The 137,906-nt window shown below is 53.1% G+C and overlaps 5 protein-coding genes and 1 pseudogene across 15 annotated transcripts in view; 3 read left to right on the top strand and 3 right to left on the bottom strand.

Moving 5' to 3' along the window:
- Positions 1-14,639, top strand: part of TTLL12 (tubulin tyrosine ligase like 12) — a 22,719-nt gene extending 8,080 nt beyond the window's left edge. For 2 of the 3 annotated variants that reach the window (XM_001171890.6, XM_016939325.4), the window contains exons 6-14: positions 2,639-2,715; positions 4,415-4,531; positions 4,627-4,821; positions 5,204-5,315; positions 6,475-6,626; positions 7,129-7,210; positions 9,442-9,510; positions 10,097-10,235; positions 10,854-12,389. In XM_001171890.6, the coding sequence (XP_001171890.1) occupies positions 2,639-2,715; positions 4,415-4,531; positions 4,627-4,821; positions 5,204-5,315; positions 6,475-6,626; positions 7,129-7,210; positions 9,442-9,510; positions 10,097-10,235; positions 10,854-11,005 (1,095 nt within the window). In that variant the 3' untranslated portion in view covers positions 11,006-12,389. Of the gene's footprint in view, positions 1-2,638; positions 2,716-4,414; positions 4,532-4,626; positions 4,822-5,203; positions 5,316-6,474; positions 6,627-7,128; positions 7,211-9,441; positions 9,511-10,096; positions 10,236-10,853; positions 12,390-14,042 lie in introns of those variants that run through there. The other variant, XM_024352871.3, reaches the window with a different exon arrangement.
- Positions 14,640-15,741: 1,102 nt separating this feature from the next.
- Positions 15,742-27,172, bottom strand: TSPO (translocator protein). 2 transcript variants are annotated; one of them, XM_001171840.6, is made up of 4 exons: positions 27,065-27,172; positions 19,592-19,802; positions 17,816-17,954; positions 15,742-16,181 (listed from the first exon to the last, which is right to left on the bottom strand). In XM_001171840.6, the coding sequence occupies exons 2-4, from the start codon at positions 19,771-19,773 to the stop codon at positions 15,993-15,995; spliced, it is 510 nt and encodes a 169-aa protein (XP_001171840.1). In that variant the 5' UTR covers positions 19,774-19,802; positions 27,065-27,172; the 3' UTR covers positions 15,742-15,992. The 2 variants fall into 2 exon arrangements, with proteins under 2 accessions (XP_001171840.1, XP_063663938.1); XM_063807868.1 differs by lacking the exon at positions 27,065-27,172 and adding an exon at positions 26,444-27,058.
- An 8,126-nt stretch (positions 27,173-35,298) lies between these two features.
- MCAT (malonyl-CoA-acyl carrier protein transacylase) lies at positions 35,299-45,802 on the top strand. 2 transcript variants are annotated; one of them, XM_525618.9, is made up of 4 exons: positions 35,301-35,779; positions 37,459-37,546; positions 41,372-41,589; positions 45,199-45,802. In XM_525618.9, the coding sequence occupies exons 1-4, from the start codon at positions 35,357-35,359 to the stop codon at positions 45,640-45,642; spliced, it is 1,173 nt and encodes a 390-aa protein (XP_525618.2). In that variant the 5' UTR covers positions 35,301-35,356; the 3' UTR covers positions 45,643-45,802. The 2 variants fall into 2 exon arrangements, with proteins under 2 accessions (XP_001171690.1, XP_525618.2); XM_001171690.7 differs by lacking the exon at positions 41,372-41,589 and having other exon boundaries at positions 35,299-35,779.
- Positions 45,803-48,943: 3,141 nt separating this feature from the next.
- Positions 48,944-67,635, bottom strand: BIK (BCL2 interacting killer). Of its 2 annotated transcripts, XM_525617.7 has the most exons (5): positions 67,559-67,635; positions 54,468-54,635; positions 50,850-50,948; positions 50,031-50,160; positions 48,944-49,443 (listed from the first exon to the last, which is right to left on the bottom strand). In XM_525617.7, the coding sequence occupies exons 2-5, from the start codon at positions 54,626-54,628 to the stop codon at positions 49,351-49,353; spliced, it is 483 nt and encodes a 160-aa protein (XP_525617.3). In that variant the 5' UTR covers positions 54,629-54,635; positions 67,559-67,635; the 3' UTR covers positions 48,944-49,350. The 2 variants fall into 2 exon arrangements, with proteins under 2 accessions (XP_525617.3, XP_009436814.1); XM_009438539.4 differs by lacking the exon at positions 48,944-49,443 and having other exon boundaries at positions 49,776-50,160.
- A 17,943-nt stretch (positions 67,636-85,578) lies between these two features.
- On the bottom strand, positions 85,579-89,196 carry LOC129138466 (small ribosomal subunit protein eS25-like; annotated as a pseudogene).
- On the top strand, positions 88,946-137,645 carry TTLL1 (TTL family tubulin polyglutamylase complex subunit L1). Of its 6 annotated transcripts, none has more exons than XM_024352535.3 (12): positions 88,971-89,121; positions 89,459-89,521; positions 97,405-97,489; positions 101,664-101,780; positions 107,395-107,603; positions 108,646-108,826; positions 112,918-113,052; positions 113,321-113,429; positions 117,743-117,886; positions 125,370-125,456; positions 130,711-130,874; positions 137,384-137,645. In XM_024352535.3, the coding sequence occupies exons 4-12, from the start codon at positions 101,668-101,670 to the stop codon at positions 137,511-137,513; spliced, it is 1,272 nt and encodes a 423-aa protein (XP_024208303.1). In that variant the 5' UTR covers positions 88,971-89,121; positions 89,459-89,521; positions 97,405-97,489; positions 101,664-101,667; the 3' UTR covers positions 137,514-137,645. The 6 variants fall into 6 exon arrangements, with proteins under 6 accessions (XP_024208302.1, XP_024208303.1, XP_063664072.1 ...); XM_063808002.1 differs by lacking the exon at positions 89,459-89,521 and adding an exon at positions 105,173-105,319 and having other exon boundaries at positions 88,995-89,121; XM_063808001.1 differs by lacking the exon at positions 88,971-89,121 and adding an exon at positions 89,203-89,352.
- The last annotated feature ends 261 nt before the right edge of the window (positions 137,646-137,906 follow it).

Below are 137,906 nucleotides of genomic sequence, written 5' to 3'. Positions count from 1 at the left end.
CAGTGCCGGGGGAGGAAGAGGAGCCTGTGGGAGCGTAGCCACCTCCAGAACCAGTCAGGGCTGGGTGGGAGGTTCCTACCCTGACCCATCTCTCCTCCTTCCTCTCCTCTCCCATCTGCTGCTGCTTCCGTAGGCTGGAACCAGCCTACAAGGGAGCCTGTGCTTAGTACTTTGTGGGCATGTGCCACTCAGTTCCTTACAATTTTACAGTTCTGTTTTTATCTTCATTTTACTGAGGATGAGGACATTGAGACACAGAGAGGTTAAGTCATTTGCCAAGGGTCACACAGCAGGTGGAAGAGCTGGAGTCCAGCTGAGGCTGCAGGCTTGCCCCCACAGCGACTGAAGTCGTCCTTTTTGCACACCAGGCGCTCACTGAGTGCCTCGGAGGGTTTCGGGAAGGGTTAGACGAGTTGACTTATGTGAGAGTGGGCACGTGGAGGCTGGGCGTGGTGGCTCACACCTGTAATCCCAGCACTTTGGGAGGCTGAGACAGGCGGATCACGAGGTCAGGAGATCGAGACCATCCTGGCCAACACGGTGAAACCCCGTCTCTACTAAAAATATAAAAAATTAGCTGGGCGTGGTGGCGGGCACCTGTAGTCCCAGCTACTCGGGAGACTGAGGCAGGAGAATGGTGTGAACCTGGGAGGCCACTGCACTCCAGCCTGAGAAACAGAGCGAGACTCCGTCTCAAAAAAAAAAAAAAAAAAAAAGAGTGGGCGCGTGTGGAGTGGTGGCGTGTTTGTGTGGGCGCTGCTGATTGCAGGGCTGGGCTGTGGGTGGGGGCCTCCTTTCACTTTCGGTCTAAGTCAGTGGTGATTGAACCAACCATGCCAAAAACAAGGGGCTCAGTCTTGTTGGTTCAAAGAGTGCTTACAAGCCTCCCAGAGCCCCTGCACCAGGAAGGTGCTTAGTACACGTTTGTCTGAAAAAGTGAATGCCTTCGTGGATGCAACTGGAGGGACAAACACTTCCTGGTCTCGGGGTTGTTTGTTAATGGAACATGAACTAAAGTTTGTGCTTTTCCTTGGGAAGCTCTGGGCTGACCAGGAAGAGGAGGAGATACAAGGCCAGGCATCCTTGTTTTTTCCCATTTGACCCTTTACAATCAGGTCTGTGCTCTGGGCCCAGGGTTGCCTATGTTGATTAGCTATGGCTGGGTAACAAGTAACTCCAAAACTTAGCACCTTAAAACAGTAAACATTTATTATCTCACACGATTTCTGTGGGACAGGAGTTCAGGAGTGGCTCAACGGGATGCCTCTGGCCTCAAGTCTCCCTTGAGGTACACAGGCCGCCCGTCGGGCTGTGGACCCGCTTCTGCATGGCATATGTGCATGCCTGCTGTGTTGGTGCTGGCTATTGGCAGCAGGCCTGGGCTCCCTGCCTTGTGGGCCTCTCCATAAGAGTGCTCAGGTGTCCTCAGGATGTGGCACCTGATTTCTCCCAGAGCAAGTGATCCGAGGAAGAGAGTAAAGAGGAAGCCTCAGGCTTCATGGCCTTGTTGCAGAAGCAACCCTGTCCCTTCCACCTTTTTCCTGCTCATTAGAAGCAACTCATTAGGCCCATTCCACCCTCAGAGATGGATACGGCTCTGCCTTTGGAAGAGAGTGTCAAAGAGTTTGTAGGCATGTTTTAATCTTTTTTTTTTTTTTAATTTTTCAAAAAAGATAGGGTCTTGCTTTTGTACAGGCTAGAGTACAGTGGCATGATCCTAGCTAACTGCCACCTCCAATTCCTGGGCTCAGGCAATCCTCCTGCCTCAGCCTCCCAAGTAGCTGGGATTCCAGGCAACTGCTACCAAGCCCCGCTAATTATTCAACTTTTCTGTAGAGACGGGGTCTCACTATGTTGCCCAGGCTGGTCCTACGCACCTGGGCTCGGGTACTCCTCCACCTCAGCTTCCCAAAGTGCAGGGATTACTGGCTTGAGCCACCATGTGCAGCCACGTGGGCATGTTTTAAATCATCACACTGCGGAAGCTCCCGACAGCCCTCGTGGCTCCTAGGACAAAGCGGCTCCTCTCAGGAGAGGTTTGGCACCTTCTCACCCCCTGCGATTTTGAGGTAGCACCGAGAAGATGTGCAACAATGTTTACCTTGTTCTTTTGACACCAAACTAGGACTGTTCAGCATCCGAGGGGCCTGGAGGCCCAGAATCCTGGGGTGAGGGGGGTGGTTAGAGGCTTTGGGGTGTTGGGAGGGAGGAGCAGCCATGCGCCCCTTGAGGCCATAGAACCTGATGCCAGGTGGTGAGGCTTGTGTCCCCTCCCTCTTTTCCTTTTTTTTTTTTTTTTTTTTTTGAGGTGTAGTCTCACACTCTCTCCCAGGCTGGAGTGCAGTGGCGCAATCTCAGCTCACTGCAACCTCCGCCTCCCGGGTTCAAGCGATTCTCCTGCCTCAGCCTCCCGAGTAGCTGGAATTACAGGCACGCGCCACCATGCCCGGCTAATTTTTATATTCTTAGTAGAGTGGGGATTTTGCCATGTTGGCCAGGCTGGTCTCGAGCTCCTGACATCATGTGATCCACCTGCCTCACCCTCTCAAAGTGCTGGGATTATGGACATGAGCCACCACGGCCCGCCTTTCCCTCCCTTCCTTGACCTCATCTCTACCTCCGGTGTGTTTCCTTTTAGGCCATTCTGGAGGAAAACAAGGAGAAGCTGCCACTTGACATCAACCCCGTGGTGCACCCCCACGACCACATCTTCAAGTGCGTAGCCCCCCCCCCACTGCTTGGGCTGGGACTTGTCCGCAGTCCCCGCCTCCCAAGCTTCATGGTTCCCACAGCCCCAGAACAGTGCTTGGCACATGGCGTGCAGCAAGTCAGCCGCATCCTGTCTGGGCACAGCAGTGACAAGTGCAGGGAGTGGAGTTCTTGGGACCCCAGAGAAAATGCCGCAGAAAGTGAGAGAGCGAGCAGGGCTTTCTGGAGATTTTTTTTTTTTTTGAGACAGAGTCTGTCTCTGTCACCCAGGCTGGAGTGCAGTGGCATGATCTCAGCTCACTGCAACCTCCACCTCCCAGGTTTCACACCTCACCTATGAGGCTAGGCATAGTGGTTCATGCCTGTAATCCCAGCACTTTGGGAGGCCAAACCAGGCAGATCACCTGAGATCAGGAGTTCAACACCAGCCTGGCCAGCATGGTGAAAGCCCGTCTCTACTAAAAATACAAAAAAAAAAAAAAAAAAAATTAGTAGGGCATGGTGGCTGGCGCCTGTAATCACAGCTACTCGGGAGGCCAAGGAGGAGGAATCACTTGAAACCTGGGAGGCAGAGGCTGCAGTGAACTGAGATCGGGCCACTGCACTCCAGCCTGGGCTACAGAGTAAGACTCCTTAAAAAAAAATAAAATAAATTCATCTTTGAAAGTTAAAAATAGGAATAGGCCATGGAAATGCTGGCAGTGAGTGGGTAAAGGGCCCCCTGGGCAGAAGCGTTGGCCACCACTGGTCCCCATCCCACCCCTGTCCTCTGGGCACCAAGGGGTCCTGTTACCAACCTTGCATGTCATGGGGCTGCTCCGCTTACCTGGATACGATGCTCATCCAGTCCTGGAAACTGACACTAGCCAGGCCTGTGCATGCCAGCCCTCCCCACAGCAGGGAGCCTTTGCTGGCCAGGAACATGCTGGGCACCCACAACAGGCACCCGGGCTGCCAGTAGGGGCCCCTCCCAGGAGGCTGCAGGTGTGGCTATTGAGTTAAGGAAAGCCAGGCTGGCAGGTCCAGGCGGGACACCTTGCAGAAGCAGGCACGGGTGAGGACCCAGAGATGCAGAGCAGATTCCACCTCAGCCTTCACAGGAGCCCCTCCCTGAGGCTCCCAGACACTCCCATTGGCTGCCTAAACCTGGTCTAGCCAATAACAGGCAGCCTGCTCCACTCTGCCCCCTCCACCGGGCCTGAGGGCTTTCCTCCCTGCTGGCCTCTGCCCCAGCTGGGCAGCCCAGGGGCTCTTGCTGAGACGTGAGTCTGGTGGTGACCTGGCCAGGGCCTAAGGTCCCTCCACCTCCTCTGGGGCAGAGGCCTCACGGAGGCCCTTGGTGTGCCTGTCTGAGATTGGTGGCCCCAGCCTCATCCTCTTGTTTTGCATGTTAGAGGAAAGAACTAGCACATAATAAACACCCAAATTATGCCATTTAATTTTAATGACAAATGTGAGGTGGACGGTGTGGTCCAGTCCTGCAGATGGGGAACCAGGGGTCACAAGGGTACAGGTTGCACCCCTCCCTCAGCAGATCGGAGGGAGCGGGGTCTGAACCCGGGCTGTCCAGCATCATGACTCAAACCCCGGACTTGCCTCTGCCTCATTAGCTTCAAAACAGGGGAGTCCCTGAGCCAGGGCTAGTGCTGGAGTCCCGCTTGGACACTTGGGAGCCGGGATCACCCAGCTCGGGCTCTCCCCACAGGGTCTACACGGACGTGCAGCAGGTGGCCAGCAGCCTCACCCACCCGCGCTTCACCCTCACCCAGAGTGAGGCGGACGCCGACATCCTCTTCAACTTCTCACACTTCAAGGACTACAGGTGAGGGCACCTCTGGCCGCAGGGGCTCTCCCAGTCAGGGCCTCTAGGCACTGCCGGCCTCCCCTTGAGCTGGCGCACCTGCCTCCGCCCTGCAGGAAACTCAGCCAGGAGAGGCCAGGCGTGCTGCTGAACCAGTTCCCCTGCGAGAACCTGCTGACTGTCAAGGACTGCCTGGCCTCCATCGCGCGCCGGGCAGGTGGCCCCGAGGGCCCACCCTGGCTGCCCCGAACCTTCAACCTGCGCACTGAGCTGCCCCAGTTTGTCAGCTACTTCCAGCAGCGGGAAAGGTGGTAAGTCCCAGACACGGCATCGGTGTGCTCCATGGCCCTTTTCCCCGGCCCAGCCTCTGTGTCCGCCTGCTCCTCCATGAGCACCCACTGTGGAAACCGTGGTGCAGGAGCCGAGCTGTGGGCCCCGAACGTCACAGCCGTCTTCATGGACCGCAGGACCTCTCCAGGTTTTTGCTGGGGCTGTCCTCTCCACCGCAGCACAGCTGCCTGGCCTATGGCAAACCCCTCCTTGTTTCCCATGCCCCTGCCTCTGACAGCTCTCTGGTGCCCCCTCAGCTCCCAAGGAGAAGTGGGCTGCCCTCTTCTGCCTCTGGGTCCTGGGGTGGCACCATCTGGGAACACAGGCCCCAGGCACCCCCCAGACAGCCCTTCTGCTCCCCAGGGGCGAGGACAACCACTGGATCTGCAAGCCCTGGAACCTGGCGCGCAGCCTGGACACCCACGTCACCAAGAGCCTGCACAGCATCATCCGGCACCGAGAGAGCACCCCCAAGGTGGGCCCCACAGACCAGGAGCCCCAGGGCTCAGGGCCCTGGCTGGACAGTGAGAGGTGGGGCTAAGGGGACCGAGCGTCATGGTCCTTATGGACAGGTCCAGGCTGGGCAGGGTGGCTTACACCTGTAATCTCAGCACTCTGGGAAGTGGAGGAGGATCACTTGAGCCCAGAAGTTTGGAACCAACCTGAGCAACATAGGGAGACCTCGTTTCTACAAGGGAATAAACTTTAAAAATTATCTGGGCATGTTGGCACACACCTGTAGTCCCAGCTTCTCAGGAGGCTAAGGCAGGAGGATCACTTGAGCCCGGGAGGTTGAGGCTGCAGTGAGCTGTGATCGCGTCACTGCACTCCGCCCTGGGCGACAGAGCAAGACCCAGTCTTTAAAAAAAGAACTGTCCTAGGTGCGTCTAATCGCAAAGTCCCTACCATATAGGTGCCAGGTATGGCTGCCCAGCAGGGTGAGGTGGCTGAGCCTGGACAAGGAGCCTCTCAGAGCCGTGGTAAAGATTCATAGTGAGGGGACATCCAGAAGCAGTATTGGGATTGCAGGACACAGGATCTGCCTGGACTGTGTACATAGTCAGAGGCTGGCGGGAAATGCATCATGAGGACGATTGTCGTGGAGACTTCAGGCCATGGGATGGGGGTGGATGGAATTATGGGTGAGAATTTATATTCCATTTCAATTAAAAATGGATATAAAGACTTTGCTTCAGGGTGCGGTGGCTCACACCTGTAATCCCAGCACTTTGGGAGGCCAAGGTGGGTGGATCACCTGAGGTCAAGAGTTCGAAACCAGCCTGGCCAACATGGAGAAACCCCTTCTCTACTAAAAATACAGAAATTAGCTGAGGGTGATGGCGGGCACCTGTAATCCCAGCTACTCAGGAGGCTGAGGCAGGAGAATCGCTTGAACCCGGGAGGCAGAGGTTGCAGTGAGCCAAGATTGTGCCACCGCACTCCAGCTTGGGCAACAGAACAAAACTCTGTCTCAAAAAAAAAAAAAAGACTTTGCAGCAACTTAGGCAGGTTTGAAAAGGCAGAAGGAGGAGTAAAGTGCAGCCATGTCTGTGCCCCCTGCGTGGCTTTGTGTGCTCGGGAGCCCCAGGGGGCTCTGTCCTGGCCACCAGCGAGCTTGCACCTGTGTCCTCCAGGTTGTGTCCAAGTACATCGAAAGTCCCGTGTTGTTCCTTCGAGAAGACGTGGGAAAGGTCAAGTTTGACATCCGCTACATCGTGCTGCTGCGGTCAGTGAGGCCCCTACGGTTGTTCGTGTATGATGTGTTCTGGCTGCGGTTCTCCAACCGGTAAGTGGAGGGCCGGCTGGGTCCAGGGTCGGGGAGCTGGGTGACTGGGTGGAGGTAGCGGGTGGGTGATGGGCCCTTTTTGGAATCAGAAAATGTTGTTGGAAGGCACCCTCCATCACTCACCCAGCTAGCGGCCCTTGGAGCCCATCTCCCTTGGTGTTAATTGGCGGTGACTTGCCCTGCCCACCTCAGAGTTCTGGTGTTGCCCACAGTAATGGATGTGAACATTCTTTGTAAAATGGGCACCAACATGAGAACCAGGTGCCATTTTTATGGACCTGCAGAGGCTTCACAGCTAGCACCTCACTCACCTCCACCCCAGCTCAGTGGGGCTGTGGGGCTCCCCCACCCACACAGACAAGGGAACAGGCTCCCGCCTGAGCAGCAGGTGGTCCTGCCCTGAGCCCTGAACCCCTAGTTGGGAAGGCTGAGTGGGTGGCACCTCCCTCGCAGGGACAAGGCCGCTCAAGAACCCATATGTGTCTGCACACTTGTCTTCCAGGGCCTTTGCACTCAACGACCTGGATGACTACGAGAAGCACTTCACAGTCATGAACTATGACCCGGATGTGGTGCTGAAGCAGGTAGGGCCTGAGGGAGGTGCAGAGCAGGTTCACACAGAGGCCAGGGCACACCCGACCCCACCCCGCCCACACTGCCTCCTAGGAGGACTGGCACACAGGCCAGTCCCAGGAGCCGCCTCCTGAGTTCCTGCTATGGAAGGCGATTGTTAGCACTGCCATCATGAGCCAGGCTGGGTTCTGTGTTGTCTCAGGTAGGCCTCCCCACGGCACAGAGGGCCACTGGCTGTGTTTGAGATAATGTGGACACAGAGGGGGATGGGTCCAGCAGCAGGTTGAGACAGTGTGTTCCCAGCCGGGGCTTACTCCTCACCACCACTTCAACCGGAAAAGCAGACCACCCTGTGAGTGCCAGGGCAGGCAGGGGCGAGGAGGCCCCACCTGGTCCGGCTGGCTGCTGGCCCGTGACCCTGCCCGGGTCTAGGACCTCCTGTCCTCCCTGGTGCACAGTGTTGAGCGGTGCCCCGTGCAGTGGGCACTCAGTGAATGGCAGCTGCACCATCTGAGCACCTGGAGCTCAGGGGCATCTGGACAAAGGCCCTTCCAAGGTGGGGGCGAGAAACCAGAGCTGGCCAGCCAGTGTACGTGGACAGGTAGGCACAGCCTGCACAGAAGCAGGAGGCCAGCTCTGGGTACAGGAAGGAAGAAAGGAAGTCCTGGAAGGCCTCTGTGGCCTGGCTGGTTAATGAGTGTTTCAGATGCACAGAACACCTACCCCACCCTGCCTGTCGCCAGCCTTGCAGGTGCCGCGGACTCCCCATGCAGCCAGCCCCAACGCTCCCCGACCCCTGAATGTGTGGCTGTCATTCCCAGGCATGTCTTTGGTTCTTTTCAGCAGGAGTATGTTCCTGACCATTCAAGCTGCTGTTTTGCTTACTTAGGTTTTTTGTTTTGTTTTGTTTTTTTGAGAGACAATGTCTCACGCTGTCACCCAGGCTGGAGTGCGGAGGCATGATCTGGGCTCACTGCAACCTCAATCTCCTGGGCCCAAGCCATCCTTCTGCCTCAGCCCCCTAAAGTAGCTGGGACTACGGGCACGTGCCTCCACGCCCGGCTAATTTTTTTGTATTTTTAGTAGAGACGGGGTTTCGCCATGTTGCCCAGGCTTGTCTGAAACTCCTGGACTCAAGCGCTCTGCCTGCCTCAGCCTCCTAAAGTGCTGGGATTACAGGCGTGAGCCACCATGCCCGGCCTCCTACTTAGGTTTTTATGTAAATATCATCTTATTCAACGGATCCTTCTGCAGCTTGCTTTGTTGGCTGAGTGGCGTGTTTTCAGGTTTTGAGGTTCGGGGTTGTTGCTAAGTGTGGCGGCAATTGGTCATCTGAGGTCTTCACTAATGATAAATCATGGCGCGTGAACACGCGTGGAGGCACCTGGCCATGCCCATGTCCGAGGAGTCCTCTAGGAGGATTTGGAGAAAGGGCCCTGCCATGCACCGGTGACTATACCAGCACACACTCCCCACAGGGGCCGAGTGGCCCTGTGGCTTCTGTCTGTCTTATCCTTGCCTGTGTTGAAGCCTACTCCCTAGGACCCAGACCCCCCCAGCAGGGCCCCAGGACATTGTTGGAAGTCGCCCTTCTGTACTGTGGGGGTCATCCCGAGAGTCCTCTTCTGGAGCTCTGTGCCTGGGGAGGTACGTCCAGCATGGCATGGATGGCGGGCTTCCATAGGGGCCTTTCCTGGCTTGTTCTTTTCTGGGAGAAACCTGAGCCGACTGCCACCTTCCTCAGGTGTGTTTTGGGTAAAGTCTTGAGGCCAGAAAGATCTTGCATCCCTCAAGCACTCTTGAGCTGGTGCTGAACCAGGGCACAGGCAGGTCCCGCGGCGGAGTCTTGAGCTCTGCCTCCGTCGCACTGTACTGAGCTGAGTGTGAGGATGGTGCCAGCCCAGGCCCTGCAGTTTCTGGAGCCCTCGATGTTCATTGTCTCGCGTGAGCCTCACAGCTGCGTGGCAAAGTCAGTTTACTGGGCAGAGCACATTTTCCCATTTCACAGAGGAGGAAACAGGCTCAGAGAAGTTAATCCGTTGGTCCAGAGTCACACAGTAAGACCTGGAGCCCAGACTCCATCTCCTGCCTCCTGTTTGGACCCTGAGGGTTCGGGGTTGGCTGCCTGCTCCTGGAACCTCCACCCAGTGTCAGAAGCTCCTGGTCCAGGCAGTAGCAGGCTGCCCGCTCCCGGCCCAGCGGAGGCCTGTACAGAGCGTGATGGGCCCTGTGTCTGTTGCAGGTGCACTGTGAAGAGTTCATCCCCGAGTTTGAGAAGCAATACCCAGAATTTCCCTGGACGGACGTCCAGGTAATTCCTGTCCTGCACACCATCGCAGGCCGGTGGGGCAGGTCCCGGGCTGGGGGCCTGCAGGAGCTGCTCCCTTCCCTCTCGTCTGGCATGGGCTGGGAGGGACCTTTGTCCCCTGCAGTTGGTCATTCTCCCCAGAGGCTGGCAAGACAGCGTGGGCTCCCCTCCCTTCCACCCTGGGCGTTTGTGGGTGCTCCTGAGAGGGAGGGAGCTGGAGGGGCATGTGGGGCACCCCTGGGACAGCCAGAGGGTGGCGGCACTGCCTGACCCTAGATTCCCAGTCATATGGAGACGTTGGCTGGGCCTCCATGTCCAGCAGCGGCATTCTGGGTGCTGCGTTGAGCTCCTTGGGACAGTGGGAGCAACGGGGTCTGCGGCAGGAGATGGGCAGATTTGCAGAAGGTGGGCGTCAGGAGTAAGAGGGCAGGTGCTGGGCGGAGGTGGCCATGGTGAGGTCTAGAGACGTGAAGATGTGGGAGGGGGTGACTTGGGCCACGTGGGGCCCGGGACTTGGGCAGGGGCAGCAAACCCCCTCTTGAGAGGCTGTTCTGAGCAGGCCTCGTAACTCAGGCTCCCCGGTCCCCAGGCTGAGATCTTCCGGGCCTTCACGGAGCTGTTCCAGGTGGCCTGTGCCAAGCCACCACCCCTGGGCCTCTGCGACTACCCCTCATCCCGGGCCATGTATGCCGTCGACCTCATGCTGAAGTGGGACAACGGCCCAGATGGTAAGAGGGGCTCCCCATCTCCTGATCCAAACCAGCAGGCGCCCCCTCCGCCAGCCAGCCACAGCCTGGAGAAGGAGGCAGCTGCCCCAGGCTATCCTCTGGCTTGAATCAGCCAGGAATCTGGGTTGGGGAAAGCCCTGGCTTGGCCCACAGGAAGTGCCTGCGGTGCAGAGTCTGGAGGGGAAAGGCTGCGGGTTGGGCCTCTGAGTCGGGGGGGGGGGCTCACAGGACAGGAGACCCGTGTGAAAGGCACCCTGACCCCAACCCACACCACCCTGGCCGGCCTTCCCTGTGCCAGACCCCCACACAGTACACTGCTGCTGCATATCTACTTTTTTTTTTTTTTTTTACTAAACTGAACATCCAAGCTTAAAGGGCCAGGCTGTCATCCCTAGGGCTGGAGGCAGCCCTGGCCTCTCCTAGAGAAGCAGATGTCAGGCCAGGCCTCCCCAGCAAAGTCAAGAGACCCAAGTTCTAGGCCCGGCCTTGTCCTGCTCATCCCCTGGGAATCAGGGCCCAGGTTCATGGCCTCCCAGCCTTTGCTGGATCCCCAGGCCACTGTCCCTGCAGAGTGGAGGCCAACGAGCCTTCACACTCTGCTGCGCTCTTTGCCGTCAGGAAGGCGGGTGATGCAGCCGCAGATCCTGGAGGTGAACTTCAACCCCGACTGTGAGCGAGCCTGCAGGTACCACCCCACCTTCTTCAACGACGTCTTCAGCACCTTGTTTCTGGACCAGCCCAGTGGCTGCCACGTTACCTGCCTTGTCTAGGCACTCGCTGTCCCCCAAACCTGTGCTTGGGGCAGGATTCCAACCTCAGTTCTTTGAGCTGCTTCTGCAAAGGCCCCCATGTCCCTCCCCACACCGGCCCTGGGCATAGCCTCAGCCCCAGGCCTCTGTCCTGCCGAGCCATCCTCCCGGCGCCACACTCCGGGAGCACAGCATCCTCCTCTCACCTGTGGGTCACAGCAGGACAGTGATGGTGTCCCCAGGGCTGAGCACCGCCCCAGGCCCTGCCCTCACCCCTCACCACCATCTGTGCACTGATGAGTCTCCAGTTTAGCCAAGGGCTTCGTTGCTGGCATGGAGAATTTGTTCCTGGCTGCCGTGTTTCCAGGGGGTGCTGGGGGAAGGGTTCCGTGGAGCGAGACAAGGTGTCCTTGGGAGCAGGGTTCCACCGGGAAGCGTTTGGGAGCCCTGTATCACACGGGGCAGGCGGGTTTCTCTTCCGGGGTCTCTGCTCTTATGCATCAGGACGACCCTGGGACGGCTGTGGGGCCCCACACTGCACCCACAGGGCTCTATGCGACAGGGGCCCAGGAACAGCCTGAGGCCACCACCCAGCAAGCCCGCCTTATCACCCATTCCAGCTCACCCAGAACCTTCACCAGCAAACCTGCTGAGGTCCTGGCAGGAGGCCACCGTCTTGTTACCGTTTCCTTTTCCGTTTGCTGAGGGTCACAGACCCCAACAGGGAAATCAGTATCTGTCTTCCCAGTGGTTGCCCTGCTCGCCGGGCACTCCACGGGGTCCTGCCCTTGTGTGAGATGGGCCAGGATCCTTCGGCAGGGGGCGCCTGGGGCTGGGGCTGATTGTGGGCAGTGGAGCGCCAGACAGAAAAGGATTCCAATGAGAACTTCAGGTTAAAGTCAGATGCCACCTACCAGGGTCTACAGTCAAAATGTTGGCTTTTTCTTATTTTTTAATGTATGGGAGAAAAATGTAAAATTCCAGTTCTTTTCTAATTGTGTTTCTGAAATTAGGAGTCAGCTGCCAGCGTTTTTGTGTGGCTGCAGTGTGCCTGGGCCCAGCTCACGGGCAGTGGGTGGACCTAACTGCCCAGGGAGGCGAGAGCTACTTCCAGAGCCTTCCAGTGCATGGGAGGGCAGGGCTAGGTGTAGCGGTGTCTCCTCTTTGAAATTAAGAACTATCTTTCTTGTAGCAAAGCTGCACCTGATGATGCTGCCTCTCCTCTCTGTGTTGTCTGGGCCCCTGTTTACAAGCACGCGTTACCCTTCCTGAGGGGAGCCATGCTCTAGCCCCTGGAGGGCCTGTTGCAGGGGCAGGGCGGGCCCATCGCCTTTGGCAGCTCCTGGAGAGCTGTTGACATGCAGTCCCCCTCGGTTCGTGCTGCAGTAAAGGCCATCTTCTCTTATTTCTGCCCTCCTTTCTCTTTGGACCCTGGAGCCACAGGCTCAGCCTGGCCTGTCGCCCCGGCTGTCACTGAAAAGCCCCAGATACCAAGAAGTCACCCACAAAAAGTGGGAGAAGAAATAAGATGGCCTTTATATCGCAGGCCTCCACCCCACAGTCTGATTTCCATGTGCTGGATCTGTTTCCAAGCCAGCCGGGAGCCTCGGTCCTCGAGTGGCCCCACAGCCCTAGTGGCCCTGGAGATAGCGGCCTCCCCACACTTGCCTCCTTGTCCTGGGGTGGGGACGGTGAGAAACCCTGGCTGCTGGGGCGTCTGCAGGGCTCCTCGGGCCACTGCTGAGCAGGTGCATGGACACCGTCAGTGGGTGGAAGCAGCGCCACATGGTGACCAAGGAGGTTAAGACTCAGAAGGCAGGCCAGGCATAGTGGCTCACGCCTATAATCCCAGCATTTTGGGAGGCCGAGGCAGGACAGAGAACAGGTCACACAAAGTCAAGAGATCGAGACAGTCGGACAGCATGATAAAACCCTGTCTCTACTAAAAATACAAAAAAAAAAAACCAAAAAAATATTAGCCAGGTGTGGTGGTGCGCGCCTGTAGTCCCAGCTACTCAGGAGGCTGAGACAGGAGAAACGCTTGAACCCAGGAGGCGGAGGTTGCAGTGAGCCAAGATCATGCCACTGCACTCCAGCCTGACGACAGAGTGAGACTCCGTCTCAAAAAAAAAACGGAAGGCAGAGCGGCCCTGAGGCAGGCTGCCTGTGGACTGTGCTGCTTCTCTCCTTAGCCTCCCTTCCAGGGGAGGTCTCAGGACTGATGCCCACACGGACTCTGTCCAGAAGCTTAACAGCAGGTGCTCTCACTGGTTCCCAGCTCACTTAAAACCTGGTGCCCAGGAGATAGTCCTGCCCAGGGAGCAGATGGGACAGCCCCCAGAATCAAGACCACATGGTCCAGGCTTTCCATGATTGTAGATGGCTAGTCTCTGTCCCCACATGTCCTTGCACCTCTGCTCACTGCAAATGGACACCCCCAAGGAAGGCCAAGAGCCAGGGACTTCATGAGCTGGAAGACCAGCCGGCTCCAGGTGCTGAGGCAGTTGCCGGGAGATGTTTATCCCACTAAATACTTCTTCCTGGTACTCATTTGCACCCTCATCACTGTGTTAAGAAGCCATCCAAAGCCGGAATTGACCAGGCACAGTGGCTCACGCCTGTAATCCCAGCACTGTGGGAGGCCGAGGCGAGCGGATCACTTGAGGTCAGGAGTTGGAGACCAGGCTGCCCAATGTATTGAAATCCCATCCTACTAAAAATACAAAAATTAGCCAGGCATGGTGGTACACACCTGTAATCCCAGCTACTCTGGAAGCTGAGGCAGGAGAATCACTTGAACCTGGGAGGCAGAGGTTGCAGTGAGCCAAAATGGCGTCAGTGCACTCCAGCCTGGGCGATAGAGCAAGACTGTCTGAAAAAAATAATAATAAACCCACTCAGAAAGCATCAAAACCTTAAGTTCCCAGTGGATGACAGCAGCTTAGAAAAGGAGAGAATGCTGTCTGTTACGAGCATTTCCTGGGGAAACGTCGCCAGGCTGTTAAAAAGGAAGCCGGCAGACGAAATGCTAAATGCGTTCTCTCGCCCATTTTTCCAGGGCGTTTTGTGGCAGTGCGTGTTTTGTGGCCAGCAGGAGCTATGTGGGACGTTTGTTACAGATGAACAACCCCACGAGTTGCGGAGGTGGCAGAAGTCTGGGTTGCACTTTCTCCAATCCCTAAGTGTCTGGCACGGACTCAGGTGTCCCTTGACACTTCAAAGGATACCGCTGTGCCCTGCAGGGATGGTGCATGCTCACCGGCATGCTGGAGCAGGAGACAGCCTGGCCTGTAAGTTTCTTGCTAGCAAGGACCTCTCTGCCATCCGCTGCTTGGACTAATGTCTGCACAGAGCTCTGGAGGAATTCAACTCTGGGCGTCTTGGAGAACTTCAGAAATAAGATAATAAAAAGGATACACAGAGGCTCCCCAGCTGGCTCCTCTGCACCGGTGAGCATTGGGAAAGCCATGTAGGCTGAGGGCTCAGCTGAGTGCCCGTGGCCGCAGAGTTTTTGGATCCTGCAGAGCGTGATCTGTTGGGCATCAAACTCTGCCAGAGTCAAGGGAGCGGGAGGCTGAGGGTCAGGGTGGAGTGGCTCAGCCCCTGGGCGGGAGCCATCCCTTCTGTCAGAAGAATGCAGTCGACTGTCTACCCATTTCCCTGAGCTGTTCGTTCTTTCGTGTGTGTGTGTGTGTGTGTGTGGTGTGCGTGCACCAGAGTGGATTATAGACAAGAGTCTCCCTATGTTGCCCAGGCTGGTCTCAAACACCTGGCCTCAAGCAATCCTCCCGCCTCAGCCTCCCAAAGTGCTGGGATTACAGGTGTGAGCCACTGTGTCCAAGCTTTTGTGAACGTCAGGTTGTGTCTGAGCGTACAGGTCGGGAGAGGACACAGGAGCCAGGGGAGAAAAGAGGAAGCAGCAGCCGCGGGCTGTTGAGTGATGACGAGCTGTCTATGAACATTTTGCCAATTTGAATGAACTTAGCTGCCAAAACCAAAAAACAAAAAGCCCGGCAGGTCAGGCCTGGCCGAGGGGAGGGAGCCGCAGGCTGTGTTGCTGAGTGCTGCATGGGTGTGGTGACCGAGAGCAAGACGGAGGAGTGCTGCGTGTGGGACTCGGCTCATTTACTCCAAACAGCTGCCTGGAGAGGCCATGGGTCGCCCAGTTTGAAGCCGGGTGAGGGAGTGAGTGGCTGTGACACCTCCAATCCTGGCCGCTCTGGGCCAGCAAGGAGGCCCTGTCTGCTGGAGTCGGGACCTAACCTTTCCTGCCTCTGACTCCCCCTCGAGCCAACTGGGTGTTTGCGGGGCTATCCCTGGTGCAGTGAGGCTGCCATAAGCCTGGGCCCCCGGGGGACAGGGCAGTCAGCACCCCCAACTCTGTCCTGGGTAAAAGCAGCTGAGGGCCACGCACTGGGCAGGACCAGGCGTCAAACAGTGGTTGTGGGCCCGGCCATTAAAGGGCCCAGGCTGAGCATCCCGGAAGCCATGAGAAGCAGACAGGACCCCCTCCCTCTGCTGAAGCCCACGGCCCCAGCTGGGTCTGCGCCAGTGTGGGCCCCAGGGTGGCACCCAGGGCTGCTCTGTTCATCTCCTGCAGGGCTTCGGGAGCGTCCCAGGAAGCGTGGGGCAGCCCCAGCTGGATCCAGCCCTGTCTGGAGAAGGCAGCCCAGGCAGATCCTGCAGAGACGAGCTCCAGTGCAGCCCCAGCTCCCCCCACTGTGGCCAGGGGTCCCACCCAAGCAAAAAGGCCATGGTAAAGGAAGTCAAAAACTTTATTCAGCTTATAAAATTCCATGTTCCGAGAACATGCTCTAAGCATGCAGAAAGCACAGGACACAGCTCCCGGGTGGGGGCTCAGGTGGGGCCACCTCTGAAGCTCTGCTGACCCCTGGGCCGAGGCCCTGACAGACTAGCAGGCCCAGTGGTCATGAAAGCGTGACGGCCACCACATCACAAGCGTGATGGCACCTGCTGGTGCAGCTGCAGTCCCTGGTGGGCCGGGCACTCAATCTGGCAGCCGCCGTCCCCCACGCCAGCCATGGTTGTCCCGCCATACGCAGTAGTTGAGTGTGGTCGCGAAGGCCAGCCAGGCCAGGTAGGGGTAGAGCAGGCGGGCGGCCAGCGGGCTCACCTGGTACCAGGCCACGGTAGTGGCTGCCGCCGCCCCACTGACCAGCAGGAGATCCACCAAGGCCTGCAGAGATTGGGGGACGGAGGATGGGGAGGCCTGAGGCACCGCGTTCACCCAAGTGCCTGTCCCACTGCCCAACTCCCACTGGATTTGGGAGTCAGGAGCCTCACTCACCCCCACTCCACCCTTGAGTGACCTGGCCAAGCCCCTCCCCCATTGCAGCCTCAGTTTCCTCATCTGTAAAATGGGAACAGTCATGCCGCCTGACCCATGCCTTGTGTGGGGTGCACATGACATGCCTGAAGTGAACTCGGTTTGTTCAAGGGTGCGGTGGTGGCTTAGGAGGTCTTGCACGTCCCTTCCCCTCTCTGAGCTTAGAGCCTCCACTGAGAGCAATGCTGACCTCCCAGCATTACTACAAGGCCCAAACAAAAACTTGCTATTTGTCAGGTGCAGTGGCTCACGCCTGTAATCCCAGCACTTTGGGAGGCTGAGACGGGTGGATCGCCTGAGGTCAGGAGTTCAAGACCAACCTGACCAAAATGGTAAAACCCCGTCTCTACTAAAAATAAAAAAATTAGCCAGGCGTGGTGGCATGTGCCTGTAGTCCCAGCTACTCAGGAGGCTGAGGCAGGAGAATTGCTTGAACCTGGGAGACGGAGGTTGCAGTGAGCTGAGATCACGCCACTGCACTCCAGCCTGGGGAACAGAGCGAGACTCCGTCTCAAAAACAAAAAAAAAAATACAGAAAATTAGCTGGACGTGGTGCTGCATGCCTGTAATCCCAGCTACTCGGGAGGCTGAGACAGGAGAATCACTTGAACCTGGGAGGTGGAGTCTGCAGTGAGCTGAGATCATGCCACTGCACTCCAGCCTGGGCAACAGAGTAAGACTCTGTCTCAAAAAAAAAAAAAAAAAAAAAAAAAGGCTGCCAGGCACAGCGACATGACCTGGAGTCCCAGCTACTCAAGAGGTAAAGGCGGGAGAATCAATCGTTTGAGCCCAGGAGGTCGAGTCTGCCCTGGGCAACATAGCGAGTCTTCATCTCTTAAAAAAGTTTAAAACTTTAAAAAAGAAGCAGTCAGCCGGGCGCGGTGGCTTACACCTGTAATCCCAGCACTTTGAGAGGCCAAGGCGGGTAGATCACCTGAGGTCAGGAGTTCAAGACCAGCCTGGCCAACATAGTGAAACCCCATCTCTACTAAAAAAATACAAATACAAATACAAAAATTAGCCAGGAGTGGTGGTGCACACCTGTAGTCCCAGCTACTCGGGAGGCTGAGGCAAGAGAATCACTTGAACCCGGGAGGTGGAGGTTGCAGTGGGCCGAGATCTCACCACTGCACTCCAGCCTGGGTGAGAGAGTGAGACTCTGTCTCAAAAAAAAAAAAGAAGAAGAAGCTGTTATGTAGAGGGGCCAGTGACCCTGCCCACACAGTACCAGGCTTCGTGTGGGTTTTCCTACACAGTGGCCCCCAAACCCACCCCTGCAACCCCTTCTGCCTTAATAGCTTCCCTCACCGGAGGAGTCAGTAGAGGGGAGGCTCCAGGGTGTGGGCTGCTTACAGCTAGAGAGACATGGCCTTTTGTCTCCCCTGGCCCCGCCTATAGACACTGACCCAGTGTCATATGTGATGCCCCACGTCCTCCAAGGGTCGGATCCAGGGATCAGGGACACATGCTGTGGCCACACTTACCCAGCCCATTTGTCGGGCACCAAAGAAGATGGGGGGCCATGCCCAGTTCAGGGCCAGCTGCCCAGTGTAGAGGCCCAGGGGAACCACGGCCTCCTCTGTGAAGCCTCCCAGCTCTTTCCAGACCAGGTAGGAGCCGTACCTGAAACAGAGGCCGCGGTTCAGAGCACCATTAGGAACAAGGCCAGGAGCGTTGCCCACCTCCGAGGGGCACAGTGATGGCTCATACGTGACCTGACACTGACTGCTGTGTGATCTCAGGGAAGTTGCTTGACCTCTCTGGGCCTTCATTTTTCATAGGGTTGCTGTAAAGATTCTAGTTAGCACATTGGCAGTGCTTCATGCGATACCCAGCATTTAGGACACTCAGTAAATACCTGCCATTATTATCACTGTCACTGCTATGAAAGGGAAGCACATGGTGTGAATAGGTAGAGAGGAGGCTCTTAACCTAGCCAGGGCACTGCATAGAGGATGGGACATTTGGGCTGGGCCTTAAATGATGAATAGGAGTTTTCCAGGGGAGGAAACAGGACATGCAAAGGCTTTGAGGCAGATGTGAGACCCTGAGTCAGTCTGTGACTGCAGGGTGAGATCCAGGGGGAGGCCTGATCATGGGAGCTGTTAACACAGGGCAACGATAACACCACCAGTAACAGCAGCCGATGCCCTCCAGCACTCACAGGAGCCAGGCCCTACCACTTCCCAAGCATTCACTCATTTCAGTCTCATGATGATGCCATAAGGCAGGCAGTATCAGCACCCCCTTTACAGTGAGGAGACTGAGGCACAGGCGGTGAAGTGACTGAGATCTCTTGGCAGGCCATCAGTGGATAAAGTCTGGTCAGCCAGGGCCAGAGCCCCAGCTGTCACCTACTAATGAGGGGTTTGCCTTATCCAGAGCCACAGGGAGCCCCAAAATTTCCCCCGAAGAGAGGCTGGGACTGGGTGGTGTAGGAAGGCCAAGCAGGGTGGGGACACTGGAGCCAGGGAAGTGCAGGACCCTGGCTGGGCAGGGCCTGGGCCAGGAGGGGTGAGGCCCACGTGACACCCAAGTTCCAGGGCCTTATTCCCATCAGAGCCGGGCACCTGGCCTGGCCTCTGCTATCCGCCCCCTAGAGTGCCTGGCACCTGCGTCCCCACCCTGCACTGCGCTGGCACAGAACCAGGATGCAGGGAACATTTCAGAAGGCAGTCAATTCCCTGCCTCCTGGGTGCGGTCCCCGCTACAGCCACCAAGAGGCGCCCTGCCCCTCCCAGCACGTCCTTTCCGGGTGGAATTCCCCTGGTCTATTCCCAGGGGACTCAGGCCAGCCTGAGCCTGAAGGGGCTGTGGGGGGTCCACACTTGCAAGCCCTGTGTCCTTGGGAGGCCTCTTATTATGGGGGTCGTTGAGTATGAATGAGATGAGCCTGGCGCTGGGCAGGAGTTCATCAAAGGAGCTGCTCTTGGGGCTGTTGCTGCCGTTGTTAATCTTAGCGTCCATGCCTCTGCCCAAGGCCAACCTTCACACACTAAGCCGGCCTTTGCCTGGAGCTGTGAACATGGCGGGGATGCCAGGGTGGGGTGAGCATCTGACCCATCCCCCCAGGGGCCCAGGAGGAGAAAGTTCAGTTGTGCAATAGACAGGCCCACAGCTTCCCCACCCTGGCTTGCCAAATGGGGCTGGGGAAACCATGCCATGGTCCATGGCCTGCCTGGAGAAGACCCTCTGTCCTGGGCAAGGCCTCCCCTTGCAAAGGGCCAGGCTCATCCCCAGGCCAGTGCACGCCCACCTACCCCATGGCCGAGTAGAGCGTGCCCCAGACAGGGCCCAGCACCCAGTGGGGCGGGTGCCACGAGGGCTTCTGCAGGCCGGCGTACCAGCGGAGACCCTCGCCGTGGACAAAGCGGGAGCCCACGAAGCACCCCAGGCTGGGCGCCAGCATGAAGCCCATGGCGGGCACCCAGGGCGGGGCCATGGCTGCTGCAGCTGCTGTTCAGGGGAGCTCTGAAAGAGAAGACAGGGCTGGGTGAGGGCATTCCTGAGGCCATGGGGTCAGGCCCGTGTCTCCTCCAGCATCCCCGAAAGGCCTGTCACCCACAGATCAACCAGTCAGCTGATCAGGAGGCGCAGAGATGTGCGGGGTGGGAGTGGCTGAGTGAACGCATTTCCAGCCTTGCTCCTGCCCCAGCTGCCCGGCCTCACCTTTGCCCACCCTCACCTCGACCTTGGGTCTCTGGCACTGACCCCTCCTCTCTTCCAAGGCCAGTTTGGGTCCCCTCCACCAAGAAGCCTTCCCAGCCTGCCTCCCTGGGCCAAGTCCCCGTCCTGGGAGCTCTGCCAGGCCAGTGCTTTACATTCCAGCACTTCACATTCACCTTTCACTCACTCACTCACTCATTCATTTGGTGACTGGTATCAGACAGAATTTGGGTCAAATCCCCTTCCTCACTGCCTCACTGTGACCTCAGGCAAATCACATCAACTCAGGGCCTCAGTTTCCCCCTCGGTAGAGTGGGATATCAATGCTCACCTACCTTGAGCACAGCTCAGTGCACAGCAGCAAGGAAGGTCTCTACACAGCTGTTTCAGCACCCCACACGGGCCCCAGTAAAACCACCGCCCCTTCCCCATGCACCAGAGACAGAGAGCAGCCTGCCTGGGGCCACACTGCACTCTGGCCCAGGCTCTGCCCTGGTGGCAATATGGCTCCCACCCTGACCTCATCCAAAAACAAAGGGCTAAGCTCCCACTCACTCTGATTCTAGGTGGAGAATCAGGAGTCGTCTGCTCTTGTCTGAGACAAGAAGCCACACAACCCGATTCAGTTCTGCCAACTTGCAGCAAGGCCTGCTGGGGCGAGGGCTAGGACCCAGGGGGGCACAGGGCTGGGGAGGCCCTGAGTGGGCACAGACTGGTGCTGAGGGAGCCTGGACCTCAGAAAGGGACCCTCTGACCAGGGACCAGGGAGGAGATGCCACAGGAAGAATACTGAGCACTTTCGTCCCAGGGGAACGCGAGAGACAAGCAGTCCAGGGGACATGGAGGCAGCCAAGCGGGGGGGTAGAGGGGTGTCAGCAGAGACTGTGCTGAACTTGGGCTTTGGCAGGGGCAAAGGGCAAAGGGCAAATCTGGCCCCAGGGAGAAGGGGCGGCTGCTGGCCTGGGATCCATGGAGCTGGGTGAGCACAGAAGCAACCTCAGTGCCCAGCAGCCAGGGACTATTAAAGACTGGCCCCCCACAAACCAAGCTTCTGAAGGCTTTCTAGTAATGAGAAAGTTGTTCTCAACATAACACGAAGAAAGCAGAATATAACATTGACTACAGAATGACCCCAATTTTGGCAAAAAATGGATAACATAGATATGCGCTTTTTTTGAGACAGAGTCTCGCTCTGTTGCCCAGGCTGGAATACAATGGCGCGATCTCAGCTCACTGTAACCTCTGCCTCCCAGGTTCAGGGGATTCTCCTGTCTCAGCCTCCTGCCTCCCAAGTAGCTGGGATTACCAGCATGTGCCACCATGCCGGGCTAATTTTTGTATTGTTAGTAGAGACAGGGTTTCACCATGTTGGCCGGGCTGGTCTCAAACTCCTGACCTGAGTTGATCTGCCTGCCTCAGCCTCCCAAAGTGCTAGGATTACAGGCGTGAGACACCGCGCCCGGCATGTTTGAAAGGAACAGAGTGTCAGGCATCCAGCAGATTCCGGTGCTGCCACTTACTATGATTCCCTCCCCTCCCTGGACCTCAGTTTTCTCGCCTGTTGAATGGGGACAGTTACCCCATCCCCCAAGGTCGCTGCACAAATGAGCAAGCAGTAAGGATGGACATTCTGGGGGGATGGGCATGTGACCTAGGTCCCGGCAAGAAACGTTCCTGTGTTCTCCCTCCCGCCCCGCCCCTCCCTCCTGCCCCGCCCTCCAGCTTCCAGGGTACACGTGCTCATGGGGTGGGGATGGGGGTCTGATGTCACTACACATATGAAAGGCCACCCTCCCTGGGGCAGGAGGTACTGCTGAGCACTGGCCCTGCACCACCGCCAAGTGGATATGGAGCTCTGGACCACAGCCCTGGGACCACCTCCCAGCTCAGCCTCCCACTACATCCTCTCAGGTAAGCCCAGGCCAGCTCAGCCTACTGCTCATCTGGGCAACCAAGACATAACCGCTGCTCTGCTGGAGCCTGCGTGAGTCCACAGCTGAGTGACATTGTGGGGGAACCATAAGGAGCCTCGTTCAGCCTCCACTGGAAACGAGCCGGACCAGGGTGCCTGTATGTGCCTTTTCCCAGGACACCCCCAGTTGAGGCCCACCTGCCCCACACTAATGGCCTGCTCTCACTCACAGGTGTCCCTGTCCAGGCGAGCAAGGTTAATACCACCAGCATAAGACACGTGGACATCCCGAACCCCTTGATACGACATGGAAGCTGGTGCACTTTCAGTGATGTTCATGCCACAAATGGAAACCCCCAGTGCAGGCGTGAGCCACCGTGCCCAGCCTAAAATTAACCGTTTTAAAGTGTACCATTCAGCAGCATTTGTATATTCCCAATGTTGTGCAACCACTCTCTGTATCAAGTTCCAAAGCATTTTCAACCCCTAAAAGAAACCCCGTATCCATCAGCAGTGGTTCCCCTCCCCCTCCCTCCCACCCCTGGCCGCCAGCAATCTGACTTCTCTCTGGGGACTTGCCCATCCTGGACATTTGGTATCAATGGAATCACGCAGTGTGTGGCCCTCGTGTCTGGCTTCCTTCACTGAGCGCCATGTTCTATAGGTCCTCACCTTGTAGCACGTGGCAGAACTCCCCACGATTCTGTCACCTGGCTCCAGCACCCAGCCAGGGCCAGGCACACACTCGGCCCCCAGGAAATCACAATGGGACTCACCCAGTGTTCCCGCTGACAGGGCCTTAGAGACCACCATCCAGGTCCCCCGTTGTATGGAACGAATAAAAGTCACAGAGGCATTTCCCAAGGCCACAGCAAGAGAGCAGGGTCTGAAGCCGGTTCTGAGTCCCGTGCTCACACTCCCACCCCAGGCTGCCCCCTTCTCAGGCCTGGCTGTGGTTATGACCCACAGGGCCAAGGGGCTCAGAGGGTCTGCCCCACCAGAAAACAGGCGGTCAGATGCCCCACAAGGAGAAAGCCTGGTGGGGGGCGGGGAGTTTCCTAGGGCCTCTGGGGAACTGCCCAGCTCCTGAATTGCCCAAATGGGGAACAGGTGGGCAGGGGCGGTACCCACCATGATGAGTCATGCTGAGCCAGGCTAGGCAGGATCCAGATATCTGCTCTGGGATGAGTCCAGGGAAAGCTGGGGTGGGCCAGGCCAGGGGGCACACATGGCAGGGACGGGACTCAGGCTCAGGCAGAGGGGTGAAGCCACCTATACACCCTTTATTTGTCTCCTTCAGAAAGTGAATCGGGATCCAGACCTCGGCTCTGCCTCCATCCAAGGCTCGTCTCTGGGCCTGGCTTCCTCCAATGTCAGGTGGGTAAACCTGCTGTGTCTGCTTCTTGGGGGGCTGGGGCAGCTCAAGGGAGGAAGGGGTGGGACAACACCGTTTCCCTGGAAACTCCAGAGAAGAGAGGGGTTGTGGGTATCAGTGTGGGGCCACTAGCCCCGTTTCCTCCAGGGGAAGACAGCGCCTCAAGGCTTGGACCTGTGACGAGACCCTATCAGCCACGAGAGCCCCTGGACACTCCACAGGTGAAAATACCCTGCACGGAGCAGCACCCCCAAAACAGGGGCAAGATCGGGGCAGGGTAGAGGGCGCAGGACGTGGAGGCAGGAGAAGGTTCCAAGCCTTGCTCAGCTCTGGTTGTGCACAGGCCTCTGGTAGGCAGGGGCCTGCGTGGTGGAGTCCGTGCTCATCCCGATGGTCACCGCCTTGTTCAGTCCCCACAGCAGCCACAGGGGACCAGCTGCTTCTCCCTGAGCCACACGGCCCACTCGGCCTCCATGGTGGACTCGTGACTGGTCCCATTTTCCAGATGAGGAAACTGAGACATGAGAAGTCACAGAACTTTCTAGGTCTGAGTGACTCCAAAACCCACCCCACCCCTCCCTTTGAGCTGGGTGTCTGCCGGGCTGCTCTGGGCCGCGTGGCCACTTGCCAGGAGTTGTGTCACCGCCCGTCTCAGCCTCCTTCCTCATCTGAAACAGGGCTCATAGAGCCTGCAGCGCCAGGATTGGACCCGCAGGCCACTCCACCCCACCTCTGAACGGTGCCAGAAGGTTCTCTCAGGGCCAGTAGCATCACTCTCTCCACCTGCCGCAGCAACATCCCAGCCCCCACAGAGCATCGGGCCCTGCAGAATCTGAGCCCTTCCCCACTGAGGGTGGGACCCAGGGTCTCCAGGTCTTGTGAGGCTTCACTCCTGGCCCGAAGACCCCAGACCCATCGCTGCCCCAAGGTATCTCATCTCCTGAGCCTCTGTGTCCCCATCTGTGAGGTGGTGGTCGAGCCAGTGGGTTTCAGGGTGTCTTTCTGTTCTCGGAGACCTCCCTATAGGTGACCCAGAAGGCCAGGAACGGTGGCTCACACCTGTAATCTCAGCACTTTGGGAGGCTGAGGCAGGCAGATCACCTCAGGTCAGGAGTTCGAGACCAGCCTGGCCAACATGGTGAGACCCCGTCTCTACTAAAAATAAAAAAACTAGCCTGGTGTGGTGGCGCACGTCTGTAATCCCAGCTACTCAGAAGGCTGAGGCAAGAGAATCGCTTGAACCCGAGAGGAGGAGGTTGCAGTGAGCCAAGATTACGCCACTGCACTCCAGCCTGGGCAACAGAGCAAGACTCTGTCTCAAAATAAATAAATAAATAAATAAATAAAGCAAACAAAAAAAAAGAAGGCGACCCAGAAACACAATAAGGAACGTGTCCCTTCTCTGATCCCCACCCCGACCCCCAGCTGCACCCACTCCCCTGAGCCTTGTCTCTCCAACGAAGCCAGCACTGTCCCAGGGACTTGTTTTCAGGCTTTTTAAAAATGATTCATGGCTAATCGTCCTCATCGTAACCTTTGTGTGCATTTTTCATTACGAAAGTAACCAGTGAAACAGCCCACAGGTCTGGAAAAATCCACAGCCAACCTGGCCATCGAGTGGCCTGGGAGAGGGTAGGGTGAGGGTGGGGTGTCCAGGGGGAATTGGTTCTGTTAAGAAAGACTACTTCCCTTTCCTTCGAGGTTCGGGGGTTAAACTTTTTTTTTAGTAAAAAATAAAGAAACAGCCTGGCCGACATGGTGAAACCCGTCTCTACTAAAAATATAAAAATTAGCCAGGCTGAGGCAGGAGAATCACTTCAACTCTGGAGGCGGAGGTTGCAGTGAGCCCAGCTGGAGCCACTGCACTCCAGCCTGGGCAATGGAGCGAGACACCGTCTCAAAAAATATATATATAAATAAAAATAAGAAATTAAGAATGACTTCCCTAGTGGTCTAGTGGTTAAAAAAAAAAGTTAAAAAGACTACCGTTTTAAACAGAGAGCACATCCAAGCATTGTTTGCACAATCAAAAGTAAAGAAAACACAAATAAGCCAGGAACAGTGGCTCATGCCTGTAATCCCAGCACTTTGGGAGGCTGAGGTGGGAGGATCACTTGAGCCCAGGAGTTCTGCAGGAGACTGCAGTGAGCTATGATTGCATCACTGCACTCCAGCCTGCATACCAGAGTGAGACCCTGTCTCAAACAAACAAAAACAAGAAAGGAAGGAAGGAAGGGGAAGAAAGAAAAAAACAGAAAGAGAAAGGAAAGATGGAAGGAAGGAAAGAAAGAAAGAGAAAGAAGAAAGAGAAGGGGAGGGAAGGGGAGGGGAGGGAGGGAAGGGGAGGGGAGGGAGGGAGGAAGGAAGGACAGAAGAAAGGAAGAAAGCAAGCTGAAGTGAAAAGTAGGCTCCCTCCCTGTGAGCCCAAGCCCCTCACCCCAGCTGGAGAACCCGCTGTGAATACTTTCTGGTAGATCCAGCCAGCCATCCTGCCTCACGCCAGGCACAAATGTGTACAGACGACAGGACACAGCACATGTGCACACACACACTCCCAGGAAAGAAAGTGGTCCTCGGGGCACAGTGGAGAAGGCAGGCTGGGATCAGCCTGCACGGGTTCTGGCCCTGGCTCCACCACACCAGCTGCGTGACTCTGGACAAAGGCTTCTTTGGCAAGCCTCAGTTTCGCCGAACCTCCCTGTGGGGCTGCCAGCAGCCAGGTGGAGACTCAGGGGCCGCCTTCCCCTGCTGGGCTGAGGCTGGCTCTCCTGTCCTTGCTACACGGCCCCTTTCACCGCCAGTGGAAACCTGCCTCAGGCTGCCCTGTCCCGGGCCCCACCGACTCCACAGAGACGCCGGGCCTCGCCCACGTTCTGGCAGTAGGCCTTCATGGGCAGGGCTTGCTGTGTGCCAGGCAAGCTGGGCGGCTGCTTCCTGTACACCACCTCCCCTGATATCCTCGCCCTGCCTGAGCCCATTCTGGGACAGCCTCAAGTCCTGTCTCTCCTGCCATCCAGCCCAGGGCACGCTGCTGGTATCCCGTAGCCCTGGCCCCTGGCAGGCTGGCCAGAGGGGCTCCAGGCCCACGCCAGGCCATGGCCTCTGGAAGCTGCCCTGGCCAGCAGCGCGTTCACAGCAGGAAGCCCCCGCTTCTCCTACCTGGGCTCCGGCTTCTTTGCAAGGGGTAGGGGAAGCAGACAGGTCCCAGAGGCTGCTCGGCTCACAGTAAGCCCCGTCTAGGCTGCAACGCACCTGAGCCCCGCACTGGGAATCGAGGGCCAGGGGGCCTCTAACCGGCTTTGGGCAAAATAAACTTCCCCGATCTGGGCTGTTCTCCACTACGAAACGGGGTGTCTCGGAGATCAAGAGCCCGAGGTCTCCCAGATATTCTGAGACCCTCAAGGGAGTTCCACCTGGGATTGCCCATCCGCGGAATGGGCAGGAGAGGGAGCGTCGGCCACTCCTGGGACCGCGCTTCCTGCAGGAGAAGCCACGCGGCCAAGGGCTGGGCGTGGCAGGGTTGTCCAAGTTTTCCCTCCCGAACCCCCAGCCGGAGGCGGCCCGCGCTGGAACCCCGGCCGCGGAGGCCCAGACTCTGCTGCCCGCCGCCCCCGCCCCTGACCCGGTAGCCGAGCCCCAAGTGCTGCCCCGGGTCGCCCCCTCGGGTGTCCAGTCTGCGGCTCCGGCCTCAGTTTCCCTCTGTCCCGCGGCGCTGCCAAGAGTCGCAGCCATGCGGGCCCCCACTTCCCGCTGCCCCCTCCGCGTCCCGTCCTCACTCACCAGCGGCGAGGGCACGCTCCGGGAAGGGCACTGCCTGGCAGGAGTTAGCCAGGCCGCTGTCCCCGCATCCGCCCCGCCCCTCCCAGCCGCCAGGCCCCGCCCCCTCTCAGTCGCCCGGCCCCGCCCCGCCCCGCCTGGCAGCCCGGGCACTGGGCCCACTCGCGTCCCCGCGGGACCGGGAGCTCACTCCTCAAAGCCACCTCTCCCGCGGGACGCGCTTCTGCCTCCCCCCGGCCGCGAGCAAGTCTCTCGGCTCCTCCTCCTCCCCATGGTGACCGGTGACGGCCGCCCGGCCAGACCCAACATCTAAAACGTTGCCGTGTGTCCAACGGCGTGTCGTTTGTCGTCTCTTCTAGCCTCACTTTTCCCATCTATAAAATGCACCAACAAGACCGATCTCCGAGTGGGGAATTACCTCTCCTGAGGCCAAGGCCCTGAGCGTCCTGCTGCCCAGCAGCCTTGGCCCCATTTCCGGAGCACCCCAGTTCCTTGAGCTGTTGACGCAGGGCACGGAGGCAGCGCGCTGCACTCTTAGTCCTGGCCCAGCCACTTTCTGACTGGCTCTCTGGGCCTCCATCTCCTCATCTGTAAAATGGGCACAAAGTCGTGGGACTGATGAGGCCGCAACGCGGTGATGCAGGCAGGACACCCCTCAGATGCTCGGCGCTCAGTGAGGGGAGGCTGCCATCATCACAGCCCAGAGGTGGCCTCCAGCTACCCAGGTCCACTCCCATGCAGGGTGTGTCCAGCCCCAGGCCCTTGGCACTATGGCTGTCTTGCTGCAGTTCAAGGCTGTCCCAGCTCCCTCCAGACAACTCAGCCTGGCAACGCCCCATCAGCCTGAACCAGCCACGTTGGCCCAAACTGATCCTGCAGGGGCCAAGGAGAACTGTGGCTACTTCTACCCAGACACAGAAGCCAGGAGCCTCCTTGGGGACCAGCCAGGCTGCAGTATGGCTTTCCTAGGACCTGGCATTTTTGCCTTTGTGAGCCTCTTCCTCTATTAAAAAACAAACATACATAAATCTATTTTTTACTGTGTTGGCCTGAAGACAAGGATAACCCAGGCTTGGTTCCATTCTTCATTCATCTTTTTCTTCTGGGTTTCTTTTTTTTTTTTTGAGACGGAGTTTCGCTCTTGTCTTCTAGGCTAGAGTACAATGGCACAATCTCGGCTCACTGCAACCTCTGCCTCCTGGGTTCAAGCGATTCTCTCCTCCCTCAGCCTCCCGGTAGCTGGGATTACAGGCGCCTGCCACCATGCCCGGCTAATTTTTGTATTTTTAGTAGAGATGGGGTTTCACCATGTTGGCCAGGCTAGTCTCAAACTCCTGACCTGAAGTGATCCACTGCCTCGGCCTCCTAAAGTGCTAGGATTACAGGCGTGGGCCACCGCACCTGGCAGCTTTGTTTTTTTTTTTTCTTTTTTAAAATTCCTTCTGGCCAGGCACGGTGGCTCACGCCTGTAATCCCAGCACTTTGGGAGGCCGAGGTGGGTGGATCACTAGGTCAGGAGTTCAAGACCAGCCTGGCCAACATGGTGAAACCCCATCTCTACTAAAAATACAAAAATTAGCTGGGCATGGTGGTGCGTGCCTGTAATCCCAGCTACTTGGAAGGCTAAGGCAGGAGAATCTCTTGAACCCAGGAGGCAGAGGTTGCAGTGAGCTGAGACAGTGCCACTGCACTCCAGCTTGGTGACAGAGCGAGACTCCGTCTCAAAAAAAAAAAAAAAAAATCCCTTCTTAGCCGGGCGTGGTGGCTCACACCTGTAAACCCAGCACTTTGGGAGGCCGAGGCCGGTGGATCACCTGAGGTCAGGAGTTCGCGACCAGCCTAACCAACATGGTGAAACCCAGTCTCTACTAAAAATACAAAAATTAGCTGGGCATGGTGGCAGGCGCCTGTAATCCCAGCTACTCAGGAGGCTGACACAGGAGAATCGCTTGAACGGGGAGGTGGAGGTTGCAGTGAGCCAAGATCACGCCATTGCACTCCAGCTTGGGTGACACAGTGAGACTCTTTCTCAAAAAAAAAAACAAAAAATAAAATAAAATAAAAATAAGACATACATGTGGCTGGTTGCAGTGGCTCACGCCTATAATCCTAGCACTTTGGGAGGCCGAGGCAGGCAGATCACTTCAGGTCAGGAGCTGGAGACCAACCTGGCCAACATGGTGAAACCCCATCTCTACTAAAAATACAAAAATTAGCTCGGCGTTGTGGCGGGTACCTTTAATCCCAGCTACTCGGGAGGCTGAGGCATGAGAATCACTTTAACCCGGGAGGTGGAGGTTGCAGTGAGTCGTGATCACATCTCTGCACTCCAGCCTGGGTGATAAAGCAAAACTCAATTAAAAAAAAAAAAAACCCCACACATGTGTACACATTACAACAATAATACCAGGTGTGCCCATTCCCCAGTTATGACCAGAACATTACGAGAGTCCTAGGAGCGCCCTGGTGACCTCCCCAGCGATTCCTCCCCACCCCAGAGATCACCTTTATTTTGACTTGGGTTGAACACGCTCTTGCTTTCCTTTAGGGTTTTATGAATCCCACCCGGGTGTGTTTCCCTGAGTACTATGTGTGCAGAGAGGCAGCACACCCCCGGCTGGGGCAGAACAGGCACCATGGCCAGGCCAGAAGACTCCCGGGAAGATAAACTCAGCTGAGCGCCTGGGGTACAGGCTGGGCCCGGCCTCTGTGGGCACTGACAAGAGGCCCCTCTGGGGCAGGCAGAGGGCATGGTTGTGGGTGGGGCTCCCCTGTGAGGACGTTGAGCACAGCTGTGGCATGGGCATTCAGCAGGAAATGGTCAGGGGCATGAGCTGTTCTGTCTCTTGCTTCTGAGCTCACAGTGCCCTGAGGAGTAGGGTGCTCAGACCTCAGGAGCAAGGTGAGGCCTGTCAGGTGAGCCATGTGTCCTCAGCAGACCCAGGCAGCAGGGCGAGAACAGGGCTTCCTCAGCCTGTGATCGGGACCAGTCAGGTGCAGGCAAGAATCTGGGCCAGCGTCAGGTGCAATGGCTCAAGCCTGTAATCTCAGCACTTTGGGAGGCCGAGGTGGGCGGATCACGAGGTCAGGAGATCAAGACAATCCTGGCTAACACGGTGAAACCCCGTCTCTACTAAAAATACAAAAAAATAGCAGGGTGTGGTGGCGGGCACCTGTAATCCCAGCTACTCGGGAGGCTGAGGCAGGAGAATGCTTGAACCCAGGAGGTGGAGGTTGCAGTGAGCCGAGATCATGCCACTGCACTCCAGCCTGGGCAACAGAGTGAGACTCTGCCTCAAAAAAAAAAAAAAAAAAAAAAAGAATCTGGGCCAGGCTTGTGGGGCATTCTGTACCTAAATGAGCAGCATGGCAGCAGGGATGTTGGTAATGCCAGCTCTCAACACATCTCAAGTCACGCTGCTCCCCACTGGACAGGCTGCACAGGTCCAGTACACACACCATGCCTGGGTCTTTCTTCACCACCTCCGCCCCCTCCTGCATGGGTCCTTATTTCCTGGATTTCACATCTTCCTCCTTCTTGGTCCCCCCTTGCTTGTGTTGAGCCTGTCCTCCAGGAGTTCTTGAGAAAGACTGCCCGGAAGGTAACATTGCTGAATTCTTGCATCCTACCCTATAGATGGCTGACGCTTGGCTGAGCTGGAGATCGTTGTCCTTCAGAATCATGAAGAGATGCTGTCGGCCAGCTGCCACACTGCGGTTGAGCAGGCTAAAGCCATTCTGTTTCGGAAGTCTTTGGTTGTTTTTCGTTTTGTTTTTATTTTTTGTAGACACAGGGTCGCGCTACGTTGCTCAGATAAGTTTCCAACTCCTGGGCTCAAGCAATCCTGCTCCGGCCACGCTGTGGATCCTTTATATGTAACCGATTTTGTTCTTCCGGGAAAGTTTTTAAGATTTTGGGCCCCAGAGTTCTGCAATTTCACACTGATATTCCCCTATGTGGGACTAATTTTTTTTTTTTTTTTTTTTTTTTTTTTTTGAGATCATGTCACTCTGTAATCCAGGCTGGAGTGCAGTGGTACGATCTCGGCTCACTGCAACCTCTGCCTCCCGGGCTCAAGCAATTCTCCCTCAGCCTCCCGAGTAGCTGGGACTACAGGCGAGCTCCAACACACCCAGCTTCATTTCCTCCACTGTGGCCTCATTTCCTCCACTGTGCCCGCACTCAACAGGCACTTTCCCGCTGGAAGCTCATTCTTTACTTTTCAGAAGTTGGATTATTTCTTTGATTTCCTTCCCTCTATTTTCTCACTTCTCTTTCTTTTCAAATTTATGTTGTGCAGCAATCACTTCTCTTTCTGGAACTCCTATTACTCAGAATGTAGGGCCTCTAGGGCTGTTTTTCTAACTTCCTTTTTCTCTCTCTTTTTTTTTTTTTTTTGAGACAGAGTCTCACTCTATTGCCCAGGCTGGAGTGCAGTGGCATAATCTCGGCTTACTGCAACCTCTGCCTCCCGAGTTCAAGCGATTCTCCTGCCTCTGCCTCCCAAGTAGCTGGGATTACAGGCATGTGCCATGACGCCTGGCTAATTTTTGTATTTTTAGTAGAGACAGGGTTTCCCCATGTTGGCCAGGCTGGTCTCGAACTCCTGAGCTCAGGTGATCCACCCGCCTTGGCCTCCCAAAGTGCTGGGATTACAGGTGTGAGCCACTGTGCCCGGTCGTCTTTTTTTTTTTTTTTAATATCACCTGTTATTTTAGATTCGGGGGTATATGTGCAGGTTTGTTACATGGGTATACAGTGTGACACTGAGGTTTGGGGTACAATTGATTCTGTCACCCAGATAGTGACCATAACAGTAGTAGGCAGTTTTTCAACCCTTGCCTCACCCCTTCCCACCTCTAGGAGTTCCCAGTGTCCATTGTTCTCATCTTTATGTACAGGTGTATCAATGTTTAGCTCCCACTTGTAAGTGAGGACATGCGGTATTTGATTTTCTGTTTCTGCCCGAATTTGCTTAGGATAATGGCCTCTAGCTGCATCCACGTAACTTCCTTTTCTTGCTGACTTTTCTTTTCTTTTTTTTTTTTTTGAGATAGAGTCTCGCTCTGTCACCCCGGATGGAGTGCAGTGGCGCAATCTCGGCTCACTGCAACAACCTCGCCTCCGCGGTTCAAGTGATTCTCCTGCCTCAGCCTCCTGAGTAGCTGGAACTACAGGCGCGTGCCACCGTGCCCGGCTCATTTTTTGTATTTTTTAGTAGAGACAGGGTTTCACCACGTTGGCCAGGATGGTCTTGAACTCCAGACCTCATGATTCGCCCGCCTTAGCCTCCCAAAGTGCTGGGATAACAGGTGTGAGCCACCGCACCCGGCCCTTTTTTTTATTTTTGGAGATGGAGTCTCGCTCTGTCACCCAGGCTGGAGTGCAGCGGCACGATCTCTGCTCACTGCAACCTCCACTTCCCGGGTTCAAGCAATTCTCCTGCCTCAGCCTCCCAAGTAGCTGGGATTACAGGCATGTGCCACCACACCTGGCTAATTTTTGTATTTTTAGTAGAGATGGCGTTTTGCCATGTTTGGCCCCACTGGTCTTGAACTCCTGAACTCAGGTGATTCGCCCGCCTCGGCCTCCCAAAGTGCTTGGATTACAGGTGTGAGGCACTGCGCTGGCTTTTTTTTTTTTCTTTTCTTTTCTTTTTCTTCAGATAGGGTCTCCCTCTGTCACCCAGGCTGGAGTGCAATAGTTCAGTCCTGGCTCACTGCAGCCTCATACTCCTGGGCTCAAGCAGTTCTCCCGACTCAGCCTCCTATGTAGCTGGAACTACAGGCACGAGCCACAGTACCTAGCTTTTTTTTTTTTTCCTTTTGTAGAAACAGGGTCTTTCAAGTATCTGCTTTTGATGAATAAAAAAGGAAACAGTCTGACTATGTTGCCCAGGCTGCTCTCGAACTCCTGGCCTCAAGTGATCCTCCTGCCTCGGCCTCCCAAATCACTGGGATTACAGGCCTGAGCCACTGTGTCTGGCCAATAATTTTCTTTTTTTCTTTTTCTTTTTTTTATTTGAGACAGAGTTTCACACTTGTTGCCCAGGCTGGAGTGCAATGGCGTGATCTCCGCTCACTGCAACCTCCGCCTCCCGGGTTCAAGCGATTCTCCTGCCTCAGCCTCCTGAGTAGCTGGGATTACAAGCATGAGCCACCGCGCCCGGCCCAGAGACCCCTTTGTTTGTCCCTTTCCGGTGAAACCCCAGATGGGTCCCAAAGTGGGGGAGGGGCATCACCCAGTGGCTAGGGAGGTGGAGGGGACCTAAAGATCTGTTTCTCAAAGCCACCTCCAAACAATCCTCTTTGTTTTAGCCTTCTTTCACTCTTAGATCTAGAAGCAGCAGCAGCTGCTACCTGTTCTTAGGTTTTTGAGGATTCTGTTGTATGCATAAGGATTGGCTCACAGCCTTCCCCACTCCTGGGAGGGATTTAGCTGTCTGAGATCAGCTCAGTCAGGTAATACCAGCCTACCTGCTTTCCAGCTTCCAGAGATTCTGCTGCTGGGGGTCCCCTTTCCTGTTCTTCCTGTCCTTGTGGATTTATATCTTTAAATATCTCTTTGTTGTGGATTTATGGGCTTCCAGAGGCAGTGCTCTCTCTATGCGTCTTAACCTGAAAGTGTCCTGTGTGTGTGTGTGTGTGTGTGTGTGTGTGTGTGTGTGTATATATATATATATATATATTTTTTTTTTTTTTTTTCTGGAGATGGAGTTTCATTCTTGTTGCCCAGGCTGGAGTGCAATGGCGCAGTCTCGGCTCACTGCAACCTCTGCCTCCTGGGTTCAAGCAATTCTCCTGCCTCCGACTCCCAAGTAGCTATGATTACAGGCATGTGCTGCCACGCCCAGCTAATTTTTGTATTTTTTGTAGTGATGGGGTTTCACCATGTTGGCCAGGCTAGTCTTGAACTCCTGACCCCAGGTGATCTGCCCGCCTCAGCCTCCCAAAGTGCTGCGATTACAGGCATGAGCCACCGCACCCAGCCTTTTTTTTTTTTGAAACGGAGTCTTGCTCTGTCACCCAGGCTGGAGTGCAGTGGTGGGATCTCGGCTCACTGCAACCTCTGCTGCCCGGGATTAGGCGATTCTCCTACCTCAGCCTCCCGAGTAGCTGGAACTATAAGTGCCCGCCACCACGCCCAGCTAATTTTTGTATTTTTAGTAGAGACGGTGTTTCTCCATGTTGGCCAGGCTGGTCTTGAACTCCTGACCTCAAGTGATCCATCTGCCTCAGCCTCCCAAAGTACTGGGATTACAGGCATGAGCCACTGCGCCTGGCCGAGCCTGTGTCTCTTGACTTGCTTTTAGGTTAACATTAGATAACCCCAATTTCCAACCTCCATTCTGTCACTAACCACCTGTCACTCAATCTCTGAGCAGCTATCCATCACAGCGTTGCTGTGAGGAATTAAATAAGCTAATATCTGAAACACATTCAAGGCTTTGTTCAATAGCATAAAGATCTATTGGATGCTTATTATGTGCCAGGCACTGTGTGGTTTGTAAGAAAACATTATAAAAGAGAGCTGTTATCTTGTATCGTTGGGAACTGGCAACGGATGGTCGGCCATGCCAACTCCTGTGGTTGGGAGGATCATATGCAAGAAATGTGGTTGCTGGCCGGGCACGGTGGCTCACGCCTGTAATCCCAGCACTTTGGGAGGCCGAGGCGGGTGGATCACCTGAGGTCAGGAGTTCGACACCAGCGTGGCCAACATGGTGAACCCGTCCCTACTAAAAATACAAAAATTAGTCGGGCATGGTGGCGGGCGCCTGTTAATCCCAGCTACTCGGGAAGCTGAAGCAGGAGAATCGCTTGAACCTGGGAGGCGGCTGTTGCAGTGAGCAAAGAACACGCCACTGCACTCCAGCCTGGGCGACAGAGCAAGACTCCGTCTCAAAAAACAACAACAAACAACAACAACGACAACAAAAACCATCAATGTGGAAGAGTTTCAAGTGCTCTTCATGTGCCAGGTAGAAAGCGTAAATATTACATTGCGTTGCGTTATTTATTCCATAAATGTCTGTTGAGGACCCACTGTGGTGTGGCATCGTGTTCCGTTCAACGGCTATGGATGTTTAAGTAAACGCATGGGTCCCTCCAGGACCCCAGAACGCAGCCCGAAGGGCCTCAGAGCCGGGGCGGAACCAGCGTCTGCGGAACCTTTCTTCCCGCTCCCGGTGCCCCGGAAGCCCCGGCAGGAAATGCGTCAGGGACCACGCTGCGCCGCGCCGCCGCAGTCGGGCCTCGGTCGCCACGGTAACGCGCGCGGGCAGGTGTCCGACCATGAGCGTCCGGGTCGCGCGGGTAGCGTGGGTCAGGGGCTTGGGCGCCAGCTACCGCCGCGGCGCCTCGAGCTTCCCAGTGCCTCCGCCGGGCGCCCAGGGTGTAGCGGAGCTGCTGCGAGATGCGACCGGGGCGGAGGAGGAGGCGCCCTGGGCGGCGACGGAGCGGCGAATGCCGGGCCAGTGCTCCGTGCTGCTCTTCCCGGGCCAGGGCAGCCAGGTGGTGGGCATGGGCCGCGGTCTGCTCAACTACCCGCGCGTCCGCGAACTCTACGCCGCCGCCCACCGCGTGCTGGGCTACGACCTGCTGGAACTGAGCCTGCACGGGCCGCAGGAGACCCTGGACCGCACCGTGCACTGTCAGCCCGCGATCTTCGTGGCATCGCTGGCCGCTGTCGAGAAACTACATCACCTGCAGCCCTCGGTGAGGCCCGAGGCCCCGTGACAGGAGGGGGAAGGTGAGCTCTGCCTGAGCTCTTGGCCCTGCCAGAGGCTTCCGCCTGCCATTCCGGGGGCTCCCACGTCTTACTCATTCGATCGAGTTTTTGTTTTTGTTTTTGTTTTTGTTTTTTTGAGACGGAGTCTCGCTCTGTCGCCCAGGCTAGAGTGCAGTGGCGCGATCTCGGCTCCGCCTCCCGAGTTCACGCCATTCTCCTGCCTCAGCCTCCCAAGTAGCTGGGACTACAGGCGCCCGCCACCATGCCCGGCTAATTTTTTGTATTTTTAGTAGAGACGGGGTTTCATCGTGTTAGTCAGGATGGTCTTGATTTCCTGACCTCGTGATCTGCCCGCCTCGGCCTCCCAAAGTGCTGGGATTACAGGCATGAGCCACCGTGCCCGGCCTGTTTTGTTTTGTTTTTTGAGACAGAGTCTTGCTCTGTCACCCAGGCTGGAGTGCAATGGCGCAATCTTGGCTCACTGCAACCTCTGCCTCCCAGGTTCAAGCAGTTCTCCTGCCTCAGCCTCCCCAGTAGCTGGGATCACAGGTGCACACCACCACGCCCGGCTAATTTTTTTATTCTTTACTTAAATCCTCCCAGGTTCACCCACCTCGGCCTCCCAAAGTGCTAGGATTACAGGTATGAGCCACTGCACCGGCCTAAATGAAGGAACATTGAGATGAGTTGAGAATGTCACTTCACTTGAAGGTGGTGGATTGATTGCTATTAGTATTTAATAAGACGGTAAATGTTAAGCTAGCACTTGAGATCCTTTACCCTATTTCACCTTCACACCACCTTGTGAGGTTAATACTGTTATTTGATGGTTGAGGAATGCAGACTCAGGGATATTAAAAGAATTAGTTAAGTGGTCCTGTTGAATCGTCATCATAATATTCATTCACTGCTTACCCTAGTCTGGGTCTGTGCTAAGCACTGTATAGACATTATATTCACATAATTCTCTCAGCCGCCCTTTGGGGTAGGCCCTGTTCTTCCCTCATTTCACAGATGAGATAAAAATGCTCTTGGCCGGGCGAGGTGGCTCACGCCTATAATGCCTATAATCCAGCACTTCAGGAGGCTGAGGTGGGTGCATCACGAGGTCAGGAGTTCAAAACCAGCCTGGCCAACATGGTGAGACCCCGTCTCTACTAAAAATACAAAAATTAGCCGAGTGTGGTGGTGGACACCTGTAATCCCAGCAACTCGGGAGGCTGAGGCAGGAGAATTGCTTGAACCCGGGAGGCGGAGGTTGCAGTGAGCCGAGATCACGCCATTGCACTCCAGCCTGGGCAACAAGAGCAAAACTCCGCCTCAAAAAAAAAAAAAAAAAGTCATGCTCTTAACTTGTGCACAACGATATGGCCTGAGAGCCTGCTGCAGGGCCATGGCAAGGGAATCCAGAGCCCTGGGTTGGCGTCAGTGTGACCATGGACGGAGTTGATGGACTGTAACTAACCAGGAAAGCTCCTCCTAAATAAAGGGGCAGGACTCAATGATTGTCAAGGTCACTTTTGTGTGTCCTCTTCCAGCTGGTGCACCAAGTTCGTAGAACCTGGCTCACTGAGATGCTGAACACCCCGCCAGCTCTCAGGTACAGAGCCCTGGAACTGGGATCCCCAGGAGAGTGAGGGCTCACGTTCTGCGTCTGTCCCCACAGGTGATTGAGAACTGTGTTGCTGCTGCTGGATTCAGTGTGGGAGAGTTTGCAGCCCTAGTGTTTGCCGGAGCCATGGAATTTGCTGAAGGTACAGGAAGGAGTTTGGTTTTATGCAAGGCTGTGGTCTTGGGCTCATTAGGGGTAAGGGACACTGCCAAAAATGATACTGGACCCACTCAGGTGATGGGAAGGGAGCACATGGACAGGGGTGACATTGGCTCATGAGGACAGGGCTTTGCTGTGATTCCTTTTCAAGACTGAAGGATTCATTAGGGATTTCCCTTATTTTTGTAATCTCATGAAATCTGCTTGCTGAACTGTCTAACCCGCTATCCTGTGCACTCATACCTGCAGCACCTGCCACACGAGAGTACGTGTTCAGTAGATATTCGTTGAATTAAAGAGTAAATAAATATTGGATCTGGAGCCATATCAGTTTTACTTCTTAAGATTTTTGCTGGCCAGGAACCATGGCTTATGTCTGTAATCCCAGTGCTTTGGGAGGCCAAGGCAGGAGGACCACTTGAGGCCAGGAGTTCCAGACCATCTTGGGCCACATAGTGAGACCTTCATCTCTGCCCCCAACAAAAAACAAAAATTACGTTGGGTGCAGTGATTCACACCTGTAATGCCAGCACTTTGGGAGGCAGAGGCAGATAGATGTTTGAGCCCAGGAGTTTTAGACCACCCTGGGCAACATGGTGAAAACCCCATCTCTACCGAAAATACAACAATTAGCCAGGCATGTTGGTGTGCGCCTGTAGTCCCAGCTCGAGTACTTGGGAGGATGAAGTGGGAGGATTACCTGAACCCAGGAGGTCAAAGCTGCAGTGAGCTGTGATCGTGCCACTGCATTCCAGCCTGGGTGACAGAGTGACACCCTGTCACACACACACACATACACAAAATTAGCTGCACTTAGTGGCATGCATCTGTAATTCCAGCTACTCAGGAGGCTGAGGGAAGATCACTTGAGCCCCTGAGTCTGAGGCTGCAGTGAGCCACGACTGTGCCACTGCACTGCGGCATGGGTGACAAGAGCAAGACGCTGTCCAAAACAAACAAAAAAGAATCTAATATAGAAACACGAGAGGTTATTGGGACTGGAGAGGGAGAAATGGAGAGTGCCTACATAGTGGACATGGAGTGTTTGAAACTAGAGAGAGTTGGTGGTTGTACAACATTATGAATACCCCAAATACCACTGAATTATACACATTAAAGTGGTTAATTATATTTTATGTGAATTTCACTTCAGTGCTTTTTTTTTAAGCGTTATAACATTATTAAGGAAAGTTTCATAATTTCACATTTTATGAAACAATTTTATTACATGTATCATTTGATGTGTACATAATGTGCAGAATTAGGCTTGGTGTGGTGGCTCACGCCTGTAATCCCAGCCCAGCACTTTGGGAGGCCAAGGTGGGTGGATCACCTAAGGCAGGAGTTTGAGACCAGCGTGACCAACGTGGTAAAACCCCATCTCTACTAAAAATTCAAAAATTATCTGGGTGTGGTGGCGTGCACCTGTAATCTTAGCTACTTGGGAGGCTGAGGCACAAGAATCACTTGAACCAGGAGGCAGAGGTTGCAGTGAGCCGAGATTGTGCCACTGCACTCCAGCTTGGGTTAGAGAATGAGACTCTGTGTCAAAAAAAAAAAAAAAAAGTGCAGAATTATAGCATAGTTACACTTTTGTGTTTTCTTTTTCTTTTTCTTTTTTGAGGCAGTATCTTGCTCTGTCACCCCAGCTGCAGTGCAGTGGTGCAGTCGTAGCTCACTGCAGCCTCAGCCTCTTGGCCTCGAGTGATCCTCCCGCTTCAGTCTCCAGACTAACTGGGACTACAGGCTCACACCATCATGCCCAGCTAATTTTAGAAGTTTTTGTAGAGATGGGGTCTCGCTGTGTTGCCAGGGCTGGTATGGAACTCCTGACTCAAGTGATCCTCCAGCTTCAGCCTCCTGCCGTGCTGGGATTACTTACAGGCGTGAGCCACTGTGCCTGGCCTACTTTTTTCCCTTGACATTTTACATAGTTTTGAATGTCTCTGTGGGAGGACGTCTGGGTGCTCTCCTCCCTTTTCTTGTGTTTTCTGCTACTTCTTGTCACAGGCTCTTGTTCATTTGTTTTTTAAGAGACAGAGTTTTCCTCTGTCTTCCAGCCTTGAGTGCAGTGATGCAACCATAGCTCACTGCAGCCTCTAACTCCTGATCTCAAGCAGTCCTCCTGCCTTAGCCTCCTAAGTACCTGATGTCACAGGCTCTTTATGTATTTGTCCTCCTGTTCTTGTGTAAGGGAGTTAAAAGTCCAGTACATAGAAGTGCTAAGTGAATGAAGATATGTCAGGATTTGCTCCTTAGACCTCTCTGTTGACCTGTGAAACACTGTGCAGGTCCCTTAATCTCTTCTTAGTCTGGTCATCTCTTCTCTCTGCCCAGGAAGCAGGACCAGGGTGTCGGGGGTCTGGTAGTTTCAGGCCATTCTTATGTGTGGCTTTGTAGGGATTTTTGAGACAGGGTCTCGCTCTGTCACCCAGGCTGGAATACAGTGGCATGAACACAGCTCACTGTAGCCTCAACTTCCTGGGCTCCAGCAATCCTCCCACCTCAGCCTCCCAAGTAGCTGGGACCACAGGCACACACTGCCACGCCCGGCTAATTTTTGTATTTTTGGTAGTGACAGGGTTTTACCATGTTGTCTAGTCTGGTCTCGAACTCCTGAGCTCAAGTGATCTGCCTGCCTTGGCCTCCCAAAGTGCCGGAACTACAGGTGCGAGCCACAGCGACCAGCCCTCAGGCCACTCTTATTATCATTGGCACTGCCTGCCCTCTCTCCATGCTCTTGAGCCACACTGAATCAGGAGTCATAAGTTTTCGTTCATCTGCATTGGCTGTGTCAGGTTCTCCAGCTCTAAGTGGGGACAGTAACACTTGACTTATGACAATTATGTTACTGAAATTCATGTAGTACAGCAGCCCATGTCTCTGATGGTTCTTTTTTGTTGTTCTTGTTTTGAGACAGGGTCTTGCTCTGTCACCAGGCTGGTGTGCAGTGGAGCAATCATAGCTTACTACGCTGCAGCCTCAACCTGCTGGTCACAAGTGATCCTTCCGTGTCAGCCTCCCAAGCATCTGGGACTACAGGCACGCACCACCATGCCTGGCTAATTTTTATTTTATTTTTTGCAGGGACAGGGTCTCCCTATGTTGCTAAGGCTGGTGTCGAACTCCTTGGGCTCAAGCAGTCCTCCTGCCTCAGCCTCCCAAAGTGCTGGGATTACAGGCATAAGCCACCATGCCCGGCCTGATCTCTCTTAATAAACTAACTAATAAACTAATTATCCTCATTTTACTAACTAAAAATTTGAACCTCAAGGAGGTTGTGACTTGGCTAAGGCAATGTGGCTTCCACCCTGTTCCTCTTTACCTTTTACCAGGGTTTCTCAATAGTGGCACTATTTAAAAAAAAAAAATAGTGGCGCTATTGGGCCAGGTCGTTTGTTTTGTTGGGGGCAAGGGGGGCTGACCTGTGCAGTGCAGCATGTTGAGCAGCATCCCTGGACTCTACCCACTAGATGTCAGTGGCACTCTCCCCTAGTCAGAACAACCAGAAAATGTCTCCGGACACTGCCCCCGGCCTGTTGAGCACCACTGTCCTACTCCAAACCAGCTTTATAGCAGGAAGCTCCTTGGGTTAGTTTGTATAGTGCCAAACACAGCAGCATACTTTTGGTGGTGAGCGCTTGTGCAGTCGATGGAGGTGTGTGGAACTGTGGCCCTGCGGGCCGGTGGCAGACACCAGTGCCCCTGTCTCTAGTGCAGAGTGGAGCTTGGGCTTTGTTTCTCAGGCCTGGCCTTTTCTCCTTCATTCTGTGCCCTCATTTTTCCAAATGCGCTTCTCTCTGGCCAGGTTTGTATGCAGTGAAAATCCGAGCTGAGGCCATGCAGGAAGCTTCAGAAGCTGTCCCCAGTGGGATGCTGTCTGTCCTCGGCCAGCCTCAGTCCAAGTTCAACTTCGCCTGTTTGGAAGCCCGGGAACACTGCAAGTCTTTAGGCATAGAGAACCCCGTATGTGAAGTGTCCAACTACCTCTTTCCAGATTGCAGGGTGATTTCAGGACACCAAGAGGTGGGTGTTGATAGGAACTGCCTTCATAGGCCAGTCCAGTACGGAGGGTTGGAACTGCTCCACACCCGTGAGGCCTAGCAGTCTGGCGGGTGCTGTGTCCAGCCCGGTCTTTAGGAAGTATTTTGGGGCCAGGGCAGTGAGGTAGACCGAGTGCTGCAAAGCAGGCAGGAGCAAGAATGCTGCCCTGCTCCACCACGTGTAGAATGGGGTCTGGAACCAACCAGCCAGCCCATGTCTAAAGTAAAGGGGCAGGGCCAGCTGATCTCCAGGGCCCTTCCCGTAGTACATTCTGGGCTTCTGAGGAGCCTGTGATCTGGTTGCTTCCTTAGAGAAAAGAGATTTGTTTTCTGCTAGATTGCTCTGCCTGCCCTGCTTTTTTTAGGTGTCTGTTTTTGCACTGGAGTTCATTTCCTTTCCACCGTATTTCCTTCCATTTGCTACTTCCCCAAACATTTATCAAGGGCTGGGGACGCACAGACTGATTAGCCAGGGTTCCTGCCGTCAAAGGAAGAGCCCCGTGAATGGATGACTCCAGGCCGAGGGGTGCAGTGAGGGGTGCAGTGGCTGGCTACTCATGGGCCTAAGAGCAACCCAGGAGGCAGCAGCTGGAGGACGGGCATGTGTTTGCCAGCAGGGGGCACCCTGAGCAGAGTGGCAGGAGCCCCCTACAGAAAGAGCAGTGGGTGCTGAGTGCCTGGCTCAGGGAATGCTGAGTGAGCGCAGATTGCAGCCCGTGTGAGGGGCTGCTGCCCGGGCCAGGCATTTCTGTCTTACTTCATGTCCCTCACAGCCCATCCTGTGCTATATGGAAGGAAGGGATTCTTTTTTTGTTTGTTTGAGACAGGGTCTCACTGTGTTGCCTAGGCTGGAGTATGGTGGCACCATCACGGCTCACTGCAGCCTGGACCTCCTGGGCTCAAGTGTTCCTCCCACCTTAGCCTCCTGAGTGGCTTGGATTACAGACACGGGCAACCATACCTGGCTAACTTTTGTATTTTTTTGTAGAGATGGGGTTTCACCATGTTGCCCAAGCTGGTCTTGAACTACTGGGCTCAAGGGATCCCCCCACCTCAGCCTGCCAAGTAGCTGGGACTACAGACACAGGCCACCACACCCAGCTAAAGGAAGGGATTCTTAATCACATTTTCCACACAAGGATGCTGAGGCAGAGAGAGGCAAGTGCTTAGGGATGGTAGAGGCAGAATGGGAACCTGAGTCTGTCTCACTCTGGAGTCTGTTTCCGCCACTTGACCGTGCTTGGCTCCCCTTCCCCTTTGAGGGCTCACCGTGTGCCAGGCGTCCTCAACTGCCTCCTCTGAAGTAGTGAGAGCTGGCAGGAGCCTCTTGTGACTGTTCTGAGATGGTGGGCAGGTCAGGTATGGTGGCCCCAGGTCAGTCTTGGAGCTAGTTAGGCGTTCCCTTTACCAGCCTTGGAAGGAAGCCCAGAAGTGGCTCAGGAAGGACTTCCCAGTCAGGGCAGGAGTCTCCCCAGTAGGCTCCCAGACAGGTGCACCCAGTCTAGGTGACAACTCCTAGGTTCATCCTTTTGATTTTTTTTTTTTTTTTTTTTTTTTTTTTTTTTTGAGACAATGTCTTACTCTGTCATCCAGGCTGGAGTGCAGTGGCACGATCTTGGCTCACTGCAACCTCCACCGCCTGGGTTCAAGTGATTCTCCTGCCTCAGCCTCCCAAGTAGCTGGGACTACAGGTGCATGCCACCACACCCAGCTAATTTTTTGTATTTTTATTAGAGACGGGGTTTAACATGTTGGTCAGGCTGGTCTTGAACCCCTGACCTCAGGTGATCTGCCCACCTCGGCCTCCCAAAGTGGTGGGATTATAGGTGTGAGCCACTGTGCCCAGCTTCCCTTTGGTATTCTTGGTAGTGTCACAGAAAAGAGCTCAGGTGAGGGCAGGGGTACCCCCTCAGGGGGGAAGCCCCTTTCCAACAACTGATGTGAAAAGGCTCCTGGGCCCTGCTCGCCCAATGCCTGGGCCAAGGACTGGCCATTGGAGAGGAGACTGCTGGCCCCTGTGATGGTGACCTTGAGCCCTGTGGCCCTAGCCTGGGACTTGAGAGGGCTCAGCTGTTGAGCCAGAGTCCAGAGACCTTACACGGAAAGCACTTTGAGACCACAGATGCTCCAGGAAGTGCTACTGAGTAGCCATCCCCATACCTGCCAGTCACTCAGACAATCTAGGTGTGGAGGGAGGGGCTTGGGCTCCAGAGTCTGGAAGGCCCAGACCAAAGAGGCTCCTGGTTCCTGCGGTCCAGCCTCGGTGGGATGGAGCCACCTGGAGGGTGATGGTGGAGGGGAAGCACGGGTGAGTCAGTACAGGCCAGGTTTTGTTGCAGTGACAAGTAGCCCACACCTCAGTGGTCACAGCACACAAGCACCGGTCCCACTCCTGGTCTGTGCTCGCCAGGCTGGGTTCTGCTTTTCAGCCCAGGACTCAGGCTACAGGAACAGTCTCTAGGGAACACTGACTGACTAAAGCAGGTGGATGACTTGAGGCCAGGAGTTCAAGACCAGCCTGACCAACATGGTGAAACCCCATCTCTACTAAAACTTAGCCAGGCGTGGTGGTACATGCTTATAGTCCCAGCTACTCGGGAGGCTGAGGCAGGAGCATTGCTTGAACCTGCGAGGTGGAGGTTGCAGTGAGCCAAGATCGCACGTTTGCACCTTTGCACTCCAGCCTGGGTGACAGAACAAGACTTCATCTCAAAAAATAATAAAGACCTTTGCAAGTTCTGTTGCTTGCTCACTGTTGCAAGGGTTTTGGAGCTATTGGCTCGCCCGAGGCCCCTTCTGAGCTCAAATGCCTTCAGGGGAGGTTTTTGGCATCAAGAGGAGAGCTCTTTCCTTCTCCAGAGAAACCTCAGATGAAAGTGACAATATCCTAGACCCTGCATTGTGAAATGGGGCTTGAATTTTAGTTCTGAATTTTTATTTTGAAGATTATGGAATAAAAAGCAAACAGACTGGTCAAAAATTATGAAAGGAGTGATAGAATTCTCATTGAGATCCGGGTGCGGCGGCTCATGCCTGTAATCCCAGCACTTTGGGAGGCCAAAGAGGGTGGATCACGAGGTCTGGAGATCAGCTATTATACAAAAAATTAGCCGGGCGTGGTGGCGGGCGCCTGTAGTCCCAGCTACTTGGGAGGCTGAGGCAGGAGAATGGTGTGAACCTGGGAGGCGGAGCTTGCAGTGAGCCAAGATTGTGCCACTGCACTCCAGCCTGGGCCACAGAGCGAGACACCGTCTCAAAAAAAAAAAAAAAAAAAGGAATTCTCATTGAGAACACTTCTTAGATAGTGCGTTTTCCTCTACCAGACACTGTTGCATGCCTTGTAGGGTTTGCTCTTCCTGGCAGCGTTGTGAAGTAGATGGAACTGTGCTTATTTGAGGGCTGGGACAGAAGAGATTCCAGGATGTTAAGTGAGTTGCCTGGGGATGGTGCTGGGACAGACAGGTCACATGTCCACATCTAGCAGCTGTGGGTCTCTTTGTGGTCACCCTCCCAGTTTGGCCCTGTGAATGGTCAGATCTGTAAAGGCGGATTTCTGGGACACTGCTCAGCTGAAACCTCCTTCCTTCTCCAGGCTCTACGGTTTCTCCAGAAGAATTCCTCTAAGTTTCATTTCAGACGCACCAGGATGTTGCCGGTTAGTGGCGCATTCCACACCCGCCTCATGGAGCCAGCCGTGGAGCCCCTGACGCAAGCTTTAAAGGCAGTCGACATTAAGAAGCCTCTGGTTTCTGTCTACTCCAACGTCCACGGGCATAGATACAGGCATCCTGGGCACATCCACAAGCTGCTGGCCCAGCAGCTGGTCTCCCCAGTGAAGTGGGAGCAGACGATGCATGCCATATATGAAAGGAAAAAGGGCAGGGGGTTCCCCCAAACTTTCGAAGTAGGCCCTGGCAGGCAGCTGGGAGCCATCCTGAAGAGCTGTAACATGCAGGCCTGGAAGTCCTACAGCGCCGTGGATGTGCTGCAGACCCTCGAACATGTGGACCTGGACCCTCAGGAGCCCCCGAGATGACTGCAGGGGGCTCAAATGCGATGACCCCCTCTGTCCTCCTGAGGAGAGGCTGTAGGCTGTGCCTGTCGCACCCTACCTTCCTAATGGCTCCTCCTCTGAGGAGTGAAAGGGATTTGTTTGCAACGTGCTTTGAAGGCCACATAAAAAGCCCTAAAAACGAGTATTTCTTTACATGACCCAGTCCATTTCTCCCCCTTGGAAAAACGTTTGGATGTTGGGAAGAATGATGCCACAGGGCTGGTGTGTGGGGAAGCTAGAATCCTGGCCCCGCCTCTGCCAGCCCTGCACCATAGGCAGGTGTGCCATCTCAGCGGGAAGGGGAGGACTGGCTGCTGCAGCCTGCCCTGCTCTGTGAGTGCTGAGAACATGCTGGTGTGGCCTCAATTTCAGCCAGTGCCAGGGGAGCCCCTCCACCACCCCCAGCCTGCCCCCCAGGGCTCCTTTGTCACAAATCTGAAAGGTTTTAGAACCCAGTTGGCCTTGGCAGTTTTGTTCACCCCCTCACTTGACAGCTGGGAGACAGAGGCCCACATTTATGGACATACCCAAGAGATATGTATTGCCTGCTGTGTGCTAGAGAGTGAGTGCGCTCTGTTCTGGTAGAAGGGTCCTTGAGTGAGGTGCGGGGTGTGGGGAGTGCCAGGTAGGGAGGGCGACTGAGGCCCTGGTCCTAGGGGTGGAACCATGGAGGAACACCCTGGTCACCCACTGGGACTGCGGGTCTGCGGGGCGCCAGAGGGAGCACAGCGCATACCTGCCTCGGAGCTGACCCCTGGTTCCATGCCCCGTCCTCAGAGCAGCTCCTGCGTCAATATTAAGTATGAGACATTTCAAGCTGCTTGGGTGGTTGTTCATTATACAGAGATAGTGGGAAAATATTATTGGGAATGAACTCTCTGATTGTCTTAAAATGTTACCATTGTGTAGACACGTCAAGTCCTGGATAGGGTTCCTCATTTTCACATTTTTAGTTCTCTGGTGTTTCTCAGCAGGGCCCAGCTGGCCTTTGGGCAGAACCCTCCTTCCTTATATGGGAATGTCCCACTCTTGGGCAGCTGCCCTGGTGCCGGGCCATTACACACCAGCAGCACTTCCAGGCATTGTGACCCCAGACACCCTGCATGTCTCGAAGCCCTGGCTGAAAACACAAAAGCCGATGCGATGTGATTCCCACTGCAGCCTGCATGCGCGTCCCTGGGAGTGCGACAGTTCTTTGGAAAGAACTATGTCTTAAATCTGTATTGCACAGAGAACTTGATTATTTTAAGTACTGAGCATGTTTGAAGCTCCTTCCCTGAAAGCTTCAAGCAATGGCAGCCTCAGGAGACCCAGGCTCTCCACGTCCAGGTTCTCTTGCAGCGCTGCAGGAAGGATGGCCATGTTCAGCTCTGAGGAACAAAATCCCAAATAAGGGAGGGGTCTGCCTCTCCAGGAGGACAGCAGTAAGGGACAGCAGGCCTTACCACTTGCTCTCTCTGCACTGCCCTTGTCCTCATGGCCTGGGGCAAGATCCAAGCCCATGAAGGGGTGAGAGAAATCAGCTGGGCATGGCAGTGCGCACCTGTAATCCCAGCTACTTGAGAGGCTGAGGCAGGAGAATCGCTTGAACCTGGGAGGCGGAGGTTGCAGTGAGCTGAGATCACACCACTGCACTCCAGCCTGGGTGACAGAGCGAGACTCCATTGTGAAAAAAAAGTGTTCTCCATGGAACAACATTCTGTCCAGATCAGGGCTCAGCCTGTCTTTGCTGAGCACATCCTGGCCTGGCCTGCTGCCTTTACATTTCACTCACAAGCCCGCCCACCTCTGGCCAACAAGAGTGGTCTCCAGCCAAGCACGGTGGCTCACACATGCAATTGCAGCACTTTGGGAGGCTGAGGCGGGTGGATTACCTGAAGTCAGGAGTTCAAGACCAGCCTGGCCAACATGGTGAAACTCCATCTCTACTAAAAATACAAAAATTGGCCAGGCATGGTGGCTCAGGCCTGCAGCCCCAGCACTTTGGGAGGCCGAGGTGGGCGGATCACCTGAGGCCAGGAGTCAAGACCAGCCTGGCCAACATGGCGAAACCCACCTCTACTAAACACAAAATTAGCCAGGCTTGGTGGCACATGCCTGTAATCCCAGCTACTCAGGAGGCTGAGGCAGGAGAATCACTTGAACCAGGAGGTGGAGGTTGCAGTGATCCAAGATCAAGCCACTGGACTCCAACCTGGGCAACCATCACAAAATTCCCATCTCAAAATAAAAATACAAACATTAGCTGGGCGTGATGGTGCATGCCTGTAGTCTCAGCTACTCGGAAGGCTGTCAGGAGAATCGCTTGAACCCACGAGGCAGAGGTTGCAGTGAGCCAAGATCGCGCCAGTGCACTCCAGCCCGGCCGACTCCATCTCAAAAACAACAAAAAAAAACGGTGTGTGAAGTCAGGCCTCAAAGCTGCAAAGGGCTGTGTGCAGTGGTGTGTGTGCCTGCAGACCCAGCTATTTGGGAGGCTGAGGTGGGAGGACTGCTTGAGCCCAGGAGTTGGTGGCCGACCTGGGCAACACAGGAAAGCCAAGTCTCTTAATTAAAAAAAAAAAAAAAAAAAAAAAAGGCTGCAAAGGGCCAGACCTTGGGGAGAGAAGACATAAGGAGGAAGGAAAGCCTATTGGGGGTCCCCTTTGGTTTGGAGGCCAGGATGGAGGGAGGAGTGAGCAGGATGCAGGGTCTGCCCAGCCAGCCTGGGAGGTATGAACAGCTGCATCTCCCAGCTCTGGGGATGAGGGGGGTTGGGGGCTGGAGAATGGTGGCCGGCCCAGCCCAGCTTTGACATTTGGGGTGGAGGGCAGACACAGAGCCGATGTCTTGGGAGGGAGGCCTGGTGGGGTCTACAAATGGCACGAGGCCAAGGCCCAGGGCAGGTACCAAGCCTACAAAGGTACAAAGCAGGGTCCTGGCCCTCCTGCCCCTGGTGCCCCTTGTCCTGCTCCCCAATCCCCACCACACCTCTCCCTGTGAGTGAAGCCATGGCTGCATCCCTGTGGTGGGGAGTCTGTGCAGGGAGAGGCAGGCATCCCCTAAAGAGGAACTGAAAGCCCAAAGGAAATAACCCCCAACAGTGGATTTTAGGCCACAGACCGGGACAAGGGAGAAGGCAAACCGTCGGGCCAAACCAAGGCAGCATTTGCGGTCCCCTTTTGCAGGGAAGGATCTGATTAGGAGCACACAGGCCCTGCCCTCCCCACCAACACAGTGTGCCTCCCTGGGGTGAGAGGAAGCCCGTGCTGGTGCTGCCAACCCCCCAGAGAGGACCAGAGACTGCTGGAAACCAACATTTTATTGAGCACTCCTGCTCCTCGGAATCTATTCCAGTAGATTCTTTGCCGAGGGCATCACATATCACACAGGGGTGTGACCAGCACTCCCCCTGCTACCTGCCGTGTGGGCAGGGGCAGGAGTGAATGGCTCTTCCTGGGCACAGGCCACAGTTAACCGGTGACAATTTCAGAGCCATAGGAATTCATCTTTTAGAAAAAACGAAAACTGGAATAAAAAAAAGACAAAAAACCTGAGTATAAAACCTCAGCAGTGTTCCAGCACTATCTCGGGGTTTAAATATAAAAAGGCATCATGAGAAAACAGTTAAAAAGATAACAGCAGCAGGCCGCCACCTCCAGGGCAGTGGTCATGGGGGTGGGGCCAGCCCCGCCCTGAGCCGCCGGGGCCTCACTTGAGCAGCAGGTGCAGGCCCCCGCTGAGCAGCGGCAGCAGCAGCGCCAGCAGCAGCAGCAGCGCCAGCAGCACCTGTTCGCGGGACACCTGCGGGAGCAAAGCAGAGGAGTCAGGCTCGGGGCAGGCCCCAGCAATGGGGCCAGACGGGTGACAGCGGAGTGCCAAGGGGAAGCCCAGGAGGGTGGGGACTGGGAAGGAGCTCGAGGGGACCAGAGAAGGAAGGAGTTCAGGAGAGGGGGAAAGTGGCCCTGAGGACGTGGCCAGAGAGGCCAGCGTGGCCTGGGCCTGCCAGTCTGCGGGACACAGGCAAAGACACCCGGTGGACACAGGTGAGGGCAGTCAGCTGCCCTTGTGGTGGGCGGTGCCAAGTGGACACCATGGGACCAGGCTACCAGGAAGGCTGCTCAGGGAGGCCCCTGCCCTGGCCAGGAGACGGGAGTCCTGCCTGCCAGGTGAAGGCTCTCGGACCAGAGGGAGACCCAGGACCATGCACTGGTTTGTGCACTCACAACCAGGCATCTCAAACCCAAAAGCCCATGGGATCAGGCAGATGTGGACACAGGTGACACAGAAGATGATACGGAGTGGTGGGGACTGTGGCGCCCCAAGGAGCGGCTCTGACAGCCCCCACTGGCCGCAGCGCAAGTCAGGGTCAGGGATCTCAAGGCTCTTACCCAGGACCCGGGGTTCGGGGATCTCCAGAACCTCATTATGTTCTCCTTAAGTGTGGTGAAACCGTCCATGAAACTTCTAAGAACATCCCTGATGTCCTCAGTCTGGTCGTAGATGAAAGCCAGACCCAGGCTATAGACAAAGAGGATGGGGGGCCAAAGCCATTACTGCAGGAACAGGTAGGGGCAGCCTGTACTTAGATGATACCATCACAGCTGTGGGGAGCAGGGGCCTGTGCCCTCCCACCCCACAGCCACCCGGGGCCCTTTCCGTGGGCGCCTCCACCTGCAGGGGCCGCGTGGTATGGACTGTTTGTGGTCAAATTTCAAATTCATTCCAACTTCCTGCTTCCTCCACCAGCCAGCCGCCCGCCAGCCCACCGGGTGTTTGGCCCTGTCTTCCAGAGCTGGCCACGTGGAAAATAAACCCCCATTCTACAGGGCCCTCACAAGCCACTGCCCACTCTGTTCCCCCACCGGAGACTAGCTGAGAGGCCCAGCCCCCAGGATCTAGGATCCGAGCTCACGTAGCACCCCCTCTTAAGACCACGGTGGAAATGTACCATCTGGGCTCAATGAGGACGGCGAGAGAGAAAAGGGCCCAGGACTGCCAGGGACAGGTGGCAGGGGGCGAGTGCCAGGAGCTGGGGGCTCCCAGGAGAGGTGCGGGAAGCAGCCAAGGGTTTCAGTACAGCCCCAGAGTGTCAAGGCACATCCCCCACAGAGCTTCCTCAGGGCCCAGCTCTGTGCTGTGTTCAGGGCCTCCACCCACCGCCCAGGGCCCCTCCCCAGGTGTAGAGGCATAGGGCATAGGCCGGCTACCTGTGCATGGCCACGTCGGAGAGCTGGGCCAGGCGTGGGGCCCTGAGGCTCACGTCCATCTCGTCCCCGATGCAGGCCAGCCGCAGGGCCAACGCGTCACTGCAGGGAGCACACACAGGAGTCAGGGGTGTGGCTGTGCCGTGGAGGCCACATGCACCTGGACCCACCCAGCCAACGGATTGTGTGCAGCTGGGAGTGGCCCAGAGGAGAAGAGATGGTGTCAGATTCGGGGTAGGCAGTGAGTGGGCCTCCCTGTATCCCTCCTCCGGCTCCCACTTGGATTCAGAGATACCCATGAGGTCCCATCCGTGGGTGGCCCCAGAGGTGCAAGCTATTTCAAAAAGAATCCTGGGGCAGGCCCACCTGTGGGCTTTGGTGGAAACGGTGGATAAGGGGAACGGGCAGGTCTGGGGGTGGTGAGCCCCCGGATGGCTGAGGCTGACCAAGGGGAATGGACAGGTCTGGGGGTGCTGAGTCCCCCGGATGGCTGAGCCCCCTTGAGCCCCCTTCCCACAGGGGTTGCAGCTTACCTTCCTTTGTGGGAGGTGAGGGGGCTCTAAGACCTGTGTCCTGGTCCCAATCCTGAAACCAGCCCTGCTGGCACCACCCCTCTCAGAATGGGGGGACTAAGAAGCCCCTAGTGGGCCCCCCACTAAACCACATCCTTGATCCTACACCCCACCCGCATTCACTCCCACACAAAGACTAAGACACTCCCCACCCTCCCAGCTTGCTGGTCTGGGCCTCTACCAGGGACCTGTGTGCATTCCATCCCAGTGACTACACCGGGGGAACTCCCAGGGAAGTGGGACTCCTAGGGGCCCTGAGCTGAGGCCGGCCCTGGGCCCTGGCCCCACCCACCTGACCTGCCAATGCCCTGGGCCTACACTCCCTACTTGGAGGGGATGCGGGTGGGAGGGGTACAGGTGTGGGCTGGCAATCAGGGTTGGGGGCTGTGGTCCTACCTTCTGTTACCCAGGGAAACCTCAGGAAAATACTGCCCCAGGCTTCATGTCCTCCAACCTTGTCCATTAATGGACAGGTGCCCCCAGTTCTAAAATCCTTAATGACTAAAAATCCTGAGGCTGAAAAAAAAAATCCTGAGCAGAAAAGAATCCTGTGGAACATGGAGCTGGTCCCTGGCCTGTGGGAGGTGCCACATCAGAGCCAGGATTCCCCAGCAGAAAGCAACAGCCCAGGTCAGGCCTGACCATTCTCTTCCAGGCTCAGGGTAGAAACTACTGAGGTCAGCTGCTCCTGGGCCTTCACGTTCCTCATCTGTACCAAGGGAAGAATGAAAGTGCCAGTCCTGGCCGGGCGTGGTGGCTCACGCCTGTAATCCCAGCACTTTTTGGGAGGCCGAGGCAGGCAGATCACGAGGTCAGGAGATCAAGACCATCCTGGCTAACATGATGAAACCCTGTCTCTACTGAAAATACAAAAAATTAGCCAGGTGTGGTGGCAGGCGCCTGTAGTCCCAGCTACTCAGGAGGCTGAGGCAGGAGAATGGCGTAAACCAGGGAGGTGGAGCTTGTGGTGAGCAGAGATCATGCCACTGTACTCCAGCCTGGGCGACACAGTGAGACTCCGTCTCAAAAAAAAAAAAAAAAAAAAAGCCGGGCATGCTGGTGCACGCCTGCACTCCCAGCTACTCAGGAGGCTGAGGCAGGAAAATCACTTGAACCCGGGAGGTGGAGGTTGCAGTGAGCCAAGATCATGCCACTGCACTCCAGCCTGGGTGACAGAGACTCTGTCTCAAAAAAAAAAAAAAGTGCAGGTCCTTCCTGCCGCTGGGATGGCCGGGTGTGCCTGGACATCTGGGTATGCTGCCGTGTGCTGGACATAGCTGGGAGCAGCTGGCAGAGTGCAAGGGTCAGGTCCAACTGGACCTTGGCCCCTGAAACCCCAGGCAAATCCTGCTGCCTCCAGGGTCCTTGTCAGTCCAAGGAAGATCCCTTCTTCATGCCTCAGTGATTCTTTGAAGCCGGGACCAGGAACTGCATGGCCTCCTCAGGCTCTTCCATAGGTTCTGGTTTTCTTTCTTTTTTTTTCTTTCTTTTCTCTTTCTCTTTTTTTGTGAAACGGAGTCTTACTCTGTTACCCAGGCTGGAGTGCAGTGGTGCGATCTCAGGGCTCACTGCAACCTCCACCTCCCGGGTTCAAGTGATTTTCCTGCCTCAGCCTCCTGAGTAGCTGGGACTACCAGCGCCCATCCCCCTGCCCCCGGCCCCATACCTGGGTAATATTTGTATTTTTAGTAGAGATTGGGTTTCACCATGTTGGCCAGGCTAGTCTCGAACTCCCAACCTCAGGTGATCCGCCCACCTCAGCCTCCCAAAGTGCTGGGATTACAGGCGTGAGCCACGGCGCCCGGCCCGGTTCTGGTTTTCTAAAATGAGAGCCGTCAGAGGCAGTTGAACCAGAGCGACTCCATCTTGATTAGGGGCTGGGTAACAAAAGGCTGAGACCTACTGGGTTGCATTCCCAGGAGGCTAGGAATTCTAAGTCACAGGATGAGATAGGACATCAGCATAAGATACAGGTTACAAAGACCCTGCTGATAAAACAGGATTCGGCAAAGACACCAGCCAAAGCCCACCAAAGCCAAGATGGGCACAAAAGTGACCTCCAGTCATCCTCACTATTCATTGTGCACCAACTATATTAGCATGTTGGAGTCACTCCCACCAGTGCCACGACAGTTTACAAATGCCACGGAAACGTCAGGAAGTTGCCCTATATTGTCTAAAAGGAGGAGGAATTCTCAGTTCCGGGAACTGCCCACCCCTTACCCGGACACTCATGAATAATCCACCCCTTGTTTAGCATGTAATCAGGAAATAACTATAAGTATATTCAGTTGAGCAGCCCATGCCGCTGCTCTGCCTATAGAGTAGGTTTTCTTTTTTTGAGATGGAGTCTCGCTCTGTTGCCCAGGCTGGAGTGCATTTTTGCAACCTTGGCTCACTGCAACCTCTGCCTCCTGCGTTCAAGAGATTCTCCTGCCTCAGCCTCCCGACTAGCTGGGACTACGGACATGTGCCACCAGGCCCAGCTGCTTTTTGTATTTTTAGTAGAGACAGGGTTTTGCCATGTTGGCCAGGCTGGTCTCGAGCTCCTGACCTCAAGTGATCCGCCTGCCTCAGCCTCCCTAAGTGCTGGGATTACAGGCGCGAGCCACTGCGTGTGGCCCAAATTCTTTCTTGCTTGAGATCTAAGAACCCTCTCTTGGGATCTGGATTGGGTCCCCTTTCTGGCAACAGAGCCACCTCCTTCAAGAGGCCCTGATGTCCTCAGCAGGTCGCTAAGGGCCTATCTAGCTCCCTGAGGCCCAGACACTGTGCCATTTTGACAGCCAGTGGCCCCAGGTCCATCTTGAGACTGTGAACATGCTGGCTGTCCAGGGGTCTGTGAGCTGGTATCAGGGGAGGGTGGGGCAGCAAAGTGAAGCCGCTCCCAGGGCAGAAGCCTCCATGCCCACATCCGAGAAATCTTCCTCTCAGAGGCCCTGCCTGGGAGGCATCTGCAGGCGCTCCCCCACTCACGGAAGGTCTGCTCATCCAGCCCACCCCTGAAGTCACTATCAGGCAGGGGGTAGGGCAGGCCATGGGGACCTACCTGCCCTCCATGCACTCCAAAGAATCGAAGTCCTCCATAGGGTCCAGGTCCTCTTCAGAGTCAGTCACGCCAAGAACCTCCATGGTCGGGGGTTCCAGGAGCTGCTCATACAGGAGGGTCTCCATCAAGATGTCTCTGGAGAGGGGTCTTACTTCAGACATTTCTCCTCTGGGGCAAAAAGACAGCATATGACTGGACCCCTAAGAACTGAGCAGTCTGGGGGCTCTCTCACAGGATGACCCCCAGATTGTATAGCCCTACTCACCAGCTCTTTTGATCCGCTAAAGCCGTCAATATCCCCCAACCCCAGCTCCCACAGGCATGAATCCTGCTACATGCTGGCTGTGTGCCTCTGGGCAAGTCGCCTAGCATCTCTGTTCTTGGAAGGGAGGCACTTGAAGATGATTCATAAGGGCCCTTTCTTTCTTTCTTTGTTTTTGGATACTGAGTCTTGCTTTGTCACCCAGGCTGGAGGGCAATGGCACAATCTTGGCTCACTGCAACCTCTGCCTCCTGGGTTCAAGCAATTCTCCTGCCTCAGCCTCCCGAGTAGCTGGGACTACAGGCATGAGCTATGCCTGGCTAATTATTTTGTATTTTTAGTAAAGACGGGGGTTTCATCATGTTGGCCAGGCTGGTCTTGAACTCCTGATCTCAAAGTGATCCACCCCACCTCGGCCTCCCAAAGTGCTGGGATGACAGACATGAGCCACCACGCCCAGCCTTTTTCTTCTTTGTGAAACAAAATCGGAGTATAAATAAATATTAGAAGTTCTCCTCGGACACCAGCCCTCAAGAACCTGTCAAAGCAGAAAACCCAGGCACCTGCTGTCAGCACAGGGGACAGAGGCCAGGCTGCAGGGCGATTCCTCTGTACCACTTAACAGAAGGCTACACCTGTTCTTTGGTGTCTGCTGTTTCTCTTGAGAAGAAAGGCAGAGAGGCAGCATGAGAAAAACGTATCACAATCCCCATTCCCAGAGAGACCATCGCTAATTCTTCTAGTGTTTTTCCTAAACACGTGTGCGCATCACACATCCTTCTTCACAAATGGGATCACCCTATACAGTGTCTTACAGCCTTCTTTACTGGCAGATGCTATTTACCTCTCCGATATCCATTCCACCTGGCTCCTTGCTGATAGAACCCCAATTTTCTTCGGGGTGGCCCTGCATCCTCATTCATCTAAGCCAACCATGGCCCTCCTCTCCCTCAGCTTCCCAGCATCCCTTGCAGCTGGTGACAACCGTGTAACCCAGTTCTGGTCAATGAGGGCTCAGAGGCTGGAGGCAGGGGTTGGATGCCAGGGAGTAGACACAGCCAGGGCAGCTCCTTCAAAGATGGAGCTGCAGTGGCTGACCAAGAAGAGCAGAGCGGGGAGGCAGAGAGCGGCCAGGCCTGAGGGTGTCACTGAGCTGTCTCCTCCAACTGTGTGTAAGAAAAATGAACCCAAATGTGTCCTCATCACCATTCACTGAGTTTCCTCTTCTTTGCCACCAAAGGCCTTCCTAACTATGATCATTGCGAATCCCATGCCAATAAATGTTTCATCATGATGGCAGAGAAGGGTTCTGCGACCTGATTCACCATCATGTACCCCACATTTACCCCACAGGGTACCAAACAGCCTTAGATGCAGATGACGATAATGACGATGACTGTGGCACGGAAATCTAATGGCCTAGTTCAAAGCCCGGCTCTGGTAGTTAGCAGCAGTGTGTCAATTTCTTCATCTGTGAAATGGGTTTCATGGTCTGAGAGCCCCGCCCTGGGCTATTGGGAAGACGAAATAAGGAACTCCTTCATGTACTTTGAACAGGGCCTGGCACGCTGGGAGGAAGTTGGCACTAACCATTACCTTTGTGCTTCAACTCATTATTTTCTTACCATAATGCCCTGGGTGTTCTTAATTTTTAATTCCCCATGCCTGCTGACAGGACACTCCGCCCTCCCACCATCTCACTGAACTGTTTGTTCACACAGGACACTGAGGCTTAGAGAAGTTCATGACTAAGCCAAGAAGGGACAGAGCTCCAAGTCTCCCTGACCCCCAGGAGAGAGAAAACTGACGGCAGGCAGGACTCACAGGGCCGCCCTCCCACAGGCCTAGGCACAAGTGTGTGCTCACGACTTGCTTTCAGCATTCAAGGGAGATGGATGGGCCGGGGGCGGTGGCTCACGCCTGTAATCCCAGCGCTTTGGGAGGCTGAGACGGGCGGATCACCTGAGGTCAGGAGTTTGAGACCAGCCTGGCCAACATGGTAAAACCCCGCCTCTAATAAAAATACAAAATGAGCCAGGCGTGGTGACATACGCCTGTAATCCCAGCTTGAACCTGGGAGGCAGAGCTAGATTCTGACTCAAAAAGAAAAAATAAGATTTCCCAGATGAGATGTTTTACATTGTATAGACGGCCAGCAGTGTGTGTGTTAAGCTGGCATTAGAAGAACTGTGTCCAGAACTTACAGCTGCCTTGGGTGTCTATGCAAATGGCATTTCCCTAGGAAAGCAGCTCCAGCCCTTGTTTGCTTTTCCCCCCTTTCCCTTCCCCTCGAAAAGGCAGTCTCCTGCTTTGTGCTCCTGGAGACCCCAGTACCTCCACGCCCCGCAAAGCCAGAGCAACAGTGGATCCTCAGCTCACTGTGAGCTGAGCTGTGAGCTGCACCGAGCCTCGCCTTGACCCACTGTCCCCACAGCCCCCTTACCCAGCAGGCATTCCGAGAATCCTTAGGCGCCAGATAGGAAGAAGGCCCCAGCCACCAGAGTGGGCTACGCTGTCCAGGGTCTGCAGCAGAGTGCAGGTCAGGCCCACCTGAGGAGTCAGTCACCCACGCTCTGCCTGCAAGACCCTTTCAAGCTCCCCACCCTGCCAACCTCCCCATCTGAGTAGACCCAGGACCACGTCTCACCTCAGGTTGACACCCTAGCCCAACCCTTCCTGCGCCAGCCTCAGTTTCCCCATCTATTGTGTTTTTGTTGGTGGTAGTGTTTGTTCGTTTGTTTGTTTGTTTTTGAGACAGTCTCACTCTATTGCCCAGGCTGGAGTGCAGTGGTGTGATCTCAGCTCAGGTGCAACCTCCGCCTCCCAGGTTCAAGTGATTCTCCTGCCTCAGACTCCCAGGTAGCTGGGATTACAGGCACATGCCACCACACCCGGCTAATTTTTGTATTTTTAGTAGAGTCGGGGTTTTACCATGTTGGCCAGGCTGGTCTCAACTCCTGATCTCAAGTGATCCGCCCGCCTCAGCCTCCCAAAGTACTGGGATTGCAGCACTTCGGATTAATTTATTAAATACCCATTACCCTCTACCACAAAGAAGGGACCTAATCTGAACCTTTAACCATCTGGCCTCTGGGCCCAGGCCCTCAGATTGACTTGATATGAATGGCAAAGATCCCATCACCAACTGGGCCTAGGCTGGCCTTAGGGCCCAGATCTGCATGGGAAAAGTGTGGAGCCAGGGAGTGGAAGGTGGGGAGCCTGCCCAGGAGGGTCCTTGCAGCAGCGACCTCCTGCTCTGGTCTCTCCTGGCCACCCCACCAGCCCAAGGGAGGCCCAGTCCTGTCAGATCCTACCTGGCACCAGCTCTGAATGCCTTACTGGTCTCCAGCCTTCAGTGGAGCTCTCTCCAACCTAATCTCAAGGTAGCAGCCTCAACCCTGACCCTGTCACTGCTCTGTTTGGCTCCCTAGACCTGGCCTGGTGCAGTGCGACTCATGCCTGTAATCCCAGCACTTTGAGAGGTGGAGGCAGGTGGATCACCTGAGCTTAGGAGTTTGAGAGTAGCCTGGCTAACATGGTGAAACGCCATCTCCACTAAAAATACAAAAATTAACCAGGTGTGGTGGCGCTCGCCTGTAATCCCAGCTACTTGGGAGGCTGAGGCAGGAGAATCACTTGAATCCAGGAGGCAGAATATGCAGTGAGCCGAGACCGCGCCATTGCACTCCAACCTGGGTGACAGAGCAAGACTTGTCTCAAAAAAAAAGTGGGGGGTTGTGCCACATCCACTAACAGGCCCTCCCCCTGTGGCGCTGCCACCCCAATCTTGGTTCCCGCTCTAACCACACTCAAGTATGCTTTCCATGGATGGTGCCTGGTCCTGCCATGCCTCCAAAGTCTTCAAATGTGCAGAGCTCACCAGCCAACCTCAGACCGGCCCATGCCTATGCCTATTGGTCCTTTTTTAAAAATTAAATTTTATTATTATTTTTTTCACAGACAGGGTCTCACCCTTTTGCCCAGGCTGGAGTGCAGTGGCCTGATCATGGCTCACTACAGCCTCAAACTCCTGGGCTCAGGTAATCATCCCACCTCAGCCTCCAGGGTAACTCGACAGGCATGTACCACTGCACCTGGCTCATTTTTATAGAATTGCTGTAGAGATAGGGTCTTGCTTTGTTGCCCAGGCTTGTCTCGGAACTCCTGGCTTCAACTCCCGCCTGGGCCTCCCAAAGTACTGAGAGGATGGGTATGAGGCTGGCCTATTCAGGCATCACCTTCTTGGACCCTCAGAGTCTGCTTGGGGGCCTCCTGGGGGTCCTGCAGCCCCTGTCTCTGCTCCCCTCTGGCTCCAGCTGACCATTGCACTCCAGGCTGGGCTACGGGGCAGACTCCATATCAGAAAAAAAAAAATTAGAATGGAGATACTAGTAACACCTATTGCACAGGACTGTTGTGGGGATGAAATGATCCGGCACAGAGTAAACCGCTAAGAGAGGAGCTGCTGCTCTTATCAGTTTCTGGTTGTCAGCCCAAGGCCTGGCATAGAGCAGACATATGTTTGTTGACTGAAGACATGAAGGCAACCTATTCCCAGAGGACCCACTGTGAGGTCACTGCAGCTGCAGATCCAGGAAACTGGACTGGTTTTTATTATCTTTTTTTTTCCAGCAAACTTGCAAATGAGTAGTTGAAACCCTTCTTTGGTGAAGGAAGACACACCTAGCCATGTGTCCCCACCCAGGCTACAGCCCGCACTTAGCCTCCTACACACTCACCAGTGGAAACCCCAGGCGCCAGTCAGAAGCCCTATTTTACCCTAAGAGGTTAGGATGCAAATCTAGTATGTGCAGAAAAGAGTGCCACACCCACGGCCTTGAGGGCACCTGCAGGGCTCCGAGTGGGAGGGAGGGCAGGTTCTGGACACAGCAGCCTACATTTGGTGAACAGCTCTGCACTCGACAGCTCGCCTATGGCTCATCTGGAAGATGGGGAAACGCCATCTACCTCCCAAGCCCCTCCCAGGTTGCCCAGAAGCACAAGCAAATAGAGATGTGTTCTGCTCAGCCTTCAGCAGGTGTTCAAGGGCCGAGGCTGCAGGAGTGTCAGAGCGGGGTTGGGGGCAGAGGTGGATGGGGCTGGACCTGAGGATGAGGTCGAACTCCTGGTAGGGACCCTCAGACTCTCATGACCTCACCCAGTCCTGTCAAAGCCAAGCAGGTGGGATCTGACACTTCCTGTTTCACAGGCAGGCAAACCGAGAGGGTCAGGGGCCACGCTGGGGTCACAGGGAGGGCCAGCTGAGTGGGCCCAGCTAGAAAACCCTGGTCCAGTCTTCCACGTGCCACCCTCCCAGTCACAGCCTGGCCCTGGACCATGAGGGTGGGGTGACGCAAAGCCCTTGGAGCACACACAACTCCAGTGCAACCCAGCAGGAAACACCCTGAGCCTGCAGCCAGGCTGGACCTCAGTTCCACCCCCTGCTCGGCCCCTGCTGTGTGAGGCAGAACAACCAGCTCATCTCTGAGCCTTGCAGAAACAGCTGGGCCTCCAGGGCTGCTGAGAGGATGAAAACATACACTACTGCCCATTTTCCACCGCCTAGCAGGGGCTCCATAAAAGCTGGCTAACACAATCAACAGCCTTAGAAGAGAGGAGACCAGAGGCCACTCACAGCTCAGGATGCCACAGTGGACTGAACATGTTGCTGCCTTTCTGGAGGGTAGTGTGACAGTCAGCATCCACCAGTCACACAGGCACATGACCTTTGATTTCTAGGGATGCATCCCACACACACCCCTGCATGGACCTGGTAGCCCTGAAAAATTGAAGCCATAGATCACAGGCACTGCTGTGCTGTCATCACAGCCCTTCGGGAGGCCGAGGTGGGCACGTCGCACGAGCCCAGTTCAAGACCAGCCTGGGCAATACGACGAGACCCCCTCTCTAAAAATAAATTAACAATAAAATTTTTAAAAAATATATGAAATGGGCCAGCCGCGGTGGCTTACACCTGTAATCCCAGCACTTTGGGAGGCCAAGGTGGGCAGATCACGAGGTCAGGAGTTCAAGACCAGCCTGACTAACATGGTAAAACTCCGTCTCTACCCCGTTTCAAAAAAAATTAGCCAGGTGTGGTGGTGCGCGCCTGTAATCCAGCTACTCGGGCGGCTGAGGCAGGAGAATCGCTTGAACCTGGGAGGAGGAGTTTGCAGTGAGCCGAGATCACACCATTACACTCCAGCCTGGGCGACAAGAGCGAAAAACTCCATCTCAAAAAAAAAAATATGGGCCGGGCACGGTGGCTCACGCCTGTAATCCCAGCACTTTGGGAGGTTGAGGCATGCAGATCACAAGGTCAGGAGATGGAGAGCATCCTGGCTAACACAGTGAAACCCTGTCTCTACTAAAAATACAAAAAAAATTAGCTGGGCGTGGTGGCGGGCGCCTGTAGTCCCAGCTACTCGGGAGGCTGAGGCAGGAGAATGGCTTGAACCCTGGAGGCAGAGCTTTCAGTAAGCCGAGATCGTGCCACCACACTCCAGTCTGGGTGACAGAGCGAGACTGTCTCAAAAAAAAAAAAAGAAAAAGAAAAAAAAAATCCGTAGTATGTATCTTGTTTCCTCAAGTTTCAAGAAAAAAAAAAGACAGCTCACTTTTTTCTCTTTAAACACTGATGTGTAGCTAGTAACTTGGATAAAAAGGTGCCACCCTACAAAATGTGCTCAGCGTGTTCTGATTCCAGGATGGGCTTGGCTGCCTGGGCTGGGCCTGGGAGACCTCCGTCCGTCACAGTGGAAACTGAAGCCAGGTGCCAGTGCCGCATCCGGCTTCAAGATCTAGAATCAGAGCCTTTGAAATGGAAAAGGGGCATCTGAAACGGCACCCCCACCTGCGGCTTTCAGAGCTAAGGCTCCAGAATGAAGGGGTCACCTGGCTAGTGACAAGATGGGAGTCACCCTGAGCTGCAGCTCCCCCCAAGATTCCCCTGTGAGAGGCCCAATATGGAGTATTACTATTTTGAGACAGGGTCTCTCTGTCACCCAGGCTGGAGTACAGTGGCATGAACATGGCTCACTGTAGTCTCCGCCTCCCTGGGCTCAGGTGATCTTTCCACCTCAACTTCCCAAGTACCTGGGACTACAGGTGCACGCCACCACACGTGGCTAATTTTATATTTTTAGTAAAGACGGGGTTTCACCAGGCCGGGCACGGTGGCTTACGCCTGTAATCCCAGCACTTTGGGAGGCCGAGGCGGGCGGATCACGAGGTCAGGAGATCGAAACCATCCTGGCTAACATGGTGAAACCCCGTCTCTACTAAAAATACAAAAATTAGCTGGCCGTGGTGGTGGGCGCCTGTAATCCCAGCTACTCGGGAGGCTGAGGCAGGAGAATCACTTGAACCTGGGAGGCAGAGGTTGTAGTGAGCCGAGATTATGCCATTACACTCCAGCCTGGGTGACAAGAACAAAACTGTCTCAAAAAAAAAAAAAAATGCATTTAATACATGTAACCTACCCAACGTCACAGCTTAGCCTTTTGGAGGCTCCCAGCACTTTAAGAGGACAAGGCGAAAGGATCACTTGAACCCAGGGGGTTGAGGCTGCAGTGAGCTGTGACTGCGCCACTGCACTCCAGCCTGGGCGACAGAGTGAGACCCTGTATCAATAAGTTAGGGGAGGAGATTTTATTCTATGTCCTTTCCTGTTCGAACACCTATAAAAATAATCCTAACCGTAGAGGAAGTCTAACAGACTAATAATTCTCTTGACTGATTTTGAAATGACCCCAAAAAGGGGAAGCCTGTGCCTTTTTATCACCATGAAGGAAGCAGAGAATGCCAAGCCACCACCTGGGCCTACAGTTGTTAAGTTTCAAAAGTTCATATTTAAAACAAGTTCTGGGCCGGGGCGCGGTGGCTCCCTCCTGTAATCCCAGCACTTTGGGAGGTCAAGGCAGATGGATCAACTAAGGTCAGGAGTTCAAGACCCCCCTGGTCAACATGGTGAAACAGTGTCTCTACTAAAAATACAAAAATTAGCAAGGCGTGGTGGCGCACGCCTGTAATCCCAGCTACTAGGGAGGCTGAGGAAGGAGAATCACTTGAACCCAGGAGGTGGAGGTTGCAGTGAGCCGAGATCACGCCACTGCACTCCAGCCCGCGCGACGGGAGTAAGGCTCCATCTCAAAAAAAAAAATAAAACAAGTTCTGAAATGCTGAGGCTGAAGAATATGAAGACTGCTCACCCTGGCCCCGACCCTGAGGCTTGAGAGGCAGGTACGGCCCCTGGGCTCCGCTTCAGTGTTTGGGTCTCCCCTATGAACTTGCACCCCAGCCCTTTCACACCCCAGCTCCTCCTTTACATCCTCCCTCTGTTACCAACATCCCCCAGGCAGGCACGGGGGACTCACTGCTTCCTTGGGGCTCAGGCACAAGTCACTTCCTCCCCACCCTCCCCAGGACAGAATTAAATGCTCCTCATCTGTGTTGTCCCAGCACCTTGGGTAAACAGACCTGGATTGGGCACTCAGCCCATCAAGGTCTCGTTAAATGTTTACCTGTGTGTCTGCCCCAGCCAGCCGGGAACCTGCATGGCCCCAGAACAGAGCAGGGACCCGGTGAAAGCCGGTGAGAGGATGCAGACAGCCTGAGAGCTCACTGCAAAATCCTGAGAATGAGGGAAGGGGTTACTCTGGTGCTGGGCTCACGATGGCAGGCTGTTCCTGGCTGGGAGACCCTGGACTGGACAGTATCACCTTCTGTTAAAGGGCAGGAGGGAAAGCCCCGTGGGCAGATGTAGCCCTGAGAAGGAGGTGAAATGCTGCATGCATGGTATGCAGTAAGTGCCCACTAAGAGGCAGCTCTCATTCTGTGAGCCTGTTGCTCTGCGAGGCGCACACCCGTGCTGACCACCTCACGGTCCGAGCTCGGATTTATCTTCATGATGCGCCATTGTCTGCACAGGGAATTTCAGCTCCTCCTGGAATCAGGTAGCTCTCTTTGCCCTCACATGAAAGGGAGCCTCTAATCTCCAAGATACTGTCACACACAATAAATGTCATCTCTTGGCCAGGCACGGTGGCTCGCACCTGTAATCCCAGCACTTTGGGAGGCTGAGGCGGGCGGATCACAAGGTCAAGAGTTCAAGACCAACCTGGCCAACGTGGTGAAACCCCATCTCTATTAAAAATACAAAAATTAGCCTGGTGTGGTGGCACGCGCCTGTAATCTCAGCTACTCGGGAGGCTGAGGCAGGAGAATCACCTGAACCCGGGAGGCAGAGGTTGCAGTGAGCTGAGATCACGCCACTGCACTCCAGCCTGGGCAACAGAGCAAGACTCCATCTCGGGGAGGGGGAGGTCAAGAATACTTGATCTTAAATATCCAAAATGACAGGGACCCTCACTCAAATAAACAAGTGAGCTTTTCTCTCTTTGCTGCATGGCTTTTCAGTCTGGCTAACTGGGTGCCAAGTTCTGTCCCACCCCCAGAAAAACAGGTTTACCATGCAGTGCCTGGCGAGGCCCAGTGGTGTTTTGTATTGTCACATCCTAATATTGACACTAGGAAAATCAGCTGCCCTGTGTGCCCGCCCCTCTCCTGCCTGCCTCGGGGCCAACAAGGAACTTAGGGGCCAGGGACTGATTTGCTCACATTCTATGTTTCTCCCAGGGCCCAGCCCCAACCAACCAGTGGCAGGACAAAGGGAGGCTAGGAAGTGGCCACATGTGTCCAGTTCAGACACACTGCTGGCTTCCTGGTGACCACCAACAGTAAGACTGGTGCGGAGACTTCCTCCATACGGCTCAAACTGTTCTGAGCACAGAGGGTAGTCAAAATCTCATGGGATCCGCTAAGTCTGCAGCAGGGGAAGCAAAAAGCCATTAATTGTCTACACATTTAATAGGTTCACTAAAAACAGGATGCTTTCCAGGGAGAGGGGAAAATACCACCAGCAGTGGTGTCAGCTTCAAGACTCACTGGCCAATCAAGCCCTTCCTCAATTACATCCTTCCGTTGAGACGGGATCAGAAATGGGGGGGGAAAGAAAGTACACTGTTATGAGTAGTCTCTGGTTTATTTGCAGCTCTGTGACACAAGACGTAATTTTTTTTTTTTTTTTTGAGATGGAGTCTCATGTTAGCCCAGGCTGAGTGCAGTGGCACCATCTCTGCTCACTGCAATCTCCGCCTCCTCGGTTCAAGCAATTCTCCCGCCTTGGCCTCCCAAAGTGCTGGGATTACAGGCAAGTCAAATGTGTAAGAATCTTGAGCTGGGTGAGGTGGCTCACGCCTGTATTCCCAGCCATTGCACTCCAGCCTGGGCAACAAGAGCAAAACTCCATCTCAAAAAAAAAAAAAGAAAAAAAACTTACAATAACTAACATGTATGCAGCCTCTCTATCCAGCCATAGAGTACCCAAGCTGTAACAGACACTGGGGATCTGCCATTTGATGCTTTTTTAAATTTTCTTTTGACAGAGAGTCTCCCTATGTGGCCCAGGCTGGAGTGCTATGGTGTGATCTCCGCTCAGTGCAACCTCTGCCTCCCAGATTCAAGCAGTTCTCCTGCCTCAGCCTCCCAAGTAGCTGGGATTACAGACACACGCCACCACGACCGGCTAATTTTTGCATTTTTAAAAGAGACTGGTTTTGCCATGTTGGCCAGGCTAGTCTCACAACTCCTGACCTCAGGTGATCCATCTCCCTCGGCTTCCCAAAGTGCTAGGATTACAAATGTGAACCACCATGCCCAGCCTAATGCTCCTTTTTTTGAGACAGGGTCTCACTCTGTCTCCCAGGCTAGAGTGCAGTGGCATGATCAGGGTTCACTGCAGCCTCAACCCCTCCAAGCTCAGGTAGGCCTCTGAACTCAGCCTCCTGGGTAGCTAGGACCAGAGGCACATGCCACCATGCCCAGTTAATTTTTTGTATTTTTGGTAGAGACAGGGTTTTACCAAGACTAGACCCAGTCTAGTCTTCTGAGCTCAAGCAATCCTCCTGCCTCAGCCTCCCAAAGTGCTAGGATTACAGGCGCGAGTCAAATGTGTGAGAATCTTAGTCTTAACATCCTTAAGACAATTAAAAAAAAAAAAAGGGCCAGGCATAGGGGCTCACGTCTGTAATCCCAGCACCTTGGGAGGCTGAGGCAGGAGTATTTAAACACTCAAGCCGGGCGGGGTGGGTCACACCTGTAATCCCAGCACTTTGGGAGGCTGAGGCGGGTGGATCGCCTGAGGTCAGGAGTTCGAGACTAGCTTGGCCAACATGGTGAAACCCCATCTCTACTAAAAATACAAAAAATTAGCTGGGCGTCGTGGTGGGCACCTGTAATCCCAGCTACTAGGAGGCTGAGGCAGGAGAACCGTTGGAACCCAGGAGGCAGAGGTTGCAGTTAGCCGAGACGGCGCCATTGCACTCCAGCCTGGGCAACAAGAGCGAAGCTCTGTTTCAAAAAAAAACAAAAAGAAACAAAAAAACACCCAGACTGTGCCATTCCTGAGAACTTATTCCAAAGGCGTGCCCAAATTAAGTAGAAATCGGGGTGAGTCTTAACTCCAGGGAGGCTACTAACTTGAGAGGGGCTTTCACCTGGCCAGAAACCTCAGGGATACATTTTGCAGAGTGAACAGAACAAACTGAGGTTCAGAGAGATGGAGTAGCCCTTCCGAGGCCACAGGGCTGGAGAGTGGAAAGAGGTTTTGGCTTGGGTTCCATAAAGGGCCCTTGGCTTCTAGCTAGACAACCCTGGCATTTCTGTGCCTCCTGGGACTGAAATCTCTGTTTCTCCACCTGGAAGATGAGGCCTCCTGCTCCCACGGGCAGACAGATGTTAAGAACTTCCCGGCGCTAGTGCCCAGCAGACTGCGCTCCTCCTAATGCGGGGACATGAGGCTGACACCAACCCCCCCTGGGAAGCTCGGGCTCCCAGACCACAGTAAACACTGCGTTAAAACAGCAACAAAAATGTTACAATAGTAAGAGCTACAACAATAACGTCAACAACCACGTCCTACCCCACGAGTGGCTCATTCTAGCAAAACTGACAATGAAGGGCTTGAAAGCGATCGCATTTAGGAGGCCAGAGCCCAGACGACGACCAGCTCCGAACCCCACAAGCCTTGTCGTGACCGCGCCCCGCAGGCGGGGGGCCCCCTCGCGGGTCACCCGCAGGGGCGCACCTCCAATTTACCAAACAAGGTCGCATGCCCCAGCCGGGCTCTAGTCCCCGCCCAGTCTGGGGCGCACCTGTGCAGGGCGCGTGGGCAAGCGAGGGCGGGCGGCTGCGCGCCGCTCCGTGTGCACGTTCCTGTTCCGGACTTTCTGGGCGTCCCGTTACGAAGCCTTTCCTCGGCCCTTCCTCAGGTGCGCAGCGCCTCCGGGAGCCGGTCCCGGCGGCACCGGGCACGACGCCATCTTCCCTCTTTTAAGGGCACCGGGGCTGTGCGGCCGCGGCCGTGGGCTGGCGTTGCCGCGCTACGCTCTGGCCAGGTCCGCACGACCCCAGAGTTCGGAGCCGGGTGCCCGGAAACCGCACTGGAGGACTGTGCGGCGGCGATGGGGCGTCCAGCCGTCGCGGCGAGACGCAGAGGGACCACCCCATTGCACAGGCGCGGAGACTGAGGCCCGCAGGGGCCGCGCCTGGCACGATCGTCCGTCGGGGACCTGGACCTCCGGACAGAGAGGGTACGTTTCGGAGCCGGAGTCCCGAGACGTCGCCCCGCCAGCGACTTGCTGGAGCGGTAAAACCTGGGCACGGGTCCCCACACTTCCAGCCGCTCGGCACCCGGGCCGCGGCCTGGGCGCTAACCGCCGGGCTCGAGCTGGGCGGAGCAGCGGGCGGCAGCAGGGTGGGGGGCACTCACCTGGCGGCGGCGATGCTGGCAGCGTCTGTAAGCCACCCGGGAGGTTTCGTGTCTGCGGCCCGGCTGCCGGCGCGGGACCTAATAGGCCCGGGCGCCCCGCCCCTCCCGCCCCGCCCGGGTCCCGCCCCTCCCCGGGAGCGGCCTCTCGCACCCCGAGCGCGGAATCCCGGACTGGGGTCTGAATGGCATTGGCAACAGAACCGCTACAAGTGCAGCCCGTTGGCTTGTTTACAGCCTCTCTGCCCCCTGCTGTTCTGCAAGCTTGTTTTGTCCCGTGAGTCGCTGTTTCCCCTGCGCCCAGCACGGGCGTGCACTCAGGGGTTTCCATCAATATCGGGGGGATCGATCCATTGACAGAATCTGGCCCTTTACACGGATGGCCTCCGTTCGAGCTCAAAGTACTCCTCGGTGCTTTTTTTCACGATCATTTTACCCACGTGGAAACCGAGGCTCCAAGAGGGCGAAATGACTTAAATGACAGCGTGAAGCCAGCGTTCAAAGACGTGTGCTCCTTAGGCTGGCAGCTTTGGGATTTGGGTGTTTTTAAGCCTATTTCACAAATATGAAAACCGAGGTTCACATTTGGTTAGCAGCAGCATCCAGTGATCCATACCCGAAGCCAGGGGGCTGCCCCTCCACTGCCGCCCGTCCGCAGCCTTCCAGCTGCATGACACACCCACTGCCTTCCCCCTCCCATCGGGGCTCCGGGTCCGCGAGAGGCGGGCGGGACTGGGAGGGATTGGGGGCAGGGGGCTCACGTGCAGACCTGGTGAGACGGACCCCACAGCCCCTGGCGGGGCGAACAGAGAAATCAGAAAGGTTCCAGGCGGGGTGGGCGGGTGGGCAGCCTGCTACGCGGGGATGGGTAGGACCTAACTCCAGCCCTGGGGTATATTGGGGGTGGGAGAAGGCAGAGCGCTCCTGGAATAACAAAGTAACAATTGTCCTGGGCACAGCAAAGCTTGTTTACTTCTTTCTGTCTTGATCCCCTCAGAGATTAGGGGAGGGGCAGGGACAGGGGTTCCCCTCCCCCAGCTCTGTCGTTTGCTACCTGTTGGGTACCCTCACTCTGTTCTTCCCACCTCTAGGGTAATTACTTCCCCCTCAATGTTCTCATCTGTGAAATGGACAACAGCACCTACCAAGAGCTGGGCTGTTGGGAGGAACAGAGGAGGTAAAGCGTGATAAAGTCTTCAGAGCCCCTCCCGCCTTCCGGGCTCTGGACCTTCTTTGCTTTTGAGGGTTTTTTTTGTTTTTGTTTTTTTGAGACAGAGTCTAGCCCTGTTGCCCAGGCTGGAGTGCAGTGGCACAATCTTGGCTCACTGCAACGTCTGTCTCCCAGGTTGAAGCAATCCTCCCGCCTCAGCCCCCCTAGTAGCTGGATTACAGGCGTGTGCCACCATGCCCGGCTAGTTTTTGTATTTTTAGTAGAGATGGGGTTTTGCCATATTGGCCAGGCTGGTCTTGAACTCCTGACACCAGGTGATCCACCAGCCTCGGCCTCCCAAAGTGCTGGGATTACAGGCGTGAGCCACCACTCCCGGCCCTGTAGTCTTTTCTTCTAGGGCCTCCAAACTACATCAACCCCTACAAAACAGCTCGCCCTGACTGTGGCTAACAGCCACAGAGTGCCTTACAGTCAGGAGTAGGGAACCCTTCATAATGGGGGCTTCCCTCTGAATGCATTTTGCAGATGAAAAAATTGAGACTCAGGGAGGTAAAGCAATGACACGGGGTCTCATGGGTCCGAAAGACCTGATATGTGTGAGATGCTTGCAGAGGGGTCTTAAGGCTGGAGGCACAGTGCCAGGCATGTAGGAGATGTTCAGTAAACATTAGCAGAAAAGATGGAGAAAGAAGGACCGTTTGGGGACACTGGATGATTCAAGGGCAGAGTGGGTGAAAATACAGTACTTATTTACTTTGCAAAATCCCAAGACAATATGCTGATCAAAAGGAGGAAGAGATGGCTGGGCATGGTGGCTCACGCCTATAACCCCAGCACTTTGGGAGGCCAAGGCAGGTGGATCACCTGAGGTCAGGTGTTTGAGACCAGCCTGGCCAACATGACGAAACTCCATCTCTACTAAAAAATAAAAAACTAGGCCAGGCGCGGTGGCTTGCGCCTGTAATCTCAGCACTTTGGGAGGACAAGGCAGGCGGCTCATCTGAGGTCAGGAGTTTGAGACCAGCCTGACCAACATGGAGAAACCCCGTCTCTACTAAAAATACAAAATTAGCTGGGCGGGGTGGCACATGCCTGTAATCCCAGCTACTTGAGAAGGTTGAGGCAGGAGAATTAGGGAGGCAGAGGTTGCAGTGAGCTGAGACCATGCCATTATACTCCAGCCTGGGCAACAAGAGTGAAACTCTGTCTCAAAAAAAAAAAAAAAAAAAGTAGCGGGTGTGATGGCACTCACCTGTAGTCCCAGCTACTTGGGAGGCTGAGGCAGAGAATTGCTTGAACCTGGGAGGCGGAGATTGCAGTGAGCCAAGATCATGCCACTGCACTCCAGCCTGGGCAACACAGCAAGATTCTTCTGTCTAAAAAAAAAAAAAAAGCTCACGAAGGAAACTGTCTTGGAGATGCATGATTGCATGATCTATTGAATGAAATGGCATGCTGTGTAAATCACTGTGTCCATTAGAATCCTATATTCTTTAAAAATCCATGTATGGCTGGGCAAGGTGGCAGGTGCCTGTAATCCCAGCACTTTGGGAGGCCGAGGCAGGCAGATCACAAGGTCAGGAGATCGAGACCATCCTGGCTAACACAGTGAAACCCCATCTCTACTAAAAATACAAAAAAATTTAGCTGGGTGTGGTGGTGGACGCCTGTAGTCCCAGCTGCTCAGGGGGCTGAGGCAGGAGAATGGCGTGAACCCGGGAGGCGGAGCTTGCAGTGAGCCGAGATTGTGCCACTGCACTCCAGCCTGGGCAACACAGCGAGACTCCGTCTCAAGAAAGAAAAAAAAATCCATGTATGAAAGTCTGGAAGGAAATATAGCACAGCAAAATGGGAATAGTAGTCATCTCTGGGCATCATGAAGTTCATTACCAGGCACACCTAATCTATGGCGCTAGAGGTGACATTGGCGGCTCCCTCTCCAGGGTGAGGATGGGTATTGGCTGGGAAGGGGCATTATGGAACTTTCTGGGGTGACACAGATGGTGGCTGCAGGGGTGCATATGTATGCAAACAGCTGAGTGCTTAGGAACTGTGCATGTTTTGGTATGTCAATTAAACTCAATACTAATACAGGTGTATTGAGTTTTTGTTTGTTTGTTTTTGTTTTGTTTTGTTTTTGAGATGGAGTCTCACTCTGTCACCCAGGCTGCAGTGCAGTGATGCCATCTCAGCTCACTGCAACCTCCGCCTCCTGTGTTCAAGAGATTCTCCTGTCTCAGCCTCCAGGGTAGCTGGGACTACAGGCATGCACCACCACGCCCGGCTAATTTTTTTTTTTTTTTTTTCCTGTATTTTTAGTGGAGACGGGATTTCACCCTGTTGGCCAGACTGGTGTTGAACTCCTGACCTCAGGGAATCTGCCCACCTCGGCCTCCCAAAGTGCTGGGATTACAGGTGTGAACCACCACGCCTGGTCCTATTAGTTTGTTTTTTTGTTTTTGTTTTTGTTTTTGTTTTTTTGTTTGGAGACAGCGTCTCACTTTGTCATCCAAGTTGGAGTGCAGTGCAGTGGCGTGATCTTGGCTCACTGCAACTCCTGCCTCCTGGGCTCAAGTGATTCTTGCGCCTCAGCTTCCTGAGTAGCTGGGATTATAGGCGTGCACCACCACACCCAGCTAATTTTTGTATTTTTAGTAGAGACAGGGTTTCACCATGTTGGCCAGGCTGGCCTGGAACTCCTGGGCTTGAGGGATCCGCGCACCTTGGCCTCCCAAAGTGCTGGGATTACAGGTATGAGCCACCGCTCCCAGCCGTGGTTTAGTTTTCTGCCTTGTGTTTTCATGTATTTTCCGGATTGTCTAGATAAACGTGCAAAAACATTATCTTTTTTTAGAAGAGGAAGAAAACTATGTTTGGTCTTAACTGAAGCCAGAGCCAAGCCAGAGACAATGCCAAATGCCTACCTTCAAGTCAGTGGCAATGCAGGGACAGACAGAAAGTGACTGTGGCGTCAAGCAAGGGAAAACTAAGCGCCAGGTTGCCACGGAGGACACAAATATATCAGGGAAAGCTTCATGGAGGAGGAGATATTTGAGGGGAATTCAAAGAAGGGACTGGATTCCAACCAGAATAGAAAGGTGAATGTGGCCTAATTATCCTGTCGGTACTGGGGAGCTATGGAAGGACACTGAGCTGGAAAGGAACAAGAGGTTAAGGAATTGGAATCTAGCAGCCATGTGGAGGGGTATTGAAGGGAAAATAATGCCCATTGTCTCCGAGAGTGCCCAGGGCTCCTAATCAGAGGTATTGCAGCCTCCGTCCAACTGATTGGCGTACCCAGGCTGCCCCCCGACCCACAGCTGGCCAGCAGTACATCCGTCAGCTGGTATTCTGCACACCCAGCCTGGACTCAGCTCCGAAGCTATGAGGCCCTCCATGGACAGAGCTGTTGTACATCCTCTGAAAACTTTTTTTTTTTTTTAAACCGAGTCTCGCATTGGCGCCCCGGCTAGAGTGCAATGGCGCAATCTTGGCTCATTGCAACCTCCACCTCCCAGGTTCTAGCGATTCTCCTGCCTCAGCCTCCCGAGTAGCTGGGATTACAAGCGCCTGCCACCAAGCCTGGCTAATTTTTTGTAGAGATGGGGTTTCACCATGTTGGCCAGACTGATCTCGAACTCCTGACGTCGTGATTCGCCCACCTTGGCCTCCCAAAGTGCTGGGATTATGGGCGTGAGCACCGTGCCCAGCCCTTTTTTTTTTCTGAGACATATTCTCACTCTGTCGCCTAGGCTGGAGTGCAGTGGTGCGATCTTGACTCACTGCGACCTCCGCCTCCTAGGTTCAAGCCATTCTCCTGCCTCAGCCTCCCAAGGCTCTGAAATTATAGGCACGCACCTCATGCCCGGCTAATTTTTGTATTTTTTAGTAGAGATGGGGTTTCACTGTGTTGGCCAGGTTGGTCTTGAACTCCTGGCCTCAGGTGATCAGCCCACCTCCACCTCCCAAACTGCCGGGATTACAGGTGTGAGCCACCGCGCCCAGCCTAGGAAACTTTATTACATTCCCAGTTTATCGGTGAGGAGACCGAGGCTTTGAGAGGCCAACTGAGCTGTAGGGTGGAGGGGCATAGACACTGCACCTGACATGAGGGGTGGAGGCTGCCCTTCACAGCTGTGTGAGCTTGAGCACAGCCTCGTGCATCAGAGGCTGTCTTTCCCACACTTTCTGGGAAATGGAGATTGCGATACACAACTCATAAGGATGTTGGCAGGATGTCAGACCCAATACCAAGTGATCTTCACTATTGTCCGAGGCTGGTGGTGGGGCTACTGCTTCCCTTCTTCTCCTGCTTGTTTTACTTTCTTCCACAGCACCTTCTGCTCTCTTTACGTATTTAGTCACCTGTCTATTTGCTTATTGTCTGACTCCCATCCCCCACTAGAATCTAAACCAGACTCATCCTGCGCCGCTCATATAGTAGGTGCTCAGTAAATAGCTGGGGTTTTTTGGTTTGTTTTTTTGTTTTTTTTGTTTGTTTGTTTTTTGTTTTTGAAACAGAGTTTCCCTCTTGTCACCCAGGCTGGAGTGCAATGGTGCAATCTTAGCTCACTGCAACCTCTACCTCCCAGGTTCAAAAAATTCTTCTGCCTCAGCCTCCCGAGTAGCTGGGATTACAGGCATGCACCACCAAGCCTGCTAATTTTTGTACTTTTAGTAGAGACAGGGTTTTGCCGTGTTGGCTAGGCTGGTCTCAAACTCCTGACCTTAGGTGATCTGCCTGCCTTGGCCTCCCAAAGTGTGGGCAGAAAGCCACCCACGTGCAGAGGCAAGAGACTGAAGGCACAAGCTGTTCCAATATAATAAAGAAAATAGGACAAGAGAAAGTTATATTAGAAATAGGATATAGAGATGATTATATATGGATATTATCAATCATTAGTTTCTAGTATTAATCTTTGTATTATTATTATTATTATTATTATCATAACCGAGGAAAAACCAGGCCATACAGAGTCAGGAGCTGAAGGGACATTGTGAGAGGTGACCAGAAGACAAGAGTGAGCCCTCTGTCACACCCGGATAAGGGCCGCTTGAGGGCTCCTTGGTCTAGTGGTAGCGCCAGTGCCTGGGAAGGCACCCGTTACTTAGCAGACCAGGAAAGGGAGTTTCCCCTTCCTTGGGGGAATTAGAGAACACTCTGCTCCACCAGCTCTTGTGGGAGGCCTGACATGACCCGGGCCCGCCCACAGTCATCCGGAAGCTTCAACGTCTCCCTGTGGTGCTGTGCTTCAGTGGTCACGCTCCCTGTTCACTTTCATGTTCCGCCTGTACACCTGGTGCCTCTTTTAAGTTCCTAGAAGATAGCAGTAGCAGAATTAGTGAAAGTATTAAAGTCTTTGATCTCTCTGATAAGTGCATAGAAAAAACGCTTGATGTCTGCTATCCTCCCTCTCTGCTTTAGCAACCACAAAGGGAAAGGCTCCCTGTCACGTGGACACGTGACTTGCTTGACCTTATCAATCACTTGGGATGACTCACTCTCCTTCCCCTGCCCCCTTGCCTTGTATACAATAAATAGCAGTGCGTCCAGGCATTCAGGACAACTACCGGACTCCGTGCATTGGTGGTAGTGGCCCCCTGGGCCCAGCTGTCTTTCATACTCTCTCTTACTCTCGTGTCTTTCTTTCTATGTCTCCGCACACGAAGAGAAAACCCACAAGGCCCAGTAGGGCTGGACCCTACGCCAAAGTGCTAGGATTACAGGCGTGAGCCACCATGCCCAGCTGTATAGCTGTTGAAGAAATGCATGCATGTTGTGTGCGTTAGGGCCAAAGAGACACATCTATTTTTGGATGATTTCCTCCCTCTGTCCCTCTCTTGGTTCTTCCCCCCGATAGGCTTCTCCTTGAACAACAGTTAAGAACAGCTTCTGGGCCGGGTGCAGTCGCTCACGCCTGTAATCCCAACACTTTGGGAGGCTGAGGCGGGCAGATCACCTGAGCTCAGGAGTTTGACACCAGCCTGGGCTACGTGGTGAAACCCCATCTCTACTAAAAATACAAAAAATTAGCCAGGCATGGCAGCATGTGCCTGTAGTCCCAGCTATTTGGGAGGCTAAGGCAGAAGAATTGCTTGAACCCAGGAGGTGGAGGCTGCAGTGAGCCAGGATCGTGCCACTGCACTCCAGCCTGGGTGACAGGGTGAGACTCCAGCTCAAAAGCAAACAAACACAAAAGAACAGCTTCTGCTGAGGCTTCACAGCTTCTCTCTCTCTCTTTTTTTTTTTTTTTTTTTGAGACAGAGTCTCGCTGTGTCACCCAGGCTGGAGTGCAGTGGCGTGATCTCGGCTCAATGTAACCTCTGCCTCCCCACTTCGAGCGACTCTCCTTCCTCAGCCTCCTGAGTAGCTGGGATTACAGGCACCCACCACCACACCTGGATAGTTTTTATATTTTTTATTGAGACAGGGTTTCACCATGTTGGCCAGGCTGGTCTTAAATCTTGACGTCAAGTGATCCACCTGCTTCAGCCTTGCAAAGTGCTCAGTTTATAGGCATGAGCCATCATGCCCAGCCCTCTCTCTCAGTCTCTCTCTCTCTCTATATATATATGTATATATGTGTGTATATATATGTATATATATGTATATATGTGTATATATGTATATATATGTATATATGTGTATATATGTATATATGTGTATATATGTATATATGTGTATATATGTATATATGTGTATATATGTATATATGTGTATATATGTATATATGTGTATATATGTATATATGTTTATATATGTGTATATGTTTATATATGTGTATATGTTTATATATGTGTATATATATGTATATGTGTATATATATATGTGTATATATATATTTTCTTTTTTTTTTTTGAGACAGAGTCTCACTTTGTCTCCCAGGCTGGAGTGCAGTGGCGCATTCACGGCTCACTGCAACTTCCACCTCCTGGGTTTAAGCCATTCTCCTGCCTCAGCCTTCCAAGTAACTGGGACTACAGGCGTGTGCCACCAAGCCTGGCTAATTTTTTGTATGTTTAGTAGAGAGGAGGTTTCACTGTGTTAGCCAGGATGGTCTCGATCTCCTGACCTTGTGATCCGCCCGCCTCGGCCTCCCAAAGTGCTGGGATTACAGGCGTGAGCGCCCGGCTTTAACTTTTTTTTGCAGACATTATGTTGAATGAAAGAAGCCAGACACGAGGCCGGGTGCGGTGGCTCACGCCTGTAATACTAACACTTCGGGAGTCCAAGGCAGGTGGATCACCTGAGGCCAGGAATTTGAAACTAGCCTGGCCAACCCTGTCTCCACTAAAGACACAAAAATTAGCCGGGTGTGGTGGTGCACGCCTGTAATCCCAGCTACTCGGGAGGCTGAGGCAGGAGAATTGCTTGAACCAGGGAGGTGGAGGTTGCAGTAAGCCAAGATCGTGCCACTGCAGTCCAGCCTGGACAACAAGAGCGAAACGCCATCTCGAAAAAAAAAAAAAAGAAGCTGGACACAAGATAAAGCATGCTGTAATTCCATTTCTATGACGTTCATAACTAGGCATAACTAGGCACAACTAATCTATGGCATTAGATATGAGATTGGTGACTCCCTCTCCAGGGTGGGGATGGGTATTGGCTGGGAAGGGGCATGATGGAAGCTTCTGGGGTAACACAGATGGTGGCTGCAGGGGTACGTATGTATGCAAACATACATTGAACTGAATGCTTAGGATCTGTGCACTTTTGGGTATGTCAATTAAAACTCAATACTAAAAAATAAAATCAAAGCAAAGCCCAGTGGATCAAACTTGAAATAGTCAACATCAAGGATTTTAATCCAGATCTGGATTCACAGCTGCCAGGGTGCTTGGTAGGCCAAGGCCATAGTGAGATCCGAGAGGCCAGCTTGGCAGGTGACAAGAATAATGTAACTGAAAACAGGACCAGTGCATTTCCGAGCAAATTATGGAGGCTCAACCCGCCAGGCCTCTCAGCTCAGTGCCACAGCCATGTAACAGACACACGTTTGGGCCAGATATCCAAATGGCTAGTGTGACCAACATAATCTACTGTGGCCTGTCAGGGGGACGGAGAACAGGCCTCCATTCTGTAAGACAATTCCAGGAATCCAGGGTCAGAAAAGAGGTGATCTCAGCTCCTGCAGCATTGCGGAGGCCTTGGGCAGCAGGCCGGGGACGTCCTACAGTGATGGCCACTGCTGTCCCTGCCAGGAGCAGGCTCAAGGCCCCAGGTTATCACTCAAGCCGGGTCTGACGGGAGGGGCTAGGCCCATGTGGTGTAAGCAGGAAGGACCTCCAGTCCTGCGGAACCTCCTTTCGCCCAGAAATAACATCCCTTCTGACAGCTGAGCTTATCAGAGTGATAGCAGATATTTTCAAAACAATAGCAGCCCTGGCAGCTCCTGGGGTTCAACCTGCACCGTCAACGAGGATGGGGTGGCCATGGAATTGGCAGTGGCCGCCACCCACACCTCTGGTCTCAGGGCACTCTGGGAAAGACCTCTTCATCTCCTTTTTTTTTTTTTTTTTTTTTGGAGACAGAGTTTCCCTCTTGTTGCCTGGGCTGGAGTGCAATGGTGCGATCTTGGCTCACCGCAACCTCTGCCTCCTGGGTTCAAGTCATTCTCCTGCCTTAGCCTCCCAGGTAGCTGGGATTACAGGTGCCTGCCACCATGCCCGGCTAATATTTTTGTATTTTTAGTAGCGACGGGATTTCACCGTGTTGGCCAGGCTGGTCTCGAACTCCTGACCTCAGGTGATCTACCCGCCTCAGCCTCTCAAAGTGCTGGGATGACAGGCCTGAGCCACTGTGCCCGGCTGGGAAGAATCTCTTCTAGCCAACCCTCCCCTGGTCTATCAGCCCCAACACGGGTGTACATTTTTGCTCCTCTGCACCCCAAAAAGCGGACCCTCAGTAGATATCTGTTGCACAAATGAGTGGATTTTTCCATCCCTTTTCATCTCCACAACAACCTTAAGAGACAATTTCTGCTGTTGCCACTTTACAGGAGAGGAAACTGAGGCCAGACAGGCCAAATGATGCCCTGAGGTCTTGTGGGCCGTGGGAGGACCCAATTTCTCATTCCAGGCCCACAGGTCTCCTGGTTTCACCACTCTCTCCAACTTTCCTTCTCCTGCCTCGAAGAATGAGGAAGACTCAGGAGATACAGCATGCTGGGATTTTCCCCTCTCGTGAGTAACCATTTCTTTTAAAGTTCTGTAATAGTCATATCTCTTTTGCCCCAGGAAGTTTATGTTACTATGTCCCCACGAATCATGAAAGAGATGCAAAGAAAAGCAGCAACAATGCTCTCAGCATTTCATCCTTTGATGGCCTGTCAGATAGGCAGGAGCCTGGCCGTCTTGTCAGCCTGTGCTGGAAATACACATGGACACACCCTCTTAGGAGGGCAGTCTGGTGAATACCTAAAAACATTTAAAATGTGGGGCAGGGCCGGGCACCGTGGCTCACGCCTGTAATCCCAGCATTTTGGGAGGCCGAGGCGGGTGGCTCACAAGGTCAGAAGATCAAGACCATCCTGGCCAACATGGTGAAACCCCATCTCTACTAAAAATACAAAAATCAGCTGGGCATGGTGTCATGTGCCTCTAGTCCCAGCTACTCAGGAGGCTGAGGCAGGAGAATCACTTGAACCTGGGAGGCGGAGGTTGCACTGAGCCGAGATTGCACCATTGCACTCCAGCCTGGGTGACAAGAGTGAGACTCTGTCTCAAAAAAAAAAAAAAAAGTGCATGGTTGGGCCAGGCATGGTAGGTCACACCTGTAATCCCAGCACTTTGGGAGGCCAAAGCAGGCGGATCACTTGAGGTCAGGAGTTCGAGACCAGCCTGGCCAAGATGGTGAAACCCTCTCTTCACTAAAAATACAAAAATTAGCCAGGCAGGGTGGTGCATGCTTGTAATCCCAGCTTCTCTGGAGGCTGAGGCACGAGAATCACTTGAACCCAAGAGGTGGAGGTTGCAGTGAGCCGAGATTGCACCACTGTACTCCAGCCTGGGCAACAGAGTGAAAATGTGTCTCAAAAAAAAAAAAAAAAAAAAAGACCAGCCTGGCCAACATGGCAAAACGCCATCTCCACTAAAAATACAAAAATTAGCCGGGCATGGTGGCGGGCACCTGTATTCCCAGCTACTCGGGAGGCTGAGGCAGGAGAATCACTTGAACCTGGGAGGTGGAGGCTGCAGTGAGCCAAGACTGCACCACTGCACTCCAGCCTGGGCAGCAGAGTGAGGCCCTGTCTCAAAAAAAAAAAAAAATGACCCAGATATGTATTTCATTTAGGACATTCTAGATAGAAGGACTCCTGTGAGCGAGCCAAGGTGAAGAAGACAAAGTCTGAGTGTTGACATGTAGCAGCAAAAGCTAGCCTGGCTCTTTGCCTCGGAAGGAAGGGAGCTACCAGCCAAGTTGGCTGCAGGGGGTAAGGCCGGGAACTGCAGGGGCTAGAGAATTCCAGACAGGAGGCCCCAGTGGGAACCTGGAACCTGGAGGTGGGTGGAAGCCCTTGTCTCAGCTGCCTGTGAAGCATTTGCAGGGTTAGTGTTATTTCTGCTTCTCTCTAACCTGGTGAAGTGTGTATCATGAGCCCATTTCACAGACGCGGAAGCTGACTTCAGCCAGGGTCAGCCCTCCTGCACAACCCCAGTTTGAACTCAGGTGTGTCCAAGTCTCAATTTCTTTCTTTCTTTTTTTTTTTTTTGAGACGGAGTTTCGTTCTTGTTGCCGAGGGTGGAGTGAAGTGGCATGATCTCGGCTCACTGCAACCTCCGCCTTCCAGGTTCAAGCGATTCTCCTGCCTCAGCCTCCTGAGTAGCTGGGATTACAGGCACGCACCACCATGCCCAGCTAATTTTTGTATTTTTAGTAGAGACGGGGTTTCACCATGTTGGCCAGAATGGTCTTGAACTCCTGACCTCGTGATCCACTCACCTTGGCCTCCCAAAGTGCTGGGATTACAGGCATAAGCCACCGTGCCCGGCTGGACCAGGCAGATATTCTATAGGGTCCAGGCCAGGACTGTGTTGGCCCCAGACAAGCTCTGGCCTCTACATGTCTGTGAGCCTCAGGTTCCTTCTATGCTAAACAGGGAAAACCTAAAAGGGACTTCTGTGGGGTCAAGTGGACGTCCTGATGTAAACCAGACCTTAGTTCTCATTTTCCTGCCTTTCCTGTTGGGGCTGGGAGCTTAATTGATTGACAGAAACTTTTTTTTTCCTTTTTTTTGAGACAGAGTCTCGCTCTGTGGCTCAGGCTGGAGAGCAGTGGTGCCATTATAGCTCATTGCGGCCTCCAACTACTGGGCTTAAGCAATCGTCCTGCTTCAGCCTCCAAAAATGTTGGGACTACATAAGCCCAGCAGGAACTCTTCCGCCATCTCTCGCCAACACCACCCTGCCTTCCTGTTGCCCCATTGCCCTTCCCTGGCTCCCTCAGCTGTGAGTACTGCCTCCGGCGCTGCTGGGGGGTGAGGTGTGCAGTGCGCCTGACGGAGGGAGCAAGGAGGGCTCACTGAAGTCAAGACCCACATTCCTGGCACAGTTTGCTGTCTTCAATTCTGCCTCCTCAACAGCATTGCAAGGTGGGGTGCATGGCTCCTTCTTGATGGAGAAACCAAGGCCCAGGGACCTGGAGGGCCGAGCTTAGGTCCAGTGAAGAGGATCAGAGGTTCAGCTCTCTTCTTCTTCTTCTTTTATTTATTTATTTTATTATTATTATTTTTTTAGACGGAGTCTCGCTCTGTCACCCAGGCTGGAGTGCAGTGGCGCGATCTCAGCTCACTGCAAGCTCCGCCTCCTGGGTTCTCGCCATTCTCCTGCCTCAGCCTCCCAAGTAGCTGGGACTACAGGCGCCCACTACCACGCCTGCTAATTTTTTGTATTTTTAGTAGAGACGGGGTTTCACCGTGTTAGCCAGGATGGTCTCGATCTCCTGACCTCGTGATCCGCCTGCCTCGGCCTCCCAAAGTGCTGGGATTACAGGCGTGAGCCACGGCGCCCGGCCTTTTTATTAATTTATTTATTGAGACGGAGTTTCGCTCTTGTTGCCCAGGCTGGAGTACAATGGTGCAATGTTGGTTCACCGCAACCTCCACCTCCCGAGTTCAAGTGATTCTCCTGCCTCAGCCTCCCGAGTAGCTGGGACTACAGGCATGTGCCACCACGCCCAGCTATTTTTAGCAGAGATGAAGTTTCTCCATGTTGGTCCGGCTGGTCTTGACCTCCCAACCTCAGGTGATCTCCCTGCCTCGGCCTCCCAAAGTGCTGGGATTACAGGCGTGAGCCACCGCGCCCGGCTCAGATCTCTTCTGAGGCAGTCTTGCTGCATCCCAGGAGGACCCAGGGCTGAGAGGAGTCTGGGGGTCCTAGCTGCCCGCTCGTTAGAGGATGCAGTTCTTCCCTCCATCCTTCACAGGCCTTACTGATCATGTTTCAAGGCCAGGCCCATGTAGGTCTCTGGGGTACAGAGTAGAGCCTCTCCAGGCAGGTGAGAGCAGCAGACCGGTGACTGGTCAGCCCCGTAAGATGGGCTCTGTGCTGCCTGGGCTCCCTGAGCCTCCCTTACCTGCACCCCACCTCCCAGGCTCCGCTATCCACAACCCCTCACCCACACACCTCTGCCTTCCTCCTGCACCATCCAGCTGATACAAAAGAAAGAGCACCAAACACAGAGGCCTCCAGACCTGGACTCAGATCCCCTCTGGAAGCTGCTGGCTCCTCCTGGCTTGCAGGGGTCCAACCCCAGGCAATCTGGAGGAAGTCGGACAAAGGATTGGTTTCTGCATCTCACTGGGCCATGGGAGAGCGTGCAGGACCCAGCTCCCGGGAAGATCAGCCCCATCTTCCTCAGCTGGGGCCTCTGCTGTCTGTGCTGGGTGCTGCTTAGCAGGGGGTTGGGGAGGAGCTCTTAGTCCCTTCCAGCTTCAAGCCCCTTGTCCCAACCCTCCCCACCAACCTCGGGTCCTGCTGTGGGTGGGGTGAACACACACATACACACACAGTCACTCACACGTGTTGGGAATGAAGTTTTTGGTGTCGCAAAAAAAAATTAACGCAGGAACAAATGATCTCTCGGCAAGGTGCGCTTTACTTTCTGCAGAAAGGGCGCTACTCAATAGCTGCTCAGCCACGAGAGCACACTGAACAAAGGAGACAGTTATTTATAACCTAACACATCTACCCTACTGCTGTGTCCAGTTTCCATTGGCTGGAATAGGACCTCACATTTTACACTTTACTCGATTGGCTATTGGTTTAAAACGTTTTAATTGGGTAAGGGGGCAGAACAAAGAAAGAAAAGGAAGCTGCCCAGGGATAGTTAAGGGAGCATCTCCAAATAAGGAATGGGACGCACTATGGGCTGGGGCTTTCTAGTCTTTTTTTTTTTTTTTTTTTTTTTGAGACGGAGTCTCGCTGTCACCCAGGCTGGAGTGCAGTGGCACAATCTCGCCTCACTGCAGACTCCACCCCCTGGGTTCACGCCATTCTCCTGCCTCAGCCTCCCGAGTAGCTGGGACTACAGGCGCCTGCCACCTCCCAGGCTAATTTTTTGTATTTTTAGTAGAGATGGGGTTTCACCGTGTTAGCCAGGATGGTCTCCATCTCCTGACCTCGTGATCCACCCGCCTCGGCCTCCCAAAGTGCTGGGATTACAGGCCTGAGCCACCGCGCCCGGCCCAGCTGGGGCTTGTCTAGTTCTGTCCAGGCATGCCGGAGCAAGCTAGGACAGCTGATAGGACACTATATATACATATAGTGGATAGAAATCTTACAGTAAGAAATTGTGACTTTTTATAATCTTTGAAGAACTTTCCCATTTCTCACACACACATTCTCACACTCACACAAACACCACACACACAACACTCATTCACACACACAACACACATGCACTCACACACAACACACATACACTCACACACACACACAAACACACCACACACACAATAACTCACACACACAACACCCATACACTCACACACAACACACATACACTCACACTCACACACACTCTCACACTCTGGGCATGCGGTCCTCTCTGAGCAGCTTCCCCTTGATTGATCATGAACAGTCTTCCTAGGAGCTGCCCTCTGTGCGGGCTGCATGCTGAGCACGGTCACTGGCATGGTCTCATCTGATCGTCACAGCTGCCCCGGGAAGCTGGTTCTATTATTAACTCCATTGTAAAGAGCAGGAGCGAGCAGAGGTTAAGCACTCGAAGTCCACTTGTGGGGAGGCTCTCTGGGGTACCAGTCAGTACTTTTGTTATTGTCCTTTAACCTTCCCTGACCGGACACCTCAGCTTTACCTGGGTGGACACTTGGGTCCCCAGGACTGGGGAACTGGGGCACGGGGGACTTGGCTGCCCAGCAGGAGGGCAAAGGGGTGGAAATGGATGAGAAGGGAAGGGGAGAGAAGGAGGGAATGGAAAGCCAGGCCCCCCAAGGGAAACAAACAGCCACCCTGTGGGCGGTTCTTGGAGGAATAACAGGTAGGGGCGGCCCTCGTCTCCCACCAGCTCTGGGGATTGAAGATTCTTTTCTTTTCTTTTCTTTTTTTTTTTTGAGACTGAGTCTCCCTCTGTTGCCCAGGCTGGAGTGCAATGGTGCAATCTCGGCACACTGCAACCTCCACCTCCCAGGTTCAAGCAATTCTCGTGCTTCAGCCTCCGGAGTAGCTGGGATTACAGGCACGTGCCACCACGCCTGGCTAATTTTTTGTATTTTTGGTAGAGACAGGGTTTCGTCAAGTTAGCCAGGCTGATCTCAAACTCTTGGCCTCAGGTAATCCACCTGTCTCAGCATCCCACAGTGCTGGGATTACAGGTGTGAGCCACCAAACCCGGCTGGCTTTCTTATTGTTCTCTGAGCCCCCAGGGACTCCACCCTTTGGCCCCAGGCCAGGAGGCCTGCGCTCTGGGCCTCAGCCCCTTGGGGCTAGAAAAGGGCCTGACAAAGCCAGAGCCTGAGGCCCAGCTGTCTGGCCTCTCCCTAATCCTTCTAGGTGCTCAGGTAAATGGGCAAGGAGGATAAGGAGAGATCCCGAGAGCACCTGGTTCTTTCACCTGGAGAAGAGGCAGCCTTCCCACCTCCATGCTGCAAGGGGGAGGGAGGAGGGGACAGAGACCCTGGGAAGTCAGGGCCTGTGGTGGGAAGTGGGGGAGAAGGGGGCAAGGCTGCTGGAGGCTGAGGGTGGGGCAGCATGGGGAGGAGCATGGCCAGGTCTAGGCAGGTTCGGGTCCAGCTGGCCGGCCAGGGGGCTGCAGTAGCATGGGGCGTGCCCGAGGGCTCCTGTTGGCCTCAGGGAGCATCAGACTGGAGCGAAGGTGAAGTCCTTGTGTGTGCTATTGGCTGGCACTGTGACAGCGGCGAGCCGGCCTCCTGGTGGCAATGTGAGTGGGGCTGATGTGTTGAGACATCTGCCCAGTGACGATGACTGCTGTAGTGATTGCTGTAGTGATGGCTGCCTGGCCTTGGGCAAGTTACTCACCACCTTCAAGCTTCAGTTCCCATATTTACAAGGCAGGGAGGATGTCACACCCGTTAGAATAACTGCTATCAAAAAATAGAAGATCACAGGTATTGTCCAGGATGTGGAGGAACTGGAACTCTGGCACTGTTGGTGGGAATGTGAAATGGTGCAGCTGCTGTGGAAAACCTTATGGAGAGTCCTCGGAAAGTTCAATATAGAATTCCTACATGATCCAGCAGTCTCACGCTGGGTACATACCCCAGATAACTGAAAGCAAGGAGCCTGGGGTGGTGGTTCGTGCCTGTAATCCCAGCACTTTGGAAGGCCAAGGCAGGCGGATCACTTGAGCCCAGGAGTTGGAGACAGCCTAGGCAACATAGTGAGACCTCATCTCAGTTATTAAGAAAAAAAGAAAGAATTGAAAGCAGGGTCTCAGATATACACCCGTGTTCATAGTAGCATTAACCACAATAGCCAAAAGGTAGAAACTGATGAATGGATTTTTGCGGGGTCTCGCTCTATCCCCTAGGCTGGAGTGCAGTGGCATGATTTCGGCTCACTGCAATCTCCGCCTCCCGGGTTCAAGTGATTCTCCTGTCTCAGCCTCCAGAGTGGCTGGGATTACAGGCGCCCGCCACCACGCCCGGCTAATTTTTGTATTTTTAATAGAGACGGGGTTTTGCCATGTTGGCCAGGCTGGTCTCGAACTCCTGACTTCAGGTGATCTGCCTGCCTGGGCCTCCCAAACAGCTGGGATTATAGGCATGAGTCACCAAGCCCGGCCCTGGATTTTTTTTTTAATTATACTTTAAGTTTTAGGGTACATGTGCACAACGTGCAGGTTTGTTACATATGTATACATGTGCCATGTTGGTGTGCTGCACCCATTAAATCGTCATTTACATTAGGTATATCTCCTAATGCTATCCCTCCCCCCTCCCCCCGCCCTGGATTTTTTAAAATGCCTTAAAAACATACAATGAAATGTTTTCAGCCTTAAAAAAAAAAAAAAAAAGGAAATCCATACTACAACAAGGATGAACCTCAGGGCATTATGCTACGTGAAATAAGCCAGTCACAAAAAGACAAAAATTAGCTGGGTGTGGTGGCACATGCCTGTAGTCCTAATTGCTCTAGAGGCTGAGGAAGGAGGATCACTTGAGGTCCAGAGCTCAAGGTTGCAGTGAGCTATGATCCTGCCACTGCACCCAGCATGGGCCACAGAGCAAGACCTCCTCTCTAAAAATAAATAAATAAATAAATAACAAATACTGCATGATTCTACTTTCTTCCTTTCTTCTTTTTCTTTCTCTTTTTTTTTTTTTTTTTTTTTTTGGAGATGGAGTCTCACTCTGTCGCCCAGGCTGGAGTGCAGTGGCATGATCTTGGCTCACTGCAACCTCCGCCTCCTGGGTTCAAGCGATCCTCCTGCCTCAGCCCCCCTAGTGGCTGGGACTACAGGTACATGCCACCATGCCCTGCTAAGTTTTGTATTTTTAGTAGAGACGGGGTTTCGCCATGTTGGCCAGGCTGGTCTCGAACTCCTGAGCTCAGGTGATCCACCCACCTTGGCCTCCCAAAGTGCTGGGATTACAGGCATGAGCCACCGCGCCTGGCCTCTTTTTTTGATTTAATAAAGTTTTATTTTTGCAAATGTACAGTTGGTTGGACCTGTTCATGTATCATCACCAGCAGCTATAACATCTTCACCCTTGGTATTTCTGATGTAAATTACTTGAGCTCTGTGCTTTGAAACCAGTTTGTTAAGTCCTTTACTAAGGTTCTCCTGAAGGGCTGCCCTGGCCAGGAAGCCTCGAATCTTCAGTTTCTCAGAGACCACAGCAGGGCTTATAAGTTTATGGTTGGGAACTTCCTTACAGAGTTTGTCATAGGTAGGTTTGTCAAACACGACTCAGTTATTGAGCTTGTCCCGGACTTTGCCTTTGGACCACTTCTTCTTTTGGGCCCTGCCCCCAGATTTGTTCACTGAATCTTTGTCTTTCTTAGCGACTTTCCGGTGTCTTCGTTCTTCTTGTCATCCTTGGATAGCACTGCGAAGCTCAGAGAGCAGCAGCGAACCCTTTCTTCCCTCCCTCCCTCCCTTCCTTCCTTCTCTTTCTTTCTTCTTCTTCTTCTTTTTTTTTTTTTTGCAGAGACGCGGTCGCCCTATGTTGCCCAGGCTGGTCTCAAACTCCTGGGCTCAGGCAATCCTCCTGCCTCAGGCTCCCAAAATGCTGGGATTACAGGCGTGAGCCACTGTGCCTGGCCCAGATTCCACTTAGATGAGGTACTTAGGGAGTCTAATTCATTAAGACAGAAAGTAGAAAGGCAGTTACCAGGGGCTGGGGAAGGAAGGATGGGGAATTGTGTTCAATGGGTAAAGAGTTTTAGTTTAGCAAGAGGATAAAGTCCTGGAGACTGGTTGCACAACGTGAATATATTTAACATCACTGAACTGTACATTTAAAAATGGCTAAGATGGTTAAGTTTTATGTTATACATATTTTACCATTTTTTATTTTTTTTGTTTTTAGACAGAGTCTCGCTCTGTCGCTAGGCTGGAGTGCGGTGGTGTGATCTCGGCTCACTGCAACCTCTGCCTCCCAGGTTCAAGCGATTCTCCTGCCTCAGCTCCCTGAGTAGCTGGGACTATAGGCGTGTGCCACCATGTCCGGCTAATTTTTGTATTTTTAGTAGAGACGGGTTTCCACCATGTTGGCCAGAATGGTCTCGATCTCTTGACCTCATGATCTGCCCACCTTGGCCTCCCAAAGTGCTGAGATTACAGGCGTGAGCCACTGCGCCCGGCCAATTTACCACTATTTTTTAAAAAGTGGTGATAACACCATTAACTCAGCAGAGTTCTTGTGGGGATTCATTGAGGGGAGCTGTGGCCAGCTTCTTAGGGTAAGGCCAGCCTCATGGGCCTGTGAGCTGTACAGAACCACAGGACCCCGTGCTCAGACAAGCCCTGCAGTTAGTTTAATGCTGCTGTCGCCATCTTAAAGTTCTTTTTTTTTTTTTTTTAAGAGGGAGTCTCGCCCTGTTGCCCAGGCTGGAGTGCAATAGTGCGATCTCGGCTCACTGTAACCTCTGTCTCCCAGGCTCAAACAATTCTCCTGCCTCAGCCTCCCAAGTAGCTGGGATTACAAGTGTGCACCACCATGCCCGGCAAATTTTTGTATTTTTAGTAAAGACGGGGTTTCACCATGTTGGCCAGGCTGGTCTCGAACTCCTGACCTTAGGTGATCCACCCGCCTCGGCCTCCCAAAGTGCTGGGATTACAGGCGTGAGGCACCATGCCCTGCCTTAAAATTCTTTTTTTTTTTTTTAACTTTTTTTCTCTAAGAGACAGAGTCTTGTTCTGTTGGCCAGGCTGGAGTGTAGTGGTGGGATCATAGCTCACTGCAGCCTCAATCTCCTAGGCTCAAGTGATCCACCTCAGCCTCCTGAGTAACTGAGTAGGACTGCTGGCGTACACCCCCATACCCGGCTGATTAAAAAGATTTTTTTTTTTTTTTAGAAATGGGGTCTTGCTATATTGGCCAGGCTGGTCTGGAACTCCTGACCTCAAGCAATCCTCCCATCTTGGCCTCCCAAAGTACAGGGATTGCAGGCATGAGGCAACATGCTGGAAGGCTACAATGTTTATTGAACACTTTACTATGCCAGGCCCTAACCACATCTTGCAAGCCTTCACTCATCTCCTGGGTTTAAGGTGAGAACACTGTAGTCAGAAGCCTTGGGACTTCTCAAGGCCTCACAACCAGACAGCAGCTGAAGGGTATGAATTGGCAATTTGGACTCCAGATAAGTGTTGGTTCCACTAGATGGTGCCAAAAGTAAATGATGATGCGCTGAATGTGCTCTGGGCCTGGGAGGCGGTTGTGTGGGAGATTATAGGAAGTGATGTTAGCAAAGCTCCAGTCATCACTAAGAAAGCACACCACCACCCCTCCTGAGAGGCAGCAGCATGAATGGTCAGGTGTCCTGGGTTCAAAGCCAGACTCTGTCACTTACAAGTTGCACAAGTTTGCATAACTCTTTAAATTGATGAAATTAAAAATGAATAATTGTATAGAAAATTCGAGGTAACACAGGTCTATAACGAGAATAATAAACTTTTTTTTTTTTGAGACGGAGTCTTGTTCTGTCGCCCAGGCTTGAGTGCAGTGGCACGATCTTGACTCACTGCAACCTCTGTCTCCCGGGTTCAAGCGATTCTCTTGCCTCAGCCTAGCCAGGATGGTCTCGATCTCCTGACCTCGCGATCCACCCGCCTCTGCCTCCCAAAGTGCTGGGATTACAGGCGTGAGCCACCGCGCCTGGCCCAGATAAACCCTTTTTTAAAAAAATTATTTTATTTTTATGTTATTATTATTATTATTTGAGATGGAGTCTCGCTCTATCGCCCAGGCTGGAGTGCAGTGGCGCAACATCACCATTTCTTCAGATAAGGAAGCCGAGGTAGAAGGGGTAGGAGAGGCTAAACAGCGGATTGAGACCGAACCCAGGATTCGGACCTAATCATCACACCGCTCTACCTTTCTTTTTAGACTTAATCCCGTGCTCCAGACCCTTCTCAATCTTCTTTCTGGGCCCCGAGAGGGTGGACGGCCTGGCATTTCCTAGGATCCAAGCCCTGGGCATAGCGGCCGCCCGAGGTATGGAGCCCAAAGGAGCCCCAGGCAAGTCTGACTCCGGAAGTAGTCGCAGCGCCGGCGGTCGCGTCCTGGGTTGCCAGGGCGCCGCCCTGGAAGTAGAGTGCAGCGCGGGGCGGGGCGGGCCGGTGCGCCTGGCAGTCGGCTGTGTCCTCCTGCGAGCGCCAGAGAGGGGCTGGAGGCGGGGCGGGGGTGCGGCTCGAGGCATCCCTGCAGGGCGCTCCTCCGAGTCCCTCGGCGCTCTGAGCCCACAGGTGAGGTCCTGTCCCCCAGGCCGCCGCCTCCCGGGCACCGAGGGTGTGGCTGCGCGCGGGCTGGCGAGTGCGCATGGGTGAGAGAGTGTGGGCGCCAGTGTCTACGCGGCTGCGAAAATGCGGTTCAGATGCTGCTTGCCGGATCCGCGTCCTCCAGGAAGCCCGCGCTAACCACCGTGCCTTTCTCCCTCCGCTGAGTTCCTATGACTTACCTCGTGCTGTCCGACTGTTGTAATTGCATCATTATGTTTATTATTTGTTATCCCAGACTTTCATTGTTCCTACACGTTTCCCATTCGTTTGCAATCTGTGTTGTTTCTGTTGGCATCTTTTGCAGGGCACAGTGTACCTGTGGAGAGAACTCGGGGCAGGAGACAAGAGCCTTGTGTCTTACCTCTAGGTGACTGGACCAAGACATTTCCCTTCCCTGATTCCCCATCAGCTAAGAGGGCAGGGCGGGGTTGTCATCCTTTTCCATAGAGTAGCTGGGGCATTAGAGGAGATTAATTCTGGAAGTGAAAAGTATCTTATCATTGTTAGCCCTTTTGGCATTTGCAAAGCAGGTTCTTTGCTCAGGAAACGTTTGATGAGCACATTATGGTGCCGGGTTGTGGCGGTACAAAAAGATGGGCCCCGGCCGGGCACGGTGGCTCACGCCTGTAATCCCAGCACTTTGGGAGGCTGAGGCGGGAGGATCACGAGGTCAGGAGATCGAGACCATCCTGGCTAACACGGTGAAACCCCGTCTATACTAAAAAAAAAAAAAAAAAAATTAGCCGGGCGTGGTGGCGGGCGCCTGTAGTCCCAGCTACTCGGGAGGCTGAGGCAGGAGAATGGCGTGAACCCGGGAGGCGGAGCTTGCAGTGAGCCGAGATTGCGCCACTGCACTCCAGCCTGGGCGACAGAGCGAGATTCTGTCTAAAAAAAAAAAAAAAAAAAAAAAGATGGGCCCTGCTCTGCCCTCAAATTACAGACACTGGTAAGCAGTCACTGTGGAGCATGGTACTGTCACCCAGTGCGGGCGTGGAGATGGACAGTGACAATACCGCTGTGAACGAATGCCCTGCTCAACGTGAAGTCATCACTAACATTGTTATTACTTTATTTATTTATTTATTTATTTTTAGACGGAGTCTTGCTTTGTTGCCCAGGCTGGAGTGCGGTCGCTCTCGGCTCACTGCAACCTCCGCGTCCCGGGTTCAAGCGATTCTCCTGCCTCAGCCTCCTGTGTAGCTGTGATTACAGGCACGCGCCACCATGCCTGGCTAATTTTTTAAATTTTAGTAGAGATGGGGTTTCGCCATGTTGGCCAGGCTGGTCTCGAGCTCCTGACCTCAGGTGATCTGCCCACCTCGGCCTCCCAAAGTGCTGGGATTACAAGCGTGAGCCACTGTGCCTGGCCATATTCTTGGTTTTTTTTTTTTTTTTGAGACCGTCTCGCTCTGTCACCCAGGCTGGAGTGTGCAGTGGTGCGATCTTGGCTCACTGCAACCTCTGCCTCCCGGGTTCAAGCAATCCTCCCACCTCAGCCTCCCAGATAGCTAGGATTACAGGCGCCCACCACCACGCCTGGCTGATATTTGTATTTTTAGTAGAGACAGGGTTTCACCATGTTGGCCAGGCTGGTCTTGAATTCCTGACCTCAGGTGATCCACCCACCTTGGCCTCCCAAAGTGTTGGGATTACAGGCGTGAGCCACCGTGCCCTGCTAAGAATCTGTATTTCTTTTTTTTTTTTTGAGATGGAGTCTCACTCTGTTGCCCGGGCTGGAGTGCAGTGTGGCGTGATGCCAGCTCACTGCAACCTCCACCTCCCAGGTTCAAGTGATTCTCGTGCATCAGCCTTCTGAGTAGCTGGGATTACAGATGTGCACCACCACGCGCAGCTAATTTTGTATTTTTAGTAGAGACGGGGTTTCACCATGTTGGCCAGGCTGGTCTCGAACTCCCGACCTCAGGTGATCCACCTGTCTTGGCCTCCCAAAGAATCTGTATTTCTAACAAGCTCCAGGTGCTGCTCACGCGTGGGCCATGCTTTGAGTAGCACTGGACTAAATGATTGCTTACAACCCAAGTGCCATGGAGAAAATAAAGTGACAATGTGGTGGAGTCAGGAGGATTGAGATTGAGTGGTTGGGGAAAGCCACTCTGAGCAGTTGACTTTTGAGAAGGGACAGATCTGGAGGACGAGCAAAGGCTTAAGACAAAATGCAGCCTGTGGGGTATCAGGAGCTGAAAGAAGGCCAGGGGCTAAAGAGGGTTGGTGAGAGACAAGGCCTAAGAGGTGACGGTCCAGATCTGCAGGGCTGGCCTTGTAGGCCATGGAGGACCACTAGCTTCATTCTGAATGCAATATGAAGCTACTGTGGGGTAGTGAGCAGGGTGACATGGTTAGTGTTGTGTGTGTCACACATTGGTCCGCTGCTGGGTGGGAAATGGGTTGTAGTGGAGTGAGAAGAGTAGCAGGGGACAGAGTGGGGCCTGCTGCAGTTGCCCAGGAGAGAGGGGACATTATGGGAGTGGAGGATGGATTTGGAATCTTCTGGAGTGGAGCTGACCTGATTTGCTGCTGGATCAAATAACCATCCCTTCCTTCCCCGGCCACAGTTGAACTGTGATGTGTTGTTGAAGCCCTTTGCTGCAGGCAGGCCTTACAGCTTGTTAAATGTGTCTCCTGCGCTCCTCGCCCCCATCTGGGCTCTCAGTTTAATGTCTGTCTGTTACAGGCCTGGCACTGAGTGGCTGTCAGGGCTGTGTGGGTGGATGAGAAGTTAGACCACCAATGGCCCTGATACCCAGGGTGTTCGTGGGAAACCTTCTCTTTGAGCTCATGACGATCCTACCCAGTTGCCCCAGGAGGGAGACCCAGGTTGTCTTCTGAAAATAACCAGCAGCTCTCTGGTTTCAGGATGGCTTTCTGTGGTTGACACACCTCAGGTGGTGACAGCCCCAACTCCAATTGTGAGCTGCATTCAACATAAAAGGTCAATATGTCACTCTGTTTTTCCTGGTTAGGTTTTTATGATGCTCAGTTTAGAAAGTGGCATAAGATTCAGATGCATCAATTCACGTGAACCAGGAGAGAGATAACACGTTACTCAGTACCCTTAACCCCACTTCCGTGTTCTGTTTTAGGAGGAAGCAACAATAAAACAATCTGATATCAGGTATTTATTTACTTTTCTAAGGAAAACGGCTTAGTATTGCTTAGGGTTGGGAAGGAATCACCCATTCTTCCACACTGTGGGGCGTGGCCCGGTGGATCACTTGTCTACACACGATTTTGGAGCCCCACACTAGGCCTGGCTGGCTGCGTGCCCGACATGAGAACAGACACGAGTCAGCCCACTCCTGAGCCAGCCTGCTCCTGAGCCAGCCCACTCTGCTGCCCCGCAGGAGGTTGCTATCTAATGTGGGAGGCACATGTGAAATAACAGTTGCCATCTGGTGTGGGAGGGAAGCGTGTAGGCTGTCCACAGGCTGCACACTCTCCTCTTCTTTTTATTCTCTGGCCCCCATTTTCCTCATCTGTAAAATGGGGAGAATTCCTGCTGTATTAGTCTGTTCTCATGCTGCTAATAAAGACATACCCAAAACTGGGTAATTTATAAAAGGAAGAGGTTTAATTGACTCAGTCACAATCATGGCGGAAGATGAAGGAAGAGCAAAGGCACATTATACATGGCGGCAGGCAAGAGAGCTTGTGCAGGGGAACTCGCATTTATAAAACCATCAGATCTCACAAGATTTATTCACTACCACGAGAACAGTACGGGGGAACCACTCCCATGATTCGTTTATCTCCACCTTGCCCTGCCCTTGACTCGTGGGGATTATTACAAGTCAAGGTGAGATTGGGATACAGACAAATCATATCATCTGCCTTTGGGCATCACATGAGACGATAATATACACAGTGGAGAAGAATATTCATAAACTACCCCACCCAGTACCTGACACATGCTAGAGCTTAATAAGTGGTAGCTTTGCCAGGTGCGGTGGCTCACACCTGTAATCCCAGCACTTTGGGAGGCCGAGGCAGGCGGATCACGAGGTCAGGAGATGGAGACCATCCTGGCTGACACAGTGAAACCTCGTCTCTATTAAAAATACAAAAAATTAGCCGGGCATGGTGGCATGCGCCTGTAGTCCCAGCTACTCGGGAGGCTGAGGCAGGAGAATCGCTTGAATCGCTTGAACCTGGAAAGTGGAGGTTACAGTGAGCTGAGATCGCGCCACTGCACTCCAGCCTGGGCGTCAGAGCAAGATGCCATCTCAAAAAAAAAAAAAAAAAAAGGTGGTAGCTTTTGTTCTTAATGATGATATAAATTTGTCATTCCTTACTCTGTGCAGGCATGGTTGAGCTCCAGTGCCCAGCCAGGGCCCTGGCTAGAATTACTCCAACGTAACCACCTGATGATAAGAGATTGGAAGCTTGTGGTTGAAACCTAGAAAAAAGGCTGGGCGCAGTGGCTCACGCCTGTAATCCCAGCACTTTGGGAGGCCGAGGCGGGCAGATCACAAGGTCAGGAGATCGAGACCATCCTGGCTAACACGGTGAAACCCCATCTCTACTAAAAATACAAAAAATTATCCGGGCGTGGTGGCGGGCGCCTGTAGTCCTGGCTACTCGGGAGGCTGAGGCAGGAGAATGGCGTGAGCCCAGGAAGCAGAGCTTGCAGTGAGCCAAGATCGCGCCACTGCACTCCAGCCTGGGCGATTGAGCGAGACTCCATCTCAAAAAAAAAAAAAAAAGAAAAGAAACCTAGAAAAAGCACGTGGGGAGCCTGCAAAGAAAGAAGGAAAAAGGTGTCAGCTGGGCACAGTAGCTCTGAGCCACCTGTAATCCCAACACTTTGGCAGGCTGAGGTGGATGGATCACGTGAGGTTAGGAGTTCAAGACCAGCCTGGACAACATGGTGAAACCCCACCTCTACTAAAAATACACAATTAGCTGGGCATCATGGCGGGTGCCTGTAATCCCAGCTACTCAGGAGGCTGAGGCAGGAGAATCACTTGAACCTGAGAGGCGGAGGTTGCAGTGAGCCAAGATTGCACCACTGCACTCCAGCCTGGGCAGTAGAGCTAGACTCCATCTCAAAAAAAGAAAAAAAAATATGTTTAGAGTTTTTTCAGAAGACGGGAACTCTGTTTCTATCTTCCTTGGCATCTCTTTTGACGAGAATAAGGATTTAGTTTATTTTAATGCCATGATATTGTTAGGTAAAATGGTTAGTAGAAAGTATGACACTAAGTAGCAATTTGGTAAGCATTAGTAAATAATGTCAAGGAAATTAACCAAACTGCTTTGAGAGTCTCAACTTGTTAAATCTCAGTTGGCTCAGTTGATCTGTCAAGACACTTGTAGCTGACACATATCCTTTTTTCATTTTTTTTCTTGATTAATTAAATCAAGAATTTTGCTCAGGGAAGGTGATCATATCCCCAACTCAGGAATAAATCCTAATTAGCCTAAGCCAGTTTGATATGCTCATTCCCTTGCCAGTGGGTTTTTATCGTTGTAGTTGTGGTTGTTGTTTCTGAGATGGAGTTTGCTCTTGTTGCCCAGGCTGCAGTGCAATGGTGCGATCTTGGCTCACCGCTGTCTCCGCCTCCTGAGTTCAAGCAGTTCTCATGCCTCAGCCTCCCGAGTAGCTGGCATTACAGGCATGCGCCACCACACCCAGCTAATTTTGTATTTTTAGTAGAGACGGGGTTTCTGTTGGTCCGGCTGGCCTCGAACTCGTGACCTCAGGTGACCCGTCCATCTCGGCCTTCCAAAGTCCTGGGATTACAGGTGTAAGCCACGCCACTTGGCCAGCCTATGTTTGTTTTAGGAATTGGTGGGTGATACAATTTTGGCCAGTGAGAGAGCTATATATGTTTTTTGTTTGTTTGTTTGAGACGGAGTCTCGCTCTGTCGCCCAGGCTGGACTGCAGTGGTGCAATCTTGGCTCACTGCAAGCTCTACCTCCCAGGTTCACACCATTCTCCTGCCTCAGCCTCCTGAGTAGCTGGGACTACAGGCGCCCGCCACCATGCCCAGCTAATTTTTTGTATTTTTTTAGTAGAGAAGAGTTTTCACCATGTTAGCCAGGATGGTCTTGATCTCCTGACCTCGTGATCCGCCTGCCTCGGCCTCCCAGAGTGCTAGGATTACAGGCGTGAGCCGCTGCGCCCAGCCTATATATGTATTTTTAAAAAGGAGTATTGTTGGTCTTTATTATTATTATTATTTTATTATTTTTGAGACAGAGTTTTGTTCTTGTCACCAAGGCTGGAGTGCAATGGCACGATCTCGGCTCATTGCAACCTCTGCCTCCAGGGTTCAAGCGATTCTCCTGCCTTAGCCTCCCAAGTAGCTGGGATTACAGGTGCCCGCCACCATGCCCAGCTGATTTTTGTATTAGAGACGGGGTTTCGCCATGTTGGCCTCAAACTCCTGACCTCAGGTGATCCACCCACCTTGGCCTCCCAAAGTGCTGGGATTACAGGCATGAGCCACCGCGCACAGCCTGTTTTTATTATTTTTGATACAGAGTCTCATCCTGTTGCCCAGGCTGGAGTGCACAAACTCCGCCTCCTGGGTTCAAGCAATTCTCCTGCCTCAGCCTCCTGAGTAGCTGGGATCACAGGTGTGCGCCACCATGCCTGGCTAATTTTTGTATTTTTAGTAGAGACGGTATTTCACCATGTTGGTCAGGCTGGTCTCGAACTCCAGACCTTAGGTGATCCACCCACCTCAGCCTTCCAAAGTGCTGGGATTACAGGCATGAGCCACTACGCCCCACGCCCTGTCTGGCCTTTATTTTTTTTCCAAAAGATTTTCTCACATAAAAAGAAACCCTGACAAAGAAACAGGCTTTTCCTCTCCTGGAAATGTAGCTGTCTTGACTGGGCTTGACTGAGGACAGAGCCAATTTTCTGAGGATGGCAAAATGGAAAATGGGAAGAAGTCAAGCTATTGGTGATGATATCAAGCCCAGAAATTACCAACTCTGGAGCCTTTGTAGATATTATTAATGTGACGTAACCAATTATCTGTGTTGTTTAAAAAAAAAAAAAATGGAAGGGGTCCAGGTGCGGTGGCTCACACCTGTAATCCCAGCACTTTGGGAGGCAGAAGGGGATGGATCACTTGAGGTCAGGAGTTTGAGACTAGCCTGGTAAACATGGTGAAACCCCGTCTCTACTAAAAATACAAAAACTAGCCAGGCGCGGGGGCATGTACCTGTAATCCCAGCCACTTGGGAGGCTGAGGCAGGAGAATCGCTTGAACCCAGGAGGCGGAGGTTGCAGTGAGCCAAGATGTGCCACTGCACTCCAGCCTGGGCAACAGAGCGAGACTTTGTCTAAAAAAAAAAAAAAAATCATGCAACAGTGGAAACAGGTGACTCAGAGTCCCACCCTCCTGTGTTTATAGAAGGAATGTACTTAAAGGGCTGAAATGCAAGGTAGGCAGTTCTGAGTGCCAGCAAGGATGGCAGGAGAGGAGACAGAGGGTCTGGGGAGGGCACCTTAGCTTCATCCAGCTAAGGCTGAGAATGGCTCTCTGTGGAGGGAGTGACCTTTGAACTGTACCTTGCATGATTGGTAGGAGTTGGAGAAGAGGCAGTGCAGAGGGGCCGTTCCAGGTGGGGCACAGGGTGCACACAGGCTTGCAGGTGGGAGGAAAGGGTCGGGCAGGTGTGGGAAGGGGCTGAGCTCAGCTGGAGCGAGGGGTGTGTGACATGAGGGGTGGTATGGCAGCTTGAGAAGGCCAGCTGGAGCCAGTAAGTAATACAGTTCAGAAATTCTTACTGTAATGGGAAGACTCTTAAGAGCATCTTTTGGTGTACATTTGTTAAACAAGATGCCAGCCACTGAATATTCTGGCTAGTTACAGTTTTGTCATAGTATTCTTAAAATGGTTAAAGAGGCCAGGCGCGGTGGCTCACGCCTATAAATCCAGCACTTTGGGAGGCTGAGGTGGGCAGATCGCTAGAGCCTGGGAGTTTGAGACCAGCCTGGCCAACATGGGGAAACCGTGTCTCTACAAAAAATATAAAAATTAACCGGGTGTGGTGGCACTCGCCTGTAGTCGCAGTACTTAGGAGGCTCAGGCAGGAGAATCACTTGAACCCGGGAGGCGGAGATTGCCGTGAGCCGAGATCATACCACTGCACTTCAGCCTGGGTGAGCAGAGTGAGAACCTGTCTCAAAAAAACAAAAACAAACAAAAAATGGTTAGAGAGTGTCTTCTTAATGTGTGTGATGTACATTTCATCTGTGTGTTAACTTTTAGGGAAGAAGGAGGGGCCGGCATCAGTGACGTCAGCGAGACCGAGGTGAGCGTGGGCGTTGCCAGTGGTGCTCTGTCAGTGCCTATGGTAGGTACAGCCTGAGACGGCCCCTTAGGGACCATTTGCCCACACGGTGGGAGAGAGGGCGCGGGGCCTGGGAGGGACACCTGATGGTCTGGCTAAAGCACCTGCCCCACTTGCTTAGTGAAATGTGGATGAGGATGTTTGGCCCATCTGCCTCGGTGGGTTTGGGGTCTCACACCTGGAAGTGTTGAGGCCTGGGGAAGCACTGTGTGAGAATCGCGCACAGCCTTCCTGGTCTCCAGTCACTACTCTTCTGTCACCTCCAGGTAGATGTCAGTGGCTGGTGTGAGGTCACCCACTAAAATGCTTGCTTTAAGTACAACGTGTGAACCATGCAGCCTGGACGGCGGTGGTTGGGGGGTGGTCCCCAGGCCACAAGCAGGATTCATCAGGAAATCACAGCTGTGGAGGCTGAAATCACATAGTGAAAATGAAAAGTCCCCTGAGCCATTGGCGTGGCCCCCGTGTCTGCGGGTGTGAGGGGTGTGGAATCGGCTCACGCTCTGGGATGCAGCTCCCGTGGCCCCCATGTCTGCGGGTGTGAGGGGTGTGGGATGGGCTCATGCTCTGGGGTGTGGCTCCCGTGGCCCCCGTGTCTGCAGATGTGAGGGGTGTGGGATGGGCTCACGCTCTGGGGTGTGGCTCCCGTGGTCCCCATGTCTGTGGGTGTGAGGGGTGTGGGATGGGCTCACGCTCTGGGGTGCGGCTCCCGTGGTCCCCGTGTCTGTGGGTGTGAGGGGTGTGGGATGGGCTCACGCTCTGGGGTGCAGCTCCCGTGGTCCCCGTGTCTGTGGGTGTGAGGGGTGTGGGATGGGCTCACGCTCTGGGGTGCGGCTCCCGTGGTCCCCGTGTCTGTGGGTGTGAGGGGTGTGGGATGGGCTCATGCTCTGGGGTGCGGCTCCTGTGGTCCCCGTGTCTGTGGGTGTGAGGGGTGTGGGATGGGCTCACGCTCTGGGGTGCGGCTCCTGTGCTTTTACTGTCATCTTGGTGTGACTGCTGAGGTTCCACGTGCACCATGTCGGATCACCTAACAGCAGTCCTTTATACAGCACCTTGTAGCTTGCAGAGAGCGGTTCTGTTTATTGCTCATTGACCCTGTGACCTGGGTGTTGTCATCATCCTGCCAAAGGCCAGGTTCACAGAGGGAAGTGATGGGCTGTGTGGAGAGAGGCGGCACTTTAGGGTAGTATCACCCCGGCTTTGAATCAGGGCACCCGGACTCCCTTGAGTCTGTTTCCTTTTCTTCTCTTCTCTTTTTTTTTCCTTTCTTTTCTTTTCTGACAGAGTCTTGCTGTGTCACCCAGGCTAGAGTGCAATGGTGCGATCTTGGCTCACTATGACCTCCGCCTCTCGGGTTCAAGCAATTCTCCTGCCTCAGCCTCCTGAATAGCTGGGATTACAAGGCACATGCCACCACGCACAGCTAATTTTTGTATTTTTAGTAGAGACGGGGTTTCGCCATGTTGGCCAGGCTGGTCTTGAACTCCTGACCTCAGGTGATCCGCCCGCCTCAGCCTCCCAAAGTGCTAGGATTGTAGACATGAGCCACTGCACCCAGCTGAGTCTGGTTCTTACACAGGCTCTTAACTGTTGAGCCTCAGCTTCCTCATTGGGGCAGTGGGGATGATGATGATAATAGTGAATGTCTCTTGAGTGCTTTTTTTTTTAAGACAGGGTCTCACTCTGTCCCCCAGGTTGGAGTGCAGTGGCGTCATCCTGGCTCACAGCAGCTTGACCTCCCAGATTCAAGTGATCCTCCTGCCTCAGCCTCCCAAGTAGCTGGGACTATTGGTGCATGCCACCACGCCCAGCTAATTTTTGTATTTTTTTGTAGAGATGGGGTTTTGCCATGTTGCCCAGGCTGGTCTCAAACTCTTGGGCTCAAGTGATCCGCCTGCCTCAGCCTCTCAAAGTGCTGGGATTACAGGTTTGAGCCACCGCGCCCGGCCAGAAGATTGTCTTAAGTACAATGTGTGAATTGTACAGGCCAGATGCCTGTGGTGTGGGGGTCACCAGGGTGGGGAGGCAGCCTCCTGTAGCCTTCCTGGTTGGAGCCGGGGTGGGAGACTTGAATCTTGGGCTGCCTGAGCAGTTTGAAAACGAGACTTTTCAGAGCAAACCGAGGTCCAGAGTCCTCCTGTAACTATGATAGCTCCGAGTCCCACAGTGGCGTTGACAGGCCTGGGACTGCAGCCAGTTTCTCCATCTGAACTGAGCATCCCTCATGTGCCAGGCATGGAGCTGGGCCCTGGGCACATGGCAGTGAAGAAGAAAGCAAGCCAGCTCCCTGGCCCCCAGCAGGGACAGCAGGTGCTCGATACAGAGCTCCAGGGGTGCCAAGGGGTCCAACACCTTGTTTGGAGGGTCAGGGAGGCTTTGTGGAGCAAGCGACATTTATGCTGGCAGATGAGTGGGAGGCGGCTTAGCCAGGCAGAGATCGAGGGCAGCATGCTGCAGGCGGAGGGGCCCAGTGTGTGCGAGGCCTGTGGCAGGAGAGAGGGTGGGCAGAGAAGCCCAGCGTGGCAGAACAGAGGGTAAAGGAGAAGGTGGTGTGAGGTGGACCTGGGGAAGCAGGTGAGGGCCAGGGGTCTGTGTGTTTAAGTGCCCTGGGGAGTCATGGAGGTTATTAAATGGGAGTGATGTCGTCAGATAAACAATTTTTTTTTTTGAGGTGGAGTCTTACTGTCACCCAGGCTGGAGTGCAGTGGTGCGATCTCGGCTCACTGCAATCTCCGCCTCCCGGGTTCACACCATTCTCCTGCCTCAGCCTCCTGAGTAGCTGGGACTACAGGCGCCCGCCACCGCACCCGGCTAATTTTTTGTATTTTTAGTAGAGACGGGGTTTCACTGTGTTAGCCAGGATGGTCTCGATCTCCTGACCTCGTGATCCACCCGCCTCGGCCTCCCAAAGTGCTGGGATTACAGGCATGAGCCACCATGCCTGGCCCAGATAAACACTTTTTTAAAAAATTATTTTATTTTTATTTTATTTTATTTTTTATTATTATTATTATTTTGAGATGGAGTCTCACTCTATCGCCCAAGCTGGGGTGCAGTGGCGCAATCTCTGCCCACTGCAACCTCCACCTCCCAGGTTCAAGTGATTCTCCTACCTCAGCCTCCCGAGTAGCTGGGATTACAGGCGCATGCCACCATGCCTGGCTAATTTTTTGTATTTTTAGTAGAGACGGGGTTTCACCGTGTTAGCCAGGATGGTCTCAATCTCCTGACCTCGTGATCTGCCCACCTTGGCCGCCCAAAGTGTTGGGATTACAGGCATGAGCCACCGCGCCCGGCCTATTTTTATTTTTTGAGATGGAGTCTCCCTCTGTCGCCGAGGCTGGAGGGCAGTAGTGCGATCTCAGCTCACTGCAACCTCTGCCTCCCGGGTTCAAGCAATTCTCCTGCCTCAACCTCCCGAGTAGTTGGGATTACGGGTGCGCACCACCACACCCGGCTAATTTTTGTATTTTTAGTAGAGATGGGGTTTCACCACATTGGCCACGCTGGTCTTGAACTCCCAACCTCAGGCGATCCGCCTGCCTCGGCCTCCCAAAGTGCTGGGATTACAGGCATGAGCCACCATGCCCAGTCCAGATAAACACTTACGGTCACTCTGCCGTTACAGAGGGTGACTTGAAGTAGGGAGACAGGCAGTGCCTGGAGGGATGTGGGACAGGCATGCTGATCCCCACTCACCCATCGGAAGTCGGCCCGAGGGTCCCCTTCTCAGGGTGGCCCTCCCCAGCTGCCCTGTCTGTGGCTCTCAGAGCCCCATGTGCCCCTCCTTTGTGGCTCCTGGCACACTTGCAGTTGAACACTCCCGGGTGGTGATTTGGTGGCTGCCTGTATCTCCCACCAGACCAGGGTTTCTCAGCCTTGGCACAGTTGACATTTGGGGCTGGATAATTGGTTGTGAGGGGTCATCTGTGCAGTCGGACATTGAGCAGCATCCCTGGCCTGGACATGCCCAATGCCAGAGGCATCCCCTGGTCATGACAACCAGACTCTCTAGACATTGCCAGGTGTCCCCTGGGAGATGGAATCACTCCTGGTTGAGAACCGTTGCCGGGGTAAGATCGAGTTTGGGGTGGGCGTGCTGTTTAGAGGATTCCTTGGGTTTAAAGGGAAGTGAGCTGTTGAAGTTTCATAGCTCTAATATTTTGATCTCTTCCAGGATTATGGCAGGGAAAGTAAAATGGGTCACTGATATCGAGAAGTCAGTGCTGATCAATAACTTTGAAAAGAGAGGATGGGTCCAAGTGACAGAAAACGAGGACTGGAATTTTTACTGGTAAGCATACACAGCAGGGCTGGGTTGTTTCTCTGAGGCTTACGTATCGGTTTTACTAATTCCAGTGCCTCCCAGAGAGTGGCCTCAGAGCCAGTGTCTCCTGTCATTGTGCCATCTCCCCGCACACATTTTTCCTTAAGGTTTTTTGTGAGAGTATGTGTTGTGGTGTGTTCCCACATCACTGTGTTCACCCTGGGGTATGAAGTCCTGGGTGTTTCAGCGCAGCAACCCTGTGGGGAGTTTGGGTGAGAAACAAGAGCCTCAGCCCTCCCCTTCCAGTGAGCGTGCATTATAGCTGGGCCAGAGGACAGGACAGAGTCTTGCTCTGTCACCCAGGCTGGAGTGTAATGGTGCGATCTCAGCTCATTGCAATCTCTGCCTCCTGGGTTCAAGCGATTCTCCTGCCTTAGGCTCCCAAGTACCTGGGATTACAGGCGCCACCACACCTGGCTAATTTTTTTGTGTTTTTAGTAGAGACGGGGTTTCACCATGTTGGCCAGGCTGGTCTTGAACTTTGTGATCCACCCGCCTCGGCCTCCCAAAGTGCTGGGATTACAGGTGTAAACCAAGCGCCTGGCCGCATTTTTTTCTTTTTTTATAGAGACAGGGTCTTGCTATGTTGCCTAGGCTGGTCTTGAATTCCTGGCCTCAAGGGATCTTCCCATCTCGGCCTCCCAAAGTGCTGGGATTACAGGCATGAGCCACCATGTCCGGCCATGAATAAGCAGCAGTTTGGAGTTATTATTTTTTTCTTTTTTGGTCATAAAGCTGCTGTTTATTTATTTATTTATTTCAGAGGCAGAGTCTCCCCATGTTGCCCAGGCTGGTCTCAAACTCCTGGACTCAAGTGATCTTCCCACTTCAGCCTCCCAAAGTGTTGGGATTACAGGCGTGAGCCACTGTACCCAGCCTTCGGAGCTATTCTCAACAACAGCAAAAAATGGAATGAGATGAAGAAAAAGGCTAAACAGTGTAATAGTCTTGGCTAATTGATACATATGTATTTTTTTCTTTCTTTCTTTCTTTTTTTTTTTTTGAGACTAAATTTCACTCCTGTCACCCAGACTGGAGTGCCATGGGGCAATCTCGGCTCATTGCAACCTCCACCTCCCAGGTTCAAGCGATTCTCCTGCCTTAGCCTCCCTAGTAGCTGGGATTACAAGCATGTGCCACCATGCCTGGCTTATTTTGTATTTTTAGTAGAGACGGGGGTTTCTCCATGTTGGTCAGGCTGGTCTCGAACTCCCGACCTCAGGTGATCCGCCCGCCGTGGCCTCCCAAAGTGCTAGGATTACAGGCGTGAGCCACTGTGCCTGGCCAAGCTAATTGATATTTTGAGAACTCTTGTTCTGGCCGTCATGCCCGTAATCCCAGCACTGTGGGAGGCCAAGGCCGGTGGATCACTTGAGGCCAGGAGTTGGAGACCAGCATGACCAACATGACAAAACCTTGTCTCTACTAAAAATACAAAAAAACTAGCTGGGTGTGGTGGTGCCTGCCTGTAATCCCAGCTACTCGGGAGACTGAAGCAGGAGAATCGCTTGAACCCAGGAGGTGGAGGTTGCAATGAGCTGAGATCGCGCCACTGCACTCCAACCTGGGTGACAGTGAGACTCTGTCTCAAAAAAAAAAAATAAATAAATAAATAAAAAAGAAGAGCTTCTGTTCTAAGCACTAAATGTACAATCAGGTTTACAGAAAAATTGGTTGGGGTAAAATACTGGAAACAACTAAATGTTAAACAGTATGGGGGGGTGGGTTAAGTACTTTGAGTGGATTATGGTGCAGCCGTTAAAATAATTATGATGGGCTGGGCACAGTGGCTCATGCCTGTAATCCCAGCACTTTGGGAGGCCAAGGCAGGTGCATCACCTGAGGTCAGGAGTTGGAGACCAGCCTAGCCAACTTGGTGAAACCCCATCACTACAAAAATACAAAAATTATCTGGGTGTGGTGGTGCGCACCTATAATCCTAGCTGCCCGGGAGGCTGAGGCAGGCAAATGGCCTCAACCTGGGAGGCAGAGGTTGCAGTGAGCTGAAATCACACCACTGCACTCCAGCCTGGGTGACAGAGTGAGACTGTACCTCAAAAAATAAAATAAATAAATAAATAAATAAATAAATAAATAAATAAATAAATAGACCGGGCGCAGTGGCTCACACCTATAATCTCAGCACCTTGGGATGCCCAGGCAGGTGGATCACCTGAGGTCAGGAGTTTGAGACCAGCCTGGCCAACCATGGCCAACATGGTGAAACCCTGTCTCTACTAAAAATACAAAAATTAGCTGGGCTCAGTGGCAGGCACCTGTAATCCCAGCTACTTGACAGGCTGAGGCAGGGAGAATTGCTTGAACCCAGGAGGCGGAGGTTGCAGTTAGCTAAGATCGCACCACTGCACTCCAGCCTGGGCGACACAGCAAGACTGTCTCAAAAAAAAAAAAGAATAATTGCAATGAATTGAAACTTATCATATGTGTTTGAATTTATAAGTTCATACAACTGCAAACAGAAAAATATCCCAAAAGCCACATACCCAATTTGTGGCAGATTAAAGATGGCCACAGGCCAGGGCATAGAACTCTTGGGCACAGTGGCTCATGCCTGTAATCCCAGCACCTTGGGAGGAGTTTGAGACCAGCCTGGGCAGTATACTGAGACCCTGTCTCAAAAAAATTAGCTGGGTGGTGGGGTGCCTGGGTGCAGTGACTCATGCCTGTAATCCCAGCCTTTTGGGAGGTGGAGGCAGACAGATCTCTTGAGCCCAGGAGTTTGACACCAGCCTGTGCAAATGGTGAAACCTCATCTCTACAAACAAATACAAAAATTATCCAGGCATAGTGGTTCGTGCCTGTAGCCCCAGCTACTTGAGAGGCTGAGGTGGGAGGCTTGCTTGAGCCCAGGAGGTCAAGACTACAGTGAGCCTTGATTGTGCTACTGCACTCCAGCCTGGGCAACAGAGTGAGACCTTGTCTCTAAAAGAAAGAAAGAAAGAGAGAAAATAAAGATGGCGGCCAGGCGCGGTGGCTCACGCCTGTAATCCCAGCACTTTGGGAGGCCGAGATGGGCGGATCACAAGGTCAGGAGATCGAGACCATCCTGGCTAACACAGTGAAACCTCATCTCTACTAAAAATACAAAAAAATTAGCCGGGCGTGGTGGCGAGTGCCGGTAGTCCCAGCTACTCGGGAGGCTGAGACAGGAGAATGGCGTGAACCCGGGAGGCGGAGATTGCAGTGAGCCGAGGTCACGCCATTGCACTCCAGCCTGGGCGACAGAGCAAGACTCCGTCTCAAAAAAATAAATAAATAAAAAGAAAATAAAGATGGCTGCAAAGTTCTTGCCACTACTTCACTCTAAACTTGAGGTCTTTGTCCTTTCCTCGTGAAAGACTCTTTGACCACACTGACCAGTGGAATACAGTAAAAATCATACATGCCTGGGCCCAGGCCAGTTCCTCTGTTGGAAACATGTGGGTGCCCTGAGCTGTCCTGTGAGAAGGTGCCATCCTGAAGCCCTCGTGCCACAGCGGCCACAGGTAGGTGTTGTACATGGCAGTGCAGCTGTGCCCACCTTCCAGCCTCCAGCTAGGCCTGCCAAGGTGTTAGACATGAAGAAAGCCTTCTGGGACCCCCAGCTCATCCCATCGGCTGGCTCTAAACTTCTGAACGACCTCGGTCAGTGCCACAAGGAGGAGTAGAATTGCTCAGCTGAGCCCTGCCCCAATTCTCAGCCTTCCAAAGTGCTGGATTATAGGCCGGCATGGTGGCTCACGCCTGTAATCCTAGCACTGTGGGAAGCCAAGTCGGGCAGATCACCTGAGGTCAGGAGTTTGAGACCAGCCTGGCCAACATGGCAAAACCCTGTCTCTACTAAAAATATAACAATTAGCGGTGTGTGGTGGTTCATGTCTGTAATCCCAGCTACTCAGGAGGCTGAGGCAGGAGAATGGCTCGAACCTGCGAGGCAGAGGTTGCAGTGAGCCAAGATCGTGCCACTGCACTCCAGCCTGGGCAACAGAGTAAAACTCTATCTCCAAAAACAAATAAACAAAACAAAACAAAACAAAAGTGCTGGATTACAGACGTGAGCCACTGCGCCCGGCCAGCTCTTTATTTTGAAAAACTGATAAATAAAGGGAAAGAGTCAAGCACTGATTCTGTGTTTTGTGTATGAACTGTTCTTGAGGCACCTAGATTGTTGATGAAGGGAAGGTTGTCCCTATAGAAGTATTCCTGCCGTTGCCAAGCACGGTGGCTCACACCTGTAACTGCAGCACTTTGGGAGGCTGAGGCGGCAGGATCAGTTGAATCCAGGAGTTTGAGACCAGCCTGGGCAACATGGCAAAACCCCATCTCTACAAAAAAAATTATAAAAATTTAGCAGGACACGGTGGCCCCTTCCTGTAGTCCCAGCTACTTGGGAGGCTGAGAGAGGAGGATTGCTTGAGCCTGGGAGGCAGAGGTTGCAGTGCGGCGAGATCAAGTCATGACACCCCGGCCTGGGCAACAGAGCGAGACCCTGTCTCAAAAATAAATAAATACATACGTACATACATATTGCTTTTTTAGTTCTGATAATTATATAAAATAGGATATCACATAATAAAACATGGAGTCTTGAACCGTTAGAGAATCTTACAGAAATGCTTTGGATGAAATAATATGATGTCTGGGAATTGGTTCAGAACATGCCAGTGCTGAGGGGGGTGGAGGTTCAGACTAAACGAGACTGGCCACGTGCCGTTAACTGGTGAAGTGGGGCAATGGGGGTCCCTTAATGCTTTCTCTCTCCTTCTGAGTGTGATGGAGGTTTTCCATAATAAAAAGTCAAAAAAGATTCCCTTTATTCTAGTCATCCTGGAATCCACAGCAACCCTTTGGGGGCTCCGGGCACCCTCTCTAGGGTGGTGCTGTGGGGTGGGGGTAGGCTAGGGGCACAGGGACCACAGTGCAAGAGGCTGGGGCCACTTGCCATGTTTTGTGACTCTGGCTCTGAGCGGGGGCCAGCCCTTCCTCCGTACCCCTTCCCTGCTTCTCGGGGGGTTGGTGAGGACAGGCGTGTGGCGGGGAGACCGTGGCTTTCTCAGAGGCTCAGAAGGAATCTATTTCTCTTTCAACTCTGTCGTCCCCAACTTGCCCCTTCAGCAGACTCTCCAAGAATATCAAGTACTGACTCAGGGCCCTTAAATAACCCCTGTGATTTTGTTTTTAAAGGGTCCTTGACCTTCCTGAATTTCGGTACAGATCCTGTTTAAATGAGTTTCCTGACTTCAGAGTCTGAAAAGGGTATATCTTTTATTTGTTGACAGTGTTATCATTAATCCGTGTTATCACTAATCAATAAACATGTACTGAGTGCCTGCTCCGGGCCAGAGAGGGAAACAGCTCAGAATCAGCACAGCTCCTGGCCCTCACACCACTTGGGTCCCGGCCTGTCCCTGGGCACCCATTCTCTGCTGCTGTGGGCCAGGCAACCCCTGGCTCAGGTGCCAGGGGATGTGGGAGTAGTGGGGAAGGGTGCTGAGGGTTCAGGGTGTTTGTGGGGACGGGAACAAGGACTTCTGCCACACAGACATCACTGCCAAGTGTCTCTCCTGCTCATCTCTTTCAGGATGAGTGTGCAAACCATCCGAAATGTGTTCAGCGTCGAAGCTGGATATCGGCTCTCAGATGACCAAATAGTCAACCATTTTCCAAACCACTATGAACTGACCCGGAAGGACCTGATGGTGAAGAACATCAAAAGATACAGGAAGGAGCTGGAGAAAGAAGGGAGTCCTCTGGCAGAAAAAGATGAAAATGGAAAATACCTCTATCTGGGTTTGTGCGTCTTCCACCGGCTCATGTTTTCAGTAAACAGCTGAATTTTTTCTTCGGGGCGCGAGGCGCTGAGGTGGTGACTGTTGGCTTTGATGCGTGAGCATGTCCACGCGAGTTGTGGTGGCACCTGTTTCATTTCAGGTGTCTCCAGAATGAGGGAGAAGGAGGGGCCTGAGTGTGGCATCCTAGTTTCTATGAGTGCCTTGGGAATTGCCTGGCATGGCGTTTTTTTTTTTTTTTTTTTGAGACGGAATGTCACTCTGTCATCCAGGCTGGAGTGTAGTGGCGCGATCTCAGCTCACTGCAACCTCCGCCTCCTGAGTTCAAGCAATTCTCCTGCCTCAGCCTCCCAAGTAGCTGGGACTACAGGTGCCTGCTACCATGCCCGGCTAATTTTTTTTTTTTTTTTTTTTGTATTTTTAGTAGAGATGGGATTTCACCATATTGGCCAGGCTGGTCTTGAACTCCTGACCTTGTGATCCACCCGCTTCTGCCTCCCAAAGTGCTGGGATTATAGACGTGAGCCACCACACCCAGCCAGCATGGACTTTGTGTAAGCCAGAGGATGCCCTCAGCGCTCAGCCTGGGGAAATACTTCTTGAGCCACAGGCTGCCACGAAGGCTCATGACTGTGTCTGGCTATACCCAGGGAAGACAGTGTGTCCCTGTCCAGTCCGGGATGAAAGCTGGACTGAATAGTTTCAGATTTCTTCACAAACCTGGGTAGAATTCTCTATCTGATCTCCCTGGGCCTCAGTTTCCTCGTCTGCTAAATGGGAATTATTACAGGGTTTACAGTAGCTCCCAGGTGGCTGTGGGGATTGAAAAATACAGGTTTGTAAGGTGCTTAGGTAGGCTCTGTAAATGTAACTTGTGAGTGTTGCCCAGGGATTGTGCAGCAGAGGCCCTTGTTCTGTTAGCTGCTGGGTTGCGGTGAGGGATGCTAATCCCACAGGCCCTGGAAAGGCAAGGGCAAGATCTTTCTGTTCATGGCCACTGTTGGGCTGGCTGCTTACCAGTGCTGGGTGTCTTTGCCTTGCAGACTTTGTTCCGGTCACCTATATGCTGCCCGCTGACTACAACCTGTTTGTAGAGGAGTTCCGGAAGAGCCCGTCCAGCACCTGGATCATGAAGCCTTGTGGCAAGGCCCAGGGAAAGGGCATCTTCCTTATCAACAAGCTCTCACAGATCAAAAAGTGGTCCCGGGACAGCAAGACATCTTCGTAAGTGTGGGCAGCCACCCACTTTGTGTGCCAGGTCCCAGTTCACCGTTTTATGCTGTTCGGCAGTTTTTGTGGGTTTTTGTTTGTTTTTTTTTTTGACAGAGTCTCGCTCTGTCACCCAGGCAGGATTACAGTGGCACAATCTCAGCTCACTGCAACCTCCGCCTTCTGGGTTCAAGCTATTCTCCTGCTTCAGCCTCCCGAGTAGCTGGGATTACAGGCATGCGTCACCACGCCCAGCTAATTTTTGTATTTTTTTAATAGAGTTTTTTTTTTTTCAATAGAGATGGGGTTTTGCGGCTGGGCATGGTGGCTCATGCCTGTAATCTCAGCCCTTTGGGAGGCCGAGGTGGGTGGATCATGAGGTCAGGAGATCAAGACCAGCCTGGCCAAGATGGCGAAACTCTATCTCTACTAAAAATACAAAAAAAAAAAAAAAAAATTAGCCAGATGAGGTGGCAGGTGCCTGTAATCCCATCTACTCAGGAGGCTGAGGCAGGAGAATCGCTTGAACCCAGAAGGCGGAGGTTGCAGTGAGCTGAGATCGCGCCATGCAGTCCAGCCTGGGTGACAGAGTGAGACTCTGTCTAAAAAAAAAAAGAGAGAGAGAGGTGGGGTTTTGCCCTGTTAGCCAGGCTGGTCTCAAACTCCTGACCTCAGGGTGATCCACGCACCTCGGCCTCCCAAAGTGCTGGGATTACAGGCGTGATTCACTGTTCCTGGCCTGTTCTGTGGTCTTTGGCCATGAGCCACACAGCCCATGCTTGCTTTTGCAGGCATGCGTCATCTGTCACATGGCGTCACGGTGGGGTTCTGTGGTTGTCTTCGTGTGATTAGTCCCAGACTCTGCCCAAGGCAGGCCATGAAGAAGGGTGTAGGTCATGGGCCAGGGCCTGCAGCCACTTTTTGATTACAGGCTGGTGTGAGAACCGCTCAGTCGTGGTGGTTCTGAGGCAGCGAGGCACCTGCCAAAGTCCTGGGACTCGTGGCCCTAGGGTCCTGGGTTTGAAGCCCAGTCTCACACGAAGTGGCTGAGCGTATTTTGTTCTTCAGACTCTCCATGTCTTACATTCTCCATCTGAGTATACCGGGGACACCAGCAGCACCACTGCCATGGGGTTGTGATGGGGATGAAACGAGTTAACACATGTGAAATATGAAGCATCTGGGAGGAGCCGGGCACAGCCGATGGGCACAGCCGAGCAAGTGGTGGGGCAGTGGCCTCGTGGCAAGCCCAGGGGCCTGGGTCTGCTGGCTTCTCTGTCTTTGTTTTTTCTCAGCTGCTCAGAAGTGCCCGGGGCCCACCGGGGCAAAGCTTCTGTCTGATCCTTTTCCAGTGGGGAGATGACTCACTTGTCAGGAGTTCCCAGGGTGACAGGAGACACCTTCTCATTTTATAGCATGTTTACTTTTTTTTTTTCTTTTGAGATGGAGTCTCACTCTGTTGCCCAGGCTGGAGTACGGTGGTACAATCTCAGCTCACTGCAACCTCACGCCTCCCAGGTTCAAGCGATCTGCCTACCTCAGCCTCCCAAGTAGCTGGGATCACAGGCACCCACCATGTCTGGCTAATTTTTTTATTTTTAGTAGAGATGGGGTTTTACCACGTTGGCCAGGCTGGTCTCTAACTCTTGACCTCAGGTGATCCACCCACCTTGGCCTCCCAAAGTGCTAGGATTACAGGGGGTGAGCCACTGTGTGTGGCCTAAAAAAAAATTTTTTTTTTTTTTTAAGACGGGATCATGGCTCACTGCAACCTCAACCTCCTAGGCCCAAGCGATCCTCCCACCTCAGCCTCCTGAGTAGCTGAGACTATAGGTACACACGACCACACCTGGCTAATTTTTCTTTTTTGTAGAGGCAGGGTTTCATCATGTTGCCCAGGTTGATCTCAAATTCCCGGGCTCAAGTGATCTGCCTGCCTCAGCCTCCCAAAGTGCTGGGACTACAGGTGTCAGCCACCATGCCCGGCCATGCTTAAATCTAATTACACTTTGCTAGCCCCCAGATGGCCAGGCCCAAGGAGCATTTCCCTGAGTGGACTCCTGGGGACTGTCCTGCAGCTGCTTGCACTGTCCCCTGGGGCAGGGGGTGTGTCCTCCATGGATACACCCCACCCCCATTTCCTTCCTGATGACCCAGCCCCTCACAGTGAGAGGCCGGGAGCGTGTTGCCAGCTGACGAGATGCACCTTTGGTCTTTACCATCCATTTTTTTTCTAGTAGCTTGATTTTTTTTTTAATTTTTTTTTTTTTTTTGAGACAGTGTCTCGCTCTGTCTCCCAGGCTGGACTGCAGTGGCGCGATCTCAGCTACTGCAACCTCCACGTCCCAGGTTCAAGCGATTCTCCTGCCTCAGCCTCCTGAGTAGCTGGGACTACAGGCACCCGCCACCACACCTGGCTAATTTTTGTATTTTTAGTAGAGACAGGGTTTCACCATGTTGGTTAGGCTGGTCTTGAACTCCTGACCTCGTGATCCTCCTGCCTCGTCTTCCCAAAGTGCTGGGATTACAGGCCTCCAGTAGCTTGATTTTTTTAGAGCAGTTTTAGGTTTACTGCACAATTGAAGAAGATACAGAGATTTTTTTTTCCTATACCCCTTCCCCACACATGCATGGCCTCCCCCCTTATCAGCATCCCCCACCAGAATTCTTAAAGTTAGCAAACTGATTAGCTGGGTGTCGTGGCACATGCCTGTAGTCTCAGCTACTTGCCAGGCTGAGGTGAGACTATCACTTGAGCCCAGGAGACTGCAGTGAGCTGTGATCGCACCACTGCACTCCAGCCTGGGCAACACAGCAAGACCATCTCAAAAAAAAAAATTTGGCCATGTGTGTGGCACAAGCCTGTAATCCCAGCACTTTGGGAGGCCAAGGCGGGCGGATCACTTGAGGTCAGGAGTTTGAGACTAGCCTGGCCGACATGGCAAAATCCTGTCTCTACTAAAAATACAAAAATTAGCCAGGCATGGTGGCTGGCGTCTGTAATCCCAGCTACTCAGGAGGCTGAGGCAGGAGAATCATTTTAACCCAGGAGGTGGAGGTTGCAGTGAGCCAAGATCATGCCAGTGCACTCCAGCCTGGGTGACAGAGGAAGACTGTGTCTCAAAATATATATATATATAAATAAAAATTGGCAGACTGACACCAGCCCATCATCACCCAAAGGCCATAGTTCACATTAGGGTTTACTCTTAGTGTTGTCCATTTTGGGAGCTTAGACAAATGTATAGTGACATGGATCCACCATTATTTTATTTATTTATTTTTTGAGATGGAGTCTCGCTCTATTGCCCAGGCTGGAGTGCAGTGGCAGGATCTTGGTTCACTGCAAACTCTGCCTCCCGGGTTCAAGCGATTATCCTGCCTCAGCCTCTGGAGTAGCTGGAATTACAGGCACCCGCCCCCATGCCTGGCTATTTTTGTATTTTTAGTAGAGACAGGGTTTCACCATGTTGGCCAGGCTGGTCTCGAACTCCTGACCTCAGGTGATCCACCCGCCTTGGCCTCCCAAAGTGCTGGGATTACAGGCGTGAGCCACCAAGCTCGTCCAGATCCACCATCATAGTAACATACGGAGTAGTTTCACTGCCCTCAAAATCCTCTGTGCTCTGCCTGTTTATCCCTAGTCTGTGGCAACCACAGATCTTTTTACTGTCTTTATTTATTTATTTACTTATTTATTTATTTGAGATGGAGTCTTGCTCTGTCACCCAGGCTGGAGTGCAGTGGTGCCATCTCAGCTCACTGCAACCTCCACCTCTTGGGTTCAAGTGATTCTCCTGCCACAGCCTCCTGAGTATCTGGGACTACAGGCACACACCACCACACCGGGCTAATTTTTTTTCTTTTTAGCAGAGACGGGGTTTCACCATGTTGACCAGGCTCGTCTTGAATTCCCGACCTGAAGTGATCCACCCGCCTCGCCTCCCAAAGTGCTGGGATTACAGGCGTGAGCCACCGCGCCCAGCCAAAACTCTTTAATTTTTTAATTTTAATGAAGTCCTGCTTATCAGTTATTCCTTTCTTGGATTGTGTCTTCGTTATTGCATCTTTTACCATCTAATTTTTACTTTCTCTGCCATGTTTAGGTTTGTGTCTCAATCTAATAAGGAAGCCTACGTGATCTCTCTCTATATTAACAACCCGTTACTAATTGGCGGGAGGAAGTTCGACCTGCGCTTGTACGTTCTGGTGTCCACGTACCGTCCGCTGCGCTGTTACATGTAAGCGTCCCTAAGGTTTTGGTTCCCTCTTGATTGTGTTTTCACCCAAAACGTCTTTCTTCTTAGCACCATTGTGAGGTTTCGTAAAACAGTGCATGTGCGGTGCCTGGCACGGGGCAGGGATTGAGGGAAGTAAGAGCAGTCAGGCCCGATGCCGATGTGAGTCGTGTAAATCACACACACAAAAGCAGCTCTTTTTAGAGAATGAAGTGGTGTCTTTTCTTTTTGTTTCTCCTCAGAGTTTGAATTAATCTACATTCCCTCCTAGGTACAAGCTTGGGTTTTGCCGGTTCTGCACAGTGAAATACACCCCGAGTACCAGTGAGCTGGACAACATGTTCGTTCATCTCACCAACGTCGCCATCCAGAAACACGGGGTGAGTGTGTCCTTTCATTTGTGCTTACAGAAATGGACTGACTTTCAGGCCGGGTGTGGTGGCTCACGCCTGTAATCCCGGCACTTTGGGAGGCTGAGGCGGGTGGATCACCTGAGGTCAGGAGTTCGAGACCAGCCTGATGAACACAATGAAACCCTATCTCTACTAAAAAAAAAAAATACGGAAATTACCATGGTGGCTGGCGCCTGTAATTCTAGCTACTCGGGAGGCTGAGGCAGGAGAATCGCTTGAACCAGAAGGCAAAGGTTGCAGTGAGCCGAGATTGCACCATTGCACTCCACCCTGGACAACTGAGCGAGACTCTGTCTCAAAAGAAAAAAAAAAAAAAAAAAAAAGGACCGACTTTGTGGGTTTCTTTCTTCTATTTTTGCAAGAACAGGGTGGGTATAGAAGTGATACTCAAAGAGTATCCTGGTCTAACGTCTAGCACTGATGGGACTGGGAGGCTCTAGGCCTCAGGCGGGCTGGCCTAGGACACATCAGCTGAATGCCGTGGCTGGGTGGGGGCACCTGGAGAAAGAAGGCAGCAGGCTCAAGCCCTGCCTTTCTAGTTCTGTGGCCTCGGGCAAGTCAGTGTAACTCTCAGAGCCTCGGTTTCTCCATTTATAAAAGGAGATCATAGTATTACCTGGCGGGACTGTGGGAGGATGTCATGAGGTACTTCTGCTTAGACCATCCCTGAGGTACCCTGCCTCAACTTACAATTTTTCAAGCTTCCAGTGGTATGAAAGCGACATGCATTCAGTAGGAACCGTACTTCAAGTACACATGCAACCATTTGGTTTTTTACTTTGAGTACAGTAGTCAATAAATTATGTGAGGTATTTCACACTTTATTATAAAATAGGCTTTGCCTTAGATGATTTTGCCCAACTTCAGGCTATTGTAAGTGTTCTAAGCATGTCTTAGATAGGCAAGGCTATGATATTCAGTAGGTTAGGTATATAAAATGCACTTTTTTTTTCTTTTTGAGGCGGAGTCTCGCTCTGTTGCCCCGGCTAGAGTGCAGTGGCATGATCTCAGCTCACCACAACCTGTCTCCCAGGTTCAAGTGATTCTCCTGCCTCAGCCTCCTGAGGAGCTGAGACTACAAGCATGTGTCACCATGCCTGGCTAATTTTTGTATTTTAGTAGAGATGGGGTTTCACCATGTTGGCCAGGCTGGTCTCGAACTCTTTTTCTCAAGTGATCTGCCCACCTCAACCTCCCAAAGTGCTGGGATTACAGGCGTGTGCCACTGCGCCTGGTGTTAAATAATGCAGTTTCTTTTTTTTTCTTTTTTCTTTTCTTTTTTTTTTTTTTTTTTTAAGAGACAGAGTCTTGCTCTGTTGCCAGGCTGGAGTGCAGTGCCGTGATCTCAGCTCACTGCAACCTCCGCCTCCCAGGTTCAAGCGATTCTCCTGCCTCAGCCTCCTGAGTAGCTGGGATCACAGGCGTGCGCCACCACGCCCAGCTAATTTTTGTATTTTTAGTAGAGATGGGATTTCCCCATGTTGGCCAGAATGGTCTTGATCTCTTGACCTCGTGATCCACCCGCCTCGGCCTCCCAAAGTGCTGGGATTAGAGGTGTGAGCTACTGCGCCCGGCCAAATCTACTTTCAACTTACAATATTTTCAACTTGCTATGGGTTTATCTGGACATAGCCCCATCGGAGGCCCCATCTGTACCCATTGAGTACCTATGTGAGTTGGTCCCCTTCTGAGTGCCCAGGACACAGTGATAGGCAAAGCCTACCTTAGTACCTACTCTCACAGATCCCAGAGCTTCCAGGGGAGATAGTCATCAAATAATCACCCTGATGAACATGAAATTACAAACCGAGCTGCTTGCTCTGAAAGTGAGGAACACACATCTAGAAGATCATGGAACAAAAGAAGCCCCTTATCCAGTGGTTGGAGAAGGCTTCCCTGCAAAGCGGTGCTGGAGCCGAGATCTGAAGCATGAGTAGGGATAATCCAGAGGGGGTGGAGAAGGTTCCATAGTAGTAGGTACAACGTGTGCCGAGGCCCTGTTGCCAGAGGGAGCATTACAGGGGCTGAAAGGACGCCAGGGTAGCAGGAGCCCCTGGTGTGAGGGCAGTGGATGGGGAGGGACTGGAGAGACCAGCAAGGGCAGACACACAGGGCTTTGTGGGCCCAGTTCAGGTTAGGGGCTCTAATTTCACCCCAACATAAACCAAAGGTCTCGTTTCTTTATGAAAGACTCCTTCTTTGATTTGAATCTTCTTTGGATGGAAGCCTTGAATGCTCTGGTCTGTTTTCTGATTTGAGGAGAAAGAGAGTGAGTATTGGTATGAAATATGCATTTCTGAAGAACCTGCTGAAGAGTTTGGTCAGACGAGGCTGGACTCGGTCCTCTGCCCATCACTTAACTCTGTGTGACTTGGGCAGCTCACCAGCCCTCCGTGCCCCACAGCTGCCAACAGGAGCCAGGGGTTCACTTTGCTGGTCTTGGGATGACGATGGCCACTGCTTACCGGGGCCAAGTGGCTTCCACATGTGGCTGGCCTAACTCGCTTCCCCTTCAGGTCTTCCTCAGAGTAAACCAAGCAAGCATCAGTTTTACAAATTTTATTTTTTATTTATGTATTTATGATTATTAGTTTTTTTAGACAGAGTCTTGCTCTGTCACCCAGGCTGGAGTACGGTGGCAGGATCTCGGCTCACTGCAACCTCTGCCTTCCGGGTTCAAGCGATTCTTCTGCCTCAGCCCCCCGAGTAACTGGGGTTACAGGTGCGCGCCACCACACCTGGCTGGGGTTTTTAGTAGAGACGAGGTTTCACCATGTTGGCCAGGCTGGTCTCGAACTCCTGACCTCAGGTGATCCTCTCACCCCAGCTTCCCAAAGTGCTGGGATTACAGGCGTGAGCCACCGTGCCTGGACTTTCCTTTAAAATATGGTTAATTCTCCTTTTATCTGCTTTGAGTCAGTGGTGTTTGCTCAAAGAGTTAGTAGGCTGGTTTTGTTTTAGTTCATGGTTCTCACTTTATACTTAGAAAATGAAATGCAGTCTCCTAACAGTGTAATACATTTGGGTATTTTCTAGCTCTTTGCCTTCAAAGATAAGCATTGTATGGAGAATTAATTTTCAGGGGTGGCAAAACAGGAAGAGCTCAGAACTGGCATCAGAACATTTGGGCTGGAGGCCCAGCCCCATCCCAGCCCAGGAGGAAAGCTTGGCCAAGTAACAGCTTCTCTGAGCCCGGCCTCCCTTGTGAAATGGGATGATAATGGCGTCTTCTCAAGGTTGTTAGAGAGTGATGGGTGTGGTGCTTTTAAACTGCAGTGTGCAGCCCAGGCATGTCTTAGGTTGGCTTCCCCAGGAAAGACTCTGAGGTAGAAGTCAGCAAGCTGATGTTGCTGCAGTGGAGGCCTCTGCCCACTGTGGGGCGCTGTGGAGCAGGGGTGGCCCTGCAGAGCTGTCCTGGAGGGAGCAGGGGCTGACACCTGGCATCAGCCAGACATGGTATGCTGTTGCCTTGGGGAGGGCTGTTGCCTTGGGGAGGGCTTTCACCCTGGATTAGGCAGCTCCCTCAAGCCAAGGGCACTCTCAGTGAGGGTGGGTCTCAGCTAGAAGAATGAGTGCCTTGGTCTTGAAGGGTATCCCGGCAGCACTCCACAGCCTGTGCTGTGAGGCATAAATGATTAAACCTAAGAGTATTAGGGAGATGAGCATTTTAAAATACCCACGGAAGGCCAAGCGCAGTGGCTCACAGTGCAGTAAGCCGAGATCGTGCCATTGCACTCTAGCCTGGGCGACAGAGTGAGACTCTGTCTCAAAAAACAAAAATAAAAACAGAAAAACCCCACATTAATAGGAGGCCCAGGTGGCCGGGCACAGTGGCTCATGCCTGTAATCCCAACACTTTGGGAGGCCAAGGCAGGAGGATCCCTTGAGGCCAGGAGTTCAAGACCAGTCTGGGCAACATAGTGAGACCTCTTCTCTACAAAAAATTTAAAAATTAGCCAGGCATAGTGGCACATGCCTGTAGTCCCAGTTACTTGAGAGGCTGAGGGGGAGGATCGCTTGAGCTCAAGAGGTCAAGGCTGCAGTGCACCAAAGTAATGCCACCGCACTCCAGCTTGGGGGACAGAGTGAGACCCTGTCTTAAAACAAAACGGAAAATAGCCGGCCCAGATCTCCCTGGGGCAGGGGTCTGGACGTTTGCCTTGTTGCTGGATGCCCACACCCAGGGGGCACTCCAGAAATGCTTGGGGGATGCAACGGTTCCGCTGGGTTCCTCTGGGGTGCATAGCCTGAGGGATGCCTGCCCGCTTTCCCGTCACCAGGAGGACTACAACCACATCCATGGGGGCAAGTGGACAGTGAGTAACCTGCGGCTCTACCTGGAGAGCACCCGCGGCAAGGAGGTGACCAGCAAGCTGTTCGACGAGATCCACTGGATCATCGTGCAGTCCCTGAAGGCCGTGGCGGTGAGTTTGGTGCGGGTGGGGGAGCCGGCTCCCAGGGCCCGTTTGGGAGTGGGGGGGCTTGCTGTCTTTCTGTTAGAAATACCTGTTTTCAGCTGTGCGCGGTGGCTCACGCCTGTAATCCCAGCACTTTCGGAGGCTGAGGTGGGCAGATCACCTGAGGTCAGAAGTTTGAGACTAGCCTGGCCCACATACATGGTGAAACCCTGTTTCTACTGAAAATACAAAAATTAGCCGGGCATGGTGGCATGCACGTGTAATCCCAGCTACTGGGGAGGCTGAGGCAGGAGAATCGCTTGAACCCGGGAGGCAGAGGTTGCAGTGAGCGGAGGTCACACCACTGCACTCCAGCCTGGGTGACAGAGCAAGACTCTGTCTCAAAAAACAAAAAACAGGCTGGGCGCGTTGGTTAACGCCTGTAATCCCAGCATGCTGGGAGGGCGAGGCGGGCGGATCACCTGAGGTCAGAAGTTCAAGACCAGCCTGGACATGGTGAAACCCTGTCTCTACGAAAAATACAAAAAATTAGCCGGGTGTGGTGGTGTGCACCTGTAATCCCAGCTACTTGGGAGGCTGAGGCAGGAGAATTGCTTGAACCCAGGAGGCAGAGGTTGCAGTGAGCCGCGATCGCGCCATTGCGCTCCAGCCTGGGCAACAAGAGCGAAACTCTGTCTCAAAAACAAAAACAAAAAACAAAAAAAACCCTGTTTTCACTTTCTTGCTGCCTGCACATCTGCCAGAGGCTGCAGTCTTTTCGGAAAGGGAAAGGGGCTAGCTTGCAGCCCAGTGCCATCCCGGGGTGAGCCGGGCTAGCCTCTCAGGTGTAGCCACAGGCCCTGGCCCCTCCACTCCTCTTATACCCACTAAGTCAGTAATAACTATTTTGGCATAAACTGATATATTGGAGATGGACTTCCAGCAGCCTCTTGTCTGTGATGTCCTGACTTTAGTATTTCATAGATATTTCGGGCTGGAAATGGGGTGCCTCTTTTTTTATCTTCACATTTTATGTTTGTTTGCTGGTTTTCAGTTGGCATTCGTGTTTTGTTTTACCGTGTTAAAGCAGGTGCACATCTGTTTTTAAGGGAAAAGAGAGAAATGAACATATGAGCACCAGCAAGCTTGCTACTATTAATATTTCCGGGGCCGGGCGCTGTGGCTCACACCTGTAATCCCAGCACTTTGGGAGGCCAAGGTGCGCAGATCACGAGGTCAGGAGATCGAGACCATCCTGGCTAACAGGGTGAAACCCCGTCTCTACTACAACTACAAAAAAATTTGCCGGGCGTGGTAGTGGGCGCCTGTAGTCCCAGCTACTCGGGAGGCTGAGGCAGGAGAATGGTGTGAACCTGGGAGGCAGAGCTTGCAGTGAGCCGAGATCGCACCACTGCACTCCAGCCTGGCGACAGAGTGAGACTGTCTAGAAAAAAAATATATATATATATATTTCCAGTGCTTCCCCAGCGGGTGTCTTGGGGTGTTTCATTACTCGCATATGACTCCTGGGAAAACGGAGGCCCAGGCCCCGGAGCTGGGAAGTAGAACAGGTTTCTGGCCCAAAGCCCATGAAATCTTCCCATCTCACCTATGAGGGAGGGGCAGGAAAGCAACCCTCCCACCCTCCCCAGCCCACTCCAGGAGCCCAGTCTCTCCTGTCAGTTTCGTGGTCTTTTGTTTTTTTCTCTGAGGGCAAGTATGGTCTGTTCTTTTACTTTTTGAGGTGGCCCCTGAGAGACCCACCTACTCAGATGTGGGCCCGGAGAGTGGGTGCCACATCACCGTAGAGTGTGTGTGTGGTGGGATACTTCCCATTCTTTTAACAAAGGTGCTTTACAAAACTCCCAAAGCTCAAAGAATCACTACCATGTCAAAGAGCAAAAGTAACCATGGCCAGCTGTGGTATGTGTCCCCCACATTGGTGTCAAGAGGCTGTGAGAAAGAGCTTCCCTCCACAGTCAGAAATGTATGAAATTGGCCGGGCACAGTGGCTCACGCCTGTAATCCCAGCACTTTGAGACGCCGAGGTGGAGGATCACTTAAGCCCAAAAGTTTGGGACTTGAGGGTAACAAAGTAAGACCCTGCTTTTTTTTTTTTTTTTTTTTTTTTAATTTAATTTGAGACGGAGTCTCATTCTGTCGACCAGGCTGGAGTGCAGTGGCACAATCTCAGCCCACTGCAGCCTCCGATCCCTGGTTCAAACAATTCTCCTGCCTCAGCCTGCCAAGTAGCTGGGATTACAGGCTTGCGCCACAATGTCCAACTAATTTTTGTATTTTTAGTACTGACAGAGTTTTCACCATGTTGGCCAGGCTGGTCTGGATCTCCTGAACTTGTGATCCACCCACCTCAGCCTCCCAAGGTGCTGGGATTACAGATGTGAGCCACTGCGCCTGGCCAAGACCTTGCTTCTAAAAATAAAAAATAAATTAGCCGGGCGTGGAGGCACATACTTGTGATCCCAGCTAGTCAGAAGGGTGAGGTGGGAGGATTGCTTGAGTCCAGGAGTTTGAGGGTACAGTGAGCCACGATCACACCAATGCACTCCAGTCTGGGTGACCATGAGGCCCTGTCTCTTTAATGTTTTTGTTTTGTTTTGTTTTTGAGATGGAGTCTCTCTCTGTCACCCAGGCTGGAGTGCAGTGGCGCGATCTTGGCTCCTAGCAACCTCCACCTCCCGGGTTCAAGAGATTCTCTTGCTTCAGCCTCCCAAGTAGCTGGGACTACAGGTGCGCGTCACCATACCTGGCTAATTTTTGTATTTTTAAGTACAGACAGGGTTTCGCCATGTTGCCCAGGCTAGTCTCGAACTCCTGACCTGAGGTGATCCACGCACCTGGACCTCCCAAAAGTGCTGGGATTACAGGCGTGAGCTACTGCACCCGGCCAGCCCTGTCTCTTTAAAAAAAAAAAAAAAGACAAGAAGAAAGATGGAAATGTGTGAAACTGCTGTTCTAGAGAAAGTGTGATGGCATCAAGGTTGATGTGTGAACTTTTTTTTTTTTTTTCAATTTTTTTTTTTAAGACAGAGTCTCGCTGTGTCGCCAGGCTGGAGTGCAGTGATGCGATCTCGGCTCACTGCAACCTCCGCCTCCCAGGTTCAAGCAATTCTCTTGCCTCAGCCTCCTGAGTAGCTGGGACTACAAGTGCGCGCCACCACGCCCAGCTAATTTTTGTATTTTTAGTAGAGACAGGTTTCACCATGTTGGCTAGGATGGTCTCCATCTCTTGACCTCGTGATCCGCCTGCCTCGGACTCCCAAAGTGCTGGGATTACAGGCAGGAGCCACTGTGCCTGGCTGTATGAACATATTTATAGAAAACAGTCTCTGTGGAGGCCGGGTGTGGTGGCTCACGCCTGTAATCCCAGCTCTTAGGGAGGCAGAGGCAGGAGGATAGCTTGAACCCAGGAATTCGAGACCTGCCTGGGCAATATAGCGAGACCTCCTTCTCCACAAAAAGGGAAAAAAAAAAAGACAAAAAAAGAAACATTCTCTGTGGAAAATTAAGGCCTTGTCTTCTACTTTTACCTTTAAACATAACCAAAGAGGCTTATATTGAGCCTCTTTGAAGTGAAAGGCTTCAGTGAAACAACCACGAAAATTAAGAGGCTGGGCGTGGTGGCTCATGCTTGTAATCTCAGCCCTTTGGGAGACTGAGACAGGAGGATTGTTTGAGGCCAGGAGTTCAAGACCAGCCTGGACCACATAGCAAGATGCTGTCTCTACAAAAAAAAAAAAATTATTTTTAATTAGCTGAATGTGTTGGTGCACACCTGTTGTCCCAGCCCTTTGGGAGGTCAAGGTGGGCAGATTGCTTGAGCCCAGGAATTTGAGACCAGCCTGGGCAACATGCAAGACCCTGTCTCTACAAAAAATACAAAAATTAGCCAGGCATGGTGGTGCATGCCTATAGTCCCAGCTACTGGGCAGGCTGACCTGGGAAAATCACTTGAGCCTGGAAGATGGAGGCTACAGGGAGCTGTGATCACACCAGTGCACTCCAGCCTGGGCGACAGAGTGAGACCTTGTCTCAAAAAAAAAAAGAAAACTATAGACAGACGTGGCCAGGCACAGTGCCTGTAATCCCAGCACTTTGAGAGGCTGAGGTGGGCGGATCACATGAGGCCAGGAGTTCAAGACCAGCCTGGATAACATGATGAAACCCCATCTCTACTAAAAATAGAAAAATTAGCCAGGCGTGATGGCACACACCCATAATCCCAGCTACTCGGGAGGCTGACGCAGGAGAATCGCTTGAACCCGGGAGGTAGAGGTTGCAATGAGTGGAGACCACACCACTGCACCCCAGCCTGGGTGACAGAGTAAGATTCTGTCTCAAAAAACAAAAAGGAGGGGCTGGGCACGGTGGCTCACACCTGTAATCCCAGCACTTTGGGAGGCCTAGGCGGGCGGATCACAAGGTCAGAAGATCAAGACCATCCTGGCTGACATGGTGAAACCCCATCTCTACTAAAAATACAAAAAATTAACCAGGCGTAGTGGCAGCGCCTGTAGTCCCAGCTACTCGAGAGGCTGAGGCAGGAGAATGGCGTGAACCCGGGAGGCGGAGCTTGCAGTGAGCCAAGATTGCGCCACTGTACTCCAGCCTGGGCCACAGAGCAAGACTCCGTCTCAAAAAAAAAAAAAGGCCAGGTGCGGTGGCTCATGCTTGTAATCCCAGTACTTTGGGAGGGCGAGGTGGGTGGATCACCTGAGGTCAGGAGTTCGAGACCAGCCTGGCCAACATGGTGAAATCCTATCGCTACTAAAAATACAAAATTAGCTGGGTGTGGTGGCACACGCCTGTGATCCCAGCTATTTGGGAGGCTGAAGCAGGAGAATCGCTTGAACCTGGGAGGTGGAATTTGCAGTCAGCCGAGACCGTGCCATTGTACTCCAGCCTGGGCAACAAGAGCAAAACTCCATCTCAAAAAAAAAAAAAAAAAAGAGATTATGTCGGGTTGGTGCCTTGACTTTCTGCACCTTAAGTGAAGCTCTTCCTGCTTTCAAAGTGGTGCGTGAGCACGGTGTGTGGGTTCGTTTTGTGTCTTTGGCTCACAGAGGATTCGACAGAAAAAACCTGGGACCTAGTTCACTGCTGGAGATACATCTTAGGGGCCGAGTGCCCCATCTCTTGTCCCACTGAAGCTCCTTATACCTTGGTGGCTTGGGTTGCAGCTTGGGTGGCAGGTAACGAGTGTGGAGTTCAGATCTGATTCCATGCCAGGCCCCACCATATCCCGACAGGGGACTTTGCTCAAGAGCCCACTCTTGCTGGGCCTCAGATGCCTCATCTGTGAAACTGGGACCCTGACACCAGTGTCACGGCGTATATGTCAACAGTGCTCTGCAGAGACTGACTTCATGATTGGGAAGGGTTAAATACTGCTCATCTGTTAACATGTGATTGTGTGAATTCTCATGCCGGATTAAGCAGCCCTTTGCTCTCCCTCCCTCCCCAGCCCATTTTGGTAGATCTTTGAGAAAAAGTTAGCTGTTTAATCAAGGAAACCTGTATTCCTTCAGCCTGGCCCTCTGGCAGGTGCCTCTGAACAACTCCTTCTGGGCCTCAGTTTCCTGAACTGAAAAGCTGTTATGATAGATTTCTAAGGCTCTGTGAGGCTTTGGGAGCAGGAATTTATTTATTCAGTTTTTATTCACTTAGCAAATATTTCATCACCTGGTTTTTACCAGGCATGTTGTCCTCAGAGTGAGGCAGACAAGGAAACAGGCACATGGGAGGGGCCTGGTGCAGGACGGGAGGTGGCTCTGAGACCCCCTGAGGAACCCAAACCTGCAGCATGAGACTGGACAGAGACACTGAGAGCTATGCAATGCAGGCAGCCTGCTCAGGGCTGGAGGCAGAGTGGGGTTTGGAGAATGACAGTCAGGCTAATGACTTCCTGTCTTACAGACATTTTCTGGGACAGTCATCTGGGCACTGGCCTGGATGAGGATACCAGGCTTTTAGTTTAAATGTAATTCCGCTAAATTACATGCGGAGGCAGCCAACCAGAGCCTCCCTTTCTCTCAGTGAGTGAGGAGGGTGGTCCAGGCTCTCTCCTTCCCAGAGTTTCTAGCTTCAAGTGTTTCGTTGAAGCGGAGTCCGATGCCCTCTATCGTGTGACAAGACCTCCCTACCCCGTCTCTATGCTTCACTGACTATAGGGTGCACAAGTCTCTGAGGAGCCTGTAAAACTGTGGTGCGTCTCCAGAGGTTGAATCCAGGCAGGCTGGCGAGGGCCCAGGAATCTGCATCATAAGCAGCTGGGTTTGGGGGGTTTTGTGTTTTTTGTTTGTTTGTTTGTTTTTTGAGACAGAGTTTCGCTCTTGTTGCCCAGGCTGGAGTGCAGTGGCGCAGTCTCGGCTTACTGTAACCTCCGCCTCCCAGGTTCAAGGGATTCTCCTGTCTCAGCCTCCCAAGTAGCTGGGATTACAGGCACGCGCCACCACGGCTCGCTAATTTTTTGTATTTTTAGTAGAGACGGGGTTTCACCATGTTGGCCAGGCTGGTCTCGAACTCCCGACGTGAGGTGATCCACCTGCCTCCACCTCCCAAAGTGCTGGGATTACAGACATCAGCCACTGCCCCCAGCCAGTTTTCTTTTTTTTTGTTTGTTTGCTTTTAAGTGACAGGTTCTTGCTCTGTCACCCAGGCTGGAGTGCAGTGGCACGATCATGGCTCACTGTACTCCAGCACTCCTCACGGCACTCCTCTTCCTCCCAGCCTCCAGCCGTCCCGAGTAGCTGGAACTAATGGCACATACCACCACACCCAGCTAAATTTTTTATTTTTTGTAGAGGCGGGGGTCTCGCTGTGTTGCTCAGGCTGGTGTCAAACTCCTGGGCTCAAGTGATCCTCCCACCTTGGCCTCCCAAAGTGCTGGGATTACAGGCATGAGCCACTGCACCCAGCCTCAGGTGGTGTTATTTATGTATCTGGAGAACAGTTAATCTAAGGTGTATCTAAGTGAAATGGAATTGAAAATTACAAAGGAAATTCAAAAATTTGTATGTAAATGGATTTACTTTTGTCACTGGGAACAGAGGTTAATAGTCTGGCACCCGGATCCCTAAGGGCCTGGGAAGGGGTAACGGGCAGCCTGGTGGACAGTTTGTGTTTGTCTGTGATAAGGCTGCACAGACCTTCACTGCAGGTTCTGGGCTTGGAGCTGGACATCTGTTCACTCTGATGACAGTCTCACGCCAACAGAGGGGTTGGGTGCTAGTCAAGCCTCTGATGAGTGAGACGCAGAGATGCCCATTACGGCTTCATCAATTCCCTCTATCAGGCTGAGGAAAGTGCCCAATCTCTGAGTTCTGCGGGAGGAAGAGGGAGAGGAGGGAAGGAAGCGTTTGTGGTGGAGGGTGGGAACCTGTGCTGTGGGAGGTCGGGACGTGGGACGATCCTGCTTGTCTCTGCGGCGTTGGTCTCAGCTGCGCCCTTTGATGCTGGCCATGTCACCCACTCGTCACTCTCTCTGCAGCCGGTGATGAACAATGACAAGCACTGCTTTGAATGCTATGGCTACGACATCATCATCGACGACAAGCTGAAGCCCTGGCTGATCGAGGTAACTGCGGGAGCACCTGCACCTGGTCACACCACACATAGCCCCTGACACACTTCTGCCCCGATTCGGGCCCAGCAGTCCCCCAGGCCCCAGATGTTTCTCAGGCCAGGCAGGAAGGGGACTGATGTTCGAGTTTGATTGTTTGCTGATGGTTAAGGTATAAGCACATTCCTGCCTTGCTCCCCTCCCAGAGCCCAGCCCACGACAGGGAGCTGTAGCCCATCTCACGTGAACTTGGTGGCTATGACACCTCCAGGGTGCATCTGGGCTAGTTCATCCTCCCTCAGTCCTGCACCCTGTCCCCCAGGCCCTCCCCTGTCCTCATGGGTGACAGTGTTCCCATCTAGGAAAGCAGCTCACAACCTCGGTACCCTTGGCCAGCAGGAGCACACTCTCCTGAGGGAAGGAACGCCCCTGCTCTTCTTTGGCATATATGAAGGTAGAGTTTGGAAGTGGATTCCTCTGCCGCTTTCAGTGGGTAGAGAGGATGTCGTGGTGGCTATCTGTTTAGCACTGCCTCCTGACACCAAGCCTGGCTGGTGCGACCTCAGCCACAGTGGGCGCTGGCGCGCTTCTCAGAGGCCCCAGCTTCAAACCCACCTTGCCCAACCGTTGCTCTGGAGCCAGGAGGAGGAGCTTCAGGCCTCCAAGGGGACAAAAGAACTCCGGCTCTATTGGTTCATCTCCCTGCACGCCCTCCCAACCAAGTTCATTTGCCAGTGGATGGCTCGGGCCCTTCATCTCGGTCACATTTTGAGCCAGGACACCCAAGTCCACAATAGCAGGTTGTAGGGACTGGTTCCCTATGGGTAGCGTCATGGGAACCCCTGCAGGAAGCTGCTGAAGAGCCAAGTGAGCTGGTTCCATCGGGCATTTTCCAGGCAACTCCTTATGCCGCCAAAGCTGGGTGTGTGAGCGGGAAATAGATAGCCAGTGTTTGTACTTTCTCGTCCTCCATGTTAAACAGAATAACTTGAGGCCAGGCATGGTGGCTCACTCCTGTAATCCTAGCACTTTGGGAGGCCAAGGCGGGTGGATCACCTGAGGTCAGGAATTCAAGACCAGCCTGGCCAACATGGCAAAACCCCACCTCTACTAAAAATAAAAAAATTGGCCAGGTGTGGTGGTGTACACCTGTAATCCCAGCTACCGGGGAGGCCGAGGCAGAAGAATCGCTTGAACTGGGGAGGCTGAGGTTGCAGTGAGCTGAGATTGCGCCACTGCACTCCAACCTTGGGTGACAGAGGAGAGACTTTGTCTCAAAAACAAACAAAACAAAACAAACAAAAAAAAAAACCCAGAGTGACTTGAATGGAAGTCTCTTCTGGATGACCTAGGATCTTAACTGTGAACATTACTTCTTTTCTTTTGTTTTTGTTTTTGTTTTTGTTTTTGTTTTTGAGACAGAGTCTTGCTCTGTCACCGAGGCTGGAGTACAATGGCACAATCTCGGCTCACTGCAACCTCCGCCTCCCGGGTTTAAGCGATTCTCCTGCCTCAGCCTCCTGAGTAGCTGGGATTACAGGCGTGCGCCACCACGCCCAGGTAATTTTTGTATTTTTAGTAGAGATGGTGTTTCACCATTTTGGTCAGGCTGGTCTCAAACTCCTGACCTCGTGATCTGCCCGCCTCGGCCTCCCAAAGTGCTGGGATTACAGGTGTGAGCCACCGCACCCAGCCCTACTTTTTAATATAATAACAATTCTGTTTTTTTGTTTTTGAGATGGAGTCTCACTCTGTCGCCTAGGCTGGAGAGCAATGGCGCAATCTCGGCTCACTGCAACCTCTGCCTCCTGGGTTCAAGCAGTTCTCCTGCCTCAGCCTCCTGGAGTAGCTGGGACTACGGGTGCATGCCGCCAACCCCGGCTAATTTTTTATATTTTAGCAGAGACGGGGTTTCACCATGTTGCCCAGGCTGGTCTCAAACTCCTGAGCGCTCAGGCAATTTGCCTGCCTTGGCCTCCCAAAGTGCTAGGATGACAGGCGTGAGCCACCGTGCCCAGCCAACAATTCTTTTTTTTTTTTTTTTTCTTTTTTTTTTTTCTGTCTTGAGACAGGGTCCCATTCTGTGGCCTAGGCTGGAGGCAATGGTGTAATCATAGCTCGCTGCAGCCTCCACCTTCTGAGCTTAAGTGATCTTCCTGCCTCAGCCTCCTGAGTAGCTGGGATTACAGGCATGTGCCACCATGCTTGGCTAATTTTTTTTTTTTTTTTTTTTGTGGAGATGGGGTCTCACTATGTTGTGCAAGCTGGGTTTTTTTGTGTGTGTGTGTTTTTTTTGTTTGGTTTTGGTTTCTTGAGACTGAGTTTCACTCTTGTTGCCCAGGCTGGAGTGCAATGGCGCCATCTTGGCTCACCACAACCTCTGCCTCCCAGGTTCAAGCGATTCTCCTGCCTCAGTCTCCCGAGTAGCTGGGATTACAGACATGAGCCACCACTCCTGGCTAATTTTGTATTTTTATTAGAGATGGGGTTTCTCCATGTTGGTCAGGCTGGTCTCGAACTCCTGACCTCAAGTGATCCGCCCATCTTGGCCTCCCAAAGTGCTGGGATTACAGGCATGAGCCACCATGCCCAGCATCCCAAGCTGGTTTTGAACTCCTGGGCTCAAGTGATCCTCCTGCCTTGGCTTCCCAAACTGCTGGAATTACAAGTGTGAGCAACTGCTCCCAGCCTTTTTTTTTTTTCTTGTTTCAGGGGGCACATATGCCGGTTTGTTACATGGATATATTGCAGAATGCTGGGCTTTGGGCTTCTCTTGAGCCCGTCACCCAAATAGTGAACATAGTATTCAATACGGAGTTTTTAAACTCTCACCTTCTTCTTCACTCCCCTCTTTTGCAGACCCTAGTGTTTGGGGTATTTTTTATTTTTATTTTTTTGAGACAGAGTCCTGCTCTGTCACCCAGGCTGGAGTTCAGTGGCACGATCTCGGCTCACTCCAACCTCTGCCTCCTGGGTTCAAGTGATTCTTGGGCCTCGGCCTCCTGAGTAGCTGGGATTACAGGTAACTGCCACCACGCCTGGCTAATTTTTGTATTTTTAGTAGAGATGGGGTTTTACCATGTTGGTCAGGCTGGTCTTGAACTCCGGACCTCAAGTGATCTGCCCACTGCAGCCTCCCAAAGTGCTGGGATTACAGGTTTGAGCCACCATGTCTGGCCTGGGTTTTTTTTTTTTAAGAGACCAAGTCTCGCTCTGTGTTCCAGGCTGGAGTGCAATGTCACCATCATTGCTCACCGCAACTTGAACTCCTGGGCTCAAGTGATCCTTCTCACCTCAGCCTCCTGTGTAGCTGGGACTAGAGGTATGTGCCACTCTTCCCAGATAATTTTTTTTTTTTTTTTGGTAGAGATGGGGTCTCGCTGTGTTGCCTAGGCTAGTCTCGAACTCCTAGCTTCAAGCGATCCCTCCACCTCGGCCTCCCAAAGTGCTGGAGTTATAGGTGTGAGCCACTGCACACAGCCTAAAACAATTCTTTTTTTTTCTTTCTTTCTTTTTTTTTTGAGACAGAGGCTCACTCTGTGACCCAGGCTGGAGTGCAGTGGCGTGATCTCAGCTCACTGCAACCTCCACCTCCCGGGTTCAAGCGATTCTCCTGTCTCAGTCTCCCAAGTAGCTGGGATTACGGGCGCCTGCCACCACACTTGGCTAATTTTTTTTATTTTTAGTAGAGACAGGGTTTCACCATGTTGGCCAAGCTGGTCTCGAACTCTTGACCTCGTGATTCACCCGCCTCGGCGTCCCAAAGTACTAGGATTACAGGCATGAGCCACCGCGCCCGGCCCCTAATAACAATTCTTAATCTTCATGTATTCATAATAAGAATTATAGTATTATGGTATACTACAGTGGTCATTTTGAGGACAATGAGATCTGTGCAATTCTTTGGCACAGTACACATTCGATACACTGCTAGCAGCACAGACAGGCAGTCTGACTGGGAGAAACCTGAACAGCTTACAAATTTGCTCCCTCTAATCCCCCATGGCCTGAAACAGCTAACCAAGGTCATTAGAACAGTGCCTAAAATATGAGTAAATAAGTAGTGACTGGCCGGGCACGGTGGCTCACGCCTGTAACCCCAGCACTTTGGGAGGCCGAGGCGGGCAGAACCCCTGAGGTCAGGGGTTCAAGACCAGCCTGACCAACACGGTGAAACCCTGTCTCTACTGAAAATACAAGTATTAGCCAGGCGTGGTGGTGCGTGCCTGTAATCCCAGCTACCCAGGAGGCTGAGGCAGGAGAATTGCTTGAACCTGGGAGGCAGAGGCTGCAGTGAGCTGAGATCACACCACTGCATTCCAGCCTGGGTGACAGAGCAAGACTCTGTCTCAAAAAAAATAAATAAATAAAAAGTAGTGACTGAGGGCCTGTGGGACTCTCCACAGAACAAAGCGAATGTCTTCATTTTAATGTGTGGATTTTGTGACGTTGCTTAGCTTCTCAGAGGCCTTATGGGACCACCTTTCCATGTGTTGGAAGGATTCATCATTTGAGTGAGAATGCTGCTTTACTGATGAGATATTACTCTCTTAGCAAAAAGGGAGCCCATTGCCTTTTGCTGAAACCCACAGTGCTGCTTGGGCAGGGTCATTTGGGTCACTGATTCTAACAAACCCTTGTGGGGCTCTTGGTACTTAGGACAGAACCAGTCACACAGGTAGGCACTGATAATGTTTGTGATATACACTGGCCCAAAATGTTTGTGCGATCGCTGATTTGTAGATCCTAATTCTAATCCTACCTTTAAGTATTACTTATATTTCATTGAACAGCTAATAAAAGTGGATCACAAAGTGCTTCCTATCCAAGGTGCTCTGACAGTATTAGATAGTAGCAATATTAAATAACCATTTGCCAGGTGTGGTGGCTCACGCCTGTAATACCAGCACTTTGGGAGGCCGAGGTGGGAGGATCACCTGAAGTCAGGAGTTCGAGACCAGCCTGGTCAATATGGTGAAACCCCATCTCTAATAAAAATACAAAAAATAGCTGGGAGTGTTGGTGTGTGCCTGTAGTCCCAGCTACTCAGGAGGCTGAGGCAGGAGAATTGCTTGAGCCCGGGAGGCGGAGGTTGCAGTGAACCGAGATTGCGCCACTGCACTCCAGCCTGGGCAACAAGAGCGAAACTCCGTCTCAAAAAAAAACTTCACTGAAGTGTGTAGCAGCCAGCATCTCCTTCTGCAGTGCACATTTTCATTCCAAAAGAGCGAGAGACACAGGTGAGGAACGTGGGTCTTTCATCTCACAGGTGAATGCGTCCCCGTCTCTCACGTCCAGCACTGCCAATGACCGAATCCTCAAGTACAACCTGATTAACGACACCCTCAACATCGCCGTCCCGAACGGTGAAATCCCAGACTGCAAATGGAACAAGTCGCCCCCAAAGGAAGTCCTCGGCAATTACGAGATTCTGTAAGTTTGTGTGTGACTGTGCGCTTGTCCTTCTGTGTTTCCGAATGGTGTCCCAGCTTGGATTTCTGGGCATATGTGGATTCTCCTTATTTGGGCAGACTGTTTCATTTACTAATGACATGATGGGATAGATCGTGTTGTAGCAGAAAAGCAATTTGTTTATTTTATTATTATTATTAATTTGAGAGGGAGTCTCACTCTGTCGCCAAGGCTGGGTTGCAGTGGCACGATCTCGGCTCACTGCAACCTCCGCCTCCTGGGTTCAAGCAGTTCTCCTGCCTCAGCCTCCCAAGTAGCTGGGACTGTAGGCATGTGTTACCACTCCTGGCTAATTTTTGTATTTTTAGTATAGACAGGGTTTCACCATGTTGGCCAGGCTGGTCTTGAACTCCTGACCTCAAGTGATTCTCCCACCTCGGCCTCCCAAAGTGCTGAGATTACAAGTGTGAGCCACTGCACCCAGCCCAGAAAAGCAGATTGGGTGCTGAACTTGATCATCGTGTATGCTCCTACTCACAACATATGTGTGGTGCACTGATCACGTGCCAGGCCTCCGCTGGCCGCCGGGACAGCTGGAGCAGGCTGGGTGGAGTGCTTGGCCGCCGGGATAGCTGGAGCAGGCTGGGTGGAGTGCTTGGCCGCCGGGATAGCTGGAGCAGGCTGGGTGGAGTGCGTGTTTCTCACGGGTCACCTGGGCTCATTCCCTGGCTTTGCCGCATAGAGCTGGGTGACAGGGAGGAACTCAGTGCCACTGTTTGAGCCTCAGTTTGCCCACCTTTAAATGGGTATAACAGACCAGGTGCAGTGGCTCACGCCTGTAATCCCAGCATTTTGGGAGGCCGAGGCGGGCAGATCACCTGAGGTCAGGAGTTCGAGACCAGGCTGGCAAACATAGCGAAACTCCATCTCTACAAAAAAAAAAAAAAAAAAAAAAAATGGGTATAATAAGATCTATTTTACAGAGCGGGAAGGAAATAGCTAACTTTTGAGGGCTTGTCATGTGTCAGAAACTGTGCAGAGTGCTTTACACACAGTATCAATTCCTTTCCCCAGTAATATTTTGAAGTAGGTAAGACTATTAGCTCCATTTCACAGGTGTGGAAACAAAGGCTTAGAGCGGTTCCGTGGCATACTCGTAGTGACGAAAGTGGGAACAAAGTGAGAGCCCATCAGGAGTGTGGTGGCTGAACACAGTATGGTTCATTCATTCTGCGGTCTATTAAGTGGCCTTTAAAAAGATTGACCCGGCTGGGCACGGTGGCTCACGCCTGTAATCCCAGCACTTTAGGAGGCCAAGGCAGGTGGATCACGAGCTCAGGAGTTCGAGACCAGCCTGATCAACGTGGTGAAACTGTATCTCTACTAAAAATACAAAAATTAACCGGGTGTGGTAGTGCGCGCTTGTAATCTCAGCTACTCAGGAGGCTGAGGCAGGAGAATCGCTTGAACCCGGGAGGTGGAGGTTGCAGTGAGCCCAAATTGCACCACTGTACTCCAGCCTGGGCGACAGAGTGAGACTCTGTCTCCAAAAAAAAAAAAAAAAAAAGATTGACCTAGAGCTACACCATGGGGCCTGGGAGGTTGCCTGGGAAAAACTCACTGCAGAAAAGGGTGTATAACGTAATCCTTGTAAAACATTGGCCTCAGAATCCCCTGTGTGTACATACAGTGACATGTGCGGTGGCTTACATGCGAATGCATGAGCAGGGAAACATGGAAGGATACACATCATGTTGTTGGCATCGATACTGCGGTCGAGGGGGCGTGGAGAAGAGAGGGAAGCAGACGGCAGTAAAAGGCGGAGGAGTAGGTGTGTTAGGATCACAGTTACATGCTTCCGTCACAGCAAAAATGTGCATTTCATGTAAATTTTTAAAAAACAAAGGAAGAAATATTTAGTGAAATTTACACACACACACAGAGATGTCAGGCTTGTAGCTGGTAGGTGCTGCTAGTGGGAGGACTCTGAAGCCCATGCTTAGCTGCCTCCTGCCCCTGCTGTGGGTGATGTGTGGTGTGGATGTGCGTGTTACAGCTCATTGTCTGGAACAGGAGGAGCAGGTGCAAGGGGAGTTTAGATGGAAGTATACTGGGCTTGCCGGCAACCTCGGGGCCTCTACAGGGTAGTGGCTGTGAACTTCAGGGGTGACCAGTCAGTGTGTGTGGTTGGTTGTTCTCTCCCTCCATGATCAGCTGCCCAGGCTAGGTACAGAGAAGGCAGAGGGTTGGGAGGGACCAGGATTGGGAGCTTGCGATGGCAAGAGAGAGGGCAGCGGGGACAGGGAGAAGGCGGGGGTGGGTGGCAGTCCCTCGGGGAGGAGGGTTGTTGGAGTTGGGCACTAGGGAAGTGGGCTGGGAGGAGAAGGGGCAGTGGTCAGGGAGTGAGCACTTGCCATGGAGATAATGCGAGGGGTGACGAGGCTTGGGGACTCCCTGGGGATGGGACTGAGATGGAGTAGAGGACAGGGTCACCAGAGGTCAGGGAGTTGGGGGTTTCATCTGTTTGGTCATTGCCATCACCCACCACCATGAACTAGGAGCCTGGCTCTCCAAGGGATCTGGGGTGGTGACCTCGAGGACTGGAGGTGACTGCACAAGGAGGAAGGTAACTGTGGTGACCAGGCCTGGAAAGAGCTGGGGGCTTTAGAGAGGAGGCCCCCTCCAACCAGGAGTATGGGGGGTGGGAGAGAAAGCAGCCTCCACACCAGGGGCTGCAGGGGAAGCAGCGTCTCGCAGGAGCCCATTAGAGCAGGAAGGGGAAGTGGAGATTAAAGGATAAGCAGAGGGCATGGTGGGTGCGATGATGGGCAGAGAGTTCCGGAGCCCACAGAGGGTGAGTCTGGGGATGGGGTCAGACTGGGATTGGCAGCCTGGGAGGTGAAGGGTGAGATCAGGGTTGGGGATGGCAACTGCGATGGCGGCCTTCGGGGCTGGGTCCTGATGGCCCCTGTGCTGGAGGACTGAGGGGGTCTGTGAGTGTGTACGGGGTGGGGACCATTGCGGGGAGACTTGTCAGTAGCATGAGGACCTTGGGGGGTTCTCTTCAGTCCAGTTGAGGGTGGTGGAGAGGCTGGCTTGTTGGGAGTGTGTAGAGCCTCTGCCGCGTCCAGCCTGTGGACTTCTTGAGGGAGCGGGCCAGACTCGCCATTTCCAGGCTAAGAAGCAGAGGCCAGGCTGGGTATGGTGGCTCATACCTGTAATCCCAGCACTTTGGGAGGCCAAGGCAGGTGGCTCACCTGAGGTCATGAGTTCAAGACCAGCCTGGCCAACATGGTGAAATCCCGTCTCTACTAAAAATACAAAAATTAGCCGGGCGTGGTGGTGGGCACCTGTAATCCCAGCTACCTGGGAGGCTGAGGGCAGGAGAATGGCTTGAACCCAGGAGGCGGAGGTTGCAGTGAGCCGAGATCGTGCCACTGCACTCCAGCCTGGGCGACACAGCGAAACTCTGCCTCAAAAAAAAAAAAAGAAAAGAAAAGAAAAGAAAAGAAAAAGCAGCAGAGGCCAGAGCCTCACTGCTTTTAGTTGAAGAGACAACAAGGTGACCCCCCTCCCTGATCCAGCCGTCCTCTCCTGGCTCCTGAGAGTAATGGAAGGCTCTTGTGTGGAGCTGATGGCCTCTAAACGCTTCTAGTCAGGGCTTGCTTCCCTTAGGCATTCAGCTGATCAAAGAACCCCAGCTCCATTTTCAGGTGCAGCCACCAGCAGCAGTAGCAGTTGGTGCTGACTGGGAGGGCCACGTCATCTGAGCGGCGCTGCCCGTCCATGCCAGGTGCTCTGCGTGCCCACAGCAACTCCTCAGAGCCCAGTAGCATCTAGCAGAGGACACTGGCCGCATGAGGTCACGTGCCCCAGGCCATACCATTGGCTGTGGCCCTACAAGGCCTGGCACTTTGCATCTGCCACCTCCAGGACCCTGTTCCGAAGTTGCTGACTGTACTTTTACAGCCTTTAAAAACCCTAACAGTGACTAGATTGTTTCTGTGAAAACCCAGAAGAAAAGCCTGCTAGAACAGGAACTTCGAAGGACCATCTTGGCTCTGATTCTCCTCTGCGTTGGCTCAGTAGTTGGCCAGACCACCCCTGGGAACAGCGCATCCCGGGGCCAGCTGCTTGCCAAATGCTCCTTTCTGTTTGTTTTGTTTTTTGAGCCGCACAGATCAGCACAAGTGCTCCGTGAAACCGGTCACCATATGTGGTCCTTTTCTCCATTCATTCAGTAGATTCCTATCCACCAGACCTTGAGCAAGCTGCTGGGGGCAGCCACGAACCAGACAGGCGGTCACTGCAGCCCCCTGGCCAGGGAAGCAAACACAGGGGGGCAGTGGAGTGACGACATTTATGAATGTGGAGTCCCCACGGGGTAGGGGTATCTGATCCTGTGGAGAGGCGCCAGGGAGGCTTCCTGGAGGGCCCCCCCACCCAGGCAGATTCCAGAGTTCCAGGGGTGTCCTGTCCGGCTTCCTTGTGCCATAGGGACTGTGGCTGTGTCTCTCCTTCGAGAGCCAGAGAGGAAGCAGGCCCCTGTATCATCATCCTGACAGCTCCACCCTGGTGCAGAGCCTGGATCCCTGTGGTGTCTGCTTCACAGACAGAAGTCAGAAAATGCGGCCAGGCGCAGTGGCTCACACCTGTAATCCCAGCACTTTGGGAGACCGAGGCAGGAAGATTGCTTGAGCTCAGGGGTTCAAGACCAGTCTGGGCAACATGGTGAAACCCCATCTCTACCAAAAATACAACAAGTTAGCCGGGCGTGGTGGCATGCGCCTGTAATGCCAGCTACTCGGGAGGCTGAGGCATGAGAATCTCTTGAACCCAGGAGGCAGAGGTTGCAGTGAGCCAAGATCGGGCTCCAGTCTGGGTGACCGTTTCAAAAAAAGAAGGAATCAGAAAATGCTTTCTTCCCACCTACTCTTTCAGTCCCAGTTTGCCACCAGAAGCACAATGCAGAAAATACATTCTTTAACCTCAGAAGTTTCTAACTCACACTACATTCAACCTGCAGACTCTGGTTTTGGTAATAAGCTTATCACAGAAATCCACCCTTTTCCAGAAGTCCACATGATTAGTACTCAGCATCTGGGTACCTTTTGTGTTTGACACAAATACCTACATACAACCAAGGGTCCTAGTCAGGATGGCCAGCACAGCACACCGACGGATGTGCTTTAACTGGGGAAAGATGCTTTCCACACTCCTCAGCGCTGCGGGACAAAAAACTCCAAATTAGAAATCAGAAGTCCTAGAGGTTAATCTTACCTGTGCCACGGGCCAGCTGTGGGACCCTAGGCCCTGAGCAAACCTCTAGAACCCCAGTTTCCCCCCATAGGAAGCAAGTCCTGGTGCTGCCGCCCAAGTTGGGAGGGTAATGTCAGTCACCGTGGAGGGGGGTGGCCCCATTCCCCCAGCCTGCTCCCTGCCACAGCCTGCAATAGGTGCAGGCAGCAACGACCATGCTCCAGGACCCCATGAGAGAAGGGCCCCGCCGCTGTGGGAAGGACCCAGGACTTGCCCAGATGCTGTGACCACCCCGTCTGGGGAGCTGCAGCTGGCATCCAGCTCTTCCAGACGCGAAAATTCAGGCTGTTTCCTGCACTGCTGCCTCCTTAGCACATGCGGCCTTAGGATGCATGAACGTTAATTGGGAAACAGGCAGTTAAAGAAAATGGGGGCCAGGCACAGTGGCCCACGCCTGTCATCCCAGCACTTTGGGAGGCCGAACGGGCAGATCACCTGAGGTCAGGAGTTCGAGACCAGCCTGGCCAACATGGGGAAACCCTGTCTCTACTAAAAATACAAAAATTTGCTGGGTGTGGTGGTGGGCACCTATGATCCCAGCTACCCGAGAGGCTGAGGCAGGAGAATCGCTTGAACCAGGGAGGTGGAGGTTGTAGTGAGCCAAGATTGCGCCACTGTATACCAGCCTGGGTGATAGAGTGAAACTCCATCTCAAAAAAAAAGAAAATGGGGAGGGGTGGCGTGGGTCACACTGGCAGAGTCTCTAGCTGAGTGTGCACCGTGGGGCCTCTCTGCCCTGGCCTCCACTGACCAGTGCTCATGTACCACTCCCATCTGGAATGGAGTTAGTCCCCCCAGCCTGCAGGTGCCTTGTGTGAAGCGTTTCCAGCCAGGCAGTCTCACCTCACTTACCCTGGGCTGGTTCTGTGTCACCTCATTCATGTTGCCTTTGGAGTCATTGCCAAATTTGACCTGGTGACCTGTATAAAATGTCAGCTTCCGAGGGGAGACCACTGTCCACAATAACAACAAGGTTGTACACATAGGCAGGCTGGCCTTGGGGAGCATTTGCTGGGCTGCGAGAGCCACCTGGCAGGCAGGTGGGCTGGAGCCAGGTGGGAGGTGGGCGGGAGCCAGCAGGAGTCGCGAGGGTGGGGCCCCCTCAGGCCGCTTCTCTGGGTGATGTCGTATTTGCCACACAGCAGCCTGGTGGCCCTGCCTGTTGCCTTTGAAAGAGAGCCTGCCGTGATCCCGGCTGTTTCTGTCTCCAGGTATGATGAAGAACTGGCCCAGGGTGACGGGGCTGACCGGGAGCTGAGAAGCCGTCAGGGTCAGTCTCTGGGGCCCAGAGCAGGCCGATCGAGAGACTCGGGGAGAGCGGTCCTCACCACCTGGAAGTGAGTCCCACCTGGACCTTACCAAAACTACTCACTCCATCTGGGCCCCTGCTGAAGCCCTATTTTGAAATTTCCCTTTTGTAGAGCTTTTTTCCTTTCCTAAGCCCTGTAAATAAATGAAGGCACTTCTTTGGAAGGTTATGGAGTCTGTTTGACTAGTGCTAAAGGAAACAATTCATGCGGATGTATAAAACTCGCTTTTTTTTTTTTTTAATTTTTAACCTAAGCAGAATTTTCATATTAAAAACTCACTTTTTTGACAGAAAGTAACAGCTTCAAGCATGTAATTTGATGTGTCACAAGGTTTAAACATTAAAAAAACTTTACACTAAATTAAAAACAAAACAAATCTTATAGACTTGTCCTGCCACGAGAGAGGAATGTATTTAACTGACGG

The sequence above is a fragment of the Pan troglodytes genome, chromosome 23 (genome assembly GCF_028858775.2).
Source record: "Pan troglodytes isolate AG18354 chromosome 23, NHGRI_mPanTro3-v2.0_pri, whole genome shotgun sequence".
Lineage (NCBI taxonomy): Eukaryota > Metazoa > Chordata > Mammalia > Primates > Hominidae > Pan > Pan troglodytes.
Note: the sequence above shows the minus strand (reverse complement) of the source record. Positions and strands in the feature narration are given on the sequence as shown.

What these genes read in the sequence shown, in the direction of transcription:
- TTLL1 (XM_024352534.3), top strand. Translation starts at nt 101,668, where the DNA reads ATGGCAGGGAAAGTAAAATGGGTCACTGATATCGAGAAGTCAGTGCTG. An exon ending in CGTCCGCTGCGCTGTTACAT is followed by an intron (nt 113,053 to 113,320) that starts GTAAGCGTCCCT and finishes ATTCCCTCCTAG; the next exon opens with GTACAAGCTTGGGTTTTGCC. An exon ending in CTCGGCAATTACGAGATTCT is followed by an intron (nt 130,875 to 137,383) that starts GTAAGTTTGTGT and finishes TTCTGTCTCCAG; the next exon opens with GTATGATGAAGAACTGGCCC.
- MCAT (XM_525618.9), top strand. Translation starts at nt 35,357, where the DNA reads ATGAGCGTCCGGGTCGCGCGGGTAGCGTGGGTCAGGGGCTTGGGCGCC. An exon ending in AGCCATGGAATTTGCTGAAG is followed by an intron (nt 37,547 to 41,371) that starts GTACAGGAAGGA and finishes CTCTCTGGCCAG; the next exon opens with GTTTGTATGCAGTGAAAATC. An exon ending in TGATTTCAGGACACCAAGAG is followed by an intron (nt 41,590 to 45,198) that starts GTGGGTGTTGAT and finishes TTCCTTCTCCAG; the next exon opens with GCTCTACGGTTTCTCCAGAA.
- TSPO (XM_001171840.6), bottom strand. Translation starts at nt 19,773, where the DNA reads ATGGCCCCGCCCTGGGTGCCCGCCATGGGCTTCATGCTGGCGCCCAGC. An exon ending in ACGCTCTACTCGGCCATGGG is followed by an intron (nt 17,955 to 19,591) that starts GTAGGTGGGCGT and finishes CCTCTGTTTCAG; the next exon opens with GTACGGCTCCTACCTGGTCT. An exon ending in GTGCCCGACAAATGGGCTGG is followed by an intron (nt 16,182 to 17,815) that starts GTAAGTGTGGCC and finishes CAATCTCTGCAG; the next exon opens with GCCTTGGTGGATCTCCTGCT.
- BIK (XM_009438539.4), bottom strand. Translation starts at nt 54,628, where the DNA reads ATGTCTGAAGTAAGACCCCTCTCCAGAGACATCTTGATGGAGACCCTC. An exon ending in TTGGAGTGCATGGAGGGCAG is followed by an intron (nt 50,949 to 54,467) that starts GTAGGTCCCCAT and finishes TGCTCCCTGCAG; the next exon opens with TGACGCGTTGGCCCTGCGGC. An exon ending in TCCGACGTGGCCATGCACAG is followed by an intron (nt 50,161 to 50,849) that starts GTAGCCGGCCTA and finishes CTTTGTCTATAG; the next exon opens with CCTGGGTCTGGCTTTCATCT.